The following is a 144,179-nucleotide window of genomic DNA, read 5'->3' as shown; positions in this document are numbered from 1 at the left end:
AGGTTTGTCGACAAACCTATGTTTATGTGCGTCATACAAACCAGGTTTGGTAGAGAATTAATTTTCCTTTAACTAGATATGTATTTTATAATATTTCATTGACACTTACCGATAATATGACAATCTTGAGCAGTGAAGAGTGTCCACTTAATGTTTTATGCTGAGTGTGTATATATTCATACATGACGGAAAATTGACTGAGAAAAGATTTGGTCATTAATTAAACTCAATGGCCCGAATTCACAAAGGAGGTTTGATGACGCACATAAACATAGGTTTGTCGTCAAACCTCCTTTGTGAATTCGGGCCAATGGCAGCAGGGCAACCACTTCTTTTCACTAGCGTAGGTTCGGGCCGGGGGGGGGGGGGGGGGGGGGAGGTAACATACATTCCTACTTAAGAGAGGGTGGCCTTTTCTATTACAACCACCACTTTTCAAGCAGATTTTTTTTTCTCTCTCATCAAACAGTTTTTTGATATTTTGATAAAATTGATACACTGCGCTATAAGCATAATAAATGACTCTTCTATCTCCGGAATTTCTCTTCAAATGTTTTTTAATTAATTTTTTGTTGTAGATGTGTAAATCTGGGTATTTGTGTTCGCGATAGACATATCGGCACCTGTTTAGGATCACCCCCCCCCCCCCAACTCGGTTCCTTTTCACAACGCCACAGCTCTATGGACAGAAATAACCCCCTTCCCCCTTGAAATCCTATACCGAAGCGCACTCTATAAGTTACAATAGGCAAACCAAACACATCCTTTCACGCCTCTAATAAAGACTTAACAAAATACATAAAACGAGTAGGTAATTATATACTGCTAAATGCATTTATTGTATTATTTTGTACAATGGAGTTCAATGATAACAAATAAAAAAAAATAATGATAATTAACAAAAAGCAAAGAAAAAACACACACGATATGACAATATCATGATGAGACGTTTATTGCACGAAACAAAGTTAAAAGCTTCCTAAGTACTCTGTACTACGAGTATAACGGTATATAGTTAGATTTATCGTCAAAAAGCTCTCTTATAATGATGATAATAATGATATGATAATAATAACAATAACAATAATAGTAATAAAATGATAACGACAATAAGGATAGTAATGATGATGATAATAATAGTAATAGCAACATTTACATTTAGCGCTTAATATCAACATCTCTAAGCGCTGTACAATATCATTACTCCCGCTTTAGCCAAGCTTCCCTAATAAGGGGCTCTGGCATTCAAGTCAGTACCCATTTATCAGGTAGTAAAGGTACCCATTTACATCATCTGGGTGGAGAGTGGTAAATGTAGATTAATGTCTTGCCAGAGGACATTAATGCCACGACGAGACTCGAACCACGAACCATGTGGTTGGACGGCGTGTCCACACAACCACGACACCTCTACACATAATAAAATGCATGATATAGTTTGTCATTGACAAAAACCGTAATAAAATAATTATAAAATAGGATAAAAGCCCTAAATCATTACATAATATATCAATAAATATTGGCACAACAGAAAACATTATTTCTTATAAGACTTTTGCCTTTTGCCCATCATCTCTGTAAGAGTGATCCACGATAAAATGTTTATATTTTTATGTTTCCCAGGTACAAACAAAAACAAAGTCCATATAGAATTGATGGAATTGTACGAAAGATCCGAACTTAATTGTAACTTATGATGGAGTGACATTTTATTTTGAAGGTAGTTCAATAGAACATCATATAAAATACACTCTATAGATACAAATATGTCAAGCGTACTACATTTACGTCTCTATACCGCATCAACTGTCTAATTGTCTTCTAAATAATATTTAAGGCATTTTACGCTGTAATTGTATGTAACAATATTCACCAATACCCTGTTATGTGTGTATTCTAAAATGACATATACAATGGTTCAATTATAACATAGAATCCTTTATAGACATGGCAAATATATTCTGAAATTGCATACTCGTAAAGACAGACGGGGGAAATATTATTATATCAGTTTTGTCGCAATATATTAAAGACTAACAAACCAAATAAACTTTATATCAATGGTATAATACGATGAAAGCAGTATTTAAAGGCTAAATAGTGACATGGGATGTATTGAATAACCGGGGGATCCAGAAATGGCATCAGAAACGACATGTCAGAAAATTGTTTATCGTAAAATTTCCATCGTATTTGACAATCTCAATCGCCTTAGCTAATCATGATAGTTTCCTGAACTGATCAAAATGGCCAACTTGACCAATATAATTCTTCATGCGCGAAAAAGAATTTTCATAGGTAAATACACCCGTTAGCCGGTAGTGTAAATAGTACTCTCGCCTTCTTGTAAACAAAATCGTTGGTCAGAACAGGTACGAGCAGTAACCGACTAGTTTATAAAATAATCATGAATAAATGACAAAGTTGCTTAAAATAACATATACATCTAAATGGCCAGCATTGATCAATATATAACTGCCGGTTCTCTATGCATCGGGTTTCGAACCGCCTCCGTCTCCCAAAAACTTTCCGCCACCGACCTCTCCCTCACGTAATACAGTGGATAGGTGTCCCACACGCTAAGCACGTGATTGCTATGACCTGGACGATGACCTTGAAGATGACCTTGAGGATGACCTTGAGGTTGATTTTGAGGATGACCTTGGATGTTCTTTCGTGGGTAGTTGTTACTTTGTTGGCTTCCAGGCAAGCTCTCCTCATCACCGATGTACTCGCCCTCCTCCTCCTCCTCCTTCCGATGGATTCTCTTGCAGTAAGCGAACAGGAACACGAACGCGACACAGAAGATGAATATGAGACTGCAAAATGCTGTGATAGCGATGACGAACTCTGTATGTGACAAGAGAGGGAGAGAGAGAGAGAGGGAGAGAGAGAGAGAGAGAGGAGAGAGAGAGAGAGAGAGAGAGGAAGAAGGGGGAGAGAAAGAGGGGGAGAGGAAGAGGGAGAGAGAGAGAGAGAGGGGGGGAGGGGAGGAGAGAAGAATAAAAAGGGGAAGAAAGAGAGATCATTAATTATGATAACACTAATAAAAATGACGACGATAACGATTTAAACAAATAGTAGTAAAAATAAATATTATGATGATAATGATAATAATAATAATAATAATAAAGAAGGAGAAAAAGAAAAAGAGGAAAAAGAAAAAGAAAAAGAGGGAAAAGAAGGAAAAAAAGAAGAAAAAAAGAAGAAAAAGGGGGAAACAAAGATTGATTTTGGTGTATAAAGCAGTAAACCTTTTATTACCAAATGCAATATGCTCTCGTATTGTTATACAAGATTGTACTTAAATACAATTTTTTAAACCATTATAGATTTGGCGCATGCAAATCATTCAATGAACTCCAACACAGTATATATTAGAAACGCCTATAATCTAGGTCAGTTTATAATTGAATTAAATTGAATTGAATTGAATTTCTTTATTGTCATGCACAAAATAAAATGAAGGCATAAGAATCGTTTTACAGCTCACATTTGTATAAATATAACAATACATTTACATATCATAGACAGTATAGTACAAAATAACATAAATAACATAACAATGTAATACAAATATATAATTTAACCTCTCTGTTGAGAGCCAGGGGAATTATTTGATTATTCTACCTATCCTTTCACCCTGATCTCCTTGCATTGTCTCTACTACTGCCATAGCCGAATTTTCAGACAAACACCTTTTATTTTGGGGTCGTGACCCGTACCTTCCATTTTGTAATGGGACGACGCCCAAACCTTTAGAGAAAAATGCAATGAATGATTATTCAAGTGACGTGTTATGACCCCCAGATTTCCCCCATTTCTTTTCACAACGGAATTTATTTTGCAGTTCATAAAAACTACTTCAGACAAAGTAAATCTCTCAAGCAAATATGTAAAGGGCAAAGTCCTCTTCAAATTCGGCCAATGCTTGCTTGCGTCCAACTTTATATCCCTAACAACCCTTTACCTGTGTATTAGTGTTCTTATAACCCCATATAAATGACACAGAGTGCGTCAGGGATAAGCTTTTTGAATGGTGTAAATACTTTCAAAACTAACACTTTTCAGTTTAAAAAAGTGGGTAAATTATAAAAAGCTCTGTGTTTGAGCGCTTTTAAAAAGTACAGTGAGTAATTTCTGGCCAAATGGATTTAAACGTTTATTGGCTAAAAGAATAATCAGTCATTCCGGTCAACATCTAATTAAAAATTGAAAATTATTGTGGAATATAATGTACATCAAATGCTCTCTTTTTTTCTTCGAAGTTGAAAGGTTGAGATAATACAGAAGTATATGTATAATCATATTTTTAACTGAGGAGGTCGTGTCCGCTTTTCCCTAAACTTCTAGATATCATGATTATCACCATTTATGCAAAATCATTCAATTTTAATTAGTTGATAGTACCACATTGCTCAACTTCAACTATATTGCTAAACTATATTTTCCCATATGCAGTTATGGCACGGTAATCTAATAATTAATTGTTGCTATGTAGGACAAACATTATGACTTCTCCTACCTAACAACCCGTAATGTATGCAATTCGCATTGTGACTTTTAAAATACTATTATTCATAACAGGCCAATGAAATAATTTGTAACAAGGCAGTTATTAACAAAGATTTGTGCATTAAAGTTGATTACAATTCGAAAATGGTCCATGTTTGTTGTAGTTTTTGGTTTGTTTTGGAGGTGCATCAGTGAGTGGCGGGAAATAGTTTTGTCTGGACATGATGGTAATTTAGTGTGAAAATATAGAGCACTTGGCTAGGTATGTGAATGCATGGCCATGGAAAGTACAATGGAAAGAGCATTCAGGTCTTTGAAAAACAACCACGCCCAGGGGGTCGCCGATCCAGAGGGGGTAGGAGAATTGTCTGTTCCAGAGCCATCTATACACAGAGTTTGGCCAATCCGGTTCGAGTTGGACACAATATGGCGATTACTGCTTTGTTGGGCAAGCGCAACACAAAATAATATACGCCATGTTTTGACCCAGTGAAACCAAGTTGGTCAAACTCACTGTATAGATGGCTCTGCAGTCGCTGTGCGTAAGAGTGTCTGCAGAGTGAGACTAGCCTGACACCTTACTACATATCTGCTACGCCAGAGACTGACAAGCTTAGGCTCTGCTTAAGGCATTGTGAATATGGTAAAGTGTCAAATTGGAGTCTGTGCCTGTAGACTAAACTCTCACAGGCTCGCTCAATTTTGTTTCCATTTTTTTTTTTTTGGGGGGGGGGGGAGGGGAGGGTCATCTTAGCGAAGGTTCATCGATGATGGCTATACATTTAACTATGAAAAAGAGTTATATTGTGAACAGAATGCGAACATGACTGTTATTTACACACTTTAAAACATAATTTTCCATTTTCCATTTTCATATGTTCATCTTCGTTTGGCAATTGAACTTTGCTCTAGAAAGGTAAACTTAGGGAAACTTCGTCAAAACATCAATATTGTTTGAACATGATGTTATCAATACAAGAATGTGTCATGTCTCATTTTGTTCCCTGTTATAATCATATTTGCATCATACAAACAACTTTTTCAAATTTGAATAGTCGGGGGGGGGGGGGGAACGAGAGATATTTTTAATTTCTCGGTTGACTGTTTCTTCATTTCATGTATGAAGAGATAGTCCCAGTCCTTGACATGACTAAGAGCTAAAATTAGATGTTACGAGGTCAAATAATGACGCCTTGGCTTTTTTATCTTTAATCTTTAAAAATAAATAAAAAATAAAGATGTGAAGTGAGTTATTCATTCTGGAGTTCTATATTGTGATATTACAGACCATTTTCCAATTTTTCAAATTAACTACAAATTAAAGGTTTCTATTCCTATCTTAAATGTTCGTACACGGCATTTTACGGAGGCAAACATTGCACAATTTTGCATTGGTCTACATTTATATGATTGGACGTGTGTTTATAGATCCACAAATGTCGAACAGGCATATAATATATTTATAGATATCTATTCTGAATTGTATGATAAACACTTTACCCTCAAGGAGAAAAGTAGGAAGAAAAAATCAATTCGAAAACCGTGGATAAATAATTTTCTTTTCTCTTGTATCAATCGGAGAAATAAGTTATATAAGCAATTGAAGTTGAAATTTTCTTCAGATTTGAGTAGGAAGTATAAATCTTATCGAAATAAAGTTACTTTTCTTCTAAGACAAGCACGAACAAAATACTATGGTGATATGCTTAAATACAACTCTAATAACCTGAAGAAAACCTGGGGCATTATCAATGGTATTTTAAATAGAAAAGCTAAAGTCCTGCCGAATCATTTCAAAGTCAACGGTGTGATAGTAGACAATGAGTGCGAAATATCCGAACTGTTCAATAGAATGTTTAATGACGTTGGAACCAAAACAGCTGCCCAGATTCCTCGCTCTTATAAACACCATTTGGATTACATGAACGCATCAAATCCAAATTCGTTATTTTTGTGCCCTACATCTGAAAACGAAATTATAAATATTTTTAGGAATTTAAAGAATACAAATAGCACTGGAGTTGATGATGTTAGTCAAAATATAGCAAAGAAATCTATTCACGCTATAGCCCGTCCGTTGATGCACATTATGAATTTATCAATTTCGACTGGAAAATTTCCAAACCGGCTTGAAACTGCAAAAATTGTTCCTGTACCAAAAACAGGGGATCCTTATGATATATGCAACCATCGTCCAATTTCTTTACTTCCTTGTTTTTCAAAGTTACTAGAAAAATTAGTTTACGTTCGTCTATATAAATTTCTTGAACATAACAATATTTTATACATGCATCAATATGGCTTTCGGCCAAACCATTCAACTGATCATGCTCTTATTGATTTTAATGATACAGTATGTAACGCATTGCACTCAAATAAGTTTGTTATCGGTATATTTTTAGACCTGTCGAAAGCTTTTGATGTAATGGATCACGACATATTACTTTCTAAGTTATCTAGATATGGTATTCGTGGTATACCCTATTTATGGTTTAAAGATTATTTAACAAACAGAAATCAATGTACAACGTATAAAACTCATATTTCTAAAAAACTTTTGATCAAAACAGGTATTCCTCAAGGATCAATTCTAGGTCCTCTATTGTTCCTATTATATGTTAATGATTTATATTGTGTTTCAAAATTGTTTCACTTTATTCAATACGCAGATGATACTTGTTTGATTGCCTCAAATTATAATCAGAATGACTTAATATGTCAAACAAATACAGAACTTATCAAGGTTGTTGAATGGTTAAGAACAAACAAGCTATGTCTCAATGTTAAAAAAACTAAATGTATATATTTTTGTTTGAACAATTCACGGAGTATCGCTTTACCCAAAGTACAATTGGACGGAGAGTTGATTGATTTCGTCGACTGTCATAATTTCCTTGGTATACATGTTGATTGTTATCTAAAATGGGATTTTCATGTCAGACATGTCTGTAATAAAATAAGTAAAACCATTGGAATTTTATATAAATTGAAATATACAGTACCCCCACATATATTAATTCTATTATACAATGCTCTTATCTTGCCGTATCTCATGTATGGTAATATTGTATGGGGTTCAGCGTGTAAAACCAGATTAGTAAGTATTTTTAAGAAACAGAAACAAGCTATTCGAATTTGTACTCTTTCGCATTATCTTGCCCATTCTAGTCCTATTTTTCATTCGTTAAATCTTTTAAACATTTTTGACATATATAAATATCGTGTTGGTATTTTCATGTATCGATATATAAACAATACTCTTCCACTTTCGTTTCATGATATGTTTCAGCTAAATTCAGATATTCATTCACATTTTACCCGCAATTCAATGAAATTTCGACTGCCAAAACCTCAAAATTCGTTAGATATAAGATCCATTCGGTATACTGGTCCCAAAATTTTAAACGAAATTGAAAATTGTATTTCCGATGCAACCACACTCAATGTATTCAAACGTAAACTTAACCAGCATTTCGTTAACAGTTACAATACTTGATGTACTCCAACAATGATTTTCAAAAGATTGTTTACGTTACATTTTGGTTAGTAGTTAGTTAGTTTGTGAGTGAGGGTGTGTGTGTGTGTGTGTGTGTGTGTTTGTGTGTCGGCGCATTTTTGTGTGTGACTATTGTGTTTTGTGGCTGGGTGAATTATTTTGCAATTATAAATGTATTATTTAACTTTGTTCAGGTGCCTTCTATTGTACAAGCCCCGTGCTTTTTTTGAAGGTATCCTTTCATCTATTGTTATTATTGTTATGCATCGTCAAATATTGTCAATATCTGTTATAATTTTTATGGATGATGAATAAATAAATTGAATTGAATTGTTTCGCTCATCAGGCAGTGCTTGTGAATTATTACTTATGGATTGACATTGGCTATGGCAATTGATCAAATCATAATTAGACAGTTAACGACTATAATATTCATAGCCCTTGTTAGTGTTATGTGTTTTTGTGCTTTTCGTAACTCAATAAATTAAGGTGGACTGGTTGAATTATGACTTTTGTTGAATGCTTTTAGATGTATGCTTTAATATGTAACATTCTCAAGAAACATAACTCAGGACAAATCCTTTTTTACATATTTGAATAATTACAAAACTTGGCAAGAGTATGAATAATTATGCTGTTACCTGTAGGTATTGAGAAAGAACATATTTAATAGGCACATCGCGAAAATGATCTTGATTGTTCATTTTCATAATGTTTCAATCTTACCCGTCATAATAGTCTGTTTACTGCCCAATGCCACTTCGTCCGATGGCAGAGGCGTCGACGCTGCAAGGTGAGGAGAATAAAGAGAAAAGGAAAACAAAATAATGTTTAACAAGTTCGGTGTAAAAGAAAAACGAAAGAGAAACGATTACAAAGTGCAGGTTATGTAAAAAAAAAAAAAAAAAAAAAAAAAAAAAAAAAGCAGTATCTTCTTGCGACGTCTTTCCAACTAATGGTGGCGATAAAAAAAAACTTTAAAATACATTTCACCTGGAATTCATTTATCTGTTTCATACCAAAATACTCTGACAAGCAATGAAAAGTTTGACAAACAATGAAAAGCATGAAAAAGGAAATTACAAAAATAAAAATGAAACGAAATATAAAAATTAAAAAAATAGAAGCAACAAGCAACCAAAGAAAAGCTAAGCAAACGAGAGAAAATGGAAGAACAAAGAAAACTAGCTACGACAAAAACAAATCATAAAGCTCATTTTTTTGTTGTTGACTTTGTTACACCACACGTGGCAGTGCATGATTGTGACATGAATGATGAATCGTATGACTTGTTTTTCATTCTTGGGATTTCATGCGGAAACTAACAATCAAAATTCAGCTCGTTGGATGTAGGACTACCTGGATCGCATGTTATGATTACTTTGGGTATTTATTTTGAATAATTATTGGGATTTCATTCGGAAACTAACAAGCAAAATGAAGCTGTTAAGTGCAGGACTACCCGGGTCGCCATGTTATGGTTTACTTGACATCTCCAATAAGAACACATAATCATATGATTGGCCTCCCCCAGTTTCTGCACAGTACTATCACAAAAGATTATGTCAACAATCACAGCATGATCTCAGGGAAAGTAAGCATAGAGTTGTGGCAAAGAATAGTCCATTTTCGTGATGTAATCAGAATTAATGCACATCTCTTGGTTTAGTGCCAGGTTAAAAATAATTGTTGCTCGGTAGGACAAAATTTAATGTCCTGGCTTGTCCTACCTAACAACACATACTGTATGCGATTCGCTTTCATTCTGACCATTAAAATACAATTACTCGTAGCAGGTGAATGAAATGATTTCTAACATGGCACTTAAAGGTATGATAATAATTTGCAGGTCAAAACATGATAAGGTTAAATTCCAACGGCATTTGAAAGACGATACTTATTTGGAACTTCCCTCAAAACGAAAGGATTTGAAAATGGCCTTTTTATGGGAAAATAATGACCATTAGCTGTTGAATCGACATAAGAGATGGCAATTACTTGTACCGAATGGTCGTACGTTTTGTGCTGCACAAAGATTCAATCAGTTTGATTTCGGCCATTACGAGACGTGGGTTATTGATGTACACAAATGCACATGTACCTATTACAGCTCATTTCATGTTTGTTATTTCCAACAAAAAAAGATGTCAGTCAGTCACTCAATAATGTCTGAAAGTGAAGTCTATAGGAGGTAAACGGGCTCCCTTGCATAATTTGAATACTAGGAAACTGTTAGGCCCGAATTCACAAAGGAGGTTTGTCGACAAACCTTGGATTTCGTACGTCATATGACGCGTTTTACGCGTTTTTTACAAACCTGGTTTGTAAAGAACAAAAGGAGGTTTGGCGAAACAAAAGAAATTTTGAGCTCAAACCTTGGTCTGAGCTCAAACCTTGCTTTGTGAATTCGGGCCATAGGTTCACAGATAGGACATACATGACATATTCATAATTCCTGCAAAGTTCTACAGAATTTGATATTGGCTGCCAACATCAAATTCAGTAGAACTTTGCAGGAATTATTAATATGTCATGTATGTCCTATCTGTGAACCTATAGTGACCGAGCGGAAGATTTTCTATTTAATACTTATAAGACCATGGCTTTTAAAGCACTTCACGACCGAAAAAGTGACTTGTAGCCTTTAAACAATATTTGTTTTTCTTTCCTTTCCCAATTTACCTCGGGATCGCTTCCTGCTTTAAATCGCATCTGTACTAGTCTAGCTAGAAAGGATTAGACCACCCAGGGTGGTCACTAACAGGTGGCTATCTCATCAACTCGGTTCTCAATTAACATAAGAAAAAGAGGATCATGGGGGACCAATGGTTACCGATTAGGCATTGTTTTCTATATAGAGGGAGCAAGTAGCTAATAGTACAGAGGGCCTTTAACGTAATCCGTGGGTAGGCTACGTAGTCGGAGGAGTGGATACAAAAAAGCCTGAACATAACATCCAATTAGTATAAGGTATGTGAAAACCACAGAACTGTAAAATATTTTATTTATTCAAGCAAGAAATGGTGAGACGGTTCCAGGCGCGGATCCAGGATTTCTTAGGGGAGGGGGCCCAACTTTTTTTTTTTTTTTGCTCCCGCAAATTTGAAAATCGCGCCGGCCGAAAAGTCGCTCAGTGGGGGGGGTAAGCGGACATTTTTTTTTTTTTTTTTTTGGAGTCCCAAAAAAAAATCGCAACGACTCAGCCAGCCGAAAAGTCGCTCAGTGGGGGGGGGGGGGGGGGGGGGGGGGGGGGGGGGGGGGGTAGTGAACACAATTTTTTTTGGTCCTCGAAAATTTTAAAATTTGCACCCCCCCCCCCCCCTTGAGCGCCAGGGGGGGGGGGCCCAACCCCCCAAAAGGTAAAAATCGCGTGATTTTGCATGATTTTTTTTCTCAAGGGGGGGGGGGGGGCCGGCCCCCCCCTGGATCCGCCACTGGGCGGTTCATAATTGTTCATTCATTGTTCAATGAACCCCTGCTAAGAAATACAATAGTTTATTTTATTTTAATTTTTCCAGCAAATATTTTTCTGCATATAATGAAAACGAATCATGACTGTATATGTATGATTTGACAGGTGGCTATCTCATCAACTCAGCTCTCAAGCCTGTACATAACATCCAATTAGTATAAGGTATGTGAAAACAACAGAACTGTAAAATATTTAATTATTCAAGCAAGAAATGGTGAGGCGGTTCATAATTGTTCATTCATTGTTCAATGAACCCCTGCGTAGAAATACAATAGTTTTATTCTATTTTAATTTTTCCAGCAAATATTTTTCTGCATATAATGAAAACGAATCGTGACTGTATGTATGATTTGTCTTTTCTTCTCACATGCATATTAAATCCAGATGATATCGATAGACAATATCATAAATCTGAATCTATTTTTGCCGCTGCGTCATGTCTCATTTGACCATTAGATTCCAAGTTAAAAGGCAACCCAACTCTTAATTATTTCATTTATCTGACAGCAGACACATAAGATAAACAGAATGGCGATAGTTTGAAATAAATTGGACTAATAACAAGAAAGTAATGGATGTATGAAGGAGGGGGGAAAAGTCAGATTTGCTCTAAATAGAGTAGTTTGCTATCATGGTTGGGTTTTCATGTAAATGAAAATAAGTATCACTTATTGAGAAGAAAATACCCTTTTCTACCTACATGTATATTTCATTCATCTTAGTGTATTTTGGGCCTATTCCTAAAAGTGCATTTAACTGTTCTAGTCAGAATAAAAGCCGTATCAGCTTCAAATCGCAGACAATCGTGCTACTGGTCTGACGTCACCACGATTCTGAGCCGATTTAACTCCCCTTCCAAAGAAGCATGAAATCCCTTGAAATTTAGATTTTATTAATCACAATTATAATTATTCAAATCCTCAGTCTTTGAGATTGAACATGTTCGAATGTTCATATAAAATGCTACCACAAAGTCATCCAAAATTGGATCTTATATATAGTCAGAACGTGAAGTTTTCGCCGGGCTTTGGGCGTTCTCATCAGATAATCGTTAATCAATTTCTCTTGTACGGAGTCACAATAATGACTGCTTTTAATGAATTATGGTTACAAGAACGCCATAATCATAGCTTCAGGCACAAGTTGGTATTATAGAAATCCCACTGGTATTTTACTTAGCATTTAAATAGGCTTGACGGAGAGTATAATTATTGGGTGTGTTCCCCGAAATCTACCCTGGATTCATCCCTTTTGATTATTCAACACATTTCTTACTTCTTTTGTACAGATATAGAACTCTTTGTGACGTGACAATGTGTACAGGTACTAAGTCGTTCTCGTTGATTTGTTGGCAAACTATTGTTACGTAACAACGAATAATTGGGATAAAAAAAGAGGATTTGGGTGTTCACCCCTATCGTATACGGGTAATAAAAGTTTTTTTTTAAAGTCTAGTCGAATAGCTAAGCAACTAAAGATGCTCACAAAGAAATTCGACAAATCTTGGCTATTCGGAGGTATAGTGTCATTAAAAAAGAAAAATTGGTTCAGTCTTTTGTCGGTCAGGTGTATATCTGGTCGGTGAGAGTGTGGTATAAAATGTTTTCTAGAGATTAAAAATAATTATCGTCGTGGTACTGCATACAGGGGCGGCGATCCCGGGGGACGGGGGACACACCCCTCCCCTATTGTTTAAGGGGAGATCGTCCCCCCCCCCACATTATCGGCCTCAGTTCTAAGGTAACATGTGACATGTGAATATGGATTATTGAATAATAACCCAAGTCAATGGGTACCTGGTAGCAAAAATTCTTCCTTCACTAATCGTAATGTAAACTTGATGGCAGACCGAATCCATTGAGCGTGTTGAATGCAATCGCTAATTGCAAAATAATAGCGAGTAATCTTCTTTAGATGTATGAAAGCCGTTTGAACTCCACTATGTACATATTAAATATTTGACCAACTCCTTTGTGTTCAGTTTTGAAAGGGATCATAATATGATACTAACAAAACCACAAAAATGCAAACACTTTCAAATTATTATTTACCAAGCAAATTACTCAGCTGAGTAATTAGCATATTTTACGCTGTTGGAAACCTTGGGTATACTATTATCTACAAAATAGAAAACATTATAACAAATTTATGATGACAGGTACTTAAACGTGGCTGACAGTGCATCAATTGAAAAAGCATTATTATTGATTGTTAAGCCATTATGTATGGAAATTATTTCTTTAATTATTTGTATATAATGTATGGATAAACTGTATGATGGATTTTGTTTTTAAAATAAAGAACCCTGACGAAGTGGGAAAAAGAAGAAGAAAAAATTTATTGTGGTTATATTAGACACAATGTGTGTGTGTGTGTGGGGGGGGGGGTCTGGATCAATGTATTTATACTGGTTCATCTGCTTATTGTACCCCCCCCCCTCTCTCCCCATATATTAATGTGGGGATTGATATGGGGTCTTGATCTTCATGGAGATATTAGGGGGGTAAACATGACTTCTAGATACAGGGGGTAACCATGGTAAGATATTGACCGATAATGGCACTTTGAGGGTAACGGTCCTGACAAGACGATGTCTGATGGGGGTTGTTTGACTATTAAGGTCATCATCTGTACCACAATACACCTGACGGTGGTCAGTACTGCAACTGAAGAAGAACCACTGCTTAAGTTACAGAAAGCTTGCATTAGGCATGTCTCATTAATGATAAAGCAATGTGTTAAAATATTTTATTCTCAAGACAATACTGTTGTAACCTATTTGTATTTGTTTCTTATATTGGAGTACAATATTTACATTTATACATTTCAGAGTTAATCTCCAAATGTTCAAGTCTTAGCTTAGATGAATACTCACAAGGAAATGGAGTACCGAGTGGCAATAAGGAAAGGTAAAGTTACTATACATTTTCGTAAATGGATTTTCGACTTGTAATAACTTTCATTAAAACTGATTTATTTCTGATATATATTCTATTTTGTATGCTGCATTTCATTTGCTTATTTATATTAATATATTTTGTCTCTCGTTCTATCTGAATTGTATACTGTTATTCGATCGTTGTCTTGTAATGAATAAAAAACGGAAAGAAAACACAAATAATAACGCGAGGCGGATTCTCCTACCATATAAAGCGCCGCATTGGATGAACAACATCCATAAAAATTAATATATGAAAAAATACATGGTTAAAGTGATCAAACCGAGTACTTAAGCGTTACTAACCAATAAGACAAGTAGAAAGTCTTTAGAAAGTAGATTATTTCCATATTTAATATAATATAACAACATGACTTGTATTTAGCAAAACGCGTTGTCTGATTCTTGGAAGGAAACTTCAAGTATTTGAATACAAAGTCATGTATGGTTAAACTGAACATGCCTGAAACTTAGTCGTCATTTACCAATTGGACAAGTAGAAACTAGAAAGTCTATGGAAGTAGCTTTCATCCATATTTACTATACCATACATTTACCATAGCACGTTGACAAGTAGCGGAATAGAACACCCATAAATGGTTGATTACATAGTTTAACATGAAACTTAGGCATCACTAACCAATAAGACACGTATATAGTCTATGGGACCCTTATATTTTCAGTGACAAAGGTGGACTAAAAACTGAAATAGTATTAAAGACAATATGGAATTCTTTGACCATCATTGACAAACGTTATTTCCAATTACAGTATACAACTTCTTCTTCTTAGTTGATCCCTCCACTAATACAACATGTATAAATTAATGTTCTTTGAGGGAGCCATTATTAATGAAGGAATGAAACATGGTTGTGTAAACAAATCCGCGTTGAAAAAGTTTAAAGGAAATAAAATATTGACTGACATAGACTTACTTAACTATGTCATTCATTCAATTAAAGATTGACAAGCAGATAATATCGTAACAATGAGTCATAATCTTTGAAAGTTGTTAAACTTTATCGATCATTCAGATCAGAAACTCACCTGAGGCAGAGTTTCCCGCCATCGCCCCTCCTCGATTCCACTCAACGCCACTTTGAGTACGTCCACCGATTCCTTAGTCTGCATTTAACAAGACCTTCTTATAGCCGCCATCATGAAAGAACAGGCGATATTCTCATAGACACTACGGACGAACTAAGGGAATGGAAGAGGGTGTACACAGCACTATATTCCCGAATTAAACAACAACTTTTTGACGTATATTACACACGGTGAAGTATTGGAACGAATCATGTGGTGACGTATAGGCTCACCTAGACAATGATAGGGGGAGCATTTTCCCAAACAATGGATTTCGGCAATGGCAGACGCACTGAAGCGAAAGCTGCTTTCAAAAGAGCGGAATGCGTAGGCCTACAATAAAAGAGATTCGAGATGTACAGTTTTGTCGTTGTTCGTTATGTTTATATTCTTAGATATTATTCATGAAAATCTGATTTCTCGACTGACCACTCTATAAAATAATAATAGTCATATTATGATAAGCGAACTAAAAATGAGACATTTTGTATAATCATGAGTTATAATCCACTTCAGAATTAAGGTAAATAGTTTAAGTACGCATTTCCTCGTGTTTTATAACATCGACATTATTGAGGGAGGTACCGGTAGCTAAGGGGCACAATCGCCCTTAAGCGGCTCTTACCCGAGTTTGGAACCAATATACCGTAAGTACACAACCCTAAAACGTCTCCTTTAACATTTTCAAACCAAAGGCAATTGACAAAAATAATGTGACTTAACCACACACCCCTTCTTTTTTTTTGCTTACTTGCTCGCTTGTCAGACTGTTTTTGTTTTGTATTGTTTTAAATTAAATGAGATAAGTTATTTGTGTTTCCCAGGCTTACTCATTTTTGACGGCATTGTGCCCTTTTTTGCAAAAGACTAGATCAGCCCTTGTCTCAATATCATAAAACGGGATCTCAAGCCTAGTTTCGTTCTCTGATTATTGATTGATGTAATACCCCTGACATGAGCAAGGTAGTCCAATCACTTCTTCAGAAACTTCAATACCATCTCAAGATTGGGGGCGGGGGTAAATATATTTCATTTGGATAAGGCGGGAAATGCCCCTTACCCTCTTGCCCTGATTCATAATGTTGCTCGTCAAAATGGATATTTTACCCCTGACATGAGCAAGGTAGTCCAATCACTTCTTCAGAAACTTCAATACCATCTCAAGATTGGGGGCGGGGGTAAATATATTTCATTTGGATACGGTGGGAAATGCCCCTTACCCCCATGCCTCTGATCAAAATGTTGCTGGTCAAAACCTATAGGTCATCCCTTAATATGTTTTAACAGAAATTTCCTTCTCACGCTCTATCTTACTTGGTAATAATAATTTAAAGAGAATTTTATGAATGAGCCATAACTGTCTTCGGATAATCCTTGATAATCACTTATCACCCTCTGAGTCATCGAATACCTATCGACATCCTATTGTATATGTTTTAATTGCTTTTTAATTGCTTTAGCTAATCAATCGGCCCAAGATGTTAAATACAGCCAGTTTGATAACGACAAGCATCGACTGAAATAACACCCTCAAGTAAATCAAATCTGCAGGTCATTAAAGTGTGTCTTAATTTGAAGGAAAAACAAATTATTTCTAAACCTTCTTGCTTGCAACTTGAAAACAAAACTGACAAAAATTCCATTTGGGATGGGGTGTCAGACGCCCTAAGTTGTAGTGTCAATTTCCCCTCGACGCCACGTGAACCAAATTTTGTCAAAAGGAAGAGCTATAATTATGGCTCTCAAAAACCTCCATCGGGTAGGGGGTGTCACATTCACCTCAAAATAAAAACAACTCCAAAGTGCCCTTATGCTTTGTTGCCCCAATATGGTCTCTATCTAAAGAAAAGACATTACAAAAAGTATAACCTTAATAAATCAGATATGGTAACTCAAATTTTTCAATTCACTTCAACTTTACATTATAGTGCAATCTTGAGTACCATAATTCTCTTGAGGTACATTTTGTTGACAAAATGATAATTTCAATAATAAGTTACTTAATTATAAAACAATTGCTTTCTCACAAGTAGCCAACAATAGTGACAGCACTATTATGTAAACAGTTCAACCGAACATTTTCACCTATTTTTACAAGAGACAATATACCTGATATAAGAGCCCGCTAGGTACGGCTATGTAAATGCCTCATGGCCACATCAGCGTGATATTTATCATTCATGTGCCAATACCACAATATTTTATTGTATGCGTGTGAGAGCGCGTGTGTGTGGGTTGCACAATACGACTATTCTATTTTGTTTATCCGAGTCAAAGTTCGTCAGCATGAATTCATTTTCTCTTGTTGAACCATTTATGTCTATTATACAGTAGTTGCAAAAGAACAATTCAATTGCCATAAGCAGATGTATATGATGATATGCCAACTTTGAAGGAAAAAATAGTAAAAAAATATGTGTTTTGTAATTTTGTAGCCTTGACATCATCTGTGTATTGCTGCGTAAGTTTGCAAACAATATAGAGTTAAATTCATACGCTGTGAATATATAGATATACATGTAATTCGTCTTTTGTGTTTGCTAGTTATTTGTGTATCCACAGAGGTAGTGGTGTCATTGTTATTACATTGTAATTATCATTAACGTGCACAATGTCCATACGACACGAGAGTCATCATTTAGGTCTGTGGCGCCGTCACACAATGCAGAATCACTTACACTGTCGCTCATTTAGTTAGAATATTTTTTTTTACCCCAATTTATGGAATTATTTTGACAATGATTTATTCCTAATAGATCTAGATAATAGTATACATTCTCAGATTTTATTGAATATTAATTTGCCAGTGTTTGTTTTGCGTGATTGCTAAAGCATGTGTATGCTACTATGCTTATCAACTAGGGGACCTACGCCCTTTAGTCATACATGACAGTAATGAGATTAATGCCCCACAAAAGAGCACTAATATGGCACATCGACACGGTTTTGATCATGGGGCCTCACAGTTACGAGGCCATTGCTTTGCCACTGAACCATGACTGTACGCAGCGGGGGCTAGGGTAAGGGGCAGTTCCCACAAATTTAAAAAAAAAAAAAAAATGCAATAAATTTTCAATAATTCACTGAATTTTACTCCGGTCCCCAACATAAATAAATCCTCTGTACGACCATGCATTATGGCTCAAGGCATGGGCACACACTCACTTACCCCTCCCCAACTCGCCATTTCCACACACCCGGTTCACACATCATACCCAATGGCATATAGGCCTACACCCTGCAACATAGTGGAACATTCTAGTTTGGTAGTGACGGCGAACTAGCTACGTTTGTGCTGGCAATTAATGGTCCAGCGAGCGAAAATGAGACAACCGGAGCAATATGTTACTGTTCATATAGATGATTTTTAAAATAATTAGCAATTTTCTAGGTGTAATTTTTTTTACTCACACGGTATGTCATCTTCAATAGGTCATCCGCCCTTGTAAAACTGCTCAAATGTTAAACTCAGACACTCAAGAATGTGGAACATTACATTTTAAGCTCATCAGGACTTTAGGGAATAAAGTAGTCTGAAATGTCGAGGTAAGGTATTGTGATTTGTCCTCCTTGTTTGAGGATAGTATGGGTTTTTGTTTTGAAGCAGCATAAAACCAGTTTAGATAGAAAGTCAAATACCGTGCAAGAATTAATTCCAATTGAACAAGCTATTTTCTAGATCTGTGCTTCCTTGCTGTACATCACTTTTTTTTGTTCTCTCTTTTTTTTTGGGGGGGGGTGTCATAGTTTCAGGACACATGTAGCTTTATCCTTGGTAGTGTCAATGTACTCTTTTCCTGTTTAATATTTCAGACAGCCAATTGTTCTTTTTCATACTTAAAGACGTCCTCAAGTTTGATTCTGTTCGTATAGTTCAGGACATTCTGAATTATCCTTTTCAAGGCATTTTTAGTATCTGTTGTATATGTAGTTTTAAGTCTATGGTACAGTTTTCAGATTACAAAAGAATTCCCAGGTGTGATGATTTTCTTGTTGTACGCATACTTTCAAGACATCTTAGTTTTTTATTCACAAATTCAAGGCATTTTCTGAAAAAGTTATAAGTTTTCCCATGTATTAGAATTATTCACAGTTTTCCTTTCGCACTATTTTTAAGGAAAATAAATTATAATTTCTTTTTGAAAAGTTTCAGTACATAGTAAGCTTACATGTCCATAGAAGGCTTCAATTTCCCTTTCTGTTTATTTAAGATATTCTGCGTTTTTCCTTTTCACAATTTCAAAACGATTTCATTTTCTCAGTTTTCCCTTTTGTATAGTTTCATGACAATCCTACTTTGATTCTTATTAGTGAATTTCCCGACATTCTCAGTCAATCATTTTAATTAAATGTGAACAATGAAGGCACAATGAAGACAAATTACCAATTATTCATGTACAAAGTTCATGACATTCTCACTTTTCTTCTTCAAAGATTTTGTTCCGATGCCGATTGTTTTCATTCTCATAGTCGCAAGTGATTCTTATTTTTCTTCCATTGTAATTTCACGTCATGGACCGGTCTATAAAACCTCTGTCGGGGGTACACCCAGGAGGTATTTTTTCAGGGGGGGATAGCGAAAATGACAATATATCTGACAAGCGAAATAGGCTTTATCGCTTTATTTCGATGCTAGTTTACTAAAAGAAATCTCTGACAACTGAATGCCAGATATCACATATTCACGTGCGCTTTCTTCACTTAGGGTATGGTTTTTAAATGGGACAGGGACAGACTGTGCCCCCCGCCCCAATGTTTCAATGCAGTCCCTCTTCTCACGATGGTTCGAAGTGAAAGACCTCGAATCTTTTGTGTCGTCTTCCAGTCATAATAAAAAGTGCCACACACTTGTGAAGATGGTTAATTTTCCTCCAACTGTCAAAACGAGGCCAAGGTTTGTTTACGGTAACTGACTCATTACTGACCGTTGTCTGGGAAACACCAATTGTTCCCCTTAAACAATATTATTGCCATACAATGTTGTATAGTAAAATTACATGTTAATTACATTAAATGAAAGTATTTGTATGTGTTTATTTTGATCTTTGCTTTTATTTTTTACTACGTCTATTTGCGATACCTGAACATCTTTACACAAGCCAGTAAGGAATATGTATCAGATTATATAATCAATATTTAATTTGTACCGCAAATAAAAACCTCTCACGTATTTATTGGCTCAAAAAGTGGATAATGTGCAATGTCTACTCTTACTTTCCGTGGATTACAAAACAAATATAATTATATTTATATATATATATATATATGTAAAGATAATTCTGAACAGATCCACAGAGTATACAATATTCAGCATAAGTGAGTACACCCCTGACGATTAAAACAAAAAAAATTCTAGTGTTAGTTTCCGTAGCCTCTTACAAAAGTGTAATATACTAAAATCACAAGCCTTAAAACAATGATAGAGTAAACATTCTGTGTAGCGGTGCAGGACATTTATTTTATAACAAGAGTATAATATTGTTCAAATTGGTCACTTGTGGCAACAGATGCGAGTACATCCCAGCTTTTGTATGGAGATATGTCTGTAGGTTTCACAGTCCTGAAGGGGAAATAGTATTGATTTTTAAATTTTTATTTGAGAGTTTGTTAAAAGTCTGTATTTCAGAATGACAGTGGTATTCCTATAGTATTATTTCTTAGCAGAAAATGCCTTTCCGAAGAAGTAGCAGGTGGATAAGTTAAGAGTTACATAGCATGTCATATAGCCTAAACCCAATGAAGCTCTAATAGGCAATGACCAATGTTATAACACACAGCTGGAGGGGAAATAATTTTGCCCAACTTTCGACCCCCTTTGAAAGAAAAGTCGTTTGGGAGGAGTGGAATATATAGAATGAAATCAAAGACATATTGGTTATCTCTACACTCATTGCAGTCGATGTAGTGCTAGGAAACAATGGTGGGCTTGACAAAATGTTGACATTTCATTTAATCAAAAAATTAAATTCATCCAATGTGTTATCGTACAGGTGTGTAGGCCTACTCATTTTTGTCACCACTCCTTTTCACAAGTATTATCCTTCGTGTGCTATTCTTTTCGAATGGAACGCAAATGTTATCCCTACAAAATGTATCACAGAATGTCGACGTTATCATTTGTACTTTAATATTATTTTATAAAAAGTTATATTTGAATATTCTACTTTTTGTGAAGGGTGTGTACTCACTCTTATTCGATACTTTAGTTGATAGAATTGAGTACAAACAATTTCACGTATTTTTTTTTTAATGCTATCAATCAATCTATGCTGCTTTCATCGTCTGAATAAAGGGGAAACAGGTACTGTACCATGTGGTATGTGGTATGTGCTATTTAATAGTCGCCCACATGTACAGCAAATATTTGTTCGTCCTTTTATGTCTGGGCATGTATGCATGACGAAGCGCGTCCAGGCAAAGGGGGGAAAGAGACCCCCAAAAGTAAGAAAATAATAGTGCTCTTCCGAATGGACAATAAATAATTAATTTCAAATCAATTTTAAGGTGAGAAGTAGAGTTACGGAGATACATATTGAATTCGATATCCAGCATAATTCATATTTGTATATTGATCGTATCTACTTTCTTTTTGGTATAATCCCGGAAATGGGTATTTGCCCCTAATCTTTGTAACTTGTTATTCACATGCGCATCATTACAAAAAGAAAATATTGCATGATCATCTTTTAAAGCTTATACGATTCCCTTACGTCATAATCGTTTTTACTCCTTTACCGATATCTCCTTTTCCGAAAAAATACATTGTTGTTCTGTAAAGCATCTATAGAGTAATTGAATCAATGTATCATTAAATTGAAAGCATGTAACTTCTATATTATGAAAAGCAGTCAACAGTTTTCATAGAACTCACAGTTTGCTGATAACAACCGTTATTCGGGTTTTCGGAGTTTTTTTTTTGTCTGAGATGCACTTATAACTATGCTATTCAGTTTCAGTTTCTAACTAAGATTACGAAATCGGCCTTCACGCATGTTCATTTCTTTCGAGACATGGTATAAGATTAAGTAAATATAGACTATTGATATTGTTTAACCACCACATACACTTCGACAAAACTCATCCAGAGTTATCGTTTTAATTTTTCTCCTTTTATGATGGTCTATGCTAACATTATTTTGTACTCAGTCACGCATTTAAAGCATTCATTTTGTTTATACCGCATAACACATAGTATGATTCCTTATGTAAACATGTCAGCAAAGGAGACTCAAATACGAATCAACATGGAAATCGGTACGAACAAAATGGTTGAGTGCAATAGATACGAAGCTGTACAGACATCTATTTACACAGACAGCATGCATCCTGCAGGGATGGAGAAACGGAAGAAAAAAGATGAAAAGAGAGAGGGAGAGAGAGAGAGAGAGAGAGAGAGGGAGAGAGAGAGAGAGAAAGAGAGAAAGAAAAATAGAGAAAGAGGGGCTGCATAAAGAAAGGACGGATGGAGAAAACGGGAAAGGAAAAGGGGTAGAGAAAGGGAAAGGCCTGGTGGAAAGAGAGAGAGAGAGAGAGAGATAGATAGATAGAGAGAGAGAGAGAGAGAGGGGGGGAGAAAAAGCGGGAGAGAGATAGAGAGAGACAGAGACAGACAGAGACAGACATACACACAGAGAAAGAGAGAGGCACAGAGAGAGGGGATAGAGAAGGGGTGAGGTCTTATAGACAGGGCCGTAGCCAGAGTTTGATGTCGGGGGGGGGGGGGGGGGGCACATAGATCGACGTCTTGGGGAGGGGTCTAAAAAAGTTCAACCGATCTTGGAATTTTTTTATAGAGGAGCACGTGTCCCCCCGTGCCACCCCCCCCCCCCCACCCCCGTGGCTACGGGCCTGCTAATAGGGTAATTGACTAAGACGGAAGTATTATATTGATATTCGATGCCAATAGGTAGTTGTCCTACGGGGTAGTTATCCTAGGGGATAGTTATCCTAGGGGTAGTTGTCCGGGGATAGTTGTCCTAGGGGGTAGTTGACTGAGGATGGTTATCCGGGGGTGGATGTCCAGGGGGGTATAAAGGTGTCCGGATATGCTCAGTACTATCATAGCTGATGGGATCCAAACTATTATTTAAGCTTTTGATTTTCACCACATCCAAGAGATCAGTCCATCAATCCTATATAGCATTGTCACGACTTGAAGTCATGGCATTCAGGATCCACAGGCACACAAAGAAATATCATTTTATATTCAATAGGTTCGTTCATGGGTGGTTTTAATCATAACTATCTAACTCGGTTTTCGAGTAAAGTTTAAAGAGCGTCGTCAGTCCATAGACACTCTGACGTCGAATGTACTTATATTAAAGTGCACCAATCAACTGTTAAAAAAAGTGTTTTTGTACAGCTCGAAAGAAAAGGAAAACAAACTTTACCTGGCATTCTAATGCTACGTTTACACTATGTTCACGGCGGCCATGGCAGCCCCGTTTGCCCGAAACGTAGTGCGCCGTGGGATTTAGACCAATTTTATCTCTGGATTCAAGTTTTGTTACGTCTTGCCAAGTTTCCCCACGGTCTACCACGGTATCCGTGAGGGGCCGTGGGAGGAAGGGGATGCTGAGTCCCGGAGGCTCCAAGGCGCACTACGGTTCGGCCCACGTTTTACCACGGATGCCAGAACGTTCCCTCCCGGCCCGTCACGTTCTGATGGGGTCCCTCACGTATCCCACGTTCTGATCAAGGTCTGACACGTTTTCCACGTTCTGTCAAGGCTTTGCACGGATGAAACGTGGACGCAGGGCAGCTTTGGAGCACGTTTGTGCCGGCGGTATAAAAAGAAGGTCTCCCAAGCAATAGCAATCATGGTGTTCTGAGACCTCGCGTTGTGTCAGACCGTAGTAGAACGCAACGCGCCGTAGCGTGCCGGGCGCTTAAACCGTCCCACTACGGACCACCCCCAAGTTTTGTTACGGCCTATTACGGACTGTCACGTTTTGCTACGTTCACCCCGGTTTATACGGCCTACTAGGTTTCTCATCCGCACCGTGACTGCCGTGGCAAATTTTTGACAGTTTAAAAATCTGACACGGTATCCACGGCAATCACGGCCTGTCACGTTTGCCCATACGGTCCCCCGCGTTGTGTCACGTCAATCCCGTTTCGTCTACGGTGGCCTGAAACGTGGTTGCCGTGGCCGCCGGGAACATAGTGTAAACGTAGCATAAGGGTTGACGTTAAAGACCGTCCATACTACTGGGCCAGAAGGGATTAGACCACCGAGCCAGGTCACTGACAGGTGGCCATCTCATTAACTCAGCTCTCAACTAACATAAGAAAAAGAGGATCACGGGGGACCAACAGGCACCGATTGGGGAAGTTTTCTATTTAGAGGGAGCAAGTAGCTACTAGTAGGACAGTGGGGCTTCAAAGGAGTATGACGAAAATAAAGAATAGCATAAAACCCCGCAAACAGGACCGCACTTGGCTGCATGGCTGCTCACAGTTCGCCTTGAGGGTGTATTGAAACTTGCAATATCTCCTTATAGAAGTAATATTTGGAGCTCATTTGTAATTTCGGGGAACATAGTATAGCAACGTGAAGCCTCGAACGTAGAGAGCACAATACTTTGGGGTAATTGGTTTTGCATGTCCCGGCGTTCAATAGGCCCAGAACAAGATCTATGAACCAACAACAACGAAATTTGTGCAATTTTAAAATTATGGATATGTTCGATCTCAAGATTGTTTTAAAGGTGGAATAGAGGGATAAGGAGGAGAAGAAAGAAGAAGAAACAACAACAACAAGAATAAAATAAAGTGTACGATCAAGAAGCGGTTAGATGTACAGATAAAAGATGATATAGGACCATCGCATTCTCTCGTCTTTCCCGACCAGCGGCCCCGACAACGCAACTACGTGTATACAGATGAAAGAAAGCAACAAAAAAACCTGCTATACATATAAAAATTTGTTTATTTGTTGCGATACTCTTAAAACTGCAAGCTTTACAAATCACATCGTCGATTTGATCAAACATTTCAAATTCTACATCCATTATTAAACATGTATCCGATAAAAACGATTATCCTTTATAAAAGAAAAATGAACCAGTGAAGGAAATTAGAAGTGATTTATCTCAGTCACATGCATAAATGACTGATGATAATAGGCTATTATTTTATTCATATCAAATGTTTATGATATTCAAAAAATGGTAAAAGGTATAAACACATGAGAGCAAGAGTGATATGATTTATCAGTTCTTTAAAATAGTCTATTCAAAGAGTGATAAAAACAGTAAATGGTAATAGATAAATCCTGGTCTGAGATAAAGGCTCGTATCTTGATTATATGAATACCGTATTTCAAACCCAACTAATTCTGATGTATATAAAATACACTTCAACTTTCGAGGTGCAATATTTTCTGCATAGAATATAAACTGTTCTTAACTTACAGTCAACTCTAAATATCTTGAAAGACAAATGGACACACACGAATTTTGAAGAAGAAAAAAAAACACGCATTCTTATACGAAATGCGTGTATTACAAAGGTCATTTGCTTTTATTATGGAAATATCAACTTCGTCCATATCAAACTTTAAAAATAACCGCGTATCATTTGTGCATAATAATGTTGAATTCCTCTTTGGAAATGACTGACTTGCAAGCATGAAATACAATATAAGCTTTGACAAATAAATGTCTCTCAGTAAAAATATATTGAAACAATAGTATGTACGTATATACAGTTAATAACTGAAATATTCATACACGCTTGTAAATTTGACATTTTTGTATTTTTCGTAGATCAAAAATAAAAGGCGAACTGGTTGAATTAGGGCCTTTGTTGAATACTCTTAGATGTACACCCTGTAGGCTTTGACATGTACCATTTTTAAGAATAAGGGTACAAATCAATTTCCATATACTTAAAAAATTACAAAACTTGGTAAGGGTATGAATAATTTATTTGTTAACTGTATATCATAAACTATTTTGAGCGACACACTTAAAAATTTAATAGAATGAGATGAAATGACACACGGCAGTAAAGTGTGGACGTACGTGATAAAAAGGTATTGCAGATAGAGAAAGACATTCGAGGATTGCCAGCTCACATAATTATTAACCATGTTTAACTCAGACGACTAAACTATTAAAATAGACATGATGTAAACTCAATATTCAGTCATCATGAGTATTTGCTAGCATTTGAAAGTTGTTTCAAATAAGTATATTTGTGCACAGAACAGTTTGAGTGAGCAAACGAATGTCGTCATGTTTGCTAGTATTATGACGTTACCGACAGAAAAGCAAGATTTACTTACAACCAAACATGTAAAAGGCGATGCCTTACAACCTCGCCTTGAATGAAGGTAACTTCTAAAAGTATTATTTTTTGGAATCCAATGACCAAAGTGAAAAAAAATTGAAATTTGTTTTTCAAAAATAGAAGGAAACGAAAATGATTTTATGAACTTAAAATATTCAGTAAAATAAACCTTTTTACATCTTCTTTACATTTTGTTCATTCTGTAGCCATAGAGAATCGGGTAGATTTTTAATTGGTGGTAAATTCCCCAACATCCCCCAACAAATCCCCCATGGCAAATATTTGGAGGGGGCTCCATTTGCGTGAATACAATCACCAACGTCGAAATGGTACGTTACAATTTCTCGTTCTTAGAAATGACCTGAATCAAGATCGCTTTTGAGTACAGGCGTATGGGAATAATTTCGCAAGCAGATTGACGCCTCTTGCCCGAATGCACTTTCATTGTAGTAACTAAATTATACAGAATCCACTAGATAAGATTGCAGCTAATAACAAATAGACCACATCGTTGCTCAAAATATGAGGTTAGCTAATGTCAAATTTGAAAATTTACTTCATGGGGGGGGGGGGGGGGGGCTGAGCCCCACCCCATACCCCATATGCCCATGGTAATAATGTCTTAACTTACAATACGAAGGAGTTACTTACTATACAATATCTTTTTTCACATTCATAGAATACTTATAAGCAAATTCGCGAGTTGCGTTTTTGAGCTGTGTTTACGTTAAAGCAGTAATATAATGACAAAAGATCATGAAATGGTTTGCGTGTTAAGATTCAATCAATTAATCAAAGCTTTACATATATATGCTGATACTGATACTAGGCATATATCCAACAGAAAAAATATTTCCTGTATATTTCTGGAAAATAAGATAATATATGTGTACCAAGTTAGTACAGAGCTGTAATTGAAATTAAGATTAGCCCAATAAATATCTTAAGAACAATTACTCTTGGTATATCAAAAGTAAAGTAATCAACAAACTGAATCACAGAAATTTGGCACGAACAAATAATAATTAAAAAAAAAGGTATGAAGGTGGTATAGAAGCGACATCATCTACACTGAACAGGGACCGAACTCCTTTGAAGGGGTTGAATACTTGGGCACATGTACGGTAATATACATATTTGCTTGGTATTTATCAAAATGGAGGTATATAGGAAAGAAGTGGCTTAATTCTATGCTGGATTTGCCACTGCACTGGACGGTCAGAAACACATAAGTTCGAGCTTCCAAATGATAATTCAAATTCTCTATGATTGCATATTTTAAAGAATAAGATGGGTTGAAGACAAGGTTTGTGCATAATGATTTGGGTAAAGAGACGGCAGTAACGTTAACAAACTAACCAATCGAGACTTATTTTGAAAAGCAGATGTTTATATCACTATATTTTACTATCTTATATTTTAACCTATAAGATGTATACACATAAGATTAATCGACTCTTATAATAAATAATCAACAACAAAAAAGGATGCTCCATCGAGTTGTAATTTTTTTATGATCTAGCTATTATGATATTGCTATACCTCCGGGCAAATCAAAATCACAATATATTAACTTTGTTATAAAATGATTAATAATGATAGGCCTTAAGTTGAGTGAGACTCGACACAATTTAGTTAGTGGGGAGAATAAAATGGCCGAGCTCAGCTTCCTCACCACTGTTGACGTTTGGGAAGAGGCACATCAATTCTGCTGACATCGACACCGGGATCGACACTCGGTATTCTGATTCGCATCCGAAAAGGCTGATAGTCTCAAAACTCTTTACTCACTAAATTCACAAACACACATCGTCAATGATTCTAATGCATATTAAAATCTGGTAGAGCAATTTTCCGAACTCCGGGTACTATTTTATCCGTCGATGTAGATGGTTTGACGTCTATCGTTTTAACTATTCTTTTGTTTTGACCACCAGTTTGGGGTGTGGATCTCCTGACCGATGACGTCATATTTGCGTAGTCCTCGTTGCAGTAGAGCTCGCGCAGGATGTAGATGACCACCGCGGCTAAGACGAAGATGACGATGCCTCCAGCTATGCTTATCGAGATCACAGCTGCAAGAAATGATACAATCAATGAAAAGTAATGTTAATAAGGGTGTTCAATATGATTGTAATTTGTCGACAAATCGATTTTGTTATCACTAGACTGATTATAACCTATATATTCGCCTCAATTAATGTTCGTAATAGGGCATATTAAATTGTGATCATTTCAAATATCAATCACTACTTTTAAACAATCTTCATGCAGTTTATGGTTTTATTGATAATAACAATTATTATCACTAAAATAGGTAAAATTAAAAATAAGATTTAAAAAATGCAAAATAATTATCACATGTATTTATACTATCTTTATATAAGAATACTAAAGGGTTGAGGATTGTTGCATTGTATTTGCAATACGTTTCTCTTTACCGTACGCACATGTCATTATGCAACCCCCCCCCCCCCCCCCCCCCCCCCCCCCAACATGGAAAACGTTTCTCAAAATGTATACTTCATTTGCACTGCAAGTTTGTAGTAAATAGTAGTTGTGGGGGGCAGAGGCTGAATTTTCGCTTGGCACAAGTAGAAAATAAATGCGAGAGAAAAAATATATATATATAAATATTTTTAAAAAAAAGAAAAAGAAAATATAAATAGATAAAATAAAAATAACAAAATTAGCATGTTTAGAAAACTAAGGATGAATAAATGAATGCCATTGCACTTAATCTGAAAAAGAAAAGTTTTAAAAACACAAAATTCATATAAAAGGGTCATGGTAGCATTATAACCAAAACAAATAATGTAACTTAAACATGATAACGTGACATAAATCATGTTTAACTTGGATCTTGGTTTGTTCAAATTCCACTATTATAATAATGTACATCATGCTAGATATCTAAACCCTTCCGTCTAAAAAGGTACACTTCTACAAGTTCTAGACGAGACTTACCTCCCTTTTCCACGCTTTCCATAGGTTCATCCATAGTGCGGCTCGCTCGTGTAATATCTACCGGTGAATGTATTATGGTACTTGTAGAAATGTTCCATGCGAAATCTAACTTCTCAAGTTACACTCGGCGGAGGCGCCAAAATGCACCTCACTTTATAAACTCCATTCCCTCAAGGCGCACTGACCAGAATGTTGCAATCTACTTTTAATTTCGATCAGAAATGTATTGCTGTCGTGAAGTTATACCACCATGTATTCTACGCACACATTGGTAGGTAACTGCTTCAATTCACAGTAAAGTTGTTTTCTTGTGGTGGTATGTGTGTGTGTACACACAGCTGACTTTCCGTGACACGTTGACTTGAATCAAATTATTGATTCGTCGATTAGATCCGCAACGAAGCGATGGGCGTGCACGTCTAGACCCGACTGCTTAAACAAATGACTTCCAAGACTTATGATGAAATATTCAGTTAAAACTTTTAGCCTTCAGAGTATGATCTTCTTTGGCAATCACCAGATCACGTGTTAGTGTTGACCAACAAGAGTCTTTAATTAGGAAATATAGCTGAGTGAATTTCCCTATTGCCGCTCGTTTGAGCAAGGACCTTTCCGTGTGACGATGCGAAATTGGTGTTGGAGAATATCAGTCATTCTTCTTTTATCCTCGATACGGGTCGGTTCGGATTCACTGTGGCCCGACCTGATCTCTTCTTTTATGCAAATGCACTCATGGCTTTGTTCCCACTGAGGAGCGAATACAATTCGATGGCAAACACACCTATAAGCTTCTATCTAAAGTATTGAAGGTGGAAATGAATGGTTGGTTGAATAGCACGACCGCACCCGATCGAGGATCCCTCCAAGGAAGATATTGTTGAGCTCCATTTGAATTGAAATGATACCAGACGGTACCAGTATTTCCTTAGAAAACTGCACCATATCTATTTCTGTTCATGATGATATTCTCATTCTCCTTTTGTTTATCGATTTCTTCATGGTCGGAAAAAATAGGGGGGGGGGTTGTACCCATTTTCTGTATCTATAATCCTGGGGGAGGGGTGGGATTTTCATCCCACTTCTGATTCTGATATTTAGCCTTACGTTTACTGCAGAGAGCACTCGTATATCTTCCAAATATCTCCACGCTCCTTGCAGCATTGTGGGTCCTATTTTTTAAAATTGATAATAATAATAATGATAATCATCACAATGATGATGAAGACGATGATGATAATAATGATAATGAAAATGATAATAATAACAATAATAATAATAATAATAATAACTATGATGATGATGATATTTTTTATAATAATCTTAATTATGAAAATAATAATGATGAATAATAATAATACAATCTATAACAAAAATAGACAATGATATTGATGACAATAATAATGATAAAAGAAGAAGAAGAAGAAGTAGAAGAAGAAGAAGAAGAAGAAGAAGAAGAAGAAGAAGAAGAAGAGGATGATGAAGAAGAAGACGAGAAAGAAGAAGAAGAAGCAGAAGAAGAAGGAGAAGAAGAAGAAGAAGAAGAAGAAGAAGAAGAGGAAGAAGAAGAAGAAAATGAAGAAAAAGAAGAAGAAGAAGAAGAAGAAGAAGAAGAAGAAGAGAAAAAAAAGAAGAAGAAGAGAAGAAGAAGAAGATGAGGAAGAAGAAGAAAATGGTGCTTACGTCATTCAATGGATTCTTTCCTTCCGGTACCCATCTAAAATCAGGTATCACTAACCATCATAACTAATTTTGTATACTATTGTCCAAAACAAGTCTTACAAAATTTTTATGAAATAGGGCCATTGGTTGTAATCTTCTTATAATTATTGTTTGAAATCACTTATTACCTTGAACGTTTCCGGACAGAATCATGGCGTATGGGTATATTCATAATTCTATTATCACATCCAATAAAAGGCAAGATACGAGTAGAATAAAAAAATACATATTTAAAATTATTGTTTGAAATCACTTATTACCTTGAACGTTTCTGGACAGAATCATGACGTGTGGGTATATTCATAATTCTATTATCACATCCAATAAAAGGCAAGATACGAGTAGAATAAAAAATACATATTTAAAATTATTGTTTGAAATCACTTATTACCTTGAACGTTTCTGGACAGAATCATGACGTGTGGGTATATTCATAATTCTATTATCACATCCAATAAAAGGCAAGATACGAGTAGAATAAAAATACATATTTAGAATTATTGTTTGAAATCACTTATTACCTTGAACGTTTCCGGACAGAATCATGACGTGTGGGTATATTCATAATTCTATTATCACATCCAATAAAAGGCAAGATAAGAGTGGAGTGACAAATACATATTTTTTCCTTGCTTCGAGCATGCACCCCGTGCATGCTTCGAGTGATCACGTGGTTTTAATTATCTTCTTTGATTAATGACGTAAAGTTATCACGCAATGAGCTAGAAAACTTCCGTGAGAATGCCCCAGCCCTTGCGTGGGGTCGGCATGAATTATCTGCATGGCGCAAAGGAATGTTTTTCAAAGCGAAGGGGAATCCCCCCAAAGGGGCCCAAAAGTGTAGGCCAACTTGAATAAAAATGAGGCACCGTCAAAATAAATGTAGTTCATGACAACAATACAAATAGGCCTACGGCTGGTTTGATACAATCGTCTCTGTTGATTCATCAGCTTTTGTGAATTAATCGGTATTCAATAATTGGTTTATTCAATAACTGCCCTTTAGCTCACAAGCTTACAAAATCGTTACTGTTAGTGTTAGTAAAAAAAATAAAAAATAATAATGATAAAAATGAGACGAAGAAAAACACAAAACGATGCATTACAATTTTGGTTGACAGCAATGCATTTGTTAACAACATACCTATCTCTGAATGAAATTGAAATCTGAATGAAATATTCCCTTTTATATTAATATGCTTTACTAATATCTTCTCGATATGATTAACCATACCTGTCGTAATAGGAGACATATTTTCTAATTTCTTGCTGGGTGCGTGTATTTTTTTTTTCCTTCTTAGCTCTTGGAAAAAGAAAACATTTTGTACTTAATATAATGGCGCACAAATCTACCTGAAATAGGCACCTTTGCGTACTAATAATGACTTATAAATCAATACAAGCATGAGCAATTAATAAGTGTACAGTTTAACAAAAACAGTTCAACAACTAGCTATTGAAGAAAGTACAGCGTAGTGGTTGTCAACGTAAAAGTTGTTATATTTTAAATTGTGGGTTTTGGCAAGCTATCTTTAACATGTTTAACTTGATGAAAATAGAATGCAAACTGCGATTTCTGTTTTGACATAATTCGAATAATTATTAAATTTATTAAAGCAGGAACACTGATCAAAATGTGTAATACAATCTATTGAACGGAACAGGAGCAACACATCATAATTTATCTTAAAATTGGGTTTGAAAAAAAAAAATGTGGGGGGGGGATTTCTCTTCATTATTCTTGTTTGGAAGGACACAAAATGCCATCTTCAATGCCCTATATACCGACATCTTAAACTCAAGATGACCTGCATTTAATGTTTGAACGTTAAGTGTACTGTCTGAAAAATAAGAATGAAGGCTATACATTTGCTGAAAGCGTGTCAACACTCATAAAAGTCTATGTTGGATTACCAAGAAAAAAAAATTGTTCAAACACAGTGAAGGACGTTTTAATCAGGAAGTATTTGTTTGACAGTCACGAAATAAGACGCTGACTATTTTTGTGAAGATAGTGTTAACACGGTCTCCCTCCCTTTGGTTTGTCCATTTCTGTCTCTGCTTACCCCCCCCCCCCTCTCTCTCTCTCTCTCTCCCTCTCTCTCTCTTCTTAATTCCCGTACGCCTTGATTAACTGCAATAATAATGTCAGGTCATGTTGAGAAAGGAAAATCTGGAATGAATATTTCAAGGATTGATTTAAAGACAGTTATCTTTATATTGTTCTATAGCACACAGCGCTCAAAATACACGGGGGCGGTAGGCGATTCGCCCCCGTGAGCTACATAATCGCCCCCGTCAGGTTGCTCACGGGGGCGATTGCAAAATTAAAAATCGCCCCCGTGGAATTATAATATAAAGATTTTCTTTTCTGTTATAACTTTAACACAATATTGAGTTTCAATTTTCAAATGAAATGGAACTTAGATTAGCGTGCAAGATTTCTTGTTTTATGAGTAGGCCTATTATTACCGATTCAGCTCACAGTGCAGTGCCGCCGTCAGCAGTGGTTATAGGCCTACTGCGCCCTTAGTAGCGGTACGTGTGCACGCTGCCGCGCTATGTCTGCTAGAGCTGGAGGCGATCGCGCAAGGGCAGAAACATGGTCATGGAGAAGTTTTTCGTTGTGAAAGCGTTAACCCGCTGAAATCTGGTGATTTCAAATGACTAGCAAATAATGAACTCGACCAGTAAATCAATATTAGGGACCTTTAGATTTGCACGATGGGAACGTGGACTGAAACGTGTGACCTCCTTTTAAGGCATGCAGTGCCAGTGCTTAAAAGGACGTGACATGTGACTGCCAGTGCCTTAAAAGGACGTAACACGTCCACGTCCACGCAAATCTAAAAGTCCCTATTGAGAAGAAGAGGAAGACCAAGATGTCGTGGAATGATATGGTAACATGGGCATATCTACGGGGGGGGGGGTTAGGGGTTTAACCCCCTCCTCCCACCCCCGGCCCCCTTGGGCTGCCAAGTGAAAATGTGATATTAAAGCGGGGGGGGGGGTGCTGGAGAGGAGGACTACTAATCTATTTTATTTTTTTCATGGGGGGGGGGGGGGGAGTGAAGCGCCGTTTTAGCATGACTTTCTTTTTAACTCTTACTTTCACCTATCTCAGATAACCCTAAGTTTTTGGTTGCTGCTTTATATGTAGTTGATAATGCATGATTAAAGTAAAGAGAGAGAGAGAGAACCACCATCATTTTGCAATGGTTCAGGGTTCGTGTAATGTACATTTGAAACCATTTCTTAGCGTCTCAACCCTAACAAAATGGCAAAACTATTTTTGAGGAAAAGCATTATACTGAATTAAATAAAGAATAATAGCTTTATATTGCATGATACTAATACTGATACGGGCTAAAGACAATGTGGTATTTGTTTAGAGGTATTCCAAAATGACATTCTGATAATCAACATTTGTTCTGGTATCATAATGTATATACGCATAATACAACTGATCTTTATGATTTCTTAACGTGACATAGCTTCTTTTCCCCCTGCAAACAAAAAAGAAAACAAGGTTATTTAATAAAAGGATCATGCGACAAATAATCATTGTGATTCAAATTGATGCAAGGATTTTTTTTGAATAAGCAATGCTTTTCACCAGAATCTTCTTTGTAAAAACGACTTTTACAAATCTCAGCCATGCAAATCTGCCACTGTGTTGTAAGATCACTTTCAGATTAGGAGAAGTGTATTCTTTAATGAGTATTTTACTTTGAATGGAACGTCTCAACTCAGTAAGCATGACTGAGATTTGTAAAAAATGTTTTTACAAAGAAGATTCGGGTGAATAGCAGTGCTTATTCAAACAAAATATTCGCATCAATTTGAATCACAATCATTATTTGTCGCTTAATCCCTTTTAATGACCTTGTTTTCTTTCTCGTTTGGAAGGGGAGAAGAAGATATGTCACGTTAAAGACATCATAAAGATCAGTGTTGTATGCGTATACACAGGCCAGTAACAGCTATGTAGCTTGTAAATTTGTAAGAGGGAAAATGCTGATTGGAATGATAATGATGAAATAGCAAATAATTGAGGAGTATCATAGGTACCAATTCAATGGATATTTGTATAAAAAAGAGCCCCCGTCAGTACTAAAAGAGCCCCCGTGAGTAGGCTCACGGGGGCTCTTTTTTTTGGGGGGGGTGGAAGAGCCCCCGTGGACAAAAAATTAATTTGAGCCCTGATAGCACACTACCTTCAAATATCATCACTCACAATCTCGCTTACACAAATGATGACACGACCACTACTCGTTTTAAGCTGGTACAAATGCTGGATTCTTTTATTCTGGCACGAATCAAGCACTTTAGAACAAAGATTGCATACGTCTGGTGTGAAAAAACGCTATAACTTTGAACATGCAATACAATATACTTTGTTTTTCTTTAACAGTTTGATGTAAACAAGAATTTAAGAATAATTATTATACGCTTTATTTACAGAAAGACAACATTTCAAAAGGGCCAAAGGGCATTAATTAGGGAAACTTTATGTGAAATATCGAAACGGATAAGATTACAGATGTTTGACACATTATAAAAACTTTAATTCCAGTTTCAACTATTCTTACTGAAAAGCATAGCAGCACAATCTCCAGCAAGAGCATAGAATATTGTAATATTTTACAATACTCCCATTCAAAATTTCTGTCAAATACACTACAAGAGAAGTATAATGGGATGTATTCGTTTGCATCGTCATCCTCGAGTTGCAAAAAAGTGAGCGATAATCTCACTTCTATTTAGCCATTACTTGATTATAACAGGACTTATTTTCATTCAGCATGAATAGTCTAATGCTACGGTCACAAAGGTTCGTACGAATCTCCCTGTTTTCCATTGTTTTTCCCGAATTTCCATCGTCTGAAAATCGTTCGTACAGCTTTCGTAGCAGTTCGTAATGGCATTTGTGACCGAGGCTTTACCTCAACTGCTAGTTAGTGATATGATAATACCTCGAAATAATTATATTCTGCCCATTACTAAGAGCTTTGACGAAGATGGCAGCAGAACAATCGCGGAGAGAGTGATGATCCAGTGGTACATGACTTGTAGAGTAATTCTCTTTTTCTTGGGACAAATAGGAATTGTTCTATAATCAATTATGCTGTCACAAATGTGCGGATATAGGATATATGAATTATTGCATGCCCTAGAGTTGAATGTAAAAGAAGAGGTCAATACACCACACGGAGGTCTGTACTAGCACTGGAAGGTCAGACATAGCATAATCATTTTTGTTCATCATAATTATTGTGGGTCCGAATTAATTGTTAAACACGTCATAATCAACAATCGGATTTGTTAATAAAAAAACTATTAATCATAGGGGGAAGGGGTCAAGGTAATTCGCACCCCTTTTCTCAAAGCAAAGAACGAAAGAAAGAAACAGAGAAGAACAAAAAGAAGCATCCATCAGAATGCACACAGAGGCACAGAGGCACAATAGCTGAGGGAAACCAATAATCTTCTTAAGACTTGCAGTCTCCCAAACAGATTACTGCCCTCTTTGGTGACGTGATGTCTAGCTTTCAAACATGCATTTGGATTGGATGACGTTATTGACGTATATATTTTATATGATGGGCCTCAAAGTAGATAGGACCGTTGTAAATAAAGTGCTTTATCACTTACTGGGCTACCCTTTTTTTAAGACCCAAGAAAAACAATTAAAATTCAAAAGTTATGGTAACACAATGGCCCGAATTCACAAAGCAAGGTTTGAGCTCAGACCAAGGTTTGAGCTCAAACCTCCTTTTGTTTCGCCAAACCTCCTTTTGTTCTTTACAAACCAGGTTTGTAAAAAACGCGTAAAACGCGTCATATGACGTACGAAAACCATGGTTTGTCGACAAACCTCCTTTGTGAATTCGGGCCAATGTGTTTTCTGTTAAATGATTTGAATGGTGAATTCTTTACATTAAATCTGTTAATTGCACAATTTCCAAGTACAATCACCCCAACTGCTGAGGTGACTAAAAACAAGAATTTAATTTAGATTTGCCACACCCCCCCCCCCTCAATAATTTGTTTCTTGTCATATTATCAACAGTTTAAATAGAGCTGAAGTTCACATTATAGTCGGCCACAAAAACAATACTTTGCATTCATTTATTACATAATGTCATCATTGTCTATTACTGTTACAATTTACTTGTTATAAACTCAATACTGAAGAATATGAATTATTTATGCTCTTAACCTGATCGAAATTAGGCCAAAAAGAATGCTGAAAGTTGTCTTAAAGCCTTGTGTAGACTCCCTTCTAATCACCCCTCTCTGTATCATCTGACCCTGTCACATCTTATTACTTTGTATTCAGGTTTACATATCATATAGAACATACATATTTTGCTATTAATTTGTAGGTAGTTTAGACTATTTTGTGAGAAAAAAGAATTAAAAATGCTCTTCTGGTTCATAGCACCGACCTAAGTTGAGAGTTTGTTCACTCTCACTAGCATCACTGATCAGCCAATCATGATCCACCTTGTAACGAGTTTGAACTGAGACCTTGATCCCAATTGGTTCTTAGGGGTTCTTACCATGAGTAAAATGAGACTGATTCAAACTCAAAGTAAGATCCCAGTGTATTGTCATACTGGCACACAAGCAGTTTCAAGAGATTGTTGGAAAGGACAAAGAGAAGCGAAGAGACAACGAGGGGGACGGAGAACAGGAGGGGGCAGAGAGAGAGAGAGAGAGGACAGAAAAAGACAAAGACATGGGGGAGATATATATATATAGAGAGAGAGAGATAGAGAGAGAGAGAGAGAGAGAGAAAACAGAGAGACAGAGAGAGGGAGGGAGGTAGGGAGGGAGAGAGACAAAGAGAGACAAAGAGAGAGAAAGAGAGAGAGAGGGAGAAAGAGAGACAGACATACAGAAGGAGAGACTAAGTAAGTGGTGCCAGGTAAAAAATGTCAGAGAGGCTATCGTTCCTTTCCTCCTTTCTGGAACCTGTCCAGGCCTTGTCATAAGTTAATTTGCCCGATGAGTCACTGAGAATAATCCTTAGTGTACCTCATATTGTACAAGCACAATTCTCGTTCTTATGCATGCAGTTTCTTGCTATTGCTCAAGGAAAACTCAAAACTATGATTCTACATTTTCTAGTATACTTATACAGGTATATATTTTGATGTGTGCTTATATCAATTCCAAAATGAAAGGGGGAGTCAGTAAAGAAGATTTCTATCAAAGTGAATGTCACTAGTATATCATATCTGTTTACCATTTGTTTTCTACATCCTTTTGACAAACATGCATGCCAGTAAACAATATATAGTTGTAACTGTTCATAGATTTAAGTTCATAGAAAAATTTCCAACTGTATTGTGTTTCTTGTTTAATTTCCCTTTCCACTAAAACGTAAGATAATTGTTCTTCAAAACAGACAAAAGTAAAACCTTTTAAACCATCCATAGACATATCAAACTCACATAGAACAGTGACAAAACTATGGAGAAAGATGAATATCATCCAAATACATCAAAATTGATATTAAAATGCTTTAATCACGAGATATGATGACATCATCGGCATGGAGAACAAACATTACGTGTTCGTACAACTTTGAGGCTAGCACATTGTTGAATATAAAGTTATAAATGCTGCTGTAACCGAATAAACTTCTAAAGACAGTTCATATTAGAACTTTGAGAGACTCTTGAATGATATGATATTCCATCTCATCAATCTACATCTCATATGGTCTAATATGTTGGTGTGATATACATGACTTCTGATTAGAAAAACATTGCAATAAAAAACAATCACAGCCAATTTGAATTTGAAAAGCTGATCATTTTCGAATTTTAATATTTCCAGTCTGAATGGGTTACCTCTACCCATTAATCTGAAATTTTCTCCAGCTACAATTCGTCTTTGCTTTATTTCGTAAAAAATGTAGGGTTAAGGATTGTTTAGATATGGTATGGTAAACGCGCCGCAAAAAATCTGCCGTTTTTTTAATCGTGTAAATGAATGGTAATTATGCACAACAAAAGACTTGCACATATTCATTGAGCTCTGTTCTAAGCTACAACAATGTAAAGCGTTATTTAAACATATTTGTGGCTTACACCCAGTAATATGTTTAAACAATTGAAATTTCTCCCAGGAAGCATTACATTTATATAAATGTAAAGCGTGTTATACTTTATGTCATCATTTTAAGAAACTTTGCGTTTTGCGCATCATATCTGAACGACCCTTTAGGGTTAGGGTAAGGTAAGGTTTGGTCCTTGGTCTCAGTTAATGTTGCAGGAGCGTGAATCATACAATCCCATACCCCATTCACAGTGCATGGGTACAAGCTTGATGCTGACTTAACCAGAGAGTTTAACCCTAATAAACTCAGTTGAATGCATTCACACTCAATTCAGTCTTGAACTGCATTAAATTTGAGCAGGGCATACTCATTGCCAAATACGAGACAGCCTGGAAAAGACCACGTGGGAGATACATAACATGCAAGAAATGCTAATGAAAATAGGGCAGCAGCTCATTTTGATCGTACATCTCCCTTGAATTTTAACCCACTAGTTATCACTGGTTTCATTCAAAACTAGTCATTCTCGCATCAGATTTGGGCCGGATCAGAGGTGATAGTGAGAGTTACAAACAAAATAAGCAAATCGAGGTGCCAAGCACTAGCGCGAGGCATTCAAGTAAGTCTTAAAAAGACGGCAACTCACTCCCCTAATTTTATACTGGATTTACATCGATCTCAGGGACTACTGGTTTCTATTTTTGGAAGAAAAAAACACACCATGATTTAAACAAACATGGGGGGAAACCGATTTAAAACGGGAAATTGGCCGGATTCAAGCCCGAGTTGCATCGTAAAGCGTGTTAAGTTTGTGCAGGAGAAATCAGAATTGAATTCGCTCCAAATCAGCTCAGAGGTCAGCACCAGGTCAAATGCCTACTGTGAATGAGGTACAACTATGTGATGTTGCGAACAGAGTAGCAAGTGGTAATATGTCTGACATAAACTCTTGAAGATCATCTAAATACCCAGCATTCCTCTTGTGTAGATTGTATACATATCAATAATGTGCATGTGAAGTAAACATTCAATCTACAACATGCATTACTTCATTGCCTGTATAAAGCTCCGATAGTTATATAATGTTGTATTAATCAAATAATAAATAGTTTCTTCAATTTAAATCAGTTACAGCTGATTCACAGTAACTTTTTATCCAACTGAATTAAAAATAATAAAAAAAATCATGCATTTTTCAAATTAAAGCTAGCACCATTCCTTTTCTCATTCTTAGTACAAAATATTATTTCTTTTATATACCATGCAGTCTGTTGAAGCCACAGCGATAAAGAAAAATATTCAACATGAAAAATCGAACTATTCAATAAGAAAATATGTACAATATCTCCTTTACTGTGGAATATGGATAATTATAATTTGCACTTGCTCCCTAAATACCACCAGCTCCTAGAAAAGTTCACTAAATAAATATGTCTCTTAAAAGTGTAGGAAACTTCACTATCCCTAAATACACATGAACTGACTAAGTTGATATTGAGGTTTTGGTTTCTTTGCATTCATTTACCGTAGATGATTAATAGTCATGCAGATTTAGTTTACACACAAAAAAGTAGAAAATCAGATTCTTGAAGGAAAACCATCATACATATATGTTTAAGGTAGGACATGCAATTAATTTATTACCATCATTATAATTGATGTTGACAGTATTTTAAGGGGTGCCTTGTTGCTATATTTTGATCAAAACATGAGCTTCAAATATTACTCCTGTAAAGATATTTTGCAGGTTCGAATGCACTTTCAATAAACACAAAAGCGGCTGGGTCGACTAGTTTACTCAATGGCTCCTTACATGCTCGTAGTAGAATAAGGCGTGCATGGTCAAACTTGGGTTCCGTATGGCAGTTTATATATTATCCTACATTTTCTTTATAATATTAACTGTCAACTTATAGCATGCCTGATAATTTTTTGATATTGATTTTATAATCTCTAGCTGAAAACAAATTATTTGTTATCATCTCTTTTGTTAATACAGCTAGTAGAACCATACAAATCCATCATCTTCATCATTTTAATTCCTATTGCATCTTCATCTCAAATCTAACTTTATTCGGTTCATTTTTTTTCTTCATTTGAACTATGGGGATATAAAAGTGTACGTCTCGTGTGTTTCACAGAAATTGCATTATAAACTATAAAATGATCACCTCCCCCCCCCCCCCCCCTCCATGCTTGAAAAATCCAATCATCAAAAGAAATACTTGTATTAAAACTCTATGAATCCTGCCCGCTTTAACTCTTATAAATTCTCTTTCAGTCTGATGCTGTTTAAGAGTTTTTTCCACTGGATCTATAAATGCACTGACATCCAGCTTCGCTCAGTTTAGGGTTGCTCCTTATGTCACAACTTCTCATCTTTCTTCTGGTTGCCGACCTGAAAACTCTTGACGTTGTTGTCCTTGCTGGCATCCTCCACACTCTGTTCAAACTTCTCCTGGTTTACGGCCTTCTGCCACTCATTCTCAAAGAGCTCCTTGGACTGTTGAGCAGCAACGTGTACGTCTCCATGGCTCTCCCGCTCCATCTTGGTGGCAGCACGGGCAGCGTTGTACTGGACACGGGTCACCTGAGTAATTCCACCAGAGAAAGAAAAAAAAAAACAGACAAAATTAGTTTTAACTTTTTTTTAAACAAGTAATGTTTTGTGCAACAAATATCTCCAATACAATCATAAATCTTTCTAATATCTGCAATATTATGTTAAAAATGTGTGGTAATATGTGTTTTTTCTTTACCAACAGGACACCAATCAGATCTTAAAGGTAAAGACCAGTATTGGAAACGCCCCAATTTCAAAAAATGAAATGGAAGCTCTCATAACCAATCATGTAAAAGAATATGTTTTGACTAATACATGATGATAACAAATTTGCCGGGAAACCGCCTACTAATTCATATATTTGGTAAAATTGTTTCTCTCATGGTTTGTGAGAGATATAGGGTAGTCCCATATACATCTTTCTGTGTATAGTGCTTATAACTTTACGAAGAATGGGCCAAATTTCTTATCATTTTGATGATTCCAGAACCTTGCAGATGCTAGATGCTAGATGATCAACCTTTCCTGATCGATTCCTCAACGTTTCTTTCACAATGCAATCGCTTGACCATAACTGGTCTTTACCTTTAATCACGACATTTAATTAAAATCTGAAGTGCAGTATGATAAAGTACGCTTTAAACACAGTTTGCAGCAGCATATGTGAACAAGCCTTAATTCTTAGATGAAGATCAGCTTGTTTTATCTCAGCTACTGTACACTGTTAAACCGACTCCACACCAACTGCAAACCAACTGCAAACCAACTGCAAACCGACTGACTGCTGGCCATGGGAGGTTATGTAATCTCTTGTATGGTTTGTGGTCGATCTGGTGTTGGTCTGGTGTCGGTCTCGTTGGTGTGACTGAGGAATCTATCATTCTTCTTGAAATTCAAAATATGCTCATGAATTTAAGTAAAATATTTCCTGGGACAAGCCTTTGTTTGTCCCTCCACATTTTAATATGTTTTTGTTTTGTTATTTCTATCCGTTGTAATTTTGTACTTAAATTTTTATTGTTGTTGAATTGCTTTACTTTACTACATTGTCACGTTTATAGGTTGTCTTGTATGTTCTCATTTTCATTTCCTATCGCATTGTGGAAAGAATAAATTGAAGAGTTGCTTTGAATAATGGAACCCTCTATTCTTGCTGCTGTGTCATTACGTACCTTGATGTACTGGACATTGGTGAGGATACGGACAGTGAAATCTGGGATGTAGGCTGATGGTGGAGACGGGTTGCTAGCGCTACCTATACTCCTTACACTAGCTCGGCTACCACTGTGCTTGTTATCTGAATATGAAGAAAGATAACAAACATATCGGTTAATCTTGTCAAAACTTATTGCAATGGAATTCAAGGAGTTTAGAGTTGCCTTTATGTCTTCAAAGGCTGGGTTTTATACTCCCTACACTTGCTTGGCTACCACTGTGCAAATATGACAAAACATTTTGGTTAATCTTGTCAAAATTCAATACGATGGAATTCAAGTACATGTAGTTTACAGAAGGATGTATTCAACTGACGTTACTTCAAATTTATATGGCCATCTGCTGATTCAAAGATAATTATGAATCAAATTCTCACCAATTTGTTGATTTGTACCAGTGAGGGCGTGCTGTGCGTAAAAGGAGAATGCCCCCTGCTCGAAGAGACTGTTCTCTTTGCCGATGGTGACCTCTACGCGACCCTGTAGGATCATGATGAAGTGATCGGCTGGTTTGCCCCGCTGGTAGAGGAAGAGAGGAGCCTTCTTCTCTGGTAGGAACACCTCAAAGATGATGTCTTGGTCCAGGAGGCGGTGGAGGATCGTCTCGGATATCTTCTCTACCTTGAAGGGATCCACAGCTGTAAATTGTAGGATAAGATGAAATATGTGTTATATAAAATACTTAAATAAATGCAACGATCACACATTGTATAAGAACAATAGAAGATAAAGGTGAGTGGGGAGTGAGAAATAGTGTGGCGGGAGGAGGAGGAGAAGAAAGGTAGGAGGATTAGAAGGAGGAAGAGGAGGAAAGATAGGAGGATGAGAAGGAGGAGGAAGAAGAGGAGAAGGAAAGGTAGGAGGAGAAGGAGGATAAGGAAGAGGAAAGATAGGAGAAGGAGGAGGAAAGATAGGAGGAGGAGGAAAGATAGGAGGAGAAGAAGGAGGAGGAGAAGAAGGAGGAGGAAGATAGGAGGAGGATGAAGAGGAGTAGGAGCAGGAAGAGCAGGAGTAGCAAGAAGACAAAGAGGAGCCCATATTTCACTTATTAATCATTTGCATTTCTATTTCTTTGATGACAGTGTTTTGCTGTCTATGTATAAATTATTTTTCTTTGGCTGGCACCATAAATAATCATATTCGCATCTGAAAAACCATCCGAGAGGTTGCACACGTACAAATGCATATTAGACATACATGTCGATTAAGGAATGGAGTAGATGCAGACAGAGCTGGTTAAAGAGACCAGATAGAGAGAGAGAGTTGTTTGATCAGGTGTGCTGGTAATGAAACATTCCATCTTCACACATTCAATAAAATGAGATCTATTCCCTAGACAAAGAAGCACAGTACAGAGTGAGTCAAAAAAAAGTTTACACCTAGAAAATTGCTAATTATTATATAAATCATCTATGAACGGTAAATTATTAAACATCTTATGAAAGAGTGTTTTATCCAGAATCATTTGGTACCATTTTTGTGTGGTATGTGTTCACGCTTGGGTGAATAGGAGGCATTGTTTGCGAGAGTGCAAAAATCGACTTGCGCCAAAGTTGCCTATGTGATGTTTGAATAAATCAATTGGGATTTGGGTATTAATTCAGTCTTTGCAGATCCAATTAACACCCCTAACAAAATTAATCATGCCACACATATCAAATATCGAATATCAAATATCAAGAAACATTTGTGCGCGTGAGCGTGGGTGTGTGTGACTTTGCCCTTTGCAAAAAACATATGCAATGCATTTCATTTGATACATTCAATCCATTCTCTCACTCCAATAATCCCAACATAATACATACTGAAGGCATCACTTTGGCGCAAGTCGATTTTTGCACTCTCGCAAACAATGCCACCTGTTCATCCAAGGGTGAACACATACCACACAAAAATGGTACCAAATGATTTGGGATAAAACACTCTTTCATAAGATGTATGATAATTTACTGTTCATAGATGATTTTAAAAATAATTAGCAATTTTCTAGGTGTAAGCTTTTTTTTGACTCGCACGGTATACATGTAGATAGAGAGCAAAGAGGGAGGATGGGAAGAGATGAAGAAATAGAAGGTACAGAGGAAAGATTTAATGCATCTGGTTTCAAGAAGGGACAGTAAATAAGAAATAGATATCTCTACAGAAAGAATTAAACGGAGAGAAGGAGAAAGATGGTGGTGTAAATAAAATTTAAAAATATCTGCATAAATCAGGAATAAATGAATGTACAACACTTGTTTGAATACAAATTTGAAAAATATAAATATAAATATGTACTCCCACTCATTGATTCATCAAAGAAGGATCTATAGGCAGACTGAGTTTAAAAGAGGGCGAAAGGAAAACAAAGAGAACAAGAAAGGGAAGGGAGAGAGAGAGAGAGAGAGAGAGCACAAATATACTAGAATTCCTAATACATTATTATTGTATCTAAAATTGTAGCTCTGAGATAGAAGAGAAGGCCCCCTTTTTAGACATCATACTGTATATGAATTTTCATACTTAATGCCTTCAATGAAAGTGCACATGAATGCATTCCATTCCCTTCTACTGGGTGTCCAGTTCCCACAGGGTAAACATGCAGTTGATTGCATGCACTGCGACCGACAAGAGAGGGCTATTTATAGAGCCAATAACCATCCCTCGCCTAATAAGCTCCAGACTAGCTACCGGTACATGTACTGGCGCAAGGACGATGACGGACCTCTCGCTCTCTCTCTCCCTCTCTCTCTCTCTCTCCCTCCCTCTCAGCCAGCATGACGTCATGTACAGGTGGGAAACCCTGGGAATGGGGAAGACTCATCATCATGCATATTCCTGCCTCACGCTCCTTTTTTAACAGTCACATGAATATCCGGGGATCGTTTTTCTAAAAGAATCCTGCTTGCGCTAAATGGGATCATGCTTGCAGTCTAGAAAACCAGTGTTCTCGTATAAAATAGAACAGGTACTCATGAATAAAAGATGAATTGATATTTCTCCTAAGCTATACAATGCATTATATTGTAGCTGGTAGTGTCTATCTGATTTTTGTAAACATACACATGCACATACAGGGTATATTTCATACAGTATGTAAGAAGGGCTTGACACTGTCAGGAGATCCAGTATACACTACCATTGGATCCCCCCTCCCCCCCCCCCACCCCCCCCCCCCCCACCCAAACAAAAAAACAGGGACTGCTTACATTTCAACCAATTATATTTTAATTGCTGTATACTATTGCTTTACTGTCTAGGAGAGCAGACTTGTGTATGGATATACAAGTGCATGTTTCACGTCACTTTTTACAATGTCATCCTATAAATCTCGGAATCACATGCACGTGCGGGATATCATCATCATGGGGATGCTGCATCTCAGACAATCTTGTTTATGGGCTATAAATAGGGATGACATCATCATGCACATGATCTATGCGACGTGCAGTGTACATAGATGATGTACAATTTTGAAAGGTCAAATCACACATACTGACGTGAATGTACTGTCCATATATACAGTGCAAAGTACCAAATCATCCCACCTTCAGACCTGTCACTGATCAAATATAGTTTACAATATTGTCCACACCTATACTATAGAGTTGTTATCTTCCAGTCTGACAGATGTCAATACATTTTATGAGGTGTATCTAGCAAGCAAATTTTAGGAACATAAATTATTACATACTGTAGCTACTGAGTATGATATTTATTGCTAACCCGTTCATACTAAAGATTTCACCTGTGTAATAGACCTCTTCATCCCCTAAGAAATCAAACTTAAATATTATTTTCAAGATTGGGCAAGCAAAAAATATATTCTGTTAATTTCTTCCTTCCCTTTTTTTTGCTTGGGGGATGGGGGGGGGGGGGGGGCTTTATCAGAAGTGGAATGGGTACATGTACCGGTATACAATTCAAGGGTATTCGACTACCAGTACCAGTAGTTTTACTTTTCTTGTACCATCTAGTTACATTTTGATTATATGTGTAAGGGCTTGAGGTAAAGACTACAATACATAGAACAAGATAGAACAAGACTAGGCGTTTTGGGGTGCGCCTGTAATCTAGCTAACAGTGGAAGTTACAAACTGATTCAGCTGAGGACGTAGGTTCGAAACTGAGTCACGTCTTTCGGATGGTGACGTTTAAAGGTCGGTTCCCAGACGTAAATATATGTGATTGATACACCTCTGTAAAAACCCAATACACACACACACACACACAGATAGGTCTACAGGTAGAAGCCTTGGCCCTGTTTCATAAAATTTGTTATCAATAAAAAAATGCTAATGTTTTATGACAAAGTTACTCTCAGCCAAACAAATGCCACAATTTCAGTAAGTCATAACAGTTATTGAAACTTGTTATTGATAACAAGTTTTATGTAACAGGGCCCTGGTCCCAACTAAAAGCCAAAAGGTATTGATTGCTAAATGCTAATCATTTATACACCATTCCAGTTTCATTAGACTCTCTCACTACACTCTAAATCAGGCCTTCTCAACTAGTTTATTAGAAGTGCCAAAACGAAAAGAATTTGTAATTGAAGCGCCACCCTGTATAGTTGACTGTGCTGCGAGGGAGCGTAGCGACCGAGCCGAAATGGGTGGGGTCAGGGGCGAAGCCCTAACGGGGGTGGCAGGGGGTGGGGCCCCTGAAGCTGGTGGATCTAGGGCTTTTTAATGGCCCAAATGGGGCATTTTCAACACCATTTCATTCCACAATATATAATCAATCATAATTTCTTATTGAAAAAAAAAATAAGTACGATTCCTGGGTACAATTACACCGGAGGTATATTTATATGCTTTTTTTGTGTGCAATAAACACGGGAAATGTCAAAGTAAAGTGAAAATCAAACAAACAAAAACAAGTTGTTTCCAAAGATTGGCAATGTTAAAATTGGTATCCCATCGTAAGCTAATTGTTGTTCAGACCTTAGGTTTAGATTTGTATAAAATGGTAAAATTTTGGGCTCAAATTCGACTGCAACTTCTTGATTTAGCTGAGTATTTAATTCTAAAATAAATATTTTATTTCTTTCTGTTTTTTGTGTTGTTGTTGCAACAGTCGCGCGCCACTCCGACTGACCGCAAGCGCCACAAGTGGCGCGCGCGCCGCCAGTTGAGAAGGCCTGCTCTAAATGATAATGCTTTGAGTTCAGGATGTGACATGAATAATTATGATGCTGAGGTATAAATGCCTCCCAGGTGTACAGTATGTATGTTTTATCTCTCTCATGGTAAAATTCTGCTCACATTAAAACTCATTTACAAGCCCACCACACACTTTATGATCCTCCTGTGATCTTTTTTCGAAGAAATGGCAATTATACTAGAAAATTATGGAAATCTAAACAACCATCATCTTTCTGATTTTGGTTCTCACTAATGATTTTTGTGCATTTAAGCCTTCTTATCTGAACAAAGGAGAGAGGGGGTGTGGGCAAGAGAGAGATAGAAAGAGGGGGAGAGGAGGAGGGGGAAGACAGACAAAGAGAGAGAGAGAGAGAGAGAGAGGGAGAGGTAGAAAAAGATAGAAAGAGGGGAGAATGGGGTGTGGGCAAGAGAGAGATAGAAAGAGGGGGAGAGGAGGAGGGGGAAGACAGACAAAGAGAGAGAGAGAGAGAGAGAGAGAGGAGAGGTAGAGAGAGATAGAAAGAGGGGAGTGGGGGTGTGGGGAAGAGAGAGATAGAAAGAGGGGGAAGACAGAGAGAGAGAGAGAGATAGAGAGATAGAGAGATAGAGATAACGAGAGAAAAAGAGAGAAGAGAGAAAGAGAGAGAGAGAGAGAGAGAGAGAAAGAAAGAGATAGAAATACAGAGAGAGAAAAAGAAACACAGAAAGTAAAACAAAAAACAGTAGAGGGGAAACAAGAGGGAAAAGGGGGAACTAAAAGGAAATAAAATCTTGATAAGCAAGGGTCATTGTCACGTGCAGTAATCCTACTCATGTAAATACTGTACATCCAACAAGTATGTAGTTTATATGCTAATAGATACACCCTCAAATAAGGGACTAAGGGTGCTTCCTTTCTCCCATTGATCCTACTCACACTTATAAGTACACGTAGGCCTCATTCATATGTGACATGGGAAACAACATCATAGCAACAATCAGGCCTAAAATAAAAACTTGTTGTTTTGCCCTTTGGGTGCCAAAACATGGGTTAGTCGGTCGGAAAAGTTTTTTTAAAAAACTTTCTTTGGGCCGATATTTTTCAGATTTGAATTTTTTTTTGGTTCTTCTCTTTTTCCCGCCCTCTTTTGGCTGATACTTCTCAGTTTTTAATGCTTTAATACATGTGTTTCATCTTTTTCATCTCATAATCATCCATGGTTTGCATGAGTGAGAATTTCGGAATAATTTGATTTTATGCATTTATATCCCATTTAAACAAACAAAATACATATTTTTGTATTCATTAATAAAAAATAAAATAAAAAAAAAACTTTTTTAAAATGCCGACCATAGATTTTCAGATTTTTGGGTCGGTCGCAAAGGGCAATATAACAAGTTTTTATTTTAGGCCATATTGAGGTGAAATTAAATGGTTACCATTTCATATGAATTTATGGCAAGTGGGCCGCCAAAGAGAAGCTTCACATGTGTGTTGTGATACAAAATATGATGTGCACCATGCTCATCTTGATTTATTTTGCCACATTGTTTGTTTGTGTATTTGTTTTGGGTAGTTAACCATGTCATGTGTCAACATGGACTATGCTTTTTTGTTGTTGCAAGGCTCTGTTCTTAGGTTTTAAGAAAAGTTTAGGGGGAAAATTGAGAAAGGTTTGTGAGAGTTGCTTGCTCCAAGAGCCCCTCTAATTGAATAAGCTGCATTCGATTGAAACAGATCAAGGTCAATGGATGATAATGCATTAAATGGTGACAAGGCAATCTGAATCAAGGAAACCCTTGCAACTTTCTCTACCCTGTTCAAGAGGCTGCAGACCCGTTTCACACTTTAACCTCAAATTAACAACACCATTTTTTAAAAGTGAATGTGTGAAATGTATTTCATCCCAATGTACAGGTAACCAATCCGACCTTCGACATTGACCTTTCAGAATAGAAGATATGAGTGAACTTACAAGGTACAGTGTAGGGGCTGTAGATAGGCTATTTCAAATGGACATGATACAGGCACTGGGGGGGGGGGGGAGGTGTTTCACAAAGATCCTACATGTAAGTCAAACTTAACTTTAAGTTGGACTTAAAATTATGTAGCCTTTAAATAAAATATATTCAAAAGTGAAAATTCAAGTATTTTTATTAGACTTTTCATAAATTCCACATCAAGAACATGAAATCATTTTGTTGATCGAAAATATGAATGATTTGAATCAACATTTTATGCCTTTAATATAACTTTTACAAAATATTTTCAAAGATGCTATCCGCTTTCCATAATTCTTAAGTCCAACTAAGAGTTAAGTTCGACTTAGGATCTTTGTGAAACACCCCCAGAACATGTACTTCATGCATGTATTCAACAACTGGCCTGGGAACTAAGATTGAAAGCCTGCTCTTATTCCAAATGTTAATAAATTATACATTCACCACAATTATCCAACTCTCTCTATCTCGCATACATCACTATCGCTGCATTGTCATTCAGCTAGACGTTTGAACACGGAGTTGCCCATCAATTTCTCACGCATGACAATGACTAATTCATCCTACGTAGTTGACACATCAACGTTTTTAATTCCATTATCCTTGTAGGGATCCAACAGGTTTTGATGTACAGCGGTTTAGTCAGCCAGCGTGGAAGCTACTTAGATCGTTGTAATGAATATTAATTTGTATATCCTTGCTCCCCTTTGATCAGGCCCTGGTCATGAGGCTTCACGTATTTTGTTGTTAAGACTACCAGTTAATAACATCCCCCCTCCCCTTCACTGCAGCTATATTGATATAGAGATCTATGATAGATAAAACGGTCTAGATTTCATTTATGCTGTGTTTCAGAGCAATGACTAAATTAAGTTTCGTGAATAATTCAAAATATCCAAAATCTATATAAGAAATGTGCATATTTTGTTTAATTATGGAGAATATAGATTTTATAAAAACATAATGAATGCAATCAAGTATGACAAAACAATTTCTCTTTTTTTTGGTCCTTTTTTAAACGTAAGTGCTAACCATAATAATTGTTCATGTACACTTGGAAGGTTGCTTTAGACAGGTTTGCCTGTATAATACGATTTTCTGCATTATTACAAGTCGTTTTACAGGTTTTACTCAATTTTACACATGGGTGCTAGCGCGAGCCATTCAAATCGACCGTTCCTACTACAGGAGAAAGCTCAATCTAGCACGCTCTAGATCGCGCTATCTCTCGTGGACCACCCCAGCAGGTACTTCAAAAGTCTGCTGCTTTGGATCGCTGTGGTTTTTTTGTCTGGCAAACAGAAATAACATTGCTGCATTCTCACCTCAGGGAATGCGCTATCTCTTGTAAAGGACACAGGCTCAAATTAAGTGTTTACATCATGCAAGGCATCGTTCATAAGAGATCCTGGAAGAAAGGACTACCGTATACTGTACTTACATGTTGACAGGAACTGGAATGTAGCGAGGGTAAGCTGAGGCGTGATCTTGGGTCGTGCTAACTCCCCTTCCCGGGCAAAGATGGAATAGTCCCGCTTGTTAGTATGACCCACGAACTGCTTCGTCTTGTTATCCACTGCAAGGTTAATCAAGAGACAAGGGCAAATATTTATAAGTTAAAAACACACGGTCTAATAGAAAACGTGTATCAAATTAATGCGAAAACGAGGTATTATCTAAACTAGAATGCAAAGACTTTCGAAAAATAAACTCAGTGGTAATCTCAATAACCAATACTAAACTCCATAGAAATAATGCACAGAATGTGTACCTAATGTGTCATTGTAATGTTTGCAAATTTTAATACACCATACATGTAGGTGATGGATAAACCTAATGAAATTGTCTGTTTTTTAGAAAGTCTTGGCGACCGTGTTAGCTTCAAAATGTGTTCTATTTGTATACTTGTACATTATATGCTCAGGGTTATTCACAATAATAATGTAATCTTTGATAAAAAAATTATACACATGTACACTGCATGTATTTCATTAATCAAAAAGGGTATAAAATCATTGAGCTTTTTACAATGTATTGAAGACCAAACATGTGAAATGTATGATAAATTGTATCTGTGCATAACCATAATTTCAATATCCCAAGCAAACAACTAGATTTTACTTTCATAATAGTTTGATGATAGTACAAGTACAGTGTGATGACAACTTTGTCTCAAGGAATGTATCATGGTATGAGTTGCAAGCTTTACAAGCACTCAAGCAGGCTTTAGTACATTTACATGTACATGTAGCATTGATACTCATTGATCTACATGTATGTATAAATATATACCTTTTTCCCCTTATTCACTGGCGCCTCATTTGATATCTTTTCATGGATATTGGGGGAGGGGGCTCTCAATGTCTAATGCTTGTTTGTTTGTGTCACCTTAGATCAAGATTAATTTAAACTTCCTAAATCAAGTCCTTCCATCTTGATCTTGGGAGCAGTTGCTTCAACCGGCCGTGTCAGACACGTTGCCCAGGGGACAGGGGTGCGAGACTCTTGTAGCGTGCCCCTGAATGCTAACTGAATGTTACAATTCATTATCCAGTTTTTGTTACAGCCTGAAAGGCAGAAGTGTTTGACTCAGCCTAGAAACTAAAATAAATTTTAGCAAGATCAAATTTAGGCATTGTTAACAATGAGTAACTAAATGCAAGTTGCATGAATCATTAAAAAGTAAAAAAATGCCTCCAAAAGTAAGCCTACTGTACATGTACACATGAGAAAATTACCAGTATGCCCATCTCTTTGCACTATCAAGCTAGATACATCTATGAAACAAATATCAACAATGCATTTAATAATCAAATATTCATCCCCAGTTGTGCACTAGTGCTTTAATAATCTTTAGAATGACCTTTCACTGTGTCAAAAAAGATGTATGCACTGTACATGAGACAATCATGTTCATTTATTATCGATGTTAAACCTGCCGAAGGAGAAAATTAGTCCCATCGAATGCTTACATTACAATTCAATAGTTAGGTTCACGCTGCAGTCTGTCAACTCTAAGTTTAGGTTGTGGTTCTAAACCAAGTTCAAAGTAATCTATCAGTTAGGAACCATGCAGATGCATTAGTTGTTTCGAAACGTTACGTCTACTCAAAGTTATAAATCCCAAGCAACATTGAGGTTAGGTTAGCTTGATTGCTACGTACCAGCATCGGGACAGGAGGGGGGGGGGGGGGGGGGCAGGTGAAGAGGTGGTCCCTACTCAAAGTTATGTACTGTGTGAACACAATTAAAGGTAAAGACCAGTATTGGAAACGCCCCAATTTCAAAAAATTAAATGGAAGCTCTCATTACCAATCATGTGAAAGTATATGTTTTGACTAATACATGATGATAAAAAAATTTGCCGGGAAACCGCCTACTAATTCATATATTTGGTAAATTTGTTTCTCTCATGGTCTGTGAGAGATATAGGGTAGTCCCATATACATCTTTCTGTGTATAGTGCTTGTAACTTTACAAAGAAAGGGCCAAATTTCTTATCATTTTGATGATTCCAGAACCTTGCAGATGCTAGATGCTAGATGATCAACCTTTTCTGATCGATTCCACAACATTTCTTTCATAATGCAATCGCATGACCATAACTGGTCTTTACCTTTAACTACATGCCAGCGTGTAGTTGAAATGACAGCTTACCCTGCTTGTTCATGTACGTACCATAGTTTAAAATTCTGAATACTTGTTGTTTTAATGTTACACAAACTGAAACTTTAAACGACAATGGCCCTGTGTGAACATTCCTCTTATCTTGTTTTATATTTTGAAGGTCAATATAATTTCACTCAACCTAGAATCTATTAAAAGACTCAAGTCAAGATCACATGGAGTGGGGACTGGGGAGCCTCAGTAATACGATCCATAGATTACACTAGCAACCATGATCTTTTGTAACAAAATTTAATGGGGATGTGAGTCATTGCCCTACATGTTTGCAGATAAGAAACCAAAATATTTGTTGACCTAATTACCATAGTGATAACAATCATCTCATGAACTTATATACATGTATTAAGTAAATCCTGGTTAGTATTACACTTCAAGCAACAATTCACTGAAATGAGTACCGGTTAACAATTTTTTGATGACTGAATGCCCTAAATGCATGAATGCATGAATGCATTAAATGAATGTCAAGAATACCTGCTGAAAAAAAACAAAAACATGACCATTTATATGTACATGTACTGTACAGTTTGTATGTAAATTAAATTGATTTGATTGTCTTGTCTTGTACGAGGTTCTTTTAAAAACTCTATGTCTTTCTCTGCATGTTTGCTACTTTTGTTTCTACTTTACACCAGGGAAAAAATTAATATTTTTGGGGGGCTTTTCGGGGGCTATTTCGCCCTGAGCCCCCGTATATTTTTTTCACTGCTTTACACTTTACTATCTAAATGTACATATCGGTAAACGCACAAAATGCAGGCATGGCAGCGCTGTGCAATCTTCTTGTATTCTAAAATTCATAAGCATTACAAAGTCATAATAAAGAGTGTTGTATAAAGTATAATAATATTGAATATTTAATATTGAAATAAAGTATTCATACCAAAATAATATAAACAAAAAAAATTGAGCGAAATTGCCCACATGTACATGTACATAGAAAGTGATAAACCAGTGATTAAGAAAACATAGTCTTATCATCAATATCAGGAAGTCATTAACTTCCCTGGTGTTTCCTAAACATTTTGAACACTTTCCATAAATTGCAAAAACATCTCTACTTGTATGCATGAGCTGTAGTGAGTAGGGACTATTTATAGAAGTACATAATTAACTTCCATAATCTATCAAACAAACATTTGTTAGATGCATGTATACTTGAATGTTTACAATATGTACCCCAATATAATCCAGATAAAGTAAAGGTTAATATACTAAAGTAGCTAAAGTTTCTAGAAGGGTAAAAATTGTTTGTCTGTGCATCTAGTTTTTCTGAAATGACATCTATCAAAAGTCATAGACATATATTTGTAAATACATTGTAAATGGATTCTATGACTTTTGATAGATGTCGTTTCAGAAAGTATGCTTTGATTTAATATGTCTAGGTTATACAGGTACTATCATTACTAAATCAGCTATTCTATCCATGCTTTGATCTTTCCCTTCCACTTTCTTTTTGTTTCCCCTATTTTATTTCATATCAATCTGTTGATTTTGTATAATTGTTGTAATCAAACTCTACCGGTATATGCAATGTTATTAAAATGATATAAAGTACAGGAATAAAATGCCTTGTACATGTATGAGGAAAAGAGAAAGAAAAAAACAATTATTACTACGGGTAAATTAGATTACATTAGATGATTTTGCATCAAATAAAACCCCAAGGAAAAGAATGATGATTGTGCACATTTACATGTATACTGCATGCCTGGTTAGGACTTAATTGCTTCCTGTAACACTGTGACTAACTTAACTATGATCATAAAACAGAGTCTTCACTTCACTGTTCCCTTTTCTTTGAATGTTAAAATATTATGTCCCATATGTATACATAATTGCCTAAACTCTTCTTCGCCCTCACCTCTTCCACTATATACATGTAAACCATTTTGGATAAAAATGCCTTGATAATACATGATTATTTCCATTTGTATTACCTGCCATGAACGATGTCCCTGTCATGTTTTGTCATGTATGTTTTTTTTTGTTTTTTTTTTTTGTATATGTAAATATCTTAACTATTGTTCGGGGAACTATGCCTCTACAAGGCCATTTGGCCTTATTTTTTAGTTCCCTATTTTCATTTTCTTATTGCAAATGCTTATCATTGTATATACCTTTGTATTGTTTTTATTAAAAATGGAAATCAACAAAATGAATTGAATTGAATTGAATAATGATCTTAATCACTCCGGAATGATTCTACAGACATACATTTTGTACTTTCATTTGTCACATTACTCTTGGGTTTTTTTCACATGCAAATAAGTTGCTCATTACTGTGATAAATGTCATTCATGCAGTTACAATGTATCACAGCCCCATCCCTGCATGTTCAATGTACATGTAGATCATAAACTCCATCAAGAATAGTCTGCCGGACTCTAAATTTCTTGATATCGGATTATCGGTAGTCCCTTTTACTTTCTTTTTTTTGTTCTTTCCTGTCTGCGGCTCTGCGCGATCACCATCCCTGATCATAAGTGAGTGAGTGTACTACTCACATGACATTGATACATTATTAGGCCCATTAACACCAGAGAAAAATTGATTAGAAAAACCTTATTTTTTAAAACTACCATTTACTACTGGAAGAACCCATGTTTATTCTGGGTTTTCTTGTTGTGGGTTTTTCTTGTGAGTTTTGTACATGCGCCACTTGTTGCTGATCTGCATGCACTAGCATGGAAATGAGGACAGTCACACGAGCGTAAACTGGAACAGTTCACTGGTGTTTTGAGCATGAGCATTTACACTACAAAATCTAGTGAAGTTTTGGCCAGTGTTTAAAAAAAATGACACTCCAGAGGTCAGATTTTTAATTCTGATTTTTTTTTTTGGTTGTGTTTATGGGTAATTGCTTCATGACTAGCAACTACCGTAGTGACAAAACTCCAGAGGGGTGTTTCACAAAGATCCTAAGTTGAACTTATCTCTAAGTTGGACTTAAAAATTATGGAAAGCCGTTAGTATCTATGAAAATATGTTGTAAAATTTATTTTAAAAGGCATAAAATGTTGATTCAAATCATTCATATTTTCTATTATCAAGGAGATTACATGTCTTGATATGATGTAGAATTTATAGAACGTCTAAAATAATTGAATTTTTGCTTTTGAATATATTTTATTTTAAGGCTACAAATGGCTCTCCATAATATTTAAGTCAAACTTAGAGTTAAGTTTGACTTGGGATCCTTGTGAAACACCGCCCAGATTGTGAGGAAAACCAATGTTTTTTGCAGGCAGTGTAAACGCAGCTCATGTAACATTAGAATCAAGCAACAGAAGTTACAGGTCCAAGTTTAGAAAAGTAGAGGCTGGACTCACTCATCAGATAACATTATTGTGTAAGACAATAGCTAAGGTCAACAAAAAAGCAACTCATACTTTTCTCAGTTTGTAGTTTCTTAATCTACAGTACTTCACTTCTGATTTAATTTTAATATGGTGGAAGTGTGTAATTGATACTTGGCAAGAATATGCTATTCTTCTAGAAAAGGTCGCAATCCATTGTTTCAAGAGGATTAAATCCTTTGGTCTAAAAATATCTCTACAGTGTATATAATGTTTCAGAAAACTTTTGGTTTTATATCAATACTTCTTCTATGACATACATGTACACTGTATATATGCACTTGGGTATTAAAGGCCATATAACTTTAATATATATGAACAATTGCAGATCATGTCACAGAAATATGCACTCTTTAAATGTATTTTAAGACAATGAACATGAATACACTGTATACATTGTAAAGTTTAAGTGCAAGTACAAAAGTTAATGGTTTTAATTTTAAAAGCCATAATGTATGATATCATTGTCTGCAGTACGCATGAATTCAAAGTAAAATTAATACCTACATGTAATCATGATTTCACTTTGAAGATAGTGCTAAGCATTATGGAGCCATTGTAAGCCAATAATACATGAGTCTGAAACAACATGTCAACTTGTTTAACATATCTAGAAATGTGCTTGAAGGATGCAACAATATCCGCAACTTCCATAGTACATTGTAAATATTAGCTAGATATCAATATTTCCAAGCTTTCCTACTTCATACAGTACCTCAGATTCCAGGAAATGATTCAGGGTATGACAAATGTCTCCTTGAAATTTGACTGGACTGCTGGTAGTTAAACGTGAAATCACATGAATACAGTTCATTGTATACCGGTACATGTTCAGGTATGTACAGGTGCTTACAAACATGAATGCAGATAATACCTTGTTACCGACAAGATGGTTATCAATTCAGTATCAGGAAATGAAAAAATATGATATTTTCTTTGTTGCAGGGAGCACTTATTGGATACTATCGAGAAGTCAAATATCACTGCAGTGGCTTTTTAATATTCTCTTAAATCAATGGTCTTCATTCATTTGTAATTGATTTCATTGTTATTTCTATAAATTCATTTATTTTTTTAGATTTCCACACCTCTTTTGAAGCTTTCCATTGGGGTGTTTCGCAAAGATCCTATTTGAACTTATCTCTAAGTTGAACTTAACAAATATGGAAAGTCGTTAGCATATTTGAAAATATTTTGTAAAATTTATTTTAAAAGGCATTAAATGTTGATTCAAATCATTCATATTTCTATTATCAAGGAGATTTCATGTTCTCGATGTGGAATTTATAAAAAAAAAGAATACACTGTATGTCATGTACCGTATATCCTACATGTATCTGTGAAATTTAAACGTTAGCAATGTTCTAATATTCAAAATTCAAGCCCCCTTTTTTTTAGGGAAGTTCAAAATTAGTACCCGGTATTATCTTTCAAATGCCGTTGGAATTGAACCTTTTCATTTTTTTGGCCTGCAAATGAGACATAGTACCGGTACCTTTAAGGATACAAATGGCTGTCTATAACTTTTAAGTCCAACTTAGAGTTAAGTTTGACTTACATGTAGGTCTTTGTGAAACACCCCCAGATCTCCATGTTAACCACTCTCCAGTAAGTACTCAAGGTGTAGGTATATTTTTTCTTCAAAGTTGGTTTTTATGGCAAGACTAGTAGGAAGACGCTTCAATTTTTTTGTAGAGAGACAGACAGACCTGTCTTTAATAATCGGGCAACCTGATAACAAAATATACTTGCCTAAGTAAAATGACATACTCTATTCTAAATCTAATTGCAACCTTGTACAAGGGCATGAACATGTACTGTTTATTCCTGACGGTATTGGTTGCCCGAAGCAACCACATGACTGTATCACCTCTATGACGTACAGCACACGTACAAACACGTACATGTGACTAGATCGAGAACAGACAGCTAATTTCATCAGTGTCACTCACAGAATGTGAGTTGTCACTTTCCCAAAGACTATGCCAATATTGTGAGGCCTACTACTGACATAACTTTGGAGGCAAAACTCAAAATCAATCGTTTGGGGGATAAATACAAGTACTGAGGTGTGTGTATTGTGTACATGTTCTATTTTCATGAGGACACTTCTCAATGTCCCATTGGAAACCAAACGAGAACTGTTGGGAAGAGTACACTTTTGCTATATTTATTAGTCATGCTTTTTAACTTGATTTTTGAAGAAATTCAGAAGATTGTCTGTATGTACAATATGTTTTTTCATTGAATGTTATGTTGATCTGACCAAAAACAAACAAGCAAAAAAGTATGCAATAAACCGTTTCCCAGTGATTAAATACATGTAGCTTAAGTTTTAAAGGGGCTACAAGTGACACCAAATAAGCAATGGGATTATTTGGGGTGTAAATTTATGTGTCAACAAGATAGGTAGACAGATAATATGGAAATATACTCACGATAAACATCCGTCTCGTCCACGATCTCTGATTGGATGATTTCTTCTATGACGTCTTCAAGAGTAACCAATCCTAGCACCTCGTAGAATGGGTCTCCTTCGCCTTCACTGTTCACTTGGTTTACGATCGCCATGTGGGATTGACCTGGAAATAACACAGAAATATCACAGGAACAAAATAGTTTTAAAACATTGATCAGTGAAAGTTTTATAGTTAATGTTCTGTACAGCATTCATAAACAAAAACAAAATTTAGAAATCACCTAAGAGGTCGTACTTGTTTAGTTCCGGTAAATATCCATGAAAAAAAGAATATTTTTTTTCTTCAAATTGGCATGCTTCAGAAGTTCAGAAACATGAACAGTAGTGCATGCTTCAGAATACATGCAAAAGAACTCTTCTCAACTTATTTATTTTATGCATTTCAATTTTGTAGCTTTATACAAAATCTTAAACTTCATATCTATCCTTTTCTTTGTGGCATTCAAAACAAATAATATATTTTTATTTTCATTAATATCTTGATTCGCTTGATTCTCTGACGTCAACTGTCACAAGACCACATCGTCTGAGACATGTCATCCGCACTTTGCCTCAAGGGACAGTCATTTTGAGATCCCTTTGTTTAGTGATAATCTTATTAGGAAGACAACATTAAGGATTCCCTTTTTAAAGACATTTGTCTCTCGCATCGCGACTTGGCTCAGATACTGATGTAAGGCAGACTAGAATAGCACCAAAAAAGATCATGTGCCTGCGCCCCCCCCCCCCCCCCCCCCCCCCCCCCCCCCCCCCTCCAATGCTTTATTCAGTCAGTCAGTCAGTCATTTATTCTTTTTTTAAATTTTTTTTTATAATAATCTTTCAAAGTCCACTCCAAATTTTATTAATAAAGATAAACTGAAAATGGAAATTCTTTTTGCCCGATTGATCGTGAGCCCGGCAGCCACGGAGCAGCGCCAGATCGACGTTGCTCTATCCCTTATTATTGTTGAACGCCAAACAAGGCAGCAGCAACTCCCGTCTTTTAACGGCTTTAGGTATGACGCGGCCGGGGTTCGAACCCACGACCTCCCGGTTGTGAGGCGGACGCTCTACTGACTGAGCCAACACAAATATTTATTCCTTCATTTATTGTTACATTACCAGAGCTCTTTTTCATTTCACCAGAGCTATTTTTGACCTTTCCGGAGCTAAATCACTGACTGCCCCTTTGTTTGCAATGTTGCATCGATTCTTATCATTTATGACTGACAAATAATTATGTGTACCTGTACATGTACATTTACATGTATGTAAACGTGTACATAACATGTACATGTATATAACATGTACATGTACATGTGTATATGTAGATAGAAATGCATTTAACAAGTAGTTTTGGCACAATTCACTCATATTGTATGCAGGCTGTACATGGCATAAGTAAATTGTTTCTTACGCAGACTGCATTTAACAATGTAGTTGTTTTAGTACAGGTCTATATACTCTACATGTATAGACTGCAATATTCAAGGCACAGTTATATTGCAAGTTCTAGTCTTGGTTTGCTGCTTAGGCAAACATTCTTTACATGTAGTTAACACCATTCAATAAACTGATTTTTGTTGTTGTATCTTGAAGTGAATCACTGAAAGGATCATTGTTAGAGATCTGTTTTATCATCATAAACGGGTCATAAAATGGCAAGATTATGCAATAGCTGTTGGGCACTCAAACTCTTGGATAGCTAACTACAGGTTCAATATTTATAGCATGCATTCCTGCTTGTAAACATACCCAGCACACCTGAATTTAGGTATCTGTACATGATGACTTGGTAAAAATTAGGCCTTATTAAAGTGCTTACATAACATACAATATGTACATTTACCTGTAGCAAGGTAGCAGTATTCTATGTTTTGCATTTAATAATTGCTTGAATGAAACACAGCTTGAGTGCCTTTTATATCATGTTCATTAAAGGTACTATGTCCCATTTGCAGGCCAAAAAATGAAAAAGTTAAATTCCAACGGCATTTGAAAGATAATACTAATTTAGAACTTCCCTAAAAAAAAAAAGGTGGGGCTTGAAAATGTCTTCAAGTGGGAAAATAACGACTATTAGTTGTCAAATCGACTTACCCTATAGAGCCAATAAGTAATAGTCTTGATTTTCAGACCATTGTACTGAATGGTCATACTTTTTATGCTGCGCAAAGATTCAATCAGTTTAATTTTGGCCATCACAAGAAGTGGGTTATTGATGTACTCATTTTATGTACCGGGTATGTTATTATCAAAGAAGAAGAAAAGCCAGTCAGTCACTTGATGTGTCTGACAGTGAAGTCTAGTAAGTAAACGGGTTTCCTTGCATAATTTGAATACTAGGACACTGCTAATGTTTTAATTTCACAGATAGGACATACATGACCTATTCATAATTCCTGCAAAGTTCTACAGGATTTGAGGTTGGCTGCAAAAGGGACATACAGGTAGTACCTTTAAGACCCAAGCTGGTGTAATAATGGTATTCAGCTGCAGCACTCGGCATTCTTGGGAAGAGCATTTTATAAATAACCTCATCATCATCATCAACATCGTTATTACATCTCCTTGAGACTTGAGTGGGAGTACACATAGATGTATTACATACACCTGTATGTACACTGTTTGTGTATAAATGAAAGTTTTAGTCTAAGGCCTGGGAAATTTAAAATATGATTTACATTTTACATTTACATGTACAGTACCTGCACACAAGAGGGTCGGCAAGACAAAAATATACACGGTATACAAGTACACATGTATATTGATTCCAATCAGTGACTGCCTTTTTTTTTTTGGGGGGGGGAGAGCTTGGATAGAAATATAATTTAAAAACTGAAGTAATGGTAGTGTACATGTATTGTATAATCACTAATGTAATTTGAGATTTGATAGAGCCATAATAATTAATAATGAAATTTTTTTAATTACTGGATCATCAAAACCATGGGCAACATTTCACGAATCCATCATATTTTTAAAAAGTACAAGGTTGGCGACAACTCATTGAAATGCATTGTATTAAATCTAACACATTTTTCGAAGGGATGTCAGTAAACTTGTACTTATGACTGTTTCCGGGAAAGATGCCCTGAATAATATTAAGTACAGTTGTGAGGACAAAACATCAATTGCCATTATAAAGCAAAGAATTTACAGGTATGTAATTTAGGAGTAATGACACCTGTCATTTGATGTTCACCTGTTTGATACTTTGATTTTTTTTTTTAAACTTCATCAAATTTTATACCAACCTTTCTTAAATTCTTGGAGCATGAGATCAAGGGTGGTGTCTTCAAACACAAAGTTGATAGGATGCTGGTAGAACTTGATGACCGTCTTGAGTGGGGTACAGTCATCAGGGTCCACAAAGGCGAGATCTTTGACAAAGAGAATGGCAATGATGTTGTCCCGTGTTCCACTGAAGACAGGGATCCTAGTGAATCCTTTGTGCATGATGTCTGTCACAGTATTGAAGTCCAGAATGGCTTCTTCATCAAGCATGAAGCAATCGCCAAGCGGAGTCATCACATCCTTGACACATTTTTTTCTGAGTTCTAAAGCGCCTGAAATGATGTTCACTTCTTCTTTTGCAAGATCATTGTATTCGTCCGTCACTCGCAGCAGCTCTAATAGCCGAACTCGATCATAAACAGCTCCTATCTCCTTTCCCAGGATCAGGTCCAGGAGTTTACTGATCGGATACGAAATAATGAAAGTTAATACCATGAAGAAGCGTGTTAGGTAGATTGTCTTCGCACCGACAGCCAGACCGTGGCGGGAACAGATTGCTTGAGGAATAATCTCACCGAATATGACAATGCCTGCTGTTGCTCCAAGGACTGCCCAGATCCCAGATGAAAGGTCATCTAGGAGAACAGTCAGGGTGGTGTTCACAAGAACATTACCGAGAAGCAGGGAACACAAGAGATAGTTGCCCATCCGCCGGATCGGAATGATCAGCTTGGCATACTTCTTCTCTTTGCTGGATCCCGCATTCTGAAGGATCTGGAGTTCCACAGGATCAAGGGCCATCAGACCAAGGTTGAGGCCACTGAAGAGTCCAGATAGAATAAGCAGGATCACGATGAAGATGATCTGGAGCCACAGTGGAAGTAATGGCTGCGGGGGAGCCTTTGTAACGATCGTCAACCACTGATCTGTACCTTGGTGAAGCCATGCAGAACCATCCGGCTGCTGAAGGCATAGGTAGTAAACAGTCTCCTGACTTTTCAACACAATATCTATGGTTCCAGTATTGGGGGAGCCTGTAGCACTAGTATCATTACCATCGCCGCTCACTTCTGTGAAAGAAACGGTATCTTCTCGCTGGAAAGAATCATCACAAACTGTTCCCCTGGCGGCTGCTTCAGTAGTTATCCATATCATGATGTCATTATTGAAATGTTTTCCAATTAGCCTCACGGTTCCAAGTGTACCCTGTACGATTTCAATACTGCCCTCCTCTCCCACACTCACACCACTCCCACTTATCAATGCACTCACAGATGCAATCAGTCCAAAACTACCGACTATACAATTACAAAAAATAATGAACAAGATAGCAAAATATTGAAACGTCCTAAAATGACCTGCCATTTTGTTCTTTTCTCTGAACTCCAAACAAACAAAAAAAGGTTACAGAATCATTAAGGGTTTGAGCTTAACAAAAATGCAAAATAACAGTGGATCTCCTGAAAGTTAATCCTTAATTCTCTCTGTTTTAGACGTCTGAATGGTCCCACAGGCAATGATGAGTCAAGTAGTTGTGAAATCTGTGCGTGAGACAGCAATGACCATGTTCACTCCGACGGAACAATTAACACACAAGTCACACAAACAGTTCTAGTCCTACGCTGAGCGCCAGGTGCGATGACAGTGCAGTGAGCAGCACGAGCAAGTCATGTGTACGTGGTGGTTATTTACGTTCAGGCTACGGAAATACAGCAATAGGAAGGCGGGGCCCTGTAGGGGCAGCTGATCTCACCAAACCGCAGATTACGTGCACAATCGAACAAGAAACGAAACTTCTCCTCCGTACAGATCGTTTGGGTATCCTGAGGAACGGAGACTGGATCAAGATAGCACTTCAACTCCTTAAAATGTTCTTCGTAGCTAGATGTGCTTCAAAACTGAAATTACGTGTATCAAAAGAAGTGATATTCACCGAGAGTTTTCCACTCCTACGCGTTATTTTTGTTGACGTTTACTAGAATGGACTGGTGAGGGCGTGCTGTAATTTGCACTCCGATATTTGCATTGCACATTATCACGCTTTGCATCAGCAGTTAATTTGACCATCCTTTTTCCCTTCTTTTTGTTGTATGTTTTATTAAATCAAAACTCATATCAAAACATTTACAGGTCATCAATAATGATTGGTACATAACAAAAAAGATATATATAAAAAATTAAAAAATAAAAAAAGTGACAAGAAATACAAGATATATTTAAATCATTAACATAATGTGCAATAGTTGACCACTTTTCTTTATTTATTTCAAAGGAAATTTTTATACATGTAGATACAGTCCATGGTCCCACTCTGGGCAAGGCAGGTCATACAATTTTTAAAGCATAATACAATAACAAATAATGAATACAATATTAACTATACTTCAAATTCGCGTTACAGTTATATGAACTACAATAAAAATGGGTTTATATTTAATCGCCCGTTACTCAATTAGAGAATTAAATGAGAGATAGATATTATATTTAGGCAAAGCCTCATTCGCCAGAAGTACATTTATTGTTATTATTATTATTTTTATTATTTATTCGGTAAAGACAAAGACAAACCAGTGAATACATAATAAGGGTACATTTGAAAATACATTTGGAAGTCATTTACATGAAATATATAAAGAATTGTAAACAGGTTGATGAGACTACTCAGAGTAAAAAAGGAGACCTACTTACTATATGCCTACATTATAGAAATAGAAAGCTACACGTTCCGAACAAAAATCAGCTAAGATGATAATAATAATTCAGTCTTATTTACCCAAGGTAGCCACACATTCATACTGCTATATATTTTCGCGGGACCTGCAATTATTTTTGCCCCCAATTTTTGCTTTTACTGGGATGAGAATGGCAAATGTAGATTGATTTCTTGCTAAAGACAAGTGAATGAACCATTTTACCACGACACGTTCACATTTTTATTTTTATTTTAGCATTATTAAGATGAGGTGTTTGTCCTCATCCTGCTTCCATGGTTCATACTAACATCTGTCATCATCATCATCAGGTCAATTCCAGGGTAAAGCAATTATTGTAACGGACATGAAATTCGATCAAACTAGTTTTATTATTTAAGATAGGCCTATAATATTATAATGGTTTTAAGCTAAATCAAAAGTCCTCAAATTTACTCCAGCAAGCGAATAAGACACATTTGACAATCAGGGGACATGGCATTGAGCAATTTTTTTAAACTTTTCATTTTTATTTGTTATTTATCACCAAATTCATGACATTTTCTGTGGAATTGCCTATCGTAGTACAATTGTGTATTCATGTGATTAAAAGAAAGCGCTTAGATACATCGTAACTCCTCCTCCTCACTCCTCCGCTCCTCCTTCTCTTTATCTTCACTCATCGCCCTCCTCCACCTCAGCTCCTCCTCCTTCTCCTTCTCTTCATCGTCACTCCTCCTTCTCACTCCTCCGCAAACCTCCTCCTCCTTCTCTTTATCTTCACTACTCCCACTCTTCTTCCTCCTCCTCGTACTTACGTTCACTAAATAAAATTCTTTTCCATACATTTCATTATTTTTTACACCCCGTGTTTATTTCGTTACGTCCGGTGAAATGTTAGTCAAAACTCACACCAGATTATCTTCAATCAGTGCTGGAGGGATTATAACCGGATTACAATTATTTTTGTTCTTGTATTCGGAAGAAAAAAAATTGAAAAAAATATTTGGCAATTCCGGTATCGATGAAAAAATGGATTTATCTAAATCCGAAAAATTATAGAGACCGTGAAGAACATGGCATACTCCTAGCAAAATGTACAAACATTTAATCATAAAATCATTCTCCTCCCTGTAACCTTCCTCTGGTCCGGTCGCAAGTTTAACCCCCGCCCTAAACCCCTCCCCCCCAAAAAAAAAAAAAAATCGATGAAAAGAAAATTAAGATTATTAGTGGTGATTACTGATGTATCCTTAAGCACGACATTGGGCGTAGCTACGTGAGTGCTGAGGCATATGGCCCCCAATACAAAAAGGAGGTGGATGGGAAATGAGAGTGAGAAAATGGGATGGATTATGAAAAAGAAGATGATGTGAACTCGACTTCCAGCTCTTCATCTTTCCTCCTATACATTCGGTGGCTTTGATCTCATACTGATGCCAGCCTTCCTCTTCTCTAAAGCCCCCTCAATTAACTCATTGCCTACTAGAACCGGGTGGCACCTGTATTAAGCCTATGGCAATGAATGAATTTAGTAGTCAATGCATTAGGTGAGCTGGATCTACCCTACGCCACGAAACCCCACTGAATGCGGAGTCACACGATAGTACATGAAGATGTGCGGAGCCACGCCCACGTTCCGCCTCCTGCAGCCAGTCGTTTTAACGCCTTAGCTTCTCGTCTCCTCTTCTGACGCTCTATTTCCTCACGTTTAAGACGATCAATCTCATTCTGGCGATCAATGCAGGCCATAGCAAACATCTTGAACTCTTTGTAGTCTAGTTCCTGATGAGAAAAAATAAAATGTTTCAAGTAAGAGCAAAAGCATCACAATATGGAAACATGATATTGCCAATTAAAACAATCATTTTGAATTCGATTTTGTTCTTGAATTGTTTACAACATAAAACCAACAAATTCGTACAATTATAATAAATTTCTTTTCGGAGTCATAATACTTGACTTATTTTCAAATAGCTCCCTTATCAAAAGGTCTTCGTGCTACCCGTATGGAATCGGACATAATTTATGCTTTTAGATAGTTTTACGTTGCTAAATACGCCAGTTCCAAAGACGAGACCTAAAAAATAACGACAATCTCGGACATAACAACAAAAAATACCTTACCCCGAATGTAGGAGACGTATCAGGCAGGCGCGGATCCAGGGGGGGGGGCCGAGCGGGCCTTGGCCCCCCCCCCCCCCCCGCAAAAAAAAAAAAAAAAAAAAAAAAAAAAGAGAGAAGAAAGGAAAAGAAGGGAAAGGGAAAGGGAAAGAGGAGAGAAAGGGAAAGAAAGAAGAGGAAGAAGAAAAGAAAAGAAGAGGAAGAAGAAAAGAAAAGGGGGAAGAAGGAGATCGGGGGGCCGAAAGGGCCTTGCATCCCAGGCTGTTGACCCCCCCCCCCCCCATCAAAAAAATAAGAGAGAAGGAAGGAAAGGGAAAGAAAAAAGGAAAAGAGGAGATACGGGCGTACTGATAGGGGGGGGGGGAGGGCTTGGGAGTAATCGAATTCAAACGTGGTTTATTTCTAATTCCACAACGGTGGATTACAAATAATGCTGAAATGACATCATTGCCGAGATTTTTCCTCACTTTTTAGTAAATTATACGTTTGTATGTGTTTGTTGGAAAATGACAAATTCCTAAATTTGCAGCCAGGCAAGAAATATGATTCTTGAGATTCCTACATGTCAGGGCCCGAGGTACGGCGGGGATCGGGAGCCTCGAGCTCCCTCCCCCCCCCCCCCCACTTTTTTTGAAAAAGTATGTTAAAGAGAAAAAAAATAGAATGAGAGCAAGAAAGAAAAAATAGTTAACTGTCAGTGTTAAAAAATAATGAGGCATCAAAATATGCTCATCTGACCGTGATTAAATGCCTAAAACCCCTATAAGCTTCCGGGGGGTCTGCCCCCTGAATTCCATCTAGGGCCCTACGGCGGGCCCTTAGATGCTCATCTGACGGAAATTTAATGCATAAAACCCCTGATTTGGGGGGCTCCGCCCCCTGGACCCCACGCCAAATAGTGTCACAAGATAATAAGGTATACAAAAATTTTAAAAAATCTGACCTTAATTACACGCCTAAAACCTCTGAGCTTCCTGGGCCGGCTTCGCCGCCGCCCCAGACAAGGATTAACAATCGAGAACGGTACAGCGAATCGTCTTCTTTCTCTCATAATCTTATGAAACGTCAAGCTTGCGCGCTTCGCGCGGGAGGGGGGAATCTGAATTCAGACAAGGATTCAGAGGCGAGAACGGTAATACGAATCTTTAATGATTTAATGAAACGTAAAAGCTTCCGCGCTTCGCGCGGGATTGAGGGGGAGGAAACTAAATTCCGACGAGGATTATTTTCGAGAACGGTACAACGAATCGTCTTCTTTCTCTAATGATTTAATGAAAATTAAAAGCTTCCGCGCTTTGCGCGGGAGGGGGAACCTGAATTCAGACTAAGATTAAGAGTCGAGAACTGTACAGCCAATGGTCTTCTTTCTCTCATAATCTTATGAAACTTAAAAGCTTCCGCGCTTTGCGCGGGAGGGGGGGGGGACCTGAATTCAGACGAGGATTAAGAGTCGAGAACTGTACAACGAATCGTCTTCTTTCTCTAATGATTTAATGGAACGTAAAAGCTTCCGCGCTTCGCGCGGGAGGGGGGGGGGGGGGAACTGAATTCAGATTCGAGAACTGTACAGCCAATCGTCTTCTTTCTCTCATAATCTAATGAAACTTAAAAGCTTCCGCGCTTTGCGCGGGGACCTGAATTCAGACGAGGATTAAGAGTCGAGAACTGTACAACGAATCGTCTTCTTTCTCTAATGATTTAATGAAACGTAAAAGCTTCCGCGCTTCGCGCGGGAGAGAGGGGGGGGGGAAACTGAATTCAGACGAGGATTCAGAGGCGAGAACGGTAATACAAATCTTTAATGATTCAATGAAACGTAAAAGCTTCCGCGCTTCACGCGGTATGGAGGGGGAGGGGGGGGGAATAAATTCCGACGAGGATTATTTTTGAGAACGGTACAACGAATCGTCTTCTTTCTCTTACGATTTAATGAAAAATAAAAGCTTCTGCGCTTTGCGCTGGAGGGGGGAACCTGAATTCAGACGAGGATTAAGAGTCGAGAACAGTACAACGAATCGTCTTCTTTTTCTCAAGATTTAATGAATCGTAAAAGCTTCCACGCTTCGCGCGGAAGGGGTAAACTGAATTAAGACGAGGATTACGAGTCGAGAACTGTACAACGAATCGCCTTCTTTCTCTAATGATTTAATGAAACGTAAAAGCTTCCGCGCTTCGCGCAGGAGGGGGGAGTATCTAAATTCAGACGAGGATTATTTTCGAAAACGATATAACGAATCGTCTTTTTTCTCTAATGATTTAAGGAAAATTAAAAGCTTCCGCGCCTCGCACGGGAGGGGGGGGGGGAACCTGAATTCAGACGAGGATTAAGAGTCGAGAACTCTACAACGAATCGTCTTCTTTCTCTAATAATTTAATAAATCCTAAAATTTTCCGCGCTTCGCGCGTGAGGGGAAAAACTAAATTCAGACGAGAATTATTTTTTCGAGAACGGTACAACGAACCGTCTTCTTTCTCTAATAATTTAATGAAACGTCAAAGCTTCCGCGTTTCGCGGAGGAGAGAAGGGGAAACTCGCCCCTCCCTGCACCGACCCCCCCCCCCACATTACGTCACTGTGGTCACCATTACGTACCAATAATTGGCTCGCATAATTTCAAATTTGGGCCCCCCCCCTAAGAAATCCTGGATCCGCGCCTGGTATCAGGTGTTTGTTTGTTTATTTGTTTGTTTGTTTTTGTGTGTGTTGTTGTTGTTGTTGTTGTTGTTGTGTTGTTGTTGTTGTTGTTGTATTGTTGTTGTGTTGTTGTTGTTTTTTTTGGGGGGCTGAAGCTAATTAAAAAAAATATATACAAAAAAAATCGCGATACAGTAAAGAAAATATATGCAAGAACCTGCAGCCCTATCTCAAAAGCCCCCACCCCTTCCCCATTTTTCTAGAACCACTCCTGCCCGAATGGCTCTAAGATATTGTGCATTTGGAGTCGTTATTAATATTGTATTCATTAATTTCAACAGAGAAGTCTTGAAATATGTGAACCTGATCGCCCGATATGTCGAAGTCATTAAAGATCTGCTTGACGGCATCACCGTAGAAATTGAAGAGGAAGCCGAAAGCTGAGAATTCTTGAGCTGAGATGCTTTGTGACCCGTCCTCGTCCAGGAGCTCGAACACGGTTCGGGAATGACGGTAGATGAACTGCTTCTCATCTTTGTCCTGTTCAGAGTATGATAAAATGATAAATGTTTACATAATTAAAAAGTTCCAAAGGTTTTCAAGTTCTAAAATCTTACTTGATAAAATAAATAAACGATACCTTTCTCACCAATAAGAAAGATTTACGGGGAGGTATAAGCAGATAATAACAACATGGGCACCTTTTCTGCTCTTATTATTGTGTTGCCTTTTTACTTGTACGAGAAAACAAGGCTTATACCTCATCAATCAACATTTTGATGGTTGAAAATTATATAGCACCCTATATAAAAAAAAAATAATTCAGTGTTTTATTCAATGGCTATCAATTACACCCATTATAATAATAATGTCGATCGTCATGTTAGGAGCACGACAATCAAAGAGTACCATGGTCCTTACAAAATGACAGTATGTGAAGAAGAAAGTTAACATGAAAATGATGAAATACATAGACTTATGAAAATACTAATATCTAAATCGCATTACATTACTGAGGGAAGAAGTATGATCTTTTGAAAGAGGCAAGATGGGTTAATTCTCTGATGGAAAGTGAGATATGTTCCATGATTTCGAAGCAGTCACTGTAAAACGTTTCAGGAATACTAGATGAGAGTCTGGATTTGGGGAAAATTAGTTTATATTATTGTTTCAGTTGTTGGGCGAAGGTTATGAGCTGGTGTGTATTTTGAAGGGTATCGGTTGGCCTAAGTTATGTTATATTCACTGATCGAGTCAGTTGGTGGACAACGTGGTCAAGCAGAGGATAAATAAAGTCTTGATCTCTGAGAAGTGTCTAACTTTTGTTTTAAAGTGGCCCAAACATTGTGGAGCGTGTGTGCAGCGCTTTGTGACTGCAAGGAAAAGGCGCTATATCAAATATCTTTTGGATTGGATTGGATTAATTACCTTAAGTGAGATGAGAATACAGATCAGAAGATAAAACTCATCGAAATCAATCTGACCGGAACCATCAATGTCGAGCATATCAAAGACGATGTAGATCTGATTTCTTTTCAAGTCTGTCATGGCTCCGAGAACCAAGCAAAACTGGATGTCTGTATATTCATAAGAAGACATCATAGAATGGTACAGAATGTTCAGTGTAGGCCCTAAGGCCAAATAAAAAAAAAAACATGTTTAGCGTCCTGTTTTTTTGAAAAATAGGAAGGAGGAGGCCATTTTTTAAATTTTTTTAAAAAAAATCAGAAATAGATCCATTTTAGCAGTGTTTTTCAAAAATTCAAAACAAAAAAAAAATTCAAAAAAAATTCAAAAAAAAAAATCAAAATCAAAATTGTTTTCAAAAAAAAAATAGGAGGCGGCCCCAAAAAAGGAAGCGGGCGGGGAGGCTAAACATGTATATTTTTTTTAACATGGCCTAATGTCCCCACATCGGGGTATATAATGAACAGAAAAAAGTGAGGTTGTAAACAGTAACTTCTGTAAAAAGATTGTGTACAATCTGAATCTTGGACTTAATTGAAAGAGGGCCTTCAGAGACTGAGCCAATTATTAAAGGTGAAGAAGGACGTTTACGTTTAAAAAAATGGGTGGGGTGCACTTATCACAAGGAAAAGGGACACTTACTAGAAAGAGAAGAGGCAGTTCTTACTGAGGAAAAGGGGCACTTTTCCTATAAAAAGGGGCACTTTGTAGGTACCTGAGAAAGTGGGGGAGGCATTGTCCCCCTGCCCCTCTCCCTTTTAATTTATATAAGCATACACTATAACCCCTCTTAAGGTGTTGGGAGCCCCTAAATTACAATAAGATAGTATAACGATGTGAACGAGGATATCAGGAAAGAACATAAAATTTAGGTTTTCTGCGTACAACAGAAAACCCGAATTTTATATTCTGTTATCAATATTCGACTTCAAGTAGGCCTACGTTCAGTGGGAAAAATCTTTGCAGAAGTGTGTGTTTAATGCCAGCCTCTTTCACATCATTACAAAATTAAAGTGAAATTTTGCGATCCAAGTTTTGTTGAATTTGGGGCTCCCAACGCTTTAGAGGGGCTTTAACAAAAAATAATATGTCACGTTTTCCGTTGAATGTCATTCAAAAATAATATATAGACCCATGATAGGCGTTATACACCGGAAAGGAGGGGGTGTCCTTCCGACCTGTCGTCCTATCGCATGCCTATCCCTCCCTCTCCCCCACCTTCAAAATTTAAAATGGTGAGAAGATGAAGTTGTTGATTACCGTTTATTGATCCATCTTGATGGACATCTATCAGATCGAAATACTCCATCAATGTTCGGACATTTTTCCCTGTCAGCATGCCGTACGTCTTGTCCAGGTGAAGATGTTGCAAAATACATGGTTTAACCCTCATTATTATAACAGACAATGCGATCAGAATAGATCTAGAAAATTAGAAACCATTTCGGCGCAAACAAAATTATCTTTCTGTTTTAATGATATTAGTCGACGCCTTTTGAGAGAGCGCGTAGGCCCTATATACAAGTACTATAATCGCGCAACACAATCACCGCGCAAATGCGCTATAGTTTATGCATATTAATTTTACGTGTGTTTATATAAAAAATATATGATGACTTAATGATATATCAAATATATAAATACGTGTATATTGGACATAAGTAAATACATAAATACATCATGTATTTATTCATGGACTGGAATTCAGTGCCTGTAGGTGCAGTGAAGGAAAACAATCAAATTAAAATCATGGGCCTTCATGACAATTATTAAAATAATTAATTTAACGCACCTTTCACTTTCTCTCGCTTTAAAAGTATTGAGTGGGGGGGGGGGGGCGGGGGGCATTCCTGATGACGAATACAGATAAAAAGACCCACCTCCCTTGCCAAAATTCCGATGATGATGATGATGCTCATGATGACGGTGACATTGATGATGTCAATGGTGAGAACAACAAAGACATCCAACGATAATGATGATAAAAACAATGAGAAGAAGATGAAGAAGGAAAGGAAGAAGAAGGAGAAGAAGAAGAAGATTGAAAAGGAGAAGGAAAGGAAGAGGGAGAAGATTAAGAAGAAGATGAAGAAGAAGAAGGAAAAGAAGAGGATGAAGAAGAAGATGCAAAAGATGCAGAAGGAGAAGATGCAGAAGAAGAAGAAGATGAAGAAGAAGAAGATGGAGAAGAAGAAGACTGAGAAGAAGATGCAGAAGGAGAAGATGGAGAAAAAGAAGAAGAAGATGAAGAAGAAGGAATAGAAGAAGAAGATGGAGAAGAAGAAGATTGAGAAGAAGAAGAAAAAGAAGATGGAGAAGAAGATGGAGAAGAAGATTGAGAAGAAGAAGAAGAAGAAGATGCAGAAGGAGAAGATGGAGAAGAAGAAGAAGAAGAAGAAGAAGAAGAAGACGAAGAAAAAGGAGAAGATGGAGAAGAAGAAGAAGAAAAAGAAGGAGAAGACAAAGAAGAAGAATATTGATGATACTATATGAATATGTAAATTGTTCCTTTGGATATTCATGTATTTTGCTTCCTCTTCTCGAGGTTGTGTTGGAGCAAATAAAACGTATGAAAAACACGCTTGATTCTAATGAACTTCAATGACTTGTTTTGATTCTCTTTTATTTATTTATTTATTTTTCATGATTTGATGTGTTTCGTGGGCGAAATAAAAGTTGTAACTTACATCTTCAATCGCCTCAACCTAAAAAAATTCTACTAAAAATCATGATAATGGTAATAATCATAATTATAACACCTTATTTACCAACTGTTGCCTCATCAGTATTAATATTACCTTCATATGCTGTCTTCCAATAAACCAATAAAACAACTCATGCTCTACAAAAGAAAACTCACAAAACTTCAAAATTGAGATTGAATTTCATTTTATTGCATATAAAATCACAGATTATGTTTCTAACTTTGTGAACCTATCCAGTACTGAATTTTTTTTGTGATGCTGGAAGGAACTTGATAAAAGTATAACTATTCATAAAAATACAAACATACATTAATACATTGTATATCATATATATATATATATATATTCTTGTATGCATTTTACTTCCCCTAAGAAAATACTGTATGGAAGTCCAAGTCCAAAGTCATAATACAGCATAATAGTTTCGCTAAACAAAAACACTACTTATGAAAATTAAATGAGACAACTTTCATTTCATTTTTTTCTAAATCTATTTTGATGTTGTTGTTGTTGTTGTTGACCTATTTTCATCAAAAAGAAGAAAAGAAGTGAGGAGGCAATTTTTTTTGTTGAAAATTCTGCAAATGCCGCTGTTTAATGAGAAAAGTTTGTGTATGATTAAAATTGTTAGTTCAAGATTACTTACCAGTACAAGCAATTCTCCTATTCTTTCCACAATCCACTTCCCATGACATGAATTATTTTGGATCTAGTTTTATGGCTGGATCACAGATGTGATGACAATAGAAAAGCCACCAAAGGGAACATAAGGATACTCAAGGTACTACATAGTGCTCCAAGGCTTACTTCGTTCTATCGGGTCTTCACGTCAGGTCAGATTGTCAGGTTACATGAACATATCCCCATATTCATGACGGGTCAGGTGCATCACATTGTCAGGTTAAACTGAATGCAAAAAATCACAATTGTTTCAAAGATGGTCCTTAAGATAAGGTTACCGTAATATTTCTTCTACATATTTGTGAAAAACATGGCCATACAAAGACTAAGTGTCGATTGATGGCCTTTTTACGAACTATTGTAATTGTTTATTTTGTATTAAAGTGTTTCAGAAAGTGTTGGGTAAACTGGACCCAACACTTGTGCGATAAGAGGGGCACATATTTCACAACCCTTACACCCGACCCTTCGTGAATTTGGGCTTGAATATTCACAAAATGTAACCCGAAGACGCAAAGACCCGATGGAATGAAGGAAGCCGTGCTATGATGCATGCTCCATCGACAAATGCTTGATAGACAATCAATATCCCACACTACTGATCAAATTCCTAACGTCACCTCTGAACCAAATACTACACCTAACCCTCTGACCTTCAACCCCAATTGTAATCCTAACCCAATATCTTTGATAAAATAATACTCGGAGCAATTGTAGCGGGAGCTTTTGTCAAAGCACCCAACAGTAATAAACCCACGTTCAACATCAGAAGAATAGAACATACAAAAAAGGAGAGTACAGGTAGTTAACTATAGGCAAAATCAAATTTGTAAAATATTTTTTAGCTCTTCAAATGATCTGATGTATTTCATCTCTCGAGGGAGAGCATTCTACAACGAATGCCCCGCATCAGGAAAGGTTTTCAGAATTCTTATCATCATGATATTTTTGCAAGCATTTTAAACCCATTGCCATAACATTTAAATTTAATCACCTAGCAAAAATTCATTTTCTCTTTCAATTGGCAGTTATCCATCGTCCATACGTAGCTGTTGATTATTTTCTGGCAGCAAGTGTAGTGGAAACCTCTCCCCATTTGGTGGATGGGTTGGATGGTTGGTGAACAGCGTACTCATATGCTGCCACTGCTCCATGCATTAATTTCATATGATTCCCACCATGATTGACTTCATCCAACCCTCCTCTAAGGGTGGTATTCTTGTAAGCGGACTAACTTTAGTCCATGGTTTAATCCACGACTAAGAATGGAATGCCAAGTAATTTGATATGTCCCTTAATTACCATGATAACATAATTATATCATAGTTATATTATTGTTTATTAATTATGTTATTACATTATATTTTACTTTAATGACAGAGTAAATTATTCAAAAACATATTCATATGGACACTTGGCATTCCATACTTAGTCGGTGGATTAAACCATGGACTAAAGTTAGTCCGCTTTCAAGAATACCACCCTTAAGCATTAAAGTCCAATCACCACAGGGACGATGGGACGGTGTGGTCTTTCACCTCTGGATGATCGCTGGCAGGTGATCACTTCTTTGGATCGAATCCATTCTCTACAAAGTCTTTCATCATGGCGTCCAGCTGGCCCTGAGCAAGGGGTACCAGAGGGGAACGTGTAGGTCCCCCGTAGTACCCAAACCAATCCATGGCAGTCTTCAAGCCTGGTATACCAAACTTCCTTGTGACCTGCAACAGGAAACAACGCAGGAAGACAGAGGAACATTCAAGGTTAAAGTCAAAATGCCATTGCCATTGGTTTGTTCACATGTGTTATACCGAGTCTAACAATATACTTATACTTAACCAATCAGAAAAGAAAATGGTCAGCATTGTTGCCCTCAAAATTAAATGTAGATATACATTCTTTCTATGTTAATGTGGAAAAAGCAATACAGAGAAATCTGCTTTAGTGACCACCTTTTAAAAATAAAAATACCACCTTTCTACAAAGTCCAAATTTTACAATGTCCTTTAACAATGTTTCTCACTGAAACCTGAACTTATGTGATCTTAACAACAACAACATTTGCTTTACCAGCTCCATAACCTAAATATGTAGTTCTAAATTACGATTTTCAACAATTATGCATTTAGGGCCATTTCATTTTGCAAAGCTCCCTTAGACTCTGGGACCTTAGTGGTCTGTTGCATACTTACGGCAGCATTTGGAGCAATGATGCGATGCTGAAGTTCTACTGCTTTCTCCATCTTTCCATCCTTGAAGAGCTGGTGAAGATGACACAATTCTCCTCCCAAGACATTGGCTACAGCACAGATTCCACCTACTGCACCTATATATGCAAAGGTAAACAGAACGTGAAATTCAAGCGTTACATTTTCCCCTCGGATAGGATGTGAAATATAAGTCACATGAGCATTATAAAAGCATTGTTTGTATATATTGAAGAGTAAGATAAAATCAGATTAGTATAACACCATCAATCATAGCATAAATGTCACAAATACATGTATGGTACTTTGGAAAGTGTCTTTTCAAGGGATATATGTACTGGGGTGTTTCACAAAGATCCTAAGTCGAACTTAACTCTAAGTTGGACTTCTAAACTATAGAGAGCCATTTGTAGGCTTCAAAATAAAATATATTCAAAAGAGAAAAAAAGTATTTTTTTCTTTTTTATAAATTCCACACCAAGAACATGAAATCTCCTTGATAATAGAAAATATGAATGATTTGAATCAACATTTTATGCCTATTAAAATAACTTTTACAAAATATTTTCATAGATGCTAACAGCTTTCCATAATTGTTAAGTCCAATTAGAGATAAGTTCAACTTAGGATCTTTGTTAAACACTCCCCTGATCCCTCTCAAAGGTTTCAAAGACTCATTGTCAAAAGCTACCAGTAATATGATCTTCAATCAATCACCAAATACTAGCTAAAGTGTGATAAAACATTGTGAATTGTTGCATAAGTTATTTTTACAATCAAAGTTATTACCATAACACCATAACTCTCAACTTGACATTAATGGAAATAATTGTATTAATCCACCAGCTATAAACTTGAGATCCTTTTACTCTCAAATACAAATTAATGTTTCTCTGCCACCTAACAGCAGTTACTTTAGATCCAAATATCAAATAAAAAGCGTACTTTTAGTGTTTTCGTGAGCTGTAAACATTAATTATCTATTAAATACAATATCAATTGTGAGAACAGCGGGGATGTTCCACATGGTTGGTAATGAAACAACAGTCACTTTTGCTATACTTTTCATGATATGCTTCAACTGATTAGTGATTATTGTAGGGTCAGAGGAATTACTTCCTATCATATGAATACTATAATGCCATTTTCAGTACAGGGAAGTCTCAAAATCAACAAAATGTCAGATACATAAACACTCTCAGAGTGTGCCATATTTTGCAGTTTAAGAAATCATTCTTCTAAATTTTCTGCCACAACATTTAGGGAAATAATGTGTTCTGCTCTGTACAATAAGGACATTTCTTTTGTCCTAAAATCAAGATTCACATAAATTGAATAAAGTTTATGTTTGTTAATATAATGATTCAACCATGGTGGGATTTGTCAGCACTGTGCGGAGATACTTACCTACAGTCATTGCTTGGATGAAGAATCCACCAGAACCAGCTAAAATCTGAAAATCTTCACCTTTTGTTTTGTGAACCATCAAACCGATTTTAGATACCTGGAAAATGTTGACAAGAGAATAGTACAAACCATCAGCACATAAACTCCCAAGTACATGTGTTATAAATAAAAGAGTTGTGATATTATCAAACCCAATTTGCTAACTACTAAAGGAGAATTCAGGAATCTTTTGATTTTGAATTCAATTTTCATTTAGATTTCATCACTGGATACATCTTTATTCATTGTGTAACAGAGTTAAGGCTCATTCAGATAAAATACGGGAACGTGCCCCTTCCAAAAAAGAACCTGATTGGTTTACTTTAAATGTGTAAATGAACAGCAATAGCACGCAACAATGGTCCTATTCATATTCATGTAGCTCTATATTAGTTACGAGGCAGAAGATGTGAAGTATTACAGCTTATACAAGTATTCAACAAAGGCCCTAATTCAACCAGTCCACCTTTCAATCTTGACTTATGAAAAACGCACACAAAACATCAAATTTATAAGGGGTATTTAGTATTTAGTTGTTAACTCTATGGGCCATGAACTGAATGAACAACATACATCACCACCGCTTTCCTTCATGCCGATAACGTTAGGATGACTGCACATCTTAGCTGCCACCTCAACTGGGAGATCTATTCCAGTGTTAGCCGGTACACTATAGAGGATGACAGGCACTGGGCTAGCATCGGCTACCTGATCAATCAAAAGAACAAAATAGAAAGAAACATGGATGAAGATACTTTTTCTATTATCAGTTAGGATATTTTGTATTTGTTATAAATGTTGATAGTTGTAGCAATGAAATATAATGACTAATAATAATATACTAACAATCTAAAAAAAACAATGGCTACATTCTGCTAATTTAGTTGATATCTTAACCTGGATCTAAGATCACATTCATCAAAGGAAAAGACTACCTTCCTTATTTTAACCTGATTTTGAACAAGAGCTTAAGCCCAGCATCAGGTTTAGATTTAGTCGAATACATTGTATATATCTCAAATGAATTAAAAAATAAATGGGAATCTGATGTCTATTGATAAGTGTAAAAATATTGCACTGCCTACACATACATGTTTTTCTTTCATTTAGCATATCTCAAAAGTCTTTTAAAAATTAATACGAAAATACATATCAATGACAAAGGTCATCTATATTCCAGAATAGTACCCAAATATTAACCACATGATCCCCTGTGTTTGTTGACTGTTGAAAAATGAATGTAACTATGTAAGGTAACCTTTGATCATTTCCAAGGGACTTCCTTTTTCAGTTTATTGTCATTACTTTTGGCCTTTGACTTTTAAGATTGAATTGCAAGTAGGTCTATATGCAATAGAATTGTGTGATTGTGTCTAGGAGCGAGATAGCAGATTCATATTACATTGGTTACCTATGTAAAACAAAATCTTTAGATCAGACTATAGTAGGTAAAAGTCAAAGGGATCATAATTTATATAAAATAGGGTATTTGTTAGGGAGTATCCCATTGGCTGGAAAGGTGTCATGTGACCCTCAACATATTGTTATACATGTATGTGACATGTGTACACCTTTTTTTTTTGGAGGTACTGTACAACATGTACAGAAGTGAATTAGACTGTGCACCCCTCTTCCCTGCGTGGACCCAATGTTTGCATCGTCTTATCTACATGTACGTGCACCTGATGCAAAAGCAATCTGAATGTAATCTAGAGGACCCGACTCCAAAGGCGCAAGGCATGACATCGCAAGTTTGATATTGTATACACGCTATTGTTCAATATAAGATTTATTCCCCTTCAAATTTAGAATTTCCTTGTGCCGTCACATTTCAACCTTGACCTACGCCCTCGGTGATATATATAACATTACTCAGAAAATTGTGAATTTGTTGGTTCATATATTTTGTTATATTGAATGCTGGAGTATCCAATGTAAATTTGTATAAAAAAAAAAAATGTTCACAAGTTAATGAAATACATGGAATTACTCCTTGGCAGGAATACCATTTTTACAAATTAAAAGCCTCCCCCCCCCCCCCCCCCCCCCCCATCACAGCTCTTGTGAAGAAAATGAAATCTTATTTAGTACATTTGTAAGGGGAAAGGGTGACATACATGTACCATACCCATTGATTATCCCTTCAAGAATTCATGTCACAAGAATGATATCTTTACCTTTGTGTAATGGTTTGTAAGGGCCTCTGCAGTCATTCCACCCTTATAGAAACACGGTGTCACCACAAGAACTGCATCAGCCCCAGCATCAGCCATTCTTTGGGTCATCTCGATCGTATCACGGGTTGCTGGAGATGAGATGAAATCATGAAAATTGAAACATCAGCTTTGACTGGATATCCAAACACAATTTAGAATTGAAAATAGTCTCGTCAGTTTACATCCCCTTTAACAATGTGTGATTCTATTTCCTAATTATCATACATTGTGTTATTGCACTGGTTACATCCACTCGACACTAGCTATATAATTACCAGCATTACACCAAACTGATCCCTTTCCAAGGTAGCAATTTAAAAACTGAATTTTCATTGCCAATCATTTCTGATAATATTAATTTTCATAAAATAGGATACGGAAAATGGAAGAGAAACATGGACATCATGGTTGAACATCAACCAATTAATTTCATGTAGTTCCAGTGCATCCATTAAAAAATAGAAAGTTTCAACAAGGGGACTAATTCCCTATCAATGTCGGCCATGTTTGCTCTCTGGGAAACCGGAGCACTCTTAAAATCCCTTGCATCCTTCCCTAACATTACTGGTAGACATTTCAGTCATAGGCTAGGCTTATAAATAAGTACATGTAGTTCAAACTTAAATCCTGTGAACTGAATTATAAAATGATTCTTGCTGACAAAAAGCTTACTGATATCAATACTCATCCTTATGCTAGAGAATAATCAATGTGTGGAATGGTCTTCCAGGCGATGTTGTGGAGAGTACTACTATCAATCACTTCAAATCTGGACTTGAGAACTGGTGGAAGATGACCCAGATAAATATGATGACAACCCCAACCATAGAAAACCATGGATAGGAACAGTCTAAGACTGAATAATCCTGGATCAAGTGAGTTACAAGTGAGTTATTTCAAAATTAACCGTCTAATTTCAATGAGACAAGAATGAGAGAATTTTAAAAGGGTGAATTTATCCCTTTTTCAAACATGAAATCTTGAATTCTTACATTCACATCCTGATCCAGCTACGATGAGTTTGTCAGAGGGTACAGCGTTCCGGACCCGCTTGACTATTTCAACTCGCTCCTCCTTGCTTAAATACATGTATTCTCCACTGGACCCCTGTACCACATAACCTGATCGAATAGAAATTTTTTAAAAAAATTGGAATATGATACAAGTAGTGAACAAAGATTATAATGTGTGGAACAAGATGCAATTACTTTAAGTATTTTGTTTGATAACTTTGCTTGATATTTGTTTTACCACCATCTAACGATCTAGGATTATTAAATCCTATTTTAGCAGTGAATCTGTCTTGACAAGACTGTGTCCAATTTAGCTCTGTCATCATTTGTATTTAGGCCTAAATGTACATGTTTTAATTATGTACAGTAAGTGTCATGAATTTAATAATACTACTACTTCTAATAATTATTATTATCTTAATAATCATCAATATTATTACTATTATTTTTATTACTATTATCATTGTAGTAGTACGCTCATTTGGGCTAAAGGGGGCGCTAGAGCCATATAAGAGCCGAGCTGGGTGATTAATTGTATTCACCTAAAAGTTAAATAGCATTAATTATGTTTTCAATAGTATGCCGGGAACGGGTAAGCAACCCCTGGGTTTGAATTCTTGCATTAGATTAAAGTGTTCATTTCGAAAAGCACGTTGGAAATGAATTCCTGCGTCAAGATGTACAGGTGTTCATTTCCAATAACAAGTTAGACAATAGACTGTTTTGCCGGGGACGCGACATTCTCGCGAAGAGATAGACTCCTCCCATTTCTGTCGGTGACTAGATCAGATAACACTCATCTATTATGCTTTGTCATTGGTTATAATTAATTAAAGGTATAACTCCTCAATTAATTGGTCGGATGACCTAAAGGGTAATTGGATATATCCCGTTTTGCAATTGGTTGGCTTCGTAAGAGCCCTCCTGGTTGGCTGGCAATATCATGTAATATCTAAGCCTCATCGGGTGCCGCGGTATTTAAATGCGAGGTGCGGGAGTTTGAAGGGAGTTTTAGTTGATATTATTTGAAAGTAGATATTATTTGAGTTTTTATTTCATTCCTTTACCATGTTCAGTAGGATGTGCTGCTAATTTCAATCAATAGGGCCGCCCAGCCTCTGAGAGAAGCAGTTTATTTACCATGTTCAAATAATAATAATACTCGTCGTTTGCAACGATTGAAGCTTCGGCTGATATATATATTTAATAAAGTGGACTTCAACTGTAATTCCGAGCTTCCTGTGTTTCATTTATGTTTGAACTTGTCATCTTCAACTCATTTACTGGCCCACCACATCATCATCATATTGTTATTATTTTCATCATCATCATCACCATCATCATCACCACACCACCACCACCACCACCACCACCACCATCTCATCATTATCATTACCATTGTCATTGACATTATTTTTTATTTAGACCCATCATCATTTATCCTCATCATCGTTATTTTTATCATCTCCATCATTATTATGTACGTACATATGTACGTACATATGTACGTGGCTCTTAAACGTAAAGTAAGCGCCTACACTCACCTCGGAATGGAATCTTATTCCACTTATTAATGTTTTCTTCCAACAGGTCATAGCGAATATTCTCATCTTTGTCAAAAGGAGTAGCGATCGGCGGCATAACACCGCTCAAGTCGAGCCGGTTTGCTGATGACATTGTACGGACGTTACGTAGAGACAGACGAGACTTTGAAGTAATGGCGGCATTCGCTGATTGCAGCAATGTATGCAACCGTATAAATGACGTTCTTATGTAAATCATGATGATTTTGATTAGTGTCTACTGGTCGAGACAACCTTTTTCAAGTGACGGTCAGCTGACGACGCGAAAAAAAAAAATACCCTCCCTTTCTCGCTCTCTCGCATTCAGGTACCAGTTAAAGTGAGTTAAGGTGTTGATGACGAGACAAACTATAAGTGAAAATGACCATTTTACTCCGAGTAGTACGTACCCACAAGGATGATTAATTAATCTTGAAAACAGCTGCAATTCAGTAGTTACTAGTTATCACTGCTATATCTGAATTAAACATGCAACTGATGCAATACACACACGATAAAAGGCATATCTTATTTAGAAGGCAAAAAGTGAATGAAAAATTGCTTACCAGTGGATTTTGTGATAAAAGAGGGACATCCAGACATATACAAAATACATTTAAAAACATATACAATCATATACGTTCAATATAACTCAAAATAAATAGTAGTAAGAAATAAAATAGTCTTATAAATAATGAACGTAATAATGATTATAAATGAATAAATAATCTGGATTCACATAACGCTTCATAGAAGAGAGGAGAAGAAGAAGAAGAAGAAGAAGAAGAAGAAGAAGAAGAAGAAGAAGAAGAAAAAGTATTTAAATGTATATTCATCATGATCATGTATATTATATCAAATGTATACTAAAACAGGGCCCTGTGAATGTCAATTATATGTTGTTCCTATGTTCATAATTATGTTGAAGCAAGATAAACAATTATCCTATATGGACACAGTAAAGAAATGAAAATGAAAAATATGGAATACCGTCTCTAAGCGCTTTACTTAATTACCCCGGTCATAGGATTCATTCACGCACAGTATGCACCATTTTAGTGGTGGCGGGGCATCTTGTACTTGAAAAGGGGCACTTTCCAGGGACGAAAAGGGCCACTTATGAGAATGAAAAAGGGCACTTATTACAAAGGCCACTTGTCTAAGGGGCACCTATCAAATATTAATAGGAGTTGATTAGGGTGAAAAGGAGCATTTACTAAGGGGCATTTGCTAGAAGGGGATGGGGCTCTTGGTAAAAAGGAAAAGGGCACTTATCAGAAGGAATAAGGGGACATATTAGAAATAAAAAGGGGCACTAATCAGGGATGAAAAGGGGCACTCATTAGCGAGGACAAGATGCACTTATTAGAAGGGGAAGGGGCATTTATTAGAAAGGAAAGGAAAAGGGACACTTTTCAAGGGGAAACACTCATATTTGAATTGGCCTATTATCAGAGGTGAAGGAGCACTTATGAGAATGGTAAAGGGGCACTTATTAGAAATAAACAAGGGCACTTGGGGATACCTGAAAAAGTTCTCTGCCGCCCCCCCCCCAAAAAAAAAATATTTATATATATATATATATATATATATATATATATATATATATATATATAAAATATTTAAATATATATATGAGAGTCGAGCAAGAATCCGTGTATCGATCTGCTCTGTGTCTGTTTATCATCGACTTCTTATTTGATTCTGTCATCATTCTATAATGAACGTGCAACCTTAAAACGATCAAGGCAAATTAAAAAAGAAACTTTAAAAAATTGACATTAATTTCCCCTAACCATATTTTCGTACGTGCCGTCTCCTGTAATACATCCTTGGATTATATTTATCGAATTGATATTCATCATGTGTATACTATTGTCATTACTATTTTTCCCTTTTCACGGTGGCAAAGCATCGTTGCGCATAAACGCGTCCAATCGGCTAATGTTTTTTACAATTTTGATATTTTCTTGTTTTTCTATCAATTTCCTTCTACATAGAAATACATAGTTTATATACATAATTAATAATTGATTAATCTCATCAGTCGATATATATTTCGTCAATAATAGAGGAATGACTGGGGGCCGGGCGAATTCATAAATATAATGAACTTTTAAATTGTTGGATAGAAATTAATAAAGCCGTCAGGGAGAGAGGCGATAACACATATAACACAATGGAGATAGGGAAAGAGAGAGAGAGAGAGAGGAGAGAGGAGAGAGAGAGAGAGAGAAGTGGAGAGGGAGTGAGGAAGGCATGGAGACAGGGAGGGAGACAGAAATTAAGGCATAGGGAGGCAGGCAGGCAGGGAGGAGGTGGAGAGTGATGGTCATGCCGGCATGCATCTTTCGTAAATGAGTTTCATTCATTGTAAATAAGTTTCATTTAAGAAAGTAAACGTAATTTGCTTAGAGATTGTCTTCTGTCACTTATTAGCAGTTGTCATGAGTGTTTGTTGAGCATCATATTAGCCTCATGGTATACATTATAGACGTATTCAAGAATTCTAAATTGAATTCACCGAATAATTAGAATGGAATAAAGAAGGTGTCGATTACAAGGTCTTGATTTCTGTACCATTCTATACCGCTCCATATAGACTATTGTACCGGCCGTCGCCCTCGTTGAGGGCGTCGACCGCATCGCCCCTACCTTCCCTCACGGCGAGCCTGGTATTTGTGGCCATATCTCGTGAAAGAGAGATAGGAAGCGATGTATCTTTATAAAATCTTAATTCGTTTCAGTCAAAATATATGACTATAGAAATACAGGTAAATGGAATACTAAATTGACACTCAAAAAGAAGAACACATTTGTTTGAGACAAGATTTTAGTTTGAACACAAAAACAAAAACTTCATTTAATCATTTCTTTCTTTACATCAATAATATTATCGCCACTGTTACAAATTTAATAAGTCTTTATATAATATATATATATACACACAAGTTAATACTCATGTTTATAAAATCTGTGTTATAACACTAAATTGGTAATGGACTTTATATTAATTTTAAGAAACTATACCTGTTTGTTTATGAAGGAGAGTTTAGAAATAAGCCAATGTTATTTAAAGTTCTGTGTTAAAGTTTGGACTTAATTTGTTTGGCGGCTCTTGCGAGTCAACGTTGGACCTGGTTTGTTGCGCGATTCTCCCGAATCGCCTCGAATCCGAAAAATCTATCTTATATATACACTCTATGCGTACGTGGGGGAAATCATGCGTACGTGGGGGAAATCTATGCGCGTGCTGTAAGCAACGCCGCGATCATGCACAGAGCTAGATGCGCGCGTACACATTGCAACTGGTCTTTATATAGTTCAAAATACTTATTAATTCAATATTAAATGCTTATTTATTCCAAACGTTACACTGCTTAAGTAATGGAAACATTACAATGTGTTTATTTGAAACTTTATACAAGGCATAAGATAAATATTTCAAGCTCTCCTTTGTAATAAGAGCAGAAATTTAACAAACAAATATTTCATAGCATGAATTTGGGATTCACTGTCATATTTACATAATGCGCGTAAACCGCACAACCTGAATTCCGATCCTAGTTAATAAACTAAAGAAGTACAAAATTCGAATTCTCTTACGTTTTTGACAAGAGATTGTTAAGACAATAATATGATATTAGGGATAATTTGCTTGTCTATCTGAATAAATATTCAACTTAATCACACATTTCATAAACAATGAATTCTTAGGCATATTACTACGATTTATAGATTGGATCTAGTGGGTAGTGTGTCGGAAGCAACGTACGCGTATGCTTCCGGTTGTGTTTATACGTGAAGCCGTTCATACTAGACTTTCTTCAAACTAGAAACTTTTGCTTGTAAGCAGGTATTTATACACAAAACACACACAATCCAGACTATAACTCGCAGCGGTACTTCTGGAATAAGGTTAATCGAGATAATGTTTACCTATAAATGAAGAATGTGAAGGAAGTGATGAGAAATAGGCTGGCTGAATGCAAGATCTCGGAGTGAGCGAGAGAGAGAGAGAGAGAGAGAGAGCATAGAGGGAGAGAGAGGGAGACAGAGGAGAAAAGACAGAAATAAGACAAGATTGAGAAAAGAAAGGATGGGATGATTCAAGCTGCATGTTTCAGAAGTTTCAGATACTGAAAGATATGACAGCTAGCATGGAAATCAGTTACAAGTATAATATTGTGAGGGTGGATCGTTACACAGCCTCCTTCTCCATAAAATGCGTCCTCGCATTTCATGTTGTTACTATATACATAATATATCCATATTTCAATATCACCGTAATAATGACTTCATATAAACAAAACGAACATGCATTAAATCATCAACATCTGAGGTTTAATTTCACAAATCTACAATATAAAATTGTAATCTCAATTTCTTAAAATGGCAGTCTATTTGGCAGGATATAAGAGATGCTCTTTAGTACAACTCCCGTTAATCTTCCTTTAAACACTATAACTCTCATGTACTTAATCCATCACCCGATAGGAACGTCCTATCATCATCAACAACATCAATCAATCACCTAATGCATACATGTCTATTAATCGAATATTCATTTACTTAAATAACATCTCTTGTCCTGCCAAAATTTGACGTATATATTCTTTGGTTTGAAATTCACCTCAAAAAGATTATCTTAACTGTGTAATTTGGCCTCCCCATGAAGTCTTTATCAAAGTAATGCTCAATTGACTTATATACACACAATAATCATATATACTTATCAGTGGCGTTACAAAGTTTGTCATTTATAAGAAGTAGGGATAGAGATAGAAAAAGATTAAGAAGTTGATAGGAAGATAAGAAGAGGAAAGATAGGGTAGAGAATGCTTTAAAACTTCCGAACTTTATATTCAAATCTTGTGTAGAATCCTCCTCCGGAAGGTGGAGAGTCTCTACGACCCGGGCAACACTTTCCCTACTATTAAGTGTATGAAAGTAACTCTGGGTTTCGCTACAGGCCTCGGTGCGTGAGGAGTCTGGGTTGTTTTTGAGGGAAATGCGGCACCTGTTCATTAGTTTTGCGATGTGGTCTTCTGGGTCCTGTGTTTGAGTTTCGGAGTCATTTGTATATTCGTACCATTCGTCTACAGGGTTTGTGTTAATGCTGATTCCGTCGTCATGATCATGATGGGGTTCGATTTCTGGAAGAGGGGAAGCTGGTTGTGGTTGAGTGTCTTCGGCCAGGGACGGAGTTTCTGGGAGAGGTGGTTGTTGAGTGTCTTCGGTCAGGGACGGAGTTTCTGGAAGAGGGGAAGTTGGTGGTGTGTTTTCCGGGGAAAGTGCATAGTCATCAATGTCCATCGGGATGGTGTCCTTAATTGGGGAGATCAAAGATGGGGTAGGGGTCAACGAAGGAAGTGGGCGGGCTCGGTGAAGTCCAGGGAGGATGGCGCGAGTGGGGTGTCGAATGGTAAAATCTGGGGTAGTGAGGCGTCTTCGATACGGGCTAAAGGCTGATTTGGTAAAGGAGGTTCGGATAGGGGAACGGCTTCTATCTCTAGGCTTACTCAGGCTGACATCATGTCTATCTTTCTCGTGACGTCTTACAACCTCCTTGTTGCTGTTCTGGTATCTACATGTTCGGCACTTGAAAACCATGGTGATGAGTCTAGTTGTGATAATATCAAAATATATTTATTACTTCATGTGCCGAAATTAGAAATGATCATAGTTTCATTAGTAAAAATAAGTAGGCGGACGTCTATTTCTTTGGGGATAACGTCTGTCAAGTTCGGTGGTGTTAGTATTGTTGTCCTTGTTACGAGTTCCGTCGTGATTGTTGAGTGTCTCATCGACATCACATATGATGGTTCTTTGTGTTTTTGGTTTCTTCCAAGCGTCGAGTTCTGGTCCTTCATATAGTTTCAGACGATCGTAGTGAACGATCTTCTGGGGTGTTCTGGGTGTTCGCTGAATGCGATAAGTTACATTGGATAGTTTGGTTATTACTCGAAAAGGTCCATCCCATCGGTTCGTTAGTTTTGGACTTATACCTTTCTTCCTTTGGTCATGGCGAAGCCAAACAAATTGACCTACAGTGAACGTTTCGTCATTTGTGTGCCTATCATAGTTTCGCTTTTGTCGTCTCAAGTTTTTGTCACTTTGTTCTGTTACCCTCGAGTACATACTATCCATTCTGTTTCGTAGATCCTGAGCATAATCAGTGTTTAGTTCTGAAGTTGCTTGCTCAAGCGAAAGGTCTACAGGATGGGTAACTTCTCGGCCAAACATCATCATGTTTGGTGTTTCCTGTATTGTTTCGTGTACGGTGCTTCTGTACGCGGCGGTAGCAAAAGGAATATATCTATCCCAGTCTTGCTGGTGTTTGTCAGGATCAATCATAGTTACTAGCATATTTAACAAAGTTCTGTTAAAGCGTTCTACCATCCCATCCGACTTGGGATTGTAAGCAGTTGTTCTTGTTTTCTTTACACCTAGAATCTTACAAACCTCCTTGAATAGGTTTGATTCAAAGTTCCGACCTTGATCAGAGTGTATTTCTTTTGGTACACCGTAACGACAAACAAATTCTTCTACCAATTTCCGAGCCACAGTATGGGCTTTTTCATCACGAATGGCATAGGCCTCTACAAACTTTGTGTAATAATCTGCTATTACCAAAATGTACTTGTTGCCATCTTCAGTGGTGGGAAGTGGTCCTAGAATATCAAGTGCAATTCGTTCCATTGGACTTCCTGAACGTCTTTGCTGCAAAGGAGCTCTCTGTTTTCGACCGTGCGACTTTCTTTTATTACATGCCAAACATTCACGAATGAAAGATCTAATATCCGCCTTCATTCCTACCCAATAATAACGCATCTGAGCGTTCTTCAAAGTTCTGGTGGATCCCAAATGTCCACCAAATGCACCCGAGTGCAGTTCCTCTAATACATCACGAATTTTCTGCTTTGGCAATACTTGTCGCTTCCTAATAGTTCTACCGTTCTCCGATTCCCATCTTCGGAAAAGAACACCGTCGTGAATCTCTAGCTGTTCCCAGTGTCCTAATAACACTTTCGTTTTGTACGACAGAGGTGACATTTCCTCCTTTGTAGGTTTCGTACCTCGTTCAAGTGCTTCTATCACCGGCTTGATATTCGGGTCTTCGAGTTGAGCCTTTCTAATCTCAACATTGTTATTTGTGTCTGTCAATTCAATAACACAAGTTCGACCGATATCAGTTCTCGCAAGTTCTGCTTCACATTCAGTTTCTCTACCGCATTGTTTACAAGGTCGTCGCGAAAGTGCATCTGCATTTGCATGGCTTCTACCAGCTTTATGTATTATTTCAATATCATATGCACATACTACTTCCAGCCAACGCGCGAGTTGACCTTCCGGTTGTTTGAAGTTGGTGAGCCATCTTAAGGCTCCATGGTCTGTTCTTACAATAACATGCCGACCATAAAGGTACTGTTTGAAGTGTTTCAAGTAAGTTACTACTGCCAATAGTTCTCTCCGAGTTACGCAGTAATTTCTCTCTGATTTGCTAAGGACTTTGCTTCCGTAAGCTATTACCCGTTCATGTCCGTCTTGGATTTGTGATAATACCCCACCGATACCGTCGTTACTAGCATCAGTGTCGAGGATAAATTCACCTTCTGCACAAGGATATGCCAAAATCGGGGCAGACGTTAATCTATGTTTAAGTTCATCAAATGCATCTTGACAGGCGGGACTCCATTCGAATCGCCCAGCACGGTGCTTCTCAGTTAATTGATGAAGTGGTTTCGCAATAGATCCGAAATCTTTAACAAAACGTCTATAGTATGAAGCTAGTCCGAGAAAGCTTCTCACTTCTTTCACATTTGTCGGTGTAGGCCAGTTCTTTATAGCCTCGGTTTTCTCTGTCTGAGTCGATATTCCCATGTCAGACACTTCATGTCCAAGATAGGATACTTTTGTTTTGAACAAGTGACACTTCTTAGGTTTAAGTTTTAGATTCGCTTGTCTAAGTCTGTGAAACACTTGTTTTAGTCTAGCAAGTTCTTCGGGTACCGAACTACCAAAAACGATAACATCATCTAGGTACACCAGAAGTGTTTCCCAGTGTAATCCTGAGAGTACTTTGTCCATTAATCGTTCGAAAGTGGCGGGGGCGTTACATAATCCGAAGGGCATAACGTTCCAGGCGTAGAGTCCCCCGCCCGCTAAGAAAGAAGATTTTTCTCTCGCGTCAGTGTCAAGTCCAACTTGCCAATAGCCGCTGGCTAAGTCTAGTGTGGAGAACCAACGAGCACCTGATAGAGCATCAAGTGTCTCGTCGATGCGCGGTAAAGGATACGCGTCTTTGATTGTTGCCACATTAAGTAATCGATAGTCTATACAAAATCTCTGTGTACCGTCCTTCTTTCTTACGAGAACTATGTTAGAGGCCCAAGGACTATCTGTAGGTTCTATTAGTCCTTTGTCTAATAGTTCTGTTACTTGTTCTTTGATTTCCGTTCTTTGTCCTAAAGGATGCTTTCTGGGTCTTTGTCTAATGGGATGCTGCGTTCCCGTATTAATGGAATGCTCAACAAGATTTGTTCTCCCAATATCATTGTCTCCTTTTGAGAAGGCGTCTTGAAATTCTATTAGCAAACTTGCTATGTCCTCATGGTACTGTTCAGGAAGTTCTTTTGTGCTTCTCTCTAATAGGTCTCGTAAGTGTTCGGGTACTTTGTCTAGGTTTGATCTTGTGTACTTTGGTGTCGTTTCAACTTCACTTTCTTCTACAATTGTTACTGTACCAAGGTGGGTGTTTTTCCGAATCACCTTGTTTGACGGTGATGGATTGAAAATTCTGACGGGAATTTCTTCACTCCCTGTTCTCACCAAAGTTCTTGCCACAATTAAACCACTTTTGGTTAGATGGTTTTGGGCGTTATCCATTTCTACAATGCCTAGTTTATTTGGTTTCATTCTATCTTTCATGGTTCCTCTAATCAGAACTTCATGTCCTGCAGGGATGGTGACTGTTTCTGACGTACTGATACGACAGAACAGGGTTTCACCATTTTCTCGTTCACACTCTAGGTCTCCCCACTTAGTAGAAAGTTGGAAAGTCGTAAGATCTAATTTGGCACCCATCTTGCACAAATTATCTAGGCCCAGAATTCCATCATTACTTATATCTGCGACTAACAACTTAGTAAACCCGCAAGTTGGGCCTATCTTCAATTCTAGTGCCACAACACCAAATAGGGGCAGAGGGGTATTATTAGCAAGTTTTGCTTTCTTATCTGATTCTCGCAATGAAGGTCTATCCTTACTAGGAATGTTCTCATAAACTTGTTTAGATATATAAGAATCAGAGGCTCCAGTATCAATCAGAAATCTATGCTCTTGGCCATGGATACTAACTTTTACAAATAAACCATTACAGTTCGAATTGCTCAAAGGAAGGTTAATTGAAGTCATGTTATCATAGTTTTCGTTTCCATGTATTTGGGCTGGTTCTAACGTTGGTTTGGCCGCGCCAGTGCCCCCATGGGCGGCCCATTGTCGTTTAAATGGCCTCGTGTCTGGCGGAAGTTTTGTTGTGTTCCTCTAGGTCGTTGTTGTTCGTTAGTAGGTGCCTGTGTCCTGTCAGATTGTTTCTTGAAGCAGTTTCTTGCAATGTGACCTGGTTTCTGACAATAGTAGCACATGAACGTTTCGGTTGGTGGTTTCTGTTAGTTCTGGTGGATTTGTCGTTTTGATATTGCTGGTTGTTTTGTTTAAGCAAGGCTTGTTCCACGGCAATATCAATTGTTCTTTGTAAGTCACTTTTACTCGCTTGTTCTGTGCCAACAATTCTATTATGAGTGTTCTTTTTCCAAGAACGCTCAGATTCGGTTAACAGAAATGTCTCTGTGGTGATTGCAGCTTCAATCATATCATCTAAGGTCTTTGATTTGGCATGGAAAATACCCGTTCGAATCTCTGGGCTTTGAATTGAATCCGTAAAGTGGATTTTAGCAAGACGGTCAATTCCGTCAAAGTCAAAATCAGGATAAGCTTTCGTTGTCAATTCTCTAATGTTTCGTCCGAGCTCTTGGAGCGATTCATTAGGTCGTCTCTTGCGACCACGCAGTTCCAGCAGATAGGTTTCTGCTTGTTTAGAGGAAGAAAATCTTAGAGATAGTCTTGCTTTCAAGTCGTCATAAGTCCAATGTTTATGTGGACGTTCATTAAGCAATCTTAGAGCAGGTCCTCTAAGACTAGCAGACAAGTACTTGACTGCGTTTTCATCCTCCCAGTCATTGATTAGTTTGCATGAATCAAAGTGAGTTTCGTAATCGTGCCAATCCGAACTACCATCATATTTGTCGGGCATTATGTTTGGCCGTGTTTGGTTCTGTGTTCGTTTTTGTTCAGAGTTAGTTTCGTTTCGTTCTAGTTTTGGTTCTGCAAGGTTGGTTTTGTTTTGTTTGTTAGTTTTGTCGTTGGTGTGTTTGTCGAAGTTCAACATCACTTCGCTGTCAATAGAACTGGCATCAGTTATTTCTTCAGTAGAAGAGTTTGAACCAGCGCGTTGCCGCGTCCGAGATTTGTTAGTCAAAGTCATCATTTGTTCCATTAGTTGGGTTAGTCTAGAAAGAATTCTGTTTTGCACGCTTCGTTTCTTTCTAGAATTAGATTTCTTCACTTGTGTGGTTTCTTCTTCTGAAGAATTATTCGAGTCATTTTTCATTTCCTGACACTTTGCCAAATTTTCTTCAAGTTCATCTTGTTCCCATTTACTATTTTGGTTCAATTTGGATGTGTTTTCCTCAATTCCATTAGTCTCTACCTGTATTTCCATCCCACTTCTGACACCATTTTTGTACCGGCCGTCGCCCTCGTTGAGGGCGTCGACCGCATCGCCCCTACCTTCCCTCACGGCGAGCCTGGTATTTGTGGCCATATCTCGTGAAAGAGAGATAGGAAGCGATGTATCTTTATAAAATCTTAATTCGTTTCAGTCAAAATATATGACTATAGAAATACAGGTAAATGGAATACTAAATTGACACTCAAAAAGAAGAACACATTTGTTTGAGACAAGATTTTAGTTTGAACACAAAAACAAAAACTTCATTTAATCATTTCTTTCTTTACATCAATAATATTATCGCCACTGTTACAAATTTAATAAGTCTTTATATAATATATATATATATACACACAAGTTAATACTCATGTTTATAAAATCTGTCTGTTATAACACTAAATTGGTAATGGACTTTATATTAATTTTAAGAAACTATACCTGTTTGTTTATGAAGGAGAGTTTAGAAATAAGCCAATGTTATTTAAAGTTCTGTGTTAAAGTTTGGACTTAATTTGTTTGGCGGCTCTTGCGAGTCAACGTTGGACCTGGTTTGTTGCGCGATTCTCCCGAATCGCCTCGAATCCGAAAAATCTATCTTATATATACACTCTATGCGTACGTGGGGGAAATCATGCGTACGTGGGGGAAATCTATGCGCGTGCTGTAAGCAACGCCGCGATCATGCACAGAGCTAGATGCGCGCGTACACATTGCAACTGGTCTTTATATAGTTCAAAATACTTATTAATTCAATATTAAATGCTTATTTATTCCAAACGTTACACTGCTTAAGTAATGGAAACATTACAATGTGTTTATTTGAAACTTTATACAAGGCATAAGATAAATATTTCAAGCTCTCCTTTGTAATAAGAGCAGAAATTTAACAAACAAATATTTCATAGCATGAATTTGGGATTCACTGTCATATTTACATAATGCGCGTAAACCGCACAACCTGAATTCCGATCCTAGTTAATAAACTAAAGAAGTACAAAATTCGAATTCTCTTACGTTTTTGACAAGAGATTGTTAAGACAATAATATGATATTAGGGATAATTTGCTTGTCTATCTGAATAAATATTCAACTTAATCACACATTTCATAAACAATGAATTCTTAGGCATATTACTACGATTTATAGATTGGATCTAGTGGGTAGTGTGTCGGAAGCAACGTACGCGTATGCTTCCGGTTGTGTTTATACGTGAAGCCGTTCATACTAGACTTTCTTCAAACTAGAAACTTTTGCTTGTAAGCAGGTATTTATACACAAAACACACACAATCCAGACTATAACTCGCAGCGGTACTTCTGGAATAAGGTTAATCGAGATAATGTTTACCTATAAATGAAGAATGTGAAGGAAGTGATGAGAAATAGGCTGGCTGAATGCAAGATCTCGGAGTGAGCGAGAGAGAGAGAGAGAGAGAGAGAGCATAGAGGGAGAGAGAGGGAGACAGAGGAGAAAAGACAGAAATAAGACAAGATTGAGAAAAGAAAGGATGGGATGATTCAAGCTGCATGTTTCAGAAGTTTCAGATACTGAAAGATATGACAGCTAGCATGGAAATCAGTTACAAGTATAATATTGTGAGGGTGGATCGTTACACTATATTCCCACAACCTAGAAGCTGAAACTAGTGCATCGTAAGTAGAACTACACGAACTGATAATCACCATTCCATCATTTTATCATCCCATCATTCCTTATCTGTCAAATTATAGCGTTTGTACTAAATGGGACAAGCAAGTGGTTGACAATCGATGAGATGCATTATTAATGTGATATCTACATTGTCATTTATTCTCTCAGTTACCACCATAATAACTTTTAATTTGCCTTTGTGTAGTGTCATCATGTCAATAGAAAGAACGTTGGTTGGTGAATGATATTAATTGGGTTAATGAGAGAAGAAGATGGTTGGATTCTTTGTGGTGATATTCAGTTTCTCACCGGTTTCCTCATTCGAATATTTAATTGTATTTTATGTTTTATCTTTCGTTATGTTGTCTGTATGTTCTTTACTTATCTGTAAATATCAATGTTATAATTATGTGTGTTTTTATATGACGAATGGATTAACATGAAATAAAACGAAAAAGTTTCTAAATTTCTTCTGGTTTATTTTGAGAAATATACAGCTTTTTTTTAAAGAATATTTTTCGAAGAAAAGGTGATTTTGGAGAAAAGACAATCATTCTAAATATTAAAGTTTTATTGTTCATAATAATACATAAGTTCGTTGCTAATTACAATTTAAATATTAGCATAAGAATGACATTGTATGCCGAGAGCCAGAAAGGTGTTAAAGGCCCACTGCACTACTGGTAGCTACTTGCGCCCTCTATATAACAAACAATGCCTAATCGGTGACCATTGGTCCCCCATGATCCTCTTTTTCTTATGTTAACTGAGAGCTGAGTTGATGAGATAACCACCTGTCCAGTGACCTTGCAGAGCGGTCTAATCCCTCCTGTAAACTACGGTAGATAAGCTTTAAGGTAATATTGAACAAGAATGATTCAACACCATTTCATCTGTCAGTAGACGGTACATAAAAGAACATTATACTGAGTCACATCATTAATGCATTCATACATAAATATATAGTAAATTGATACAAATAACAATACCATGACTTCTCCGAGAAATAGAGGAAGAGGGGAAGAGGGAGGAAGAGGGGGAGAGGGAGAGGGAGAGAGACAGAGAGAGAGAGAGAGAGAAAGAGCGAGAGAGAGAAAATATAAAGAAATAGATAGAAGAAAAAGGGACAAAGGGTAGAAAGAAAGAGGGAAAGAGAGAGAACTGCAAAGACGTGTACATTTCTATTTAAAATGGTGTAGCAATCTGTAAAACATTTTGCAATTCCACTCAAAGAATTATACTCATTGAATTATCGATGTAATAAGTAGAGGTATTATGTAGCACTAGATAGAAAATGAACTTCGTACATCATACAGACACACAAACTATCTACTATTTTGAACTTGTGATAGATGAGAACAGGTGTTTGGATTACTTTTGTATGGGAATAGTCAGCGTTACAGAAGGCCGCAAAAAAGCTAATCAGAGAAATGAGTGAAAGGTAGAGAGAGATACAGAGATAGATACAGAGAGATGGGGAGCGCAGAGAAGGAAAATAAGGGGATAAAGAAGCGAGGGAGAGAAATACAAAGAGAGATGGTGAGAGAGGGGAGGGAGAGAAACAGAGACTATTAAAGACAGACATAGCGAAAGGGAGAGCGAGAGAGAGAGAGGGGGAGAAAAGAAGAGAGAGAGAGGGAGAAAGAGAGAGAGAGAGAAAAAACGAAAGAAAAGAAGAGAGAGGGGGAGAGAGAGAGAGAGAGAACGAAAGAAAAGGAGAGAGAGAGGGAGAGAGAGAGAGAGAGAGAGAGAGAGTTATTCCACAGAGAGACTGAGATAGAGTAATACCGGTTAATATGGCTTGGACGTGGACATGATTAATGCGTCAACAAGATTGACCGAAATCAAATAGAAAAAGGAAATGAGATAGAAGAAGGCATACGGAGACATCTAGCACGAAAGCAGTCATTATCAAATTCATCATCATCATCATCATCATCATTATCATCATCATCATCGTGATCCTCATCAACAAAATCGTCGTCATCATCTTCTTTCTTCTTTTTCTTCTTCTACTTCTTTTTCCAATCTTCTTCTTCTTCTTCTTCTTCGTTTTCTTCTTCTACTACTTCTCTTTCTACTTCGTCTACTTCATCAAATTATAAAAGATGGTAAGTGATGGCTATTGTTGGGGAAATTAATTGACAGTCGATGGCAAAATTCCCCTCTGCATGGGAACATCCACAGTGACAGAATAGACCTCGCGAACAAATATTAGCAGACGGTAGAGCGTACGAGATGGCGTTCTGATACCATGACAACGAGGATTGTGATTGGACGGCTTCCCAATCTAACAGGATAGTGTTAACTGCATCTCGCCTGCATCCGGGCGCATGAGCGTGATTTAGGTGTTCGATTAGATTGCTGCAGTATGCAAGGCGACGGGGTCTTCTAATAGCTGGAGTGATAATTGGCGGAAAGGAGTATATTGACTATCGATTAGAAATCATTTCGGCTATTTTTGCATCGTCTTGCAAAACAATTTGCTTTGCCAGCTGCTGCATCAACTTCAAATTCCTACGACGTGTTGATTATTCAAAGGCGGTAAATGTGGAGGTAACATGACCTTCATCATTCTATCTTCCTAGCAACAAAAACAGCATTTTCTTCATATTTCGCGAAATAGCTTCATTTTGGTTGAGATGAGCGGAGCATCAGGACGTCTGAACTCAACGAAATTCCCCTAGACACACCGAGGGCATCTTGTCTACTAATAGACATTTACAAAAAAAAGCTTTCTGGGATTCAACTCACAAGTTATATTTATCATTACGATCGTGACTTTTTAACATACAACTTCCGTCTATATACAACATACAACTTCGCCAAAGCCATCGGTAACATCGTCTTCAGTAAATCGTAAACTCTGTTATTTACATCACTGAGGTCTACCTTCGCCTGATAATCTTCTTTCTAGAATATCAGAAAACATGATGGAGTCAAACAGCATGCGAAAAGAGTGTTATTAAATTCACATCCGAGTTCAACAGTTCATCCTAAATTGTATAAAGATAAATATGGTGGTGGTGGTGTTTTTTTTTTTTTTACCTGACTGCTAAATGACCTACATATGCCCATCGCCCATCAAGGTATGATTCCTTTTGATGTTTGGACACGCGCAAGCTTTCTCTCTTTGGTTGGTCGTACGTCAAGACTTGACTGATACTGTTTGCCAATCAGGATTGTAGACTTATTGTTACCATAGTAACACCAACTCCTTCTTACCTTGGGAGTACACCCTAAGACTTGGAAAGGAACAGACAGAAGGCAAGGAGCTCAAAATGGCGGGAGACAAAAATATAGGACTTGCTGTAAGTATCTCATTCGTTTTCATATTAGGAATGATTTGTAGGAGATACAGGTGGCTTAATTATGGAGTAAATCGTATTGTGAAGAAATATGAATTAGAATCTTGGAAGATTTTGTTGCGGAATATATATGTGTATTTTAATCCAAAACCTCAACTCGAAATTGTCAACAATTTGCATTTATCTATTTATCCAATACATAGTATGAGCAGAAATTTAGAAATTCTTGTTCAATGCACTTAAATGATACCGGTTTGTATTTTAAAAAAATAGACATTCCAGCCTGTTTCAGATTCTTTCAATCTGTAATTACAATGAAGCTCTACCGCAAGCTTCAACACTACCAAAAAAACAAAAAAAACATAACAATGAGTTTAACACGCTAAATAGCGAATATTTGAGTAAAATTTGATCCTCATGGCCTTCATGGGTTTTCCCCAACTTTGTATTTTTTTAGAGGCAGGTTGTCTTCCTAAATATTGTATAAATGGTCATGTTTATATATAATTAAGGTGAAATAGCAAATAGTGAACTAAAAGAAAGATATACAACAACGACGATGGTGGTGATGCTAGTGGTGATGTTGATGATGGTGATGACGATGATGATGGTGGTGGTAGTGATTCTAGTGGTGATGGTGATGATGGTGATAACGATGATGATAATGATGGCGGTGGTGGTGGTGATAGTGATGATGGTAATGATGGTAATGACGATGATGATGATGACGATGATGGCGGTGGTGCCATGGTGGTGATAGTGGTGATGGTTATGACGGTGATGACGATGATGACGATGATGGTGGTGGTAGTGATGCTAGTGGTGATGGTGGGGATGACGACGATGATGATGAGATGATGATGGTGGTAGTGATTCTAGTGGTGATGGTGATGATGGTGATAACGATGATGATAATGATGGCGGTGGTGGTGGTGATAGTGATGATGGTAATGATGGTAATGACGATGATGATGATGACGATGATGGCGGTGGTGGTGGTGATAGTGGTGATGGTTATGACGGTGATGACGATGATGACGATGATGATGGTGGTGGTAGTGATGCTAGTGGTGATGGTGGGGATGACGACGATGATGATGAGATGATGATGGTGGTATAGTGGTGATAGTGATGACGACGGCTGTATATTAACGACGGTGTTAGGGTGGTGTGATAGCGAGAGAGATGGTAATTATAATCGAGCGCAACTATAAACATTGAGAAAATTTGGAACGAAACAAAATAATTTTAACCAAAATCTAAAATCTAACAAGCCCATTTATGTAATGAAATCAGTTCGTTCAATTTTAAATTGCAAGAAATCACCAGGTATTATCTTTTAAGTGGTTGAAAATTAATGTTTTTATTCTTGAGTGGAGTATAAACTGAATATGAGGAGAAGAAAAAACCCGAAAGTTATCATTGATGGCCATATGACTCATCTCTTTCATTTTGCAAGGCCTTATCACCTAGGCGTATAAAGAGTTGATATCAATCGCAACTTTTTACGATTAATAATAATCGCAAGTCGCAACTATGTACATACGAGATAGGAGACTGCAAACTTGCGATTGATTGGAGGACTTGCGATTGATTGAGATCAATCGCAACGTTTTATGATAGAAGTAAATGATAGAAGCACCAACCACAATATATCTTAAGAGGCATTTTTAATTACAATCGAATTAATAACTTTACCATTGTTGGAAACATATAATTCCATTTTAAAATGAACCGAAATACTTAAGGACGGAAAAGAGAGAAATAAATAGCCCAGAAGGTTCATATATAACCCTTTGGAATAGTGATTTACATGGGATCAATTGTCTTTGTGGTTATTTATAAGTGCGATCCATCAATGATTCAATCACAAAATGGAATTATTTAGCAGTCGTATTTGTCTGTTAGAATAGTACGTGCACGTCCGCGAAGATTCGTGCCTCGGTAATTGATCGGTATTAGTTCACCTATATTGGAATAATCTGCGAATTATGATGCAGAGGGTATAATTCGTCAAATGAAAGCGGGATTGAATGGATACCGTATGCAGATCAAAGTTATTAGCGTTTTCAATTACATTGATAATTATAGGTAGAAAGTCATTTCATATATTCATTGACGGTGACATTTATTACGGGGACATGAAGTGCCGTACCCCCCCCCCCTCATTATAATACTACAAGAGAGAAAGGGAGAGAAAAAAGAAAGAGGCAGAAAATAGAGGGGAGAGAAAGAAATAGGGTGGGTATATTACAGAAAGGGAGAGAGAGAGAGAGAGAGAGAGAGAGAGAGAGAGAGAGAGAGAGAGAGAGAGAGAGAAAGTGAGAGAGAAAAGAGGAGGGGAGGGGACATCCACCCCTCACAGTCCCAAACTCTTTACGCATTTCATAATTCCTGTTATAACCTGATGTGTCCCAAATATCAGATAATGTCCTCTCAGTATATACACCTGCTTTAATCCGCCACAAACGAGATTATAAATTATTGCGCTGCTGTTGCTCATTTAAATGAGTTTATAACTTGAAATGTCTAATTTGTAATATTAGCGATATTTCTATATGAGCCCCCAACCAGACTAAATGATGGAATGACATCATTTAATTGTTAATATTACTCTGAACACGGCATGACATAAAACGCACAATTTATTATCCATTGCAAACATTTAATGTATCAAAAAGAAACAAATAAATACAAACTAAAAAATTATTCCGTTTCTTAGATAAACGCTTTTAAAGTATACTGAGCAAAGTGCTGATGCAACAATAGCAAACAACATTATTTTTTTGAACAATAACATATGACACTTAGCTATAAACGTACCATTCATCAATACGCAACATTAGACACAATATTCACAACAATGACGAATTGTAATGTTTTTGGTGTATCTATATAATTATACTGTGCATGTCTGCTCTATTATACCAGGGACATGTCACTGTTTATAGGTAGCCTAGAGTTAATACTACACTCACATACAAATCATCAAACGTCTTAGATTTTTAAAAAGGATGAAAATTAATAGGAGCTTCCCTCCCACGAATACATGACTTTCGAACGCAAGGAAACATTTTTTTTTACTACAGTCTTCGTTGAATATTTGGGATCTTTCCTCATTTTCTAGCATGAAATCCGATAAGTGTGATAAAAATATAATATGATCTGTAAAGCGCTCACCTTGATGTATACATGAACTCTTATATTGATGACTACCTAGTATGAATTTAATATTGTCTCCCAGCTAAGTACCAATATATCTATTGAAATTGGAAAGTGATGGACATTACGTTTCTCATCAGTGCCCCGCGATCAATATTGCGACCTTCACCATCAAATTTGTCATAACCATTGTGATAGAAGCAATATAACGTAGGGATTGTGTCATTTAATAATCATAAGTACAGCGGATCAGAACTGGTGAAAAATATTACATAAATTATAGCTCATATCCTGGATCCATCCAGACGTGATGAAACATTTTTTCCTCCTCAAAGTAGAACTTATTATATCACCGCATCTACAATACTTGTAACACCTCGGACACATGCCGACTCTGAACCGTCCAATTCTTGGCCATTCAGAGCAATGTCGTTTTTATTAAAAAACTTCGGTCTGTTGTCGGGCTAAGGTCGATCTCGTTGGTATTACAGAGGTATAAATGTTCCTAGTTTCATGTGACATTAATGTTCGATATTGTATATTTCATCGTATTTGGTACATAGAAAATGGAATTCAGTCTTACTTTCTCTCGATTGTCTATGATTTTGAAAACATCTTTATATTATATTGCGTGGTGACAGAAGAACGTTAGAAAGAAGAAGTTCTACTTCTTTGTAATTATCTATTATAAGTCTTCTTTTGTTTTTAAATAACAGATTTTTACCGCCGTAGAAAATGTTTTCTCGATGCTCCGTTTAGAGAAACGAACTAAGGTGGTAGCCTTGGCAGTGATTAAGATTTATTATTTATTTATTTCCGTTCAATATAAGCATATTCAAACATATACAAGGTACATGTAAATTCAATAATGACATAAAACAATGTAATAAGATTGTATAAAGACAAAATAGTAATATTGAAGAACTGAAAATGATAACGAAACATTTTTTACCTAAATGCATGCGATGAAACGAAGAGGCATGCGTCAGAAGTCAACGCTTGCATGGCGCAAACCCCTACATCAGAGCGTTTATTGACCAAATTTTTGCCTAGAATCAGGTTTCTCAAACGTCTTTTAGGCAAATTTTGAAGGTGATAAACGCAAAGCCTTTTGTAAACGTCTTTAGATATGGGCATATCTAAAGACGCAAAAAGGTGTGTTTTGAATGTGACATACAGTCAGAATCACGATTTTGAGACATGATAAACGCAAAGCTGTTTTAAACCCCACTTACAAATCGGACCTTCCCCGGCTAATTTCCGGTTCATGTGCTATGCCCTAGTTGACCTCCGAGCAACTTTCTGCTTCCAGGGTCAAACGGCGCAAAGCAGCTGCGCAGAGATAAGGCCTTTATTTTGAATTGTGAGGAGACGATAAACGCGACATCCCGAAAATCACTTTCGTATAGTGGGGTTCGATAGTGGGGTTCGATATCTAGTGGCAAGACCCGATAAACGCACCCTTAGTTACATAAATATAAATACAGATTTGTCGTTATAATAATTGTTGTATCAGTATAATAATAAAACAGGGAAAGCTGCAATTTACTGTATGCCTGAGTAAATTCGTAAAAAGAAAGAGGGAGAGATAGATAGAGACAGAGAGACAGAGAGACAGAGAGAGACAGAGAGACAGAGAAACAGAGAGAGACAGAGAGACAGAGAGACAAAGAGAGGGAGAGAGACAGGGACATAGACCAGGAGACAGAGAGAGAAAGAGAGAGAGAAAGAGAGAGAGAGAGAGAGAGAAGAGAGAGAAAGAGAGAGAGAGAGAGAGAGAGAGAGAGAGACAAGAATGTGAAGATCGGGAACAAAAGCGAATATGGGATCGTTAGGTAACTGTTCAAATTCTAACATTCAGTATTTTTTCCTTTGTGTATATAGGTATCATTTTGCTAAGGCTTATCTTGTTGGTAGGAGGTTATTGACTGAGCATATATTATATACAAATTTACATTATAAATTATTGAGACTAGGGGATCTTTAATTTCATTGCTTTAAGAATTCCAGTTCAGAGAACAAAAGCTTTCTGAGCCAATAATTTTCTTGTTAATGGTAAGTGATAATCATCACCTTGTCTCGTTGGATAATTATGTGCGGTGTTGTTCTATCGAAACATGTTGGTAAAGATGACAGGAAGGTCATTATAGTGGTTTATTCATGAATTTCCAGTGGTAAAGTGTACGGTCTAATATACAAACAATAGGTGCATGTCGTTACTAATTCATCGTGATGAGCCTTCTAAAAATATCACCTTTGGGGCTTTCATGTTAGATCGAATTGCTCATTAGGCTGGCTAAAGCGAGTTTCGTTTCATTAACAATATCATTATCTTTCCTAAAGAAAAAGCACCTCCTGAATAATTAAAAAGCACGTGGCAAAATGAAAACAGAGATAAAGCCATAGCGACCTTCATTCCGCTTCCATCACTAGGATAATATGATTCATTATATCCCATATAATTATCTAATCTATAATTGATCATTAACCATCAATTTTAGTTTCAAACCAGTTTAGAGGTATTACAAAGTTTTGGGAAATTTTGAAAAATAGGGGGATAGTCATTCTTTACAATTTTGATATATTTGGATGCCCCTGTGGATTTTTTGATAACACCAGAAATTTTAGCCCCTAAAACACTTCTGCTTTCGAGAAAAATTGAATATAAAGATTTACCGGTGCTCCCGGTAAATTTTGATAAATTTCAAATAGCTCCTATGGCCGTGCACTGGTAGCTGCGACCATGAAAATCTCAGAGTATGTAGATGTGTTATATTATTTCCGAACGAGGATAGCTAATCGGTCGATTTTAATCAATAACATTGTTTTATAGCTTAATTAATATCTTGACCTTGAGAGGGATCTATCCAACATAAAGTGTTTATTATTTACAATTTCATAACTTTAGAGTCGATTTCGACCGCGACAACGATCACTGAATATTGTAGGATCGTGTATGCTTCCAATATGTTCATTTGAACCAAATTCATGACCGTATACCAAAACTTTGTATTACCTTTAAGGAGAAGAGAAAAAAATCTTTCAGAGTGTTAGCTCAATTAACCAAATTCGTGCCTTGTGCTTGCGGAGACGAGAGGGGGGGGGGGGGTTGGGGCAGATCAAGCAAATTTGTCGATAAATCGACAAGATCAGATAGAACATGTATTTTGTTTTCTAATAACGCGTCAAGTGAGTCGGCAGAAAGATAAATGCTTATTGTTTTGAATTATTCTTTTACTGTTATGCTTCATTATATTCCTCTATACGCTCTTCAAAACACAAGTTAAGTTTTTGTTTTCTTTATTTCTAACGAATAGGAATAAAGTAGTTTCTGGATTTTAGGGTGTCGAAAACATCAGAAATACCCTATGTGCTATGTATAATGTGCACCTACTGCCATGGTGCTCTGCATAAATATATATTGTCAATTTCTGATCATTTTTTTCTCGTTTTGTGTTATGATTATCATTTTGTATCATAAATCATGCTATAATCGACATAAACAAAATACCAGGAGTGACAAAACTTTCAAAATGCATTTGATTAATTATGATATTGATATATCCAACTCGTTACCAAAATGATATATAGCAACGATTTAAAAATCCCAACCAAGTTCGGCCACAGATTTAAGGAACACCATATTTCAACCTCATCCTGTCAAAAATACAAGTAATGTAGCAAAAAATAATAACAAATTTCATGTCATCATGAATTGAATTTTTCAAGTTTCCGGTCATATCTACATTTATTTCGTGTATCGCTTTTGGTACGGTGTGTTGTAGGAAATAAAAAGATTGACAACAACAAAAAAAAGATTTTGTTTCTCCCGGATAATTATGTCTAATCTAGTATTATTAAAATACGGTCTCTCCTCTCCTTGACATTTTCAACTGCTTTTTCATCATTTATGCTTTTAGAGTATTTTAAGCACCTAACTATTTCATGAACTATAAACACCTTTTACGCGACCTTACTTATATATATATATATGAAGCCTTTTTTTTAATGTAAAACAGCCTCTGAGGAATACCTAAACAAGCTCTGCTTCTATAGTTAGTTCCTCTTTTATCGTGCTATTACTATGAATTATATTTGTCGTTTCGTTGTATACTTTTTGTAATGTAACTATTAATTGTATCATGTTTTGCATGAGAAATACAAATAATTTGAATTTGAATTGAATGAGGTCCATATGCTTTGTTTTGTGATTTTCTTTTTCTTTGTCTCTTTCTATTTGGTGTACAGGTGGTCGTTGTGATTGCTGCTCTCTTTGCACCCGTCCTCGCATTAGGTAAGTTTATTGACTATTCTTTTATGTTTTGTAACGGTGATCTTAAAGTACCCACTAATGAAGGCATGTATAAACTATAAGAAGCACACATCACCCATTCCCACACATATACAGACAATTGACATCATTTTACAGGACCCCAAAGAAGAGCAGTTTTGTCATGTTAACAAAGTCGAGTGGGCTATCAAGCTGTTTACCATATTCGGTATGTTATGTACTTTTTATTTTGTTTTAATAGTTTTTCTATTGTGATTCGAAATATAAATACCATACCATTATCATACCATAACCTGACCGAAAAGTTATCCGACGGACTTGGTGTTCATTTCATTTCATTTCATTTAATTTCATTTAATTTCATTTATTTTCATTCTCCATAAAAACATTAAAATATGATATACAGATAAAGATCGATAACAAGAAAAATACGAAGGGAAGGAGCAAACAAAATTTTATGGGAATGTGGGGTTAACAAAAGAGGCAATTAGCCTTATGAACATCAACCCGTTAATTCCTTACAAGAGGGCACTAGCGCATCGACTTGGTTTCGAACCCTGGACCCCCCGGTTACGAGACCACTGCTCTACCACTGAGCCATCGCGCTTCCTCGGTATAGCTGGTCAAGGGGAATTACATGTCTGGTGCTTGCTCGAACTAGGCACATCAATCGTGCCAATAACTTACGATCTAACGAAGATAATGATTAGGCCAAAATGTGCTCCTATTTACAAAGTCAATGGTGGATCCAATGCAATGAAAACATAAAGGGCATGTTTGGTTTGGTTTGGTTTTATTTTCCGTATAAAAATTCAATACATACAAGAATACAATTTACAAATAATACAAATCAAGAATTAAAAAACGGCTGGAACGTCTAATTTAATATGCCCGTACTTGATACCCGCATGCATGTGCCTGCACCAGACAAATCATGTGCATCGACCCTGGGAATGTTTACAGCATTTAATAAATTTATCGTCATCCTTCATTACCCACTATCAATAATACTACCTTGATGTTACTTGACAATTTCTAAAGTTTGACACCGTATTAATATCATTATGTTGAACTACTCGAATACGAGTTAGCGGTTGTCTCGTGTATACATACAGGTAATACATACAAGTTTAGGATGTATATGTTTTCCCGTTATTTCATAATCTAGCTATGGTTTATTTCAATAAAATTGACAACAATGATAACTTTAGATTAACTTAGTATCCTCGACTGGGTGCGCGTAATCATGCAATTCAGTACTGGCAGAAAATGAAATGCATTAAATATTTTAAAATCGTGTGAATAATAGATATCGAGGCGGCGACATGTTTCCAGTTCTTTTGAAAATTGATGAATGCCAGATGCTTGTTGCCATGGATGTATACAGTTTGAAATTAACGATATAAAAATTGTGTTTACACTTTGCAAGCATGCAGGGATACAGAGAGTCCAAAGAAAATCATGGGAAGAGAGAGAGAGAGAGAGAGAGAGAGAGAGAGAGAAAGATAGATAGAGAGAGAGAGAGAGAGAGAGAGAGAGAGAGAGAGAGAGAGAGCGGGGATGAAGGATGGGAAATTAAAGCAAACGTAGGAAAAGTTAGATTTGTCATGAATTATCTTAAATGGAGGAATAAAGGAGAAGCCAGTAACAGAGTTGGACTCGGAAGCAGGGGTGTCGCCAAAGGGGAGGTGTGTGGGGGGGGGGTGCGACACCCCCCCCACCTGTAAGGATATTGTCTGTAAAATTGCGCTGCCGTCGGGAAAAAAAGAGAAAAGGGGGAGGGGAAAAAAGAGAGGGAAAGGGAAAGAAAAGAAAAAATAAAAGGAAAAGAGAAGAAAGAACGGAAAAGAAAGGAAAGAAAAAGAGAAAAAAGAAAAAGAGCGAGGAGAAGAAAGAAGGAAAAGAAAGAAAAGGGGGAAAAAAAGTAAAAGGGAAACAAAAGAAACGGGGTGAAAGAGAGGAGAGAGAGGAGAGGTAAGAGCCTGAGAGAGGAGGAGTGGGAGTAAGAGAGCGAAGGGGGTTGTTGGGTGGAGTCGTCTCGTCGAGGGAGCAAGAAAGACGCGGGTAAATATGTTGCTATGTCAGGTCAACTGTGTCGGTATTCTTGCTCGATCCTCTTGTACTATATCAATGCAGAAGTTTGAAGTCGATTAGATGAATATTGTCGGTCGGCCGACAACTTTTTTTCCCCTACGAACTGTGACTGTGAAATGACCATTTGCGCATATGCAAGTATACTATAGATAGTCCATAGGAAAAACAATTTAGCCTTCGGGTTTATAGGGTTAAATTAGTAGATAATGGACATTTAAGTTTGTCGGTAATTGGTCGCTAGTTTTGTCGGTTATCGTTGGCCTCTACACCCCCCCCCCCCCCCCCCCCCCTGAAAAAGGTCTAGCGACGCCCCTGCTCGGAAGACACAGAGACATACATAGAGAGGAAAGGAGAAGGAGAGAGAGAGAGAGAGAGAGAGAAAGCACGAGAGAGAGAGAAAGAGAAGGGGAGAAGAAGGGAAGTAAGAATAGAAAGAGATGGGGAAGGGAGAAGAAAGGGAGAGATTGATGGTGAGTACTGAGAGCTTAAATATCCTGATTACATGTAGGCATGATAGAGTAGAGAGGAGAATCTGACTCTGATCTAGATTATAGAGGGAGGGAGGAAGAGAGATGCATACCAAGACAGACACAGAGACACAGAGAGACAGAGAGAGAGAGAGAGAGAGAGAGAGAGAGAGAGAGGGAGAGAGAAGGGGGTAAAATATACAGTCAAATTTCTATTGGTAAATGTGAATTTGAGTGTACCGACGGGGGTGAGGGAAAATACTTGGGATGTCCTGGGAATATGTATCTGACATCCTTTCATGTCTATTTCATTTCTCAAATACCTTAAACTAAATTATCAATTAAAAGAATATTAATTTAAGGAAAGCGATCCACGATTGTCAGAGGGTTGGGGGGGGGGGGGAGAATTTACACTTAATGAAAGCACTATGTATTCTATGTTATTTTGTTGTAACGGAAGCCTCTGAACTCTTCACGGTAGGCCATGGGTTCAATATACAATATTTGAAAGGGGTATAGGAGTATAAATGCTATTTATAAGAGCATAATAATTACATCATTTCGGGAATCCCGCTGCGGTGGCCGGCTTCTGCTGTCTCCCATGCAGACAAAGAGTGGATTATGATGAAAACAATTCTGAACATGATGTTATTCCTTTAATTTTTAATCATCTTTCCATCTCTCTTCCCTCCCATAATTGGGGATGGTCGATTTGACAAAGTGACTGTGGATCCGTGTACGCGTAATCAAGCGCGTCTATGGTTGTCAATACTAAATTTTTAATCATCAAGATTCATATCATACAAAAAGGCGTATTTGTCGATGCATTTGTTGAAATAAAAAGTAATTTCTCCAACCCAATTGGATTCCAGGAAGGTCTTTTAACACCAGACAGTTGAACGTACTTTCCATTGCTAATAATAGCATAGTAACAACATCATAATAAGGAAACAACTGTGATAATTTCCCAGCTTTTAATGAGACCAGCAATCAACAAACCGTTCGTTAATGGTGCGTGAACAAATAAAATGGCAAAACTCTTTACAATACAATATGGAACAGGAGTAACAGCCTTCATTTTAGATTTCATATTAAGTCTAATCATCTAATAAGCTGTAGAGGGCATATGTATCATTTAATCTGACATGTTCGGCGTTTGAATAATTAATGCAGAGTTAAAAGAGGGCGGAGTCTAACCCTTTGTCCGCTCGTACGATAGGCCAAATTACTCTTTCCCCAATAGAAACATAGAATCTAAAAGCAATACATGGATAAAGGGTATGGGTGATATTATATATCAGTGATCATCAGCGATTCTTATTTATGTTTTCTTATTGATCCCCAAAAAGTACTTTTTGATATTATCATCCGTACCAGGAAAAAAGGGATGTTATCACAACAACACCGAGTGACATTTTGACTTGGCATACAGTATGAAGATAAAAGGCAAATCAAGCAAGAAGTTTTTGTTTAGGACTTGCCATCGTCAATAATGCATGTAGTTCAAATAGGCATATTTCATAGACTGATGTGGACGAAAGTAAAAAGCGACGCCCCCTCCCCACCCCACCTCGACACACACACACACCCACATACACACACACACACCAAATCTTTCCTTTCGTCCGCCTTTTAAAATGACATTCTGTCAATATGAAAGAGAAAGAAAGAAAAGTGGTCAAAAATACAATTTTCTTTAACCCCTTGTTTTTATCAATAAGTGCATGCAATTCTTATTCCACTTGAGAGGACATCTCTTTCGCTCTCCTATCCCTCCCCAATACAAAATAATCTTTTTAATCTGAATTAATACACTAATTTGGAAAGATGTTTATTGAAAAAATTGATATAACTTAAATGTAAAATACCCACATCCCACCGTTCTGGCGGCTAATAGGCTGAAAGTGATTGATGAGTCTAAAAGCCTTGTATATATAATTTGCAAATATTATCTTCTTTCATCGACGTCGCCCAATCATTCCGGTCGAGGCAACATTTCTTGGAAAATTAGAAATAACAATAGTTTAATACTTGATGAGCGGGTATTTATCTGTTTTCATCGTTTACCTCATTCTAGATCTATCGAGGCCAAAAATACTAATGGATTGGATTTATATATTGTGAGCAATATACTAGACTTTAAAGTGAACTGGTAAAATTGTTGAAGGTCGATGAGAAAAACTGCCTAATTTTGTTTCTCCAATACATTGCCTAAATCCAATTTTGATGATATATATATTTTGTATTTACCAAAACTATGGATAATCAGAGTACGGCTTGAAAATATGCCCCCTTTCTGAAGGTTTCAAAATAGTCATAAGCAAAATAAAATAATCATAAAATAGTCGTTATTATTAATTTTTGTTGTTGCTGTTGTTCATAAACTAAAACTGTTGTTCTGAGAATATTAAACAGTCTGCATCTCTTTATTCATGCAAAGTCTTGATTAATTTTATTTTCAATATCCAAATATTCATACAAATTGTATGGGTCTTAACAATTTTATTAAATCGTTTGTTTTTATAAATCACTTTGAGATGACCAATTCTTAAACAAAACGAATTGAACACTTACTTTACCTGCACACACCCACATACACATACTTGCAATTTTCCTTGCTTTTTTTTTCTTTCTTCCAACTTTTTATTCAGATATCTTTTGAAGAAAAAAAAATCTTTATACACACTGTACGTGACACTCCATTTTCCGACCTAACCCTCCTCCACCCCCCCCCCCCCCCTTTCCCGGCTGCTATCGACTCAAGCACTCATGCTTATGAAAGTAGGCCTCTGCGTGTATCTTTATTCTTTCATTTACTTCCAAACTTTCAAGTTTTCAATGATATCTATGTATTTTTATTCGTATTCAGTCGTCAGTCGTCATATTTTATGTTCATCAATTATATCATATATTGTAAGTATTGTTTAAATATTTTTGAAGAAATTTGTTTTCCTTCAATAAATGCAGAACCATCTGCTAAAAAACTTCCGGATTTGTGGGTGTGGGATGTGGTCGTCAGAGGCGGCGATTTTGTTGTTGTCATGACGGAAAGGGGGGGGGGGTAGTAGCATTTAAGGAATAGCGACCGAGTGGGATCTGTTTTTGTAATTGGACAAATTGTTTGGGAATGGGTTATAAGTTTAGTGACATCCTATTATGAGAAAAAACGGTCAAATACCTTTCAAACATTGGTTATTTTCAATCTAGTCATTCATTACATTAATTTGTCAGTTAACAAATCTATGCTCGCCACCTATTATGACATATCTCTTTTTTTTTGTTTTTTAGGAACCTGCTCAGAGTCAAGCCAGTGTACCCCTGAAGGATCTTGTATGGAAACAACCTGCAACTGTGATAACGCAACGTTAACGTTAAACATGAACGCCCCCTGTTCTGGTACGTATGTATTCCATTCAACTCTCCTAAATTATTTAGAGTACCGAAGTACCAACGTCATATTCGCCCACCGTCCAGGGGGTCTTGCATAAAAGATGCGATTAAACGCAACTTTAAAAAAAAAAATCAAACGCAACTTCCAAATACTCAATTTTGATTGACTGAAAATCAAGTTCCGTTCGATGTTTATAGTTGCGTTTAATCGCATCTTTTAATTTTATGCAAGAATCCCCAGGTTACTGGTTCTAAACAACAGAGCCTGCGTATAAGGTTCACCGCGAAATCATTCAAGCAACGGGCTGGAGCAGCGCAAAGTCAGTGGTCGGGGCTGGTGTGATTATCACGCCATTGTTTAGTACAAAGTTGTTTGGAACAAGCAACCATGACAACGTGGCCAGTATGGCGTCACATTTCGGTACTCTATACTCCTCAATGACTTCACAGAAAATGATATTATTATTAGTAGTAGTTGAAACTATTGTTGAAGGAAGATATAACCAATAACAATTAATGCATGTACCGTGTATCATATTTTGTAGGTCATCTGTGCTCAGAATGCTCATCAGTCCTGATTACATTTAGGCTTTTTAAATTACAACCGTTTATGTTTATGTCATATGATTATTTTTCTGTCATCGTGAATATCATTAATAAAATTTGGTAAAAGGAAACTGAAATTAGTTTGGGATATTATTCGTATAAACATGATGTTTATAAACAGTATGGAATGATACTTGATATTTAAACCTCTTGATATGAATAGAGTGACGACGATCACTGGTGTACTAGTGGAGGCGCGTTGGAGCTGCAAAAAATAATGAAAGAAAAAAAAGAAAGGGATCCTTTTCCTGCTTCCTTTCTACTCCTGCCTTTTGTATGACTTAATATTTTGGGCATCCCGGGTTGACGACGAAAAAATGATAATGTGTTTGTTAATTTTATTTTTATCCCCCCCCCCCCCTTGTCTTGTCTTTATTTGTTTAGCTGTACTCTTTTTTGCTTTCTTGTCTCTATTTTCTTCTTAACGTTCCCAGTCCAAGCTTTGCTGCTCGGTTTTCGCCTCCTATTTATTTTGATATTACTGTAATCAATATGCATACCATATATTGTTAGGCTAATAAGAAGTAAATAATTAAGAAATTAGAATACAAAATATAAAAAGTATCAAAAGTAAGATACGGAGAGCATTTTTGTGCAATATATTGATAACTTCGATTCTTTATCTCACTTCCATAACCTAACCTAACAGTTATAGAATTAATCCCTTTCCAATAAAACAAGGAATTCTGATATACCACAGTGATACTGGTCGATATCGTTTCGTTAGCAACGGGTGAGGGGGCCGGGGATGTCCATTTTAATTGTCGCCTGTGCTCACGATATGTATAATGATAACTGTTTACGCAATCTTCGTCATTGTTTCTATGAGACGTTACACATTATCAAGATCTTGGGGATTGGTCAATAAATGCATACCATAAATGTCAAGGAATTGTAATAATATTTGTCGTTAAAGAAAAGTATATGATCGTTTGGTTTATGGCACTCTCTTGAGCCGGGAAAATAGGTTTTTCATTTCAACGGCAAACAAAATTTAGATCAGTTGAACAGAAATTGCCAACAGAGACTGGTATCATTCTTTCCAATATTTCATCAAAGATTATCACATGTCATTACGATCATAATAATCATTACAAATGCTTATAATTAACCGCATGTTTTGATGCGAAATAATCACCACTTTCAGCAGGAGAGCCCCTGTGTTCACTCTGTATATAAAAAGTGTAACCCTGTTCCTGTATGAATCCCTGTTTTATTTAACGCATTTACCATCCATTACGAAACATAAGACAGTTTAAAACATAAAACATCTATTTTTAGCATTTTCTCAATCTCAAACCAAAAGTTCCATTTTGGCGTTTAAAGAAGACTCGAGGATTTGCTCCCTCCAATGCATCCCCTAAAAATATGCCCCCTTTCTGAAGGTTTCAAAATAGTCATAAGCAAAATAAAATAATCATTAACAAACAAAAAAATCGTTAGTATATAAGTACCACCGGAAGAAGTTGAGCATCAACGTTTTAGAAACAGTGCTTTCCTTCAACGTTCTTTTGCCCGGAGTTCATCTTATGCTACTGCAAAAAAAAAAAATCGGTCTCTAATTACTACATCACATGTCTCTTGCCCAGAGTGGATGCTTTTTGTTAGCCTTTCCCAATCTAATTGAAGAACCGTTTGAAAGATGTCATTCCTCTTACAGTCGAGTCTGATGGAGAGACAGTGACCTTTTGTTGAGTAAACGTGAATTTAAATTCTAAACGGTAACAGGAAATCATAGATGCGGCTGTAAGAATCGCAAACAGAGAAAGTCAAATTTACTCAGCTGTCATCTGTCTCAGACAATTTACCGCCGACAGGAGGAGAGGAAACCGAATAAGCGTCTGAGATGGGCCGCCATTTTGGATTATTACAGAAGTGGGAACACTCAAAGAAGGACCCTGGGAGCGGTTTGTTAGGGGGGATTTGCTGAGTGTTACTCACGTTCGGAGGGGGTACCTAACGTGTATTACGTGTATTTCCCGACATGAGATTGGTTGTGAACATGACACCACATGATTTGATTTCTAACTCGTTCTTTATTTGTATCAATATCTATGTCTGATTATAATCCTTAGAATGTAACATCACATCCCTGCTGGCTGAGCCCTGTTGCTGTGACTTTACGCCCTTCTGCATCGTGAAACAAAACGTGAGTGCACATTTTGTTCCCTTTCTTATTTTTCTTTTTTTCTCTTTTGAGGGGCATTTTTTTGTTCTCAAGTCAATTTAAAATTTAGTATTACCTTATACATGTTATAAAAAAAGTAAGAGGAAAATCTGCAATCTTAATATTATTCGGTCAAAATTTGCCAAGCACGAGGTTATCAAATCATGTATCCCACCAAGTTTGGGCATTTTCTTTACTCAACTACAGTATCATATTGTCCAGTTAGGGTAAGATATAATGTAGTAAATTTAAATGGGAAAAAAATATTAACCAAATTGAGTTTTTTTTTTTTAATGCCCAAAGCTGGGTGAAAGTATGATATCACTCAGTATTTTGAAGAGTGTGGGGAGAAAATGGAAATCAAAATTTAAAATGTACAATTCAACTTTTTATTCTTATTTTTTCAATTTTGAAAACTGAGACCCCCAAATTGACATGACATTAAAATTGTATGGGCAGGATTGGCGACGACATGTTTCCACACTCCTTTATTAATTTCATTTCAAGGTTATTCGTCCTTTTGTCAATTCGTATCATTCTCGTCAATACTGAACATTCAAGGTGAGAAAGAAATGTGTATTTGTACATGCCTAGATCACACGATGTGCATGATGAAAATGCGAATGAGGAAGAATTAATGGCGATGAAGATGCAATATGCAATCAACTTTAAGTCTATAAGAAATCCTTCAAAAATAGAACCAGCGAATTTGAACACAGTTGCCGAAATGACGACGAAGAGAGTAAGAGAGGGGAACAAAGGAAGGGAGGAAAAAGAGGGAGAGGGAGAAAGGGAAAGAGAGAGAGAGAAAGTGAGAGAGGGTGAGAGAGTGGATGCGCTATTGCTCAGTGGTATCGCAGGGGTCTCGTAGGGAGTTCCTGGGATCGAAACAAAGACAGTGTGCTAATGCTCTTAAAGGCATCTTAAGGCATTTTGACTAATTCCCCGGATATTAAGGACGGCATTTGTTCGCTCTTGAAACGCCGAACATACCGCGGTGTGTGCAGCTGAATATACAATGGCGTCTTATTTTGTTTACAAGCGACAGATTCCTTTATTTTTGTATCGCTGCATTTGTCATCAAAATAAAACCATGCGCGGGGTTTAGAGTGAGGCAATAGACTAAACATTTAGCCTGACGGTAGTGAAGTAAGAGAAAGAACTCAAGGTAAGATGAAAACACAGGCACTGAAAACGTGTGAGATGTCATGGGACATCGTCTGCTTGTGCAAATCATGTCCATACTGTGATCTCACACATCACAGCAGCGTTCGGAGAGCTCTTCAGTTGCTATGCCGGGGCTGCGTATAAGCGTTTTGTAATTTATAATAATCATTACTTCGAATTTTTCCAAGCATTGAATTTTGATAACCTTGTCGAATCAGAGTTTCAACTTTGCAGTAATGAAAATAAAGTTAGTTTTTAAAATCAATGAATATCTACTTTAAGTTAAGATTTTTATCTACCTTCTCTTGACATTACTCGAAGTTATTTCGCTTATATTTTCAAAATTCGAATCGATTGCTCAAGGAATTTTTTTAAATGCTGATTCGGAAATTATTACACAGTGATTCTTGCACCTGCAGTGAGAACCAAAACATTAAAATATTGTTCATTGGTTTCAAAGATTCAATCTTATCATTTGTCAAATTACTTCAAACTTCCAACAATTTGTTTCTTTGATCTACTCTCATATAATACAGTTTGTGGATTTGGCATGCATCAGTTTTGCCTGATCAAGTGTTTTAAGTTGTTAAGATCCGAAAAACTTGCCTAGAATTTGACTGGCATGCACGATGCATACAGTTATAATTCAGAAGCATGCGATCTTTTACACTGATGTGCGATTTCCGCTCCGTCCCTGAATGACGACGAGACGATCGTGTAGTAATTAAGTTACCAAGAATATAATTAATTAAATGACACAAACACACACGCGGTTATTCTTATGCAAATCGTGAAACCTGTGATGATGACAATTAAAGGATCACCGAATCTCTCATACAATTAAAACTAAAGTCTATTGAGACCAAAAGATGAGGGGAGAGCAAGATTGTACGGGCAGGATGGTGATATTTCTCTACCATTAAATTATGAAGTTGACAGTATTAATTCATGTTTAATTCTCATTTGGTGTCAGAAAAGTTCTTATATTTTCACAAGTATTGGATATAATGAAATCTATTGAATCATTAATAATTTATGGTTTAAAAAAGTGAAATTGGTTCTTAAAAACCATACTTCAGCAAAACTCATACATTTCAGGTTATCCTCAATCACCCTATAAAAAACACCTATCTCATTATAACCTTAAGTTTGTTCATTAATATCACTGCCATTTTATTGTGTACTCATTTAACTCTCCAACCCGTCTCTCTTTTCATTATGTATTCATGAGGGAATCCATCTCACTAGTATCGCCATTCATTAAGCTACTCTTTTCTTAACCTTGTCATTATGCGTTCATTCACGCATCGATCTCACCATCTCGTCATTATTAGACCACCAGTCTCTCTCCTTCCCCCTCCCCTCTTTCGCTCTCTCTTCCTCAAACCCACACACACACGCACACACGCTCACGAACGCACACACGCACAAACTATCTCTCTTTTGCCCTCTCCTCTCTCTCTGTCTGTCTGCCCCCTCTCCCTCTCTATCTCTCTCTCTATCCCCTCTCTCCCTCTCTTTCTCCCTCAAACCCACATACACACACGTACACACGCACACACGCACAAACTCTCCCTCTTTTGCCCTCCCCTCTCTCTCCGTCTGTCTGCCCCCTCTCCCTCTCTATCTCTCTCTCTCTATCCCTCTCTCTATCTCTCTCTCACACACACACTCTATTTGTCTGTCTGTCTTTTTGTCTGTCTGTCACTCCCTCTCTGTCTCTTTCTCTCTCTCTCTCTCCCCCCCCCCCCCCCCCCTCTCTCTCTCTCTCTCTCTCTCTCTCTCTCTCTCTCTCCATTCATTGAACTTATCAATCAACCTGATCCTCACAGCTATTGTGACTGAGTTTCATTATGAGTCGCGTTAACTGATGGGTCTTTTTGAATGAACTAATCACGGATGTCCTTGGCTGGCTTGTCTCTTTCAGAACCATGACCGTAAGCTGTCAAACCATCCAACTTGCCATACACGTTCCATTTTAATATGTTCTATACATACAAAATGTGGTTATAACATCAATAACTGTCAAATAACGAGAAATAACGAGAAAGGGCAGATTGAGAAAAAGAAAGTGGAAATTCAGACAGATATCAGAGGTGAACAGTATAAGGGTCTAAGAGAGCAACCAAGAAATAGAGAGTGGGAGAGAAGAGAACGAGATGGAACAACAACAAACAACAAAAAGGGTAAAAAAAATTTTTTTTTAAAACAACATTACATTACAAAATCAGAGCAACAGAAGTTTGGAGGGGGAGTAATATCCAGGGGCGGCGATTCCTTTTCATGACCTGGGGGGGGGGGACGAAATGCAAGATTTTCTACAATATTTACTTGTATATTTTGGAGGATATTATTCGAGGGAGCTTAGCGACCGAGCGAGAAGATTTTTGCATTTGTATTAGTCCAAACGCTGCACTCTGTGGGCCCTCCAGAGCCTAAAAGTATGTTTCAGTCTTTTCCGGGGGAGACAATCTCCCCGTAACAAATTGAGGGGGGAAGTCCCCCCCCCCCCCTTGGGATCGCCGCCCCTGGTCATACCACACCACCCTATTCCAAGTGAGCCAGAATATTCTTATGAGCCGTTCATTTGTGTTCTTTTCAGTATTGAGGTTTGGAAACGTCTACTGCTGATGTTTTAATTACTCGTAACATATTTTGACAGAGTAATAACAGGGAGATCCTATAGACCGAACGCCCGCGAGACCGAAGATTGATGAATAGTGATGAAAACGTTTGTCCACGAGACTGAAATCATTAAAAAAAATTACCGTGTTTTGATTTCTATGAACTTTCTACACAATATGTTCCAATTCATAGGTGTTAGATTCCCAAGGTTTTTATTTTCTCAAGTATATTTAATATGTTAATTTGAAGTGATATCTTAAAAACAATATAATAATAATGTTCAATTCTTATATAGCGCATATTACAAAATTGTCTCTATGCGCTTAGATACGAGAGAGAGAGAGAGAGAAGAGAGAAAAGACATGAAGAATATTGAGCTTTCACCGTTTAGCAATTACAATTATCAAATCAATTACAAAATTCCAATTACACCAATTTCAATTACACTAAACTATAATGGTTTTGATTTTTTTCATATGAGTCGTATGTAATACGTAGCCTTCAATTATATTATGCAATTATCAATCTTTGTTGAATGTTTATCAAATATTTATTTGTGACACCTGTGAATGATGGAAATATTATGTATGTGACAGGAGGTCAACGAGACTATAAATTTCCACTTCATTAAAGAGGTAGCAAGTCTATAATAATTTTCGGTCGCTTCGGCCTGTGGTCTCGCGAACGTCAACGGGACTGTAACGTATAAAACAGTATAATATACCTGTCGTAACAAAAGAAATAAAACAAATCATATGGTTTTGATGCGTGTGTAATCTATGTTTGTACGTGTGATCAACACTTTACAGGCCGAACCACAGCTTCTCCTTCGTAGTCAGGCTCTTGATGATATCAATGGTTACCAGCAAACCAAGGCTGAAGTCTTCTTGCTCAAAGGCGATAGATATGTAAGTTGTTTATTCATATAAATTCAAAATACGTATTTTTTAAATTAATTAATTAGTTTAGCTTATACATATTTTATATATATATATATATATATATATATATATGTAATTTTACAAACGTACTCGACATTTATTTAAAGGAAATATTATGGAGGGAAAATGTTGAAAAGTATCACCTCTGAAAAAAAATTATGTGATAAAAGAAAAGAAAGTATAATCAAGTTTGTGATATAAGTATATTTCACGTGTTTTTCTTTGTAATCAACATAGTGATGTGTGTCTTTTGTACGTATTATTTGAATTAATGATGGAGAAGGCAATCATAGTTTTAATAAGAAACTGTAATCCAATTTAACAAGAAATATTGATCCCGTAATGATTGACAATCTTTGTTTCATCATGGGTTGCTTGAATCGGGAAAAAAATATACCTCGACATAGATGAAAAGCGAATTCATCGTAATGCAACAACGCAGTTAGCATGGTTAGGTGAATAATTTTTCGATAAAATTGTATTTGTAATAACTGCATGTAAACTTTATGCCACTCTATTTTAAGGGCCGATCGTAGTCTAATAAGATTCAACCCGACACTAGGCTCAAGCTTTCTCTAAAATTTTCCATTGTTAAACGACACAGGGCGGGCATAACTGCAATTGCAGAATATGGATCTAAGGGTTAATTTCTAAATTTTATCCGACATTGAATTAAGATCAACTTCTAACCAGTAAAAAGAATGAATAATGGACCCAGAATTTCGAAAAATTGCTCACAAGAGATACGGTATAATTAAAATTCATAGATAAAATTTAAATATTCGGAGGGAAATGGATTGTGGTATTAATATCCCACCCTTAGACGCTACGGCTTAACTTTGAGATTTTGACGATACTACAGGTGCGTGTTTCTTCAGTGATCTTGGCGTCCGAAGATTGTGAGACTGCAGGTGGAATCCAAGCTATTCAGATCACCCAAGCTGATGAAGTATGCGATGAGGATATCACCAGTGTTACATGGCCATCCTACAGCGACTGGGAGCTAGATACGTCTCACAGAACCATCTACCCGGAAGCTTTTGGTAAGAAGAAGTGTCGCGGTCGAGTGGTTTGAACCTACTTGAATGGAGGTGCATGCGAGGGTCGTGGGTTCGATACCCGACACGGCTCTTTATGCAGAGGCGTCGCTAGAACATTTTGAGTGGAGGTGTGACACCCACTTTGCCGCCAGATTTGTTTGCTCCCTTTTCTACGCCCCATCCCCCCTCCCCGGAGTTACACAATTAATATTACTATTATTGTTTGGATGGAGAGTCCTGGCCCCATATCTTTGTCAAGTAGGTGTGACCTGACTATTTAATGTTTACTTTTATAACATGAATTTTTTAAATTGTTTATTTATAATTTCTATTTGCTTTTGTTTAACCTAAAATGGTATATGAGGCTCGACTGTAAGGTATTTCATCTATAAGATATTTCATATTCAGATCAAAGAACTAAAATATCTTTGTGGTTATCAAAATGTATGGGGGGGGGGGAAGGAAGAAGAATCTTTATGCCTTCAGTTTGTCGCTATTGTATTATAAAGATGATGCATTTGTATCATGAAGGCAGAGAGTTAATTACTATACCGACTCACATCTCCATGAATGCTTACTCTAAAGACCTACTTCCTAATTTATGTACACTAGATCAATATCATTAATATCATTTTCCCGTCGACTAATTATTGGCATAATTTCCAATTGAACATGATATAGACCCATTCGGATAAAGTCAATATTGGAAAGCAGGAACATGCCTTGATGTTGAAATCGTCATCCTAACTCATGCAATATTATCACCATCATTCATCTATCGTGGCTATGATTTGTTTGTTCATACTGATTTGTGCAAATGAGGGCTGGCCAGTTGATAGAGCGATTCATAGGGACGCTATTTCGATTATTAAAACCGTTGTCGTTCCCTGGCCCAAATGAAAATTTCAATCATTTTGTAATTCGATTTAATCTCTGCTTTCGAAAGTCGTAAAACGTGAATTCCCTCATTTCTACAACGATGATAATTATGCGCTGTCGGTTGACTTTAGTTATATTTCCAATTAAGGATTTTGATTTCATCAAATATATATATTTTTTTATGGGATGCTCAAGTTACCCTCATAGTTTCTATTTCCGGCTTTAGTAATATTTTATGAGGTTATAAAAAAGGAGGTAGTATGAAGGAAAAAATCGTTCATTTAAAGGCGCGAGCAGAGCAGTAGTCTCGTAATTCGGTGACCCGGGCTCGAAACCTAGTCGATGCGCTAGTGCCCTTTGGTAAGGCATTACTCCTCATTACCAGGTCCCTCGGAGAGGACCTAAAGCCTTTAGTCTTCTGGTTGCTTACTTACAAGCATGTATTGCTTTGAGCTGTCAGGTAAAATAACCACCACTATCTATCTATCTATCTATTTCGGCTCATACAACCCACGTGATCAAATTAATTTCATGTTTCGTTCGTTTCCTCCTGCAACCCGATCATCTCCTCTTCGTCATGCATCAGACTACTGATTATCTATACCAGCCAATACCAATAAACGATTCTCCCCCTCATCATCCAGTCTCTTTTTCTTTTCCCAATTCACCTTCCTCCAGCGACTACGGACGATAGTTGCTATGGTGACACGACATGGAGTTGTACGGATGGGCTTTGTGCCTACACGTCGGCAGACGACCTCATCGTCCCTTACAATCGATCAGGTAATTCAATGATTGATCCTTATCAATGAATGATGACTACCGTTTGCAAAAGATCACTTTCTAATTCATTAGCAGCTCTCGACCAGTTCGGGTAACAGAATATCATTGAATACGCACATTATGAAAAGCACACTGTGGAGTTATGATATTTAATTCAATTTCCCCCTTTTAACGGCGGAGGATAGTCATGTACAGGTTGTATCAATAACGCTAAAAAAACTGTCAATGATGCGGTGACAACGAATATATGAATGAGATGTTGAAGGTTGTTGTTGTTTTTGTTGTTTGTTTGTTTTCATTAAACTTAGTACAGTGCGTCCCTGAAAAAAAGAAACCGAGAATTATCGATGTTTTATCATAACTGAAGCACAATTATAATTAATAATTGACACATATTTGTAAAGCTTAGATCCTCTTCTTTCAGTTGATGCAACTCATATGATGCATATTTCATGCATGAGTGATTGAAAACAATTTGAAGAAAGGGTACTTAAAAGTCATTTGGCGAACAGTATCTGAATTTCAAAGAGAAAATCACATTTCTAGAAAGTTCATTTTCTGCCTTTTCATATGGCACCTCAATCAGGAAAAATGAGCCTGGAATAACAAAGTTTTAATGCTTGCATTTTCGTAATTTTATTAAACGAATCCGTTCCACTATACCTGCCTGCCCTAACAACAAACAGAGAAGACGAAAAACGTCATGCGTGGCTGATTGTCAACGAAACGTAGTTATGTCTTTTGTCAACTCTGTTTGTTGCTACGGCAGGCAGCCAGTGAAAACGAATTCGTTTAATACAATTTTGGAAATGCAAGCATAAATTCAATTTCCATACGTCTGTTTTTTCAGACACACCACGCTTAAGGAAAACCGGTATCTTATCAACATTATATTTGAGAATAGTCCGTGTTTGTTTTTGCCTTGATCACATTGGTTCGAGAACCTCATTTTCATAAGTATATACCCCTTCCAATTCTCCACAAAAAAAGAGTCATCGCAGCATGTTGCCGCCCCCCCCCCTCACCCGCACTCAAACATATTTGCATTTCTATTCCCCAGTTCATATTTTAAACATTAAATTAAAGATCAAATTAAACATTGTTTAATTTGATACCCTATATTTAAAAAAATGAAAAGTTTCCGTTGGGTACGTGGCCACACCCTTCCTTGCAAAATGTCCCAACTTGTTAAACCTGGTGATGCCCGTGCTAGATAGATTACAATGTTACATCATTGCTCTTTGAAAAAGCATACCGCGATAACTTGTTGAATATTCTGTTTAACCATGGTTACACATATTACCAGGCCCGTAGCCAGAGTTTGATGTTGGGGGGGGGGGCACATACATGTAAATCGATCGAGGTAAAATAAAAAGCGGTCTAAAAAAGTTTAACCGATCTTGGAAATTTGTTGGGGGCACGTGCCCCCCGTGCCCCCGTGGCTACGTGCCTGCATATTAAATGGTTTTGTAGAAAGGAACCTCGAAACTGTTATGTCCTGTCTACAGGACTATTTCTACAAAGGATTATGACCAACCTTCCGATACGATGTTTCCAGATAAGACCAACAAACTAACAATAGATAATTTATTTCATAGAAAAAAATAATACTTGACGAAACGATTTTTAGTGTAGAATATTCTCAAAGTAACATTGTCAGTATTTTTCGCATGTGAATACATATCATGCGCAATTTCATTTGTGTATATCAAGATGAATATGACATCCATTGAAATATTATCATAAGCCGGGAGAAACCTCTAATCTTGTTTTAATTGTTCATTTGTAGGCCACTATGACTGGTGCGGTGACACCAAATGGGCGGGATGTGAAATATCATCGTCATCTAACCTTACAGAAACATACGGAGCGGAGTACGGCAAATACGGTAGCACTGAACCTGGGCTCGACGGGGGATGGGCGCCAGATCTCTTCGATACACAACCTTATATACAGGTAAGTAGAAAAGATTTGCGACTAATACCTCTCCGACACTCCAATTGTTATCACACATTCACAAGAATAGTATTAGTCTGTTTAAAATTTACCTATACTCATTTAGTGATCAGGAAACAGACTTATATACTGTAGAATAAAAATTGATTTCAGAGCGCTAGATAGTTAATATAATTTTTTTTCTTCAATTGTCATTTCGTAACATAATTGTACCAGTTTGGAAATACATTTCCCTTTGTGTGCCAATGATTTGATTTTGGGCCATTAGATTGAATTGTATTCGTTACATAGCTCTCTCTCTCTCTCTCTCTCTTTCTCTCTCCATTCTCCACTTCCCCTTCTCTCTCCTTCTCTTTTTCTCTCTCTTTCTCTCTCTTTCTCTCTCTCTCTCTCTCTCTCTCTCTCTTCCACCCTCCCAATGTCCTTCTCTTTTCTTTGTCTTTTGTCCCTTTCTCATTCTCCGTCAAAGCTTTTAAGTTTGTCTAATGAGATGATTAATCAGAATCGTATATTATCAATGTAACGATCACCTTGGCCGCTCAGCTTAATGTATTGTTGCACACCGCTTGAATTATAGCTTAAAGTTACTATGTCCCATTTGCAGGCAAAAAAATGAAGAGGTTAAATTCCAACGCCATTTGAAAGATAATACTAATTTAGAACTTCCCTAAAAAAAGAGGGGCTTGAAAATGTCTTAAAGTGGGAAAATAACGACTACTAGTTGTCGATTCGACTTAAGAGCTATAGAGCCAGTAAGTAATAGTCTGATTTTTAGACCACTGTACCGAATGGTCGTACGTTTTATGCTGCGCAAAGATGCAATCAGTTTAATTTGGGCCATTACAAGAAGTGGGTTATTGATGTAGACAAATGCTAATGTACTCTTTACAGCTCATTATATGTATGTTATTACCAAAGAAGAAAACAGTCAGTCAGTCACTCAATATTGTCTGACAGTGAAGTCTAGCACGTAAACGCGTTTCCTTGCATAATTTGAATATTAGGACACTGCTATGTTTATATTTCATAGATAGGACATACATGACATATTCATAATTCCTGCAAAGTTCTACATAATTTGATGTTGGCTGCAAAAGGGACAAAGTATCTTTAATTCATCTTTTTAATGATGAGCAATTCTTTTATAAAGACTCGTAGACTATCATTTTGTGATGTTGTAATATCAAGGTTAATTAAATTTCTTACCACAAAGGAGCTACCAGTGAAGCATCCAGAAAAGGAGTAAAATCCTTGGGCCGCAATGGAAACGGAGGGCACGGGGGACAATATATGCTCTCCATTTTCCTCTTCCCATCCCCTTCTCCCCTTCTCTCTTTCTCTCTCTTTCTCTCTATTTCTCTCTCTCTCTCTCTCTCTCTCTCTCTATTTCTCTCTCTCTCTCTCTCTCTCTCTCTCTCTCTCTCTCTCTCTCTATCTCTCTCTGTCTCTCTCTCTCTCTCTCTCTACCACCCTCCCAATGTCCTTCTCTTTTCTTTGTCTTTTGTCCCTTTCTCATTCTCCGTCAAAACTTTCAAGTTTGTCTAATGAGATGATTAATCAGAATCGTATATTATCAATGTAACGATCACCTTGGCCGCTCAGCTTAATGTATTATTGCACACTTTCACACCGTTTGAATTATAGATTAATTCATCTTTTAATGAGCAATTCTTCTATAAAGACTCGTAGACTATTATATTGTGATATTGTGATATCAAGGTTAAACGCTAAATTTTTATCATAAACTAGCTACCACTAGAACCAGTGAAGCATCCAAAAAAAATATGCTCCCTCAAAATCACACGTCGACGAAGGAAGGGATTACCTTTGGTATGGGAGAGCGAAACATATTAATCTTGGCGTAAAGATAAAGAAAACTGTTTAGTATATAAGAATATATAAATCTGTCTCTGATAATTTATATTTTTTCTATTTATCCATGTTACTCACGTCGTGTATAACAAATATTTAGGATATGCGTTTTGCCATATTTCGTCGATTTTTGTATGTGTGCAGTGTGCAGTATTTCAATTATACACTTGTTAAAGTTGCCTTTTATACATCATATAACTGCTATTATAAACATAACTTTGATTCGATAGGTACGATTCAGTGAAGTTAGGACCATCATTGGCGTCGTAACCCAAGGAATGGCCGCTAACTTCAACCGTCGGATTGATGCATTTCAAATAGCCTACATGAGTGGAGATCAAGAGTTCTTTATCATGATGGATGGTGAAAGAAAGGTGACTATATCAATTAATTGTCATTTTTGAGTTGGGTGAGAGATATGGGGAAGGTTGACATTAACGCTGCTAATTTTGAGAGATAAATTGATTTTTGAAGTTATTAACAATAACAGTTTTCGAGCCCTATCAAGACATATTGTATGCTCATTCAAAACACGATTAATGATTAATAATTATACTGTTCAAGCTTTCTTAATAATTATACTTGGTGATGATGTTACATAGTAGTTCTCCTTTTTTGTTGACAAATCGTAATTCATTTATCTCAGAATGCTTCTATTGAATATTCTTTTTTATTGTGTTATTCAAGCAGTTTTCTTCTTTCTAGAATTTTAATAAAGATGTTTGAAATGTAATTTTTACTATGAAAGTAGGTATAATAGCAATTAAATGTGAATTGAGTCAATCTGAAAAAAAAAATATGAATTCGGACCCTCTGATACTTCATGTTATTCTTTATTTTTTATTTTTTATTTAATATATATCAGACTTTCAATTCCAGCGTAAGATTCTCTAGTGAGACTGTTTCCTTGTTTGGACCAATCGTAACGACGGTTATAAAGCTTGTTGTAACGGAACCTGAGAGCTTGTATTTGATTGGCGGAAGATTCTCCGCCATTGAGGCAGCTACCCCTGTCGAAAAGAACGATGCTCTCTGGTCTGCACTCCTATCAGATTCGGTAAGTTATAAAATCAAAAATCGTTTCAGTCCATGGCTCTACTGTTGAGAGTAGCCCAGGTAAATCCACCGTCTGAACACGTCGAGGAATATGTTTGAATTGTTTGAATATGTTTCAATTTCTTGTTTACCCCTCTCAACAATTCCCATTACTTATTTGATATTTCGTTCAAATATATGCGATAAATATTAATGCAACGTACCACAATCGGGAAGTAGCAAGAGAGGGAGAGATACATACATGACAGAGAGAGAATAGAGAGGTACAAAGGAGAAGGAAAGAAGGGAGAGAGAGAGAGAGAGAGAGAGAGAGAGAGAGAGAGAGAGAAAGAGAGTGTGTGTGTGGGTGTGTGTAAAAGAGAGGAGAGTGAGAAAAGTAGAGAAATAAGAAGAGGGGAAAAGAGAGAGGGAGAGAGAGGAGAGAGAGAAAGAGAGCGAGAGAGAAAGAGGGGAAAAGAGAGAGAGAGAGAGAGAGAGAGAAAAGAAGAAAGACAGAGACGGTGCAAATGCCACCGATTTTTATCTCTCATTAATCAGCCAATGTCTGATGTAAATACATGAACACTTTCTGTTTACTTATATCAGACAGGAAAATCGTTACCTTTCACAGAAACAGGAGAGAAAAATCAAACCAAGCAATATAGCCAAAGTTTCCACAAATAAAAATGTTTTATGTCTTTCTTCATTCATCCAGCCTTCTTGGACCTATGCTGCGGATGAACTACTTTCTTCGGCCGCGTCTGCAGATGGTTGGGACTTATCCGAGGAGGTACATCATTATAAAACATTGGATATATCTGTAATTTTCATTTTGAAAATAACAAAGGAACATCCTTGATATATATCGAAATAGAACTTTTTTAATGTATGCATTGTCAGATCTTTATTGTAATAAATTTGTTTTAGGATGCCCCTATTTTGATTAAATTTCAAAATTAGAAAATAACACACACAATCAAGTAGGAATAAGAAAAGAAAAATAATGAAATTCCTTTTGATAGGAAGTATCCCCTATCTTAATTGCCCAAACAAAATAAATGGAATACGAAGAAGAACTACAAGTTATGAGACGGATGATTCCGAAACTTTCTGACCCCACAAAACATACTTGCAACAAACAGATCCCTGATATACATGTTCGAGAAACACCTACCAGCGTATATATCATATACTTGTAATAACAAAATAAAATCAAGTTTAGTCCAAGGAAGGAATAGGTTTTATTTCAATTTCTAAATTGAAATAATAGCCTTGTTCAAGATTCCTTGAACAAGCTAAATTAGAGATATTATGGAGAAAAGTGAGATATTCGTGTAACTGTTTTTTATTAATCACGTTTGTATGTAGAACGGGTTCCAACCTCTCGATATCCCTGCTCTCATCGAGAAGCGCGTACTGGATTTTGCTGAGGATCTCCAACCAGGAGAGAATATCAACATTACACGAGACACTTTTGGTGAGTCAAAGGCAGTTTAGAAAGTCAGGACCAATTTCGAATTTTCCGCCATCATCCAGATTGTCGCTATTGGCTCAGCTCTGCCAAGAGCGAAGGGGGGAGGGGGGGGGGGGGGGGCACAAACGCAGCATGTGTGACCACATAATGTGGCCATGCAGATGAACAGTTTTATGTCATCATAGGAAATGACTTTTTTTTTAACCTCCTAGGACGACTACCTCCAGACAACTACCCCCTTGGACAACTACCCCTAGGACAACTACCCCTAGGACAACTACCCTTAGGACAACTACCCCTAGGACAACTACCCCTGATAACTAACCCCGGACAACTATCCCCAGACAACTACCCCCAGGACAACTACCCCTAGGACAACTACCCCCAGACAACTACCCCCTAGGATAGTTGTTTGGGGGTAGTCGTCCTAGAGGGTGGTTGCCCCAGGGGCCAGTTGTCCTAGGGGGTAGTTGACTGGAGGTGGTTATGCGGTGGGTGGATGTTCAGGTGGTAGGTGTCCTTGAACCATCTAAAACAATCGCTAAAGGACAAATTTTGGTGTTGTGGTTGCTATGATAGGCATGATCCCTATTTTCCCTTTTTAGGGGATGGCACATTGAGTATACAGCCTATCCTGTGGGTAGAGCTGGGCCAATAGCGATAACGTGCATTTGGGGTGATAGCGGAAAGTCGCTTAGGTCTGGACTGTTGGAGAAGTGCTACTAGACAACGACCTGACGGAAAACTACTCCAGACAACTATCCTAGAGCAACAACCCCTATTATCCCTGGACACCTGCCCCTTAAAGATCACTAATCCTGATGTAACTTCAATTTAGAGCATCAACCCCTTGTTGATACCAACTTAAAACCCGTCTCTACTGGTTTGGCCGGGAGAGATTAGACCACCCAGCGTGGTCACTGACAGGTGGTTATCTCATCAAGTCACCTCTCAATTAACATAAGAAAAAGAGGGTCATGGGGGACCAATCAACATAAAGAGGGAGCAAGTAACTATAAATAGTACAGTGGGGCTTTTATAACCGACTATTTGCGGGGGAATATTTGCTAATCTGTCGGGGGGTTAGATGTTCAGTCACATCATGGTTCAAACCGTTCAGGTCTTACGCAGGTTGTTCATGGTAGTGCATCTTCAAGATTTCAGTTTTTAACCCAAAAGCTTTGCATTCAAAATTATACTGTGATTTCACCGATGCAGAAGGGTGCAAAATTTGACAACTTTGTAGCTAAGAGACTTTGGTTGCTTATCAGCGCTTGTTCATCCTTGCATGAACGATGATGCTTGATTTTGGTATCTTAAATTTCGTTTTTTCTTCGTTCCCATCATTATCTTCTACAGTCCTGGCCATTGAGCGATCGACAACAGAAGATCTATGCAACAATGACTGGTCCTTAACTGTAGGGGGGAACGTGTACTCCCTACCAAAACAGTTCTTCTGTGATCAACAAGCGTCAAACCCAGGTACAGACATAAATCTTTTCAATTTTTATCTATTTTTTTCTTATTTTATTTTCTTTTCTTTACAAATTATGTAAATCTTAACATAGGTTCAGACGTATACGCCACCAGAATGTGGCTTTTGCTATCATATATGAAAAGTGTATAAGACCTTAAGCTCCTCTGCACTAGTTTGGCCATGAGGGATAAGACCTCCCTGCATGGTCACTGACAGGTGGTAATCTCATCAAATCAGCTCCCAATTAACAAAAGAATAAGAGGATCATGGTGGACCAACGGTCACCGCTGAGGAATTGTCTGCTATATAGAGGGCGCAAGTAGCAGTGGGGGCTTTAATCCAAAGATAATTTCAATACCAGAAGGTGTCTTAGAAATAGCAAAGAAATTCCTTCAAGGGGCACTCGGGGCTACCTTCAGGAATTCTGGTATTCTCTTCCCCTTTCTGCTCATCCGAGTTTGATTTCAATTTCTTACCAGGAAGCTCTAACCGTAGTGTGACGATTGGAGTGACAACATATAAGACCCTGGGGGGAATCTATAACCAAGTTGAAGATGGGTCTTCAACGGGGTCGTCACAAAACGACGATGCTGTCGTCGTCAGCGATGTCTTATCGGTGGTCGTTTACTCGAACTCTACACAAGAATCAGTGCCTTTCCGATTCACGCTCAGTTATACCAAAGTAGGTGTAAAATTTTAAGTTTTTAAGTTCTTATTTTGTTCGTGAAACACTTGTTTATGTTATATTCTAATGGTAGTGATATTAAAATATTAGTGATTTGCTAGTAAGATGGAAGTAAAATAGCTCTTGTTGCCTTTAGGAGCCCTGTTTAAAGAATGGATATCAGTTTTTTAAGTTGTCCTTGATCAGGATCACATCAACGTCCTCACACATAAACACACACACGCACACACACGACGCCCACACACGCACACGAAATGTTGGCCCTTGTTGCTCTTGAACACATGGGTTTGTGTGTAGTTTTTTTTTAACAATCTTGACCTTGAAGGCATTTCCAAAATAGCATAGAACTCTATCGTGTCACCATTACTTAACGAGGTTATTATTTTGAGTAAGGAATAGGGCTAACATTTTAATATTGAGTTTGTTTATTCTGTGCAGGCTGATATCGACAATTACCGGTCTCCGAAATGCAAGTTCTGGGATGTAGAAGCAAAGTAAGTATGCTTTTAAGGACGAGAAAGAAAGATTCAAATTCTGTTTAAATATTCTATGGAGTTGTGCTTCGGAAGTATGAAAAGGAAATGTGTGATAAATATAAGTAGAGACCACAACATCCTTTCTTTCGTATACTATATATATTGAGTTACTACTTGATAATGAAAATAACTGCGAATTTATGAATCTCCCATATCTATAATTTTCATCCTCACGTCTTCTTCTTCTCTCTTTCTCTCTGTCTCTCTATCACCCTATTCATTCATCTGTCTCTCTCTCTCTTCCTTATATCTCCTCTTCTTCATCCCCCTTCTCTCTCTCTCTCTCTCTCTCTCTCTCTCTTTCTGTCTCTTTCTCCCTCTCCCGTCACCTTAACTTGCATTGTCCAACTGTTCTGCATACGCCATTATTGTTCTTTCTCCTTCATCCCTTTCTCTCTTTCTTTACATCTCTTTCCATCGCTTTTCTCGTTTCTTCCTCTTCTTCTTCCCCTTCCTTATAGACGGTGGGACTCGTATGGATGTCACGAGGAGCCTAGTACACTGATTACTGCAAGCGTATGCGTCTGTAACCACACCACCAGTTTCTCCATCTTGATGAGTCTTTCCACAGATCCTCCGGTACGTATGGTTACCATGGTAACAACATTATTTTTGCGATTTAAAGTGATTTTTTTTTTCTTTCCTTTCTTCTCTTGTTTTTCCGGAGGGGGGAAAAAAGAACTTTTATTAGTTTCATATTAATTTACAATGGAAATACATCAATTTTACACAGAAAAGATATTCAAGTTATACAAAATATGAAAAAGCACAGGTGAAGCCTATTGCATAAAATAATCGAAAAACAGTCCCCATTTTTTATCAGATTTATCACACTGATGTTTTTGTATAAAAATTAACCTCTCTTGATCAAAAATCTTAACTTCTCCTTTGAGAAGATCAAAATTTGGATGTTTATTATTCAATTTCATTTTGTAGATATGGAAACGAGCAATTAAAATGATAGTGTTCAAAGCACTAAATTTGAGAGATCCGACTCCCAATAAACACAAATCCTCAACACTTTTTATATGGATATTTGAAATCTCCCTCAACCATAGAAATAAATGTCTCTTCTTCAAGATTAAAGAAGGGGCAGAGACCTGAATCAACTTTATTAATTTCAAAAAGGAAAGAACAACAAAAAAACTTGATGATATCAAATGTTGGAATAATTGGGAAATCAGTCAGTGTGTACATAAAAGAAGCTGAAGAGAAAGCACTGGAATAGGAAAGAAAGCGAAGAGAAAAAATAAAGAAGATGAAGACATGAGACAAAGAAAAACACAGAATACAGTAGAATGTATTGGTGTCTAATGAATAACTGAACAGAATGTGGATCCCACGGTTCTCTTCCCTGTTATATATAGCACTAAAGTTAATTTTTTAATTCATGAATCAACCCCCAGATGAGGTAACTAGATACCATTATGATTGTTCAATGAAATGCACTGCACGCATGATAACATACTCAACCCCAGTGAAACTAGGTAAATTGACATTCTGTTAATTGTTAGACATTTTCTCATTCTAATTTATTTTACAGGAAGATGACCTTGTAGCCGACATCTTGACCTATGTTGGTTTAGGACTCTCTGTGGCGTCACTACTCATCAGTCTTATTATTTTCTTCGTCCTCAGGTACATGCTTAAGAGCTTTTCTTTTTTGGTTTAATGGTGTCATTGTCAGCAAAGAACATTTCTAATGAGAATCGTTCTCTCTCTCTCTCTCTCTCTCTCTCTCTCCCTCTCTCTCCCTCTCTCTCTCCCTCTCTCTCTCTCTCTCTCTGTCTCTTTCTCTCTCTCTCTCTCTCCCCTCTCTCTCTCTCTCTGTCTCTCCCCCTCTCTCTCCATCTCTCCATCTCTCTCTCTCTCTCTCTCCATCTCTCTAATTCTCTTTCTATCTCCATCTCTTTCTCTCTCTATCTCCATCTCTTTCTCTCTCTTTCCTCTTCTTTCTTCATATTTATATTTCTCTCTCTCTCTGTAAATATATATATATATATATATATATATATATATATATATATATATATATATAGTTGTATCTCAAACAAAAAAACATATATGGAAAGAAAGATACGTCTCCTTAAAAACTATATAGTCAGTTATAGAAAAAATATGTTTCATCGTATACCATCGTATACCAAATATTATATTAATAGTTTACAACTGAAGATAAATGGTGTTCGTACGAACAAAAAAAAAGATATTAAGATTGTAAAATATGCGTTTCTCCCTTTCTCCCATAGAAACTCGATGACAGCCGATCGTGTGGTTGTACATGTCAACTTGATGGTCGCCATTTTAATTGCTGACATCATTTTCATAGCAGGAATAGACAAGACGAGCAACCCGGTACGTTCGCAATCTACAAATTCAAGAGATTATTGTATTATTTGAAATGTAGGAAAAAAAACGACGACGAAAATGATAAATAGCGTTTTCGAATTTAGGTTCGATGATCGTTGTTTCATCTTCTTTTTCACAACTTCCAAAGAATCTAAAAAGCGATTGGTGACTCGGTACGTGTTTCCGATATCTTAAAATCCACGATTTCTTTCGTATTCATAACCGTTGTTTACCTTCCTCTTATGAAATTCAATTAAAATGCAATTTTTTTAAATATTCATTCCTCAGCCTCTTTGTAAAGCTGTGGCGTTCCTGCTTCACTTCTTTTATGAAGCCGTAATCTGTTGGATGCTCGTAGAGGGCGTACATCTCTACCGTCAGATCATCAGAGTCTTTGAGTCAGAGAGACCTCGGACGTGGATCTACTATCTTGTCGGTTGGGGTAGGTCTAATCAGGGGGTGTTTCACAAAGATCCTAAGTGGAACTTATCTTTAAGTTGGAGTTGACAATTATGGAAAGCCGTTAGCGTCTTTGAAAATATTTGGTAAAGGCTATTTTAAAATACATAAAATGTGGATTTAAATCAATCATATTTTCTATTATCAAAAGAATTTCATGTTCTTGATGTGGAATTTATGAAAAGTCTAAAATACTTGAATTTTTGCTTTTGAATATATTTTATTTTAAGGCTACACATGGCTCTCCATAATTTTTAATTCCAACTTAGAGTTAAGTTCGACTGAGGATCTTTGTGAACCCCCCCCCCCCAATTATCCATAAATGTTAAATAATTTCTTAACTTCTATTTATAAACTGATTGTGAAAATATTTGTGAAATACAATTTATATCTTCTCACAAGTTTATAGATCACTCTAAATACTGATCAAAAAGTTTGATCAATAGAGTTCTGAGAAGATTATAAACTTTATCTATCAACAAATCATACTGTCAGAATAGAGATGAGAAGAAAAAAAATCATTTCATATTTATAGGCATCAACGTAATAGCAAAGTCTCGAGTATTTAGTTTCGAGGAGGGGGAGCGAGGACACCGTACCCCCGAATTTCTTGTCAACATAAAAGAGTAGTTAATAATAATAATAATAATTACATTTATAGGGCGCTTTATACAAGTGTTTCTAAGCGCCCAGGTGGTGCTGTCTAACTCAGTATAATTATTTAACATGTTCAATAGCTTAAAAGCAACAAAATAAAATAAAATATTACTAATGAATGGAATTAACTATTTATTGTGTGCGCCTCCAGTGTAATATAACTGATAAAAAGATGGGTTTTGAGAAGGGTTTTGAATGATTCAATAGATGGGGCATTTTGAATATGGGGTGCGAGTTGTTTATCTATCCGGACACCTACCCCCTGGACATCCACCCCCGGATAACCACCCCAGTCAACTACCCTCTAGGACAACTAACCCCTAGGACAACTCCCCCTAGCGCAACCACCCTCTAGGACTACTGCCCCCATGACAACTACCCCGGACAACTACCCCCTTCGACAAATACCCACTAGGACAACTACCCCTAGGACAACTACCCCCGGACAACTACCCCCAGACAAATACCCCATATGACAACTACATCAGGACTACTATCCCCAGACAACTACCCTTGGGATAGTTGTCTGGTGGGTAGTTGTCCGGGGTTAGTTGTCCTAGGGAGTAGTTGTCCTAGGGGGTAGTTGACTGGGCTTGATAATCCAGGGGTGGATGTCCAGGGGGTAGGTGTCCTAAAACCGTTGTTCAAATCAGATATTTTATATGTAGGGGAAAAAAGAAGTTTTGTCAGCAAACCTTTACCCAATGAAACCTTTGAAACTTCAATTACTGCCTTTTTCTCGGCAATTTATTGGGGGTTTTTAAGAAGAAAAGAAAAAAGTACAAATATTTCCGATCTCATGATTTTATGGTAGTAAATGAAAGGATACATTCTTTACAGCCTTACACAAATTTGTAGTTATGAAATATATTACCCTTTTAAAACGTTCAAGTAAGAAGCTTACGGTACATTGAAATTTGTTGAATGGAAAAAACAATGATTTGAAGGTAATATAAATCTATCATTGTATAAATTCGGAGGATTTTGTTTTAATTCTGCAGGAGTACCAGCGATCATAGTGGGCATAGCTGGCGGTTTGAAGCATAACAGCTACGGCAACGAATTTGTGTAAGTAAAATATTTTATATGATCTTATATCGAAAGGAAAATTATAATGGATCAAGAAATACAGAAAATATACATGGAGGTCAAAAACATTTCAAATTTTTCCAAATTGATTTAAAGGTAGGCGTTACTACTGCAGCTAGAAGGGATTAGACCACACAGCGAGCCAACGAGGTCACTGTGACAGGTGGCTATCTCATTAACTCAGCTCTCATTTAACATAAGAAAAAGAGGATCATGGGGGACCAACAGGCACCAATTTGGGAAGTTTTCTATAGAGGGAGCAAGTAGCTACAAGTAGGACAGTGTGCCTTTAAATCGCTGTTACTGCATCTTATTTGTTGACAGCCAGAAGGGTGTCAACTCATATCCCTTCCTGCATGGCTCTCAACAGCTGACAGAAATCTTACTGAAATCAAATAAATTAATATTAATTGTCTTTCATCTTTAGCTGCTGGTTGTCTACACATGATGGAACAATCTGGGCTTTCGTCGGACCTGCCATTCCCATCTTGACAGTGAGTGGAAAAAAAAAAAGTTTAAAGGGATGGTTGAGTTCTGTTATCAGACCGCAAATGCCTTCAAAGTGCATGCGTATTGCTCTTATTCTTATCTATGACATTTTCTAGTGCCCTTTTAGGATCTAAAATTGCTCTGAAGGTAACTTTAGACCCCAAAATGTGTGAAATTTAGCCAATACGATCATACCAATTCAGCTCCACTTTCGAAAAAAATACGGTGACCGTTAATTAATTAATTTATTAATAATAACAGTACATGGGCCGGCTGGTTGTGCGTAAAATAACCATCACGAAAACGCCAACAACGTAAAATGCGCTATTTCGTTTTTTCAACGGCTGGTTCAAATTATCGAATATTTGTAGTGGTATACACACTTATAGAAATCGTTATGTTTTTCGATATTTCAGCCATCTATAAACCGATTTTGATCAAACAAAGATGATTTTGTCATTTAAATTGTATATTTTTTTTAATTTGACACTCAGTTTTTCATTATCTCGCAAAAAATTATTTTGTGTAGCGCCCCCTGCTACAGAACTCAACTATCCCTTTAAAAATATAAGAATACAAATAAAGCGCAGAGTCATCCCTTCATTTTTGTTAAATGTTTATTCAAATCTCATAAGCACTTTTTATTTTCTAACAACAGTCTGATAATATAGCCCTTAATCTCTGAATATAAATTGAAAAGTCATTATAAGCTAGGCTAACCGATCAATCATGTGTAAAGTCAAACTGGGCATAAATAAATAATAACAAAGTTTCACGTAATACTGAATAAGAAATGCATCTTATCTATCTCGTAGCAGATTACAAAATGTTTAAGCGTACGTTGAATATATATTACATAAACTCTACCAAGACAAAAGCTTTTTTCTACCTAGCCATATTTATATCCACTGGCGAAAGAGGCGGGACGGGAGAAATAAGGGCTGCAGCCCCCTAGGAAAGTTTTAAAGTGCCCACATTCGGGCAGACATCACCTCATATTTGGCAGCTAGATGGTTTATCTGTTATTGTTTATCTAATTATCTAATTTTAGCCTTCATTTCTTTATTTTTTTAAAAACACTATGACTACAATTTTAAAAAGAAAATTGCTGGCACAATTTGTTCTTTTGAAAAATGTTTGAAAGTTAATATTTCGGCAAGAGACGTCGACCTTCCCATCAAGATAGTGCTCGTACGCCCACATCTCTCTCGTTCTATTAATTTAATTACTTTTGACTTGATTTAAATCAAACATCAATGTCTATAATGATATTTGCAGGTGAATCTGGTGGTTCTTATCCTGGTGGTGAAGACGGTTATCTCAGCTTCGAAGAAGCAGGCGGATGTCGGGCAAATAAACCTCATCAAGTAAGTATCTTTGTGTACATACAGAAAGAGAGAGGGAGGGGTGAAAGAGAGAGAGAGAGAGTGTGTGTTTGTGTGAGAGAGAGAGAGAGAGAGAGAGAGAGAGGGGGAGGGTGTGGAAGATGGAGAGGGAGAGAGAGAGAGAGAGAGAGGGAGAGAGAGAGAGAGAGGGGGAGGGTGTGGAAGATGGAGAGGGAGAGAGAGAGAGAGAGAGAGAGAGGGAGAGAGAGAGAGAGAGAGAGAGAGAGAGAGAGAGAGACGGAGGAGGGAGGGAGATGCAGGAAGAGATACATAGACGAGGAAAAAATGAAGAAAAAGGGGGTTTTCAGAGGAAGAGAAGAAAAAAACCCCTTATATTGGAGAACGTTCTGAAGAGAGTTCTCCGGGCAATAAATAACGATAAAGTCGGTGATTTTGGTGATGATGAGAGAGATGATAGTGATGATGATGAGAACGAGCATGATGATGATAATTATGATGAGTAATGAGAGCTGTACATTTATCTTTTTCAGGGCCGGAGTACGCAGTACCTTGCTCCTTCTCCCACTGCTTGGTGTTCCTTGGCTCCTCGGTCCCTTCGTCCATTTCAACCAAGCCTTGACCTACGTATTCGATTTTCTGAACACTCTTCAGGTATACACCATTATGAGCTGTTTACAAATAGCATTTACTATTTAGTACGGTTTAGTATGGTGGCCCTGAAGGGACATCGCGAATAGACGAAATCGCGAATTATTCACGACGAAATTGACGACATCGTGAATTTCATCGCCTATTTCGTCGTGAATAATTTGCGATTTCGTCTATTCACGATGTCCCTTCAGGGCCCCCATAGTAATGTTCGGTTTAGTACGTCACTATGGTTGGACGAGCATTTGCGTGCTTGTCAAAAGGCAACTGGTCGCAATGCTCCCCGTGGAGTGGAAAATGTGTACTGTAAAACATTTGCAAAATGGTAATCGAGTCCAGTGACCGGGGTAATTACAATGTAAGCGCTTTAGTCGGGTGGGTTGTTACTAAATGCGCTATATAAGAAGAGATACGTTTATCTTCATATTTGACCGATATTTTTAGTTTCCAAATGATAGAATAATAAAATAAAATAGAAGAAAAACAGGGTATCGTATAAGACTCAAAGTCACAGAGAAGATGTCTCATGAGATCAAATTGATGAGAGTAGTGCAACTGGTAGTGCAACCGGTTTGATCAAGAGAATATTCTTTTTTTTTAGGTCACAACTCCTGGATAACTATAACCTTTCGAAACTATAACAGGCAAACTGTTGACAATTTCAATGATTAGAAGTTAAGATCGACAATTTTCACAAAAATTTGGGGGGCTTGTTTAAGCTGTATCATGTTATAACCACACGCAAAGGAAATGTTTTTCAATATTATATACTTTCATTGTCCGTGCAACCTCCTGGAGCCTTATGCTTAAATTATTCAAGATAGTGTTCACTGTAATAAAAATTAAATTTTCTCTCATAAAATCAAATTGGAATTTTGATTTTTAAAATGGGAAAGCAAATGACTGTTTGGCGATGGTAACGAAGTCAGTAATAAATGAAACTTTTATTGAAAGTATTACAAATTGTGAACAAAAATAAACATTTGTTCTTCGTTTTCATTCTAGGGATTCTTCATTGCTCTATTCTACTGCTTTCTGAATTCAGAGGTAAGATTCATTTGTATATTTTGTGTCGCTTTTTAACATTCTATGATTCTGTGACACCACAGCGTTTATGCAATTAAATTCCCAATATATCAGGAAGTCTGTATATCGTTTTGATTTAAGATGATAATGTTCATGCATTCGCGAGCCAGCCCCTTAATCGTTCAGTTCATATTACTTATTTTGAGTAACTTTTAGTTTGAAACATGTTTATATGTGATATATGCAAACGTGTCCATTGGAAAAGTGCTATGATTTAGAAGTCATTAAACATAAGTTGCAGTGGCAGCTGTAAAGTTGTTGTTTCCAAAGGCCTATACCATTTTTTCTTAAAGAAGGTAATAAGCATGTACTTTATTATTTAAACTATAGAGAATAAGGATTGTTCAAAGCAGGTCCTATTAATTGATATTATAGTTCAAATAATAATCAATTTGAGATGATTAACATCAGCTCGTTTCACTTGACAGGTACGGCGTACAATCCAATCGAGCATGCGCAAGACACGTGATAGCCAGAACGCCTCTTTCACCAACTCGTCTGTTGTAAGTCTCTCACAACCCCCTCATCCAGTGATGTAATCAGCCAATATTTTGAGGGGCTCGATAGGAATGAAATGTTTTACATACTGGGAGAACATTGCATTTCATTGATGTGGCTACCCTGAATAATGTAATAAAAATAATAATAATAATAATATATGCCAATATGATCATCTAAAGATAATATGTCCGTAATAAATAATTTTACAATATGTGCCATTTAAAAGCAAACTAAGAAAAAAGAAAATCCTAACACGGAATGCAAATAAATACTAATCAAGGGACGTATCTTTAAAAATTATCATACGTTCACAAATGCCATCATTTTCAGATGCGTTCCAATAAAGGCCCAATTTAGGTGTTCATCTTTGAGATTAATATATTCATTAACGTTGGTTACTCAAAGCAGAGGCTATCCCACTTTCTCTCCCTTTATACATATATATTTCTGGATGGTTCTCTTTTCTTCTTTACTTCCATTTTAGGAGAAGAAAACGCAGTCGTCTGCCACCATGCGAAAGGTTCGCGTAAGTCCAGCCCCGCCTGATTTTGACCCACCCAAGATCTCCAAGAAGTGAAGAAGCACACCTGTCAGGCTGGAATATCAAGAACACGATTACAACTGCTTTCGAAATATCAGCCTAAGGCAATTCCAACAGTCTTGCGCCTCACCTGCTGTGCGAACATATCAAGATATTTGATATAGCGCCTTTTCCTTGCAGTTAAAGGTAAAGACCAGTTATGGTCATGCGATTGCATTGTGAAAGAAACGTTGTGGAATCGATCAGAAAAGGTTGATCATCTAGCATCTGCAAGGTTCTGGAATCATCAAAATGATAAGAAATTTGGCCCATTCTTCGTAAAGTTACAAGCACTATACACAGAAAGATGTATATGGGACTACCCTATATCTCTCACAGACCATGGAAGAAACAAATTTACCAAATATATGAATGAGTAGGCGGTTTCCCGGCAAATTTTGTATCATCATGTATTAGTCAAAACATATTCTTTCACATGATTGGTAATGAGAGCTTCCATTTCATTTTTTGAAATTGGGGCGTTTCCAATACTGGTCTTTACCTTTAAGATATTTGATATAGCGCCTTTTCCTTGCAGTTAACAAAGCGCTGCACGCACGCTCCACAATGTTCGGGATGAACAATAGGATGTTGAAATTATTCTTGAGTTGGTTTTTCGAAAATGTTTGCGATCGCGTTCAAGAAGAAATTTCCATGCTCAGTGGGTGGTATAAACAATTTATTGATTGGAATCAGATGGTATCTGAACACGTTAATGTTTTGAAAACTTAAGTTTAACATGTTGTTTAAAACATCCTAGAGATGTTTCAGATTTGGAGTTTGTTTATTTCTTCGTTTGTTTGTTTGTTTGTTTATTTTATTGTTCTACATTCCACACAACAAGGTTGTCTCATACAAAAGATTTAACAAGAGAATGTATTATAAATCAATGATAGACATGTAACGTAGAACAAATAATAATTGAAATATGGGAAAGGTATCTAGAAGCAAAGCTTGTAGATTCCTGAGGTAAATGTTTCCAAGAGTATGAAGAAAAAAAGTGTGAAAGCGTTGAACAAGAGAAAGTTCTTGAGAGATAAGAACAAAATTAGGAACATTTGGTTCCCGAGGTTTTTTTGTAGTACTACAGAAATGTAGGATTGAAATTATCAAAAGTGGTTAATCTTTCATGTTGTTTGACGAGTGGTCGATTTGGAGTTTTTTTTTCCCGTCAATTTATATTTTTCTTTCTCAATTTTAGATAAGGCAATTATTATTCGAAGTCATATGTATTTGTCTAGATTTCCGTATTACCCAGCGTGAGAACCATATTTGACAGATGCATGCATCTAGTTAATTGGGTAGACTATATAATTATATATACTTCATGAAAACATTAAGAAATATTCATACAGGAAGAAACAAATATTTCCACTATTAAATGATATCATAGAAATGAATGTAGGCCTATCATTCTTTTAACATTGGTGTAGAATCATATATATGAAAATTTCATTTCTTTAAAATTCGAATATTGAATGTTTATGATAAGTTTGAATGTTGTATACATTTGATAAACATCGGAGAGCTTTCTTGTTTCTGCGAATATTAAGATCATGTTATCTTCAGTATTGTGAACATCATAATGTTTTCTCCCTTCTGTTTTATTTTTAGTTATACGTTTTGGAAAATATTGTATTAAGAATAAGGGGATCTCACTTGTCCAAAAAAGGGAACTTTGTATATGAATTCGGACGAGACATATAATATATGCCCATATTTTATTGGTAAAGTAGTTAAGTTTTTCATGTACATACAGTTGCAGACAGGCTCACCAATATGTGTCTATTCATTGTGATTGCAAGACCATTAACTGAAAAATAGTTATTGATATTTCTAAGAAATAGAAAGGGTGCATGTATCTATCATTGGGTAGATGTACTTATGTACTTGTTTATCTTATTGAAACAGTTATTCAAATAACGTAGAACTGAATGATAATTCTTATAACTTAAATTATACTGTTAACGGTGCTTTCATTCACTTATCGTCTATTGTATTGTAAATATCAGGTTTGATTAAGTCGTGTTTAACTATAAAAAGTGAGAGTATACAGCTCCCATGAATATTTTCATATAAATGTATATGAATTTTAACTTTATTGCTTATTCGAATCACTGTATATCTAAGCTGTCTAAGTCTAATTTAAATCACATATACCTTACAAAAATACGGCATGAGTTTTAGACGCACTCGAATGACCGATTGGTATCGAAAAAGGGAGAGTTCAAAATGATTTTTAAGGCTCTGATGGTATATTATGGTGTTGCTATACGCTCAACGTATCCCTGGTATAACAAAGAACAGCGATTAAGACTAACATATTTGACCTGAACTGTTAAGGATATTGATATTAAATGAATAAACCGGGATATGAAAAATTGAAAATGGATTTTTTTTTTCTAAGACTGAAAATTGACTTAATGTTTTTAATGAAATAATAGAGAAATATGATTAATGATGAATAATATAATTATTATGAGTATTATTCGTGTCATCGGTATTACTGTACTAACAGGGGAAGTGCTGAAATCGTTATTGCATTTGCATTTGTCTAAATTCTAAACTCATGCACGTTAATTGTACATATAGTCATGTTAGTAATGTATCACATGTTTTCATCCCACCATGGTTACGTCT

The 144,179-nt window shown here is 36.9% G+C and overlaps 6 protein-coding genes and 1 long non-coding RNA gene across 7 annotated transcripts; 2 read left to right on the top strand and 5 right to left on the bottom strand.

Annotated features, from left to right (window-relative positions):
* Nucleotides 1–808: 808 nt before the first annotated feature.
* LOC582888 lies at nucleotides 809–15,780 on the bottom strand. The gene is made up of 3 exons (XM_030986195.1): nucleotides 15,469–15,780; nucleotides 8,738–8,797; nucleotides 809–2,850 (listed from the first exon to the last, which is right to left on the bottom strand). Exons 1-3 carry the CDS (start codon nucleotides 15,488–15,490, stop codon nucleotides 2,465–2,467), a joined length of 468 nt encoding a protein of 155 aa, XP_030842055.1. The 5' UTR covers nucleotides 15,491–15,780; the 3' UTR covers nucleotides 809–2,464.
* A 23,216-nt stretch (nucleotides 15,781–38,996) lies between these two features.
* LOC579815 (metal transporter CNNM2) lies at nucleotides 38,997–65,184 on the bottom strand. The gene is made up of 6 exons (XM_030986193.1): nucleotides 63,213–65,184; nucleotides 59,933–60,076; nucleotides 51,887–52,021; nucleotides 43,717–43,977; nucleotides 43,298–43,422; nucleotides 38,997–42,152 (listed from the first exon to the last, which is right to left on the bottom strand). Exons 1-6 carry the CDS (start codon nucleotides 64,555–64,557, stop codon nucleotides 41,928–41,930), a joined length of 2,235 nt encoding a protein of 744 aa, XP_030842053.1. The 5' UTR covers nucleotides 64,558–65,184; the 3' UTR covers nucleotides 38,997–41,927.
* Nucleotides 65,185–67,308: 2,124 nt separating this feature from the next.
* Nucleotides 67,309–73,570, bottom strand: LOC100891326 (EF-hand calcium-binding domain-containing protein 9-like). The gene is made up of 4 exons (XM_003728858.3): nucleotides 73,369–73,570; nucleotides 72,070–72,218; nucleotides 71,005–71,181; nucleotides 67,309–67,667 (listed from the first exon to the last, which is right to left on the bottom strand). The coding sequence occupies exons 1-4, from the start codon at nucleotides 73,499–73,501 to the stop codon at nucleotides 67,479–67,481; spliced, it is 648 nt and encodes a 215-aa protein (XP_003728906.1). The 5' UTR covers nucleotides 73,502–73,570; the 3' UTR covers nucleotides 67,309–67,478.
* Nucleotides 73,571–76,885: 3,315 nt separating this feature from the next.
* LOC579934 (4-hydroxy-2-oxoglutarate aldolase, mitochondrial) lies at nucleotides 76,886–84,291 on the bottom strand. Its single transcript, XM_003728853.3, has 7 exons — nucleotides 83,921–84,291; nucleotides 82,356–82,484; nucleotides 81,325–81,452; nucleotides 79,721–79,855; nucleotides 79,109–79,205; nucleotides 77,687–77,820; nucleotides 76,886–77,215 (listed from the first exon to the last, which is right to left on the bottom strand). Exons 1-7 carry the CDS (start codon nucleotides 84,156–84,158, stop codon nucleotides 77,057–77,059), a joined length of 1,020 nt encoding a protein of 339 aa, XP_003728901.1. The 5' UTR covers nucleotides 84,159–84,291; the 3' UTR covers nucleotides 76,886–77,056.
* A 4,117-nt stretch (nucleotides 84,292–88,408) lies between these two features.
* LOC115924187 (RNA-binding protein 12-like) lies at nucleotides 88,409–89,551 on the bottom strand. Its single transcript, XM_030986063.1, has 2 exons — nucleotides 89,031–89,551; nucleotides 88,409–88,442 (listed from the first exon to the last, which is right to left on the bottom strand). Exons 1-2 carry the CDS (start codon nucleotides 89,549–89,551, stop codon nucleotides 88,409–88,411), a joined length of 555 nt encoding a protein of 184 aa, XP_030841923.1.
* Nucleotides 89,552–98,765: 9,214 nt separating this feature from the next.
* On the top strand, nucleotides 98,766–140,028 carry LOC100893564 (adhesion G protein-coupled receptor B1). Its single transcript, XM_030986061.1, has 24 exons — nucleotides 98,766–99,691; nucleotides 107,099–107,144; nucleotides 112,991–113,098; nucleotides 115,774–115,847; nucleotides 120,467–120,565; nucleotides 121,461–121,641; nucleotides 123,196–123,300; nucleotides 125,090–125,256; nucleotides 127,359–127,502; nucleotides 127,994–128,185; nucleotides 128,879–128,953; nucleotides 129,532–129,640; nucleotides 130,997–131,119; nucleotides 131,594–131,796; nucleotides 132,238–132,293; nucleotides 132,797–132,914; nucleotides 133,879–133,973; nucleotides 134,585–134,690; nucleotides 134,973–135,126; nucleotides 136,802–136,868; nucleotides 137,317–137,383; nucleotides 138,657–138,745; nucleotides 139,255–139,375; nucleotides 140,017–140,028. Exons 1-24 carry the CDS (start codon nucleotides 99,662–99,664, stop codon nucleotides 140,026–140,028), a joined length of 2,541 nt encoding a protein of 846 aa, XP_030841921.1. The 5' UTR covers nucleotides 98,766–99,661.
* A 344-nt stretch (nucleotides 140,029–140,372) lies between these two features.
* On the top strand, nucleotides 140,373–141,637 carry LOC115924230. Its single transcript, XR_004064224.1, has 3 exons — nucleotides 140,373–140,419; nucleotides 140,887–140,961; nucleotides 141,444–141,637. It is a non-coding gene; the product is annotated as an uncharacterized LOC115924230 (long non-coding RNA).
* Nucleotides 141,638–144,179: the final 2,542 nt, after the last annotated feature.

The sequence above is a fragment of the Strongylocentrotus purpuratus genome, unplaced genomic scaffold (assembly GCF_000002235.5).
Source record: "Strongylocentrotus purpuratus isolate Spur 01 unplaced genomic scaffold, Spur_5.0 spur5_scaffold_15, whole genome shotgun sequence".
Classification (NCBI taxonomy): Eukaryota; Metazoa; Echinodermata; class Echinoidea; order Camarodonta; family Strongylocentrotidae; genus Strongylocentrotus; species Strongylocentrotus purpuratus.
The sequence above is the reverse complement of the archived record's forward strand: the minus strand, read 5'-3'. Positions and strand labels throughout refer to the sequence as shown.

What these genes read in the sequence shown, in the direction of transcription:
- LOC582888 (XM_030986195.1), bottom strand. Translation starts at nt 15,490, where the DNA reads ATGGCGGGAAACTCTGCCTCAG. An exon ending in GGCGGGAAACTCTGCCTCAG is followed by an intron (nt 8,798 to 15,468) that starts GTGAGTTTCTGA and finishes CTCACCTTGCAG; the next exon opens with CGTCGACGCCTCTGCCATCG. An exon ending in TAAACAGACTATTATGACGG is followed by an intron (nt 2,851 to 8,737) that starts GTAAGATTGAAA and finishes TGTCACATACAG; the next exon opens with AGTTCGTCATCGCTATCACA.
- LOC579815 (XM_030986193.1), bottom strand. Translation starts at nt 64,557, where the DNA reads ATGGCAGGTCATTTTAGGACGTTTCAATATTTTGCTATCTTGTTCATT. An exon ending in GCTCCAAGAATTTAAGAAAG is followed by an intron (nt 60,077 to 63,212) that starts GTTGGTATAAAA and finishes TGTTATTTCCAG; the next exon opens with GTCAATCCCACATGGCGATC. An exon ending in CCAATGTCCAGTACATCAAG is followed by an intron (nt 42,153 to 43,297) that starts GTACGTAATGAC and finishes GGAATTACTCAG; the next exon opens with GTGACCCGTGTCCAGTACAA.
- LOC100891326 (XM_003728858.3), bottom strand. Translation starts at nt 73,501, where the DNA reads ATGAGGGTTAAACCATGTATTTTGCAACATCTTCACCTGGACAAGACG. An exon ending in TCAAGATGGATCAATAAACG is followed by an intron (nt 72,219 to 73,368) that starts GTAATCAACAAC and finishes ATGAATATACAG; the next exon opens with ACATCCAGTTTTGCTTGGTT. An exon ending in TCGACATATCGGGCGATCAG is followed by an intron (nt 67,668 to 71,004) that starts GTTCACATATTT and finishes TTTTCTCATCAG; the next exon opens with GAACTAGACTACAAAGAGTT.
- LOC579934 (XM_003728853.3), bottom strand. Translation starts at nt 84,158, where the DNA reads ATGATTTACATAAGAACGTCATTTATACGGTTGCATACATTGCTGCAA. An exon ending in GAATAAGATTCCATTCCGAG is followed by an intron (nt 82,485 to 83,920) that starts GTGAGTGTAGGC and finishes CTATTCGATCAG; the next exon opens with GTTATGTGGTACAGGGGTCC. An exon ending in TGAAGGAAAGCGGTGGTGAT is followed by an intron (nt 79,206 to 79,720) that starts GTATGTTGTTCA and finishes AACATTTTCCAG; the next exon opens with GTATCTAAAATCGGTTTGAT.
- LOC115924187 (XM_030986063.1), bottom strand. Translation starts at nt 89,551, where the DNA reads ATGGTTTTCAAGTGCCGAACATGTAGATACCAGAACAGCAACAAGGAG. An exon ending in ACAAACCCTGTAGACGAATG is followed by an intron (nt 88,443 to 89,030) that starts GTACGAATATAC and finishes TGATGATGATAG; the next exon opens with GACGTTCCTATCGGGTGATG.
- LOC100893564 (XM_030986061.1), top strand. Translation starts at nt 99,662, where the DNA reads ATGGCGGGAGACAAAAATATAGGACTTGCT. An exon ending in TGCACCCGTCCTCGCATTAG is followed by an intron (nt 107,145 to 112,990) that starts GTAAGTTTATTG and finishes TTTGTTTTTTAG; the next exon opens with GAACCTGCTCAGAGTCAAGC. An exon ending in AGCTACGGCAACGAATTTGT is followed by an intron (nt 136,869 to 137,316) that starts GTAAGTAAAATA and finishes TTTCATCTTTAG; the next exon opens with CTGCTGGTTGTCTACACATG.